We start from the raw sequence: 124,049 nt of genomic DNA on the forward strand, positions 1-124,049 counted from the left end.
TTTTACGCTATCCTGGTCTGAATAATCTGATTTTTCTAAACAAATGGCATGTTAATAAATGTTTAGTTAAATACTGCAGAAGTTATAAACAGTGTTTAAGAGTACACTTTCTTGGGATTAAGGTTTTGAAATTTTTTCTCCCAAGTTTTGTATTCTGTTCTGACCACCTCGTACAGAGATGGCTTGTAGAAACTGTTATGATTTATTATGCTCTAAAGAAAACAGCTTACCTTGGTGAAGGCATATTAGGATCAGCTGTTTTTTAATAGTTCAATTTGTGTCTGTATTGTTAGTTACATGTTTGGTTTTGTAGGAAAAGCCATGTTTGCCCTGGCCCATATGGCATGATTTTCAGCATTTCTGTGGCGGCTGTCCCCCAGTACTGAGGACTCAAGTGAGATCACCTCGGGCATGGAGTAGTTCAGCCTTGATCTGTTCACCTCTGACAAGGGGGCTGGAAGCATGATGAAAGGTGCTTCTCCCCATCCTGCAAGTTACATGATGCTTTTCACTACATAAAAACGACGATGTGGATTTGAAACCAAAGTAAGTAAATGCACTTCATTCCAGCTCTAGACTTTGTTCACAGCTGTTTACTCAATAGCAAAGATCTTCCAAACAAAGCCTTTCCATAGGGGCAGCTGTGCCCCCCGGCATACATCCCTCCAGGGAGCTGCAAAGCAGTGGCAACCAGGAGGTCCTCCTGAAAATGCCAGCAGCCACCCCACAGGGCTGAGGGAGGCACTCCCAAGCACCCTCTGCAAAGGCAGTGTGGGCACGCCACGATGCTGCCACTGCTGCTTCAGGCAAGAGCCACTGCTGAAGTTGGCTACGGCCCCCGAGGAAAATGATGATCAGTTGCATTTTATTTTTATACCCTGAGCTTTCATCTTTACACTGATAAAGGAACAGCTGCCTCTAATCTCACTTCTAAATCCCGAGCCTGGTATGGCAACCTCTCCGGCACCGTGGATGCTATCCTTAACTGGCCAATGAGACTCAAATGCCAGCTATTATCCTTACAGCAACTATGTGTGGCATTAGTTGTGGGTCTTTTTGATGCCTGTTTAGTTCTTGCAGTAGCAGTTGGGGCTCAGGAGTCAGAGAAAAACTCTGCAGTCACTTCTCTTGCTAAACACTCAGATTCACTCACCAGAAGCATGCGGAGGGTTGTTTGGGGCTGCTTTGACACTAAAGGTATCATTTTCAGAGACTGTCACGCAGTGATGCAAACTGCCAGGGGAATTTAAGCTCAGATGATTAATGCATAGTAAGGTAACCTGTGGACTAGCTGAGCTACTATTACTCCAGAAAGACTGCTTGTAATATCTCATATATATAAGAGCACTGAGACACTGTGGCCTCGGAAGTGCCATGGTTTGAGTTCACCATTTCCATAAGAAATGAGAAAAGGAGTCATGAGGCTTCTTGACAGGGAAGGCAAAATGCAGCTCTTCCCACCATGGATGAGACTCGGCAAAGGCTGCGGCGGTGAAGCTGCAGGAAGGCAGTCTGCTCTGCCTATACATAGATCTGGTCCAGCAAAGAAAACAGTCTCCATAAACATCATCCTGTTGGTATATTTCTGCCTTTTGGAAAGTAAAGAGGGGACCTTAATTGCAAATGACTACAAGAATGTGGAAATGGATCTATCATGTGTGGAAGCTCTTGCTCTGTCAATTGGGAAAGAGCTCCGTGCAGGTGAAAGAAAAATTATTTCCATCTTCCCTGACATTTGTGGTTAAGTATGAAAAGGCATTCTACCTTCTTTGCACTAATTGTTACTGGTAGTGAGGAATTCCTTCCAAAAACTTGCCCAACACGTACTTCTGTGTGGGTCTCAATGCTGAGTAAACCCAATTGCTTTGGAGGACGAATGAATGCCTGGGAAAGAGACAGGAGGAAAGCATAGAGCAAGTGTGATACAAGAGACTGGAAAGAGGTCATTTGCTCTTTTTGTTCCAAAGAGGAGTTTTGTACAGGGCTTTATAGTTGGTGCATGTATTCAGAAAAGATTTAATACATATTCTTTCTGATGGTGATGAATTGCATTGGTTAGAAGAGATCCTTTTCCATATATGCAATACAGAAATCTCAGATGGAATATTTTCTATTCAAGTGACTGGAGTAGTACCAAAGGTGCAAGCTGACAGCATGCCTTCAGAACTAGTGGTTTGTTAACTTAATATTCCTCTTCCAGGAAAGCTGGCATGCCAAATGACCAGGCATCCTTCGTGTTCCTGGCTGTGGTCTGTGGTTTGCTCAGGCACAGAGGGATTATTCTCATGTGTCCCCTTGCCCAGCCTTCACCCTTGCAGAGAATACAATATGTTAAGATGTGAGATATCCTGGTGATAGAAAACATTGAGAAGAGAGATTCATGCTTGAAAATACAAATTCTTCTCCTGACTTATATTCACCAGGCTTCTAGTCTGAGCCCATAGCCAGAACTGCTGAACACCAGCAATTCATTTGAAGATGGTTCTTTTATATAAGCAAATATATGCACAGATGTATGCAGGGAGACATCTACAAATGTTTGCAATTCATTGTAGTGACAGAGGACATAACTCAAACGGTATGAGGGATGTTGAAATTATTTTGCAGACAAAGGTGCAATAACTTCAGCTTCATACAATTCCTACATATTCCACGTGTCCTCAGTTGTTGTTTAGTAACTTGCAATATGAATAATTTTTAAAAGTTGTGAAAAAGCTGTTTATCTCCTTTATCAGACTAGGTAATAATAGCAGTTTCTATCCCATGTACAAGGAGAGCACCACTCCATTCCTGGTATTGTAGCCCTGAGATGTCTGGTTTTCCTCAGGGCCATGCTCCAGTAATTCATCCACTGTGTCCGATCCATCCTACCTCCCTTCTCTCTCAGAGTCGTTAGCCTTTCTACTCTATTGCAGTCACAGAGGAACCTTCCACTCACCTACACTAAGCCTAAAAAAAAGCCAACAGAGTCTTTGGGTCATATATTATCTGTGCTGAGTATACTGATTTGCATAAATATGTATTAGTTTTATTTCCTCTGATGGCAGATTACGCTGTCAAAAGTTTTTAATATTTAGCATGCATGTACTGGGAGTGGTCCTGCTCACCTGTGGTATCCCAAACATCCTGATTTCCAGGATGGGAAAGGATACACAGCAGAGCAACTAAGGAAGAAATGTCTCAGGCCCCTTCCACTAAACAAAGGCTGGATTAAAAGGGCAGACACCCAACCTGCTGAAATGGAAACAGGAAAAGAAGTGAAGCTTTCCCTCCAACACCCTGTGCTGAGCTCTGTAGGGTAAAAGGTCTCAGTGTCTCTTGGCAGAGTTATGGGGCTTCTGTCTTGATCTTCCTTTTATCAGTGCATGTAGATTATTTTTCTTTAAACTTCAACAGTGAGGGAGGGTGGGAAGGACAGATGGAGACGAAAAAAAGAGGCACAAAAAATTAATGAGTTTTATTATTCTTTGCCCATGGGCTTTATCTATATTCTAGAATCACCCTAAGATTGAATCCTTTTAAAGATATGAAGAATATCTACCTCAGACACAATTTAATTTTTTTTCCCTTTTTATTGTAAATCCCCCCACATAGCTTCCACTGAAAAGCAGATCACTTTGAAATGCATTGCCTAGGCTAATACTTTGTTTTCAACTTCAGTGGTCATGCTTGGGTACTTTTTGTTCCTACTCTTCACAAGTTTGCAGTTATCAAGCAATATTAAGAGGTAAATATGAAATCCTTTCACACCAACAATATAGACCTGATCTCTCAGGAGAGTCAAAACCTCAGTTTTATTTCTCTGCTACTTTTTTTTCTCAACTTTTTTTTTTTTTTTCCAACAATATCCTTATATAGAAAAGGCTAATCTGTACAACTTGTTCATCAGGCATTGCCTTTCATTAATACGCATGTCCTGTAGGAGCTGTGGTGTTTCTCTCTGGTTATTTGACTGACCATCTGTGAAAACTCATAACCAGTCCACTCAGCTTGAACAAGGAGAAAGTTGACAGGAGGCCCTTCAAGACCCTGTTCTTCTTCTGCCGGCTTGCAAGCTAGTTCAGAGCTAGTAATTCCCCCAAACAGTAGCTTTAATTTTGTCTCATTACTATGGTGGTTCAAGAAGGGAAAGAAACCAGAGGGCGTCTATCTGTGTCAGTGAAGAAACATCTCTGTGATTAGTGAGCAATTTGTTCATTAATTACTAGTTCAAAACAATGTTTTCATTACCCGATTTTGCTTCTGCAGCCACAACTAGCTTGAGAAAGATTGAGCTGTTTATGTGAAACTTAAAATGGATGTCCAAGACATTGCTTTTTTAAATAATTGTTTTGTATTGCTGACTGATTTTCTACTAATCAGGAACAGTTACTTAAATGATGCTGTGATATTCACACTTTGTCTTCTGTTCAGTTCCAGGAAATTTGTCTCATGAGGATTAGACATGCTGCCATCTGCAATACAGACATTTCTATCAGCAGATATGACCAGGAAAACCTACTGTTTGTGAGTAATTTCTTCTAAAAATAAGCACTGTCTCTTAAAAGTGAAATGGGAGAGTGACATGTAGCTTTAAAACTATTCTTCTAGTTAGTAGCAGAAAATAACCCACATCTGTGACTATTTTGTAAAGCAAATATTGTGGGCATGGAGCAAGGTACTAATTCCCTCCCAGCCCAAATGAAGCTTTTGAACCCCCACCCCACAACAGTGCTGGAGAAAGGAAGGATTCGAGGCTCTCCAGCTGATGGTCACAGCTCCATTCACCTCTGGGGGGGTGCGAACCTCCCTTTAGTTCACACTGTGGAGAGAAACTGAAATGGCAAGGGGCAGGGGAAGGGCACGGACACCCAAGCTGCTGAAATGGGAAGGGAAAGCTAGCATGGGTCAGATTAAGGGGCAGGATCAGACCTTCTCCTTATCCCATAGGACCAACCTGGGCAGGTGCTGAAGCCTGCATACGCCCTCTGAATGGCACAACAGACCTTCTTTTGCAAACTGCTAACCAAAGGAGTAAATCAGAGCTTGTCGTCAGTAAAGTAACATATGACAGCTCTTGTCTCTCTCAGCAGCAGGTCTTTTGTGCCACTGAAAAACAATTAAATTGACACCAACTTCTTAATACACTTGCTCTAATGACAGGACTTTTGTCACTCCTAGCTGCACCCCTACATTAGCTTCAGACAGGGTTGTTACCTTTGTAAATACTGCTCAGGCAGTAATGCATTAGGCACAGACAGTAACTGCCAGTTATCATCCTTTCCCACAAACCCACAAGAGGAGGAGATTTTTGTCCCCTCTGTTAGAGACAGGCCATAAAAACATCACTGATTCAGTCTCTGGCACGACTGAGAGAGCAGAGACCTCTGGCCAGGAGGCAGGGGGCAGAAACAGGGCAGAAACCTCTTAGAAAGGCAATTAAAAAGTCCACTAGTTATAGTTTGTGAAAACAACCAGTAAATAGGCCACCATTTGACCCCCTACTTCTAGGGTCATACTTGGTCATTAAGTCTCAGTGTGACAAAAGAGTGAAAGCTTTCATTTACAGAAGTGCTTAGGTACTGGTTTGTCTGAGGGAAACAACTTAGAGGTTTTTTTAAGGCTCCTGTTTGGTTTTAAGGCAGGGCCAGCCTTGTCTCTAAAAATTACGGCGTTCTAACAGGGGCACACAAAACATCTGGCAAATTGGATCAGAGAAATAATCACTACTGGCACTGAAAACAGAGAAAATCTCTTCCCGTGCCCTGTGCCTCCCTGACCCATTGGCAAGAGTTCAAGAACAGTCCATTACCCACCCTTGGTCTAGAGTCAGTGCAGCATTTCTGGAGCCTTGTACTTCACAAAGTTCATGGAAGAAAAATGATCATCTTGTAGTCTTAGCTCATGGGGTGAACACAACGTGAAGCACTCCTCTGCTTTCTGAGAGCAGGACACATACAGAATGAATCCATTTTCAGCTTCCAAATTGTCGTGCTCACCCAGATGCACCTCCTAGAGCCAATCCAGTAAACAAAAAGGGAGAAGTTTTTGCACCAGGACTCTGAGCAAAGCAGAGGTGAGTCTGCTGAGCGGAGGCAGCTGCAGAGCCAGCCGAGGGGCACTGTCCTGGTGCAGTCCCTGTGCCCTGCTCCAGGCACAGCATCCTCCAGGCAATTCCAGTGATGAATGGGCTTCGGGGGCACTTTTTTTGTTGGCTATGAGCATGAGTTGGCAGAATCCGAGATTTTAAATTAGTTTGATTTCAGATAGTTTTGGTCTGGGTTGCTTTTTGTGACTTGCCCAAGCTACAAAAGGCATGAAAGCAACAGGAACTTAGCTGGAGAGAGTAATCTGAAGAGCACATAGATGATACAGTACAGGAGAGAGTTGGGAGAAATTTATGGAAAATTAGCAGAAGAAAATGATGATTGGCTGCCAGAAAGAATTTCTTTACAAAGTGATGATCTAATCAAAGAAAGTAGTAAGAAATTCTGGCTGCTTGGACCCTGGAAATAATCCGGGTAAAGAGAGAAACAGTCTGCACTGGCTGGACATGTTCTTCTTCCCCTCAAAAGCCAGAGCTCTGGGGCAACTCTTTCATAAATATTTTACAGTACAGCTCGCTGTGCAGCCTGCAGGCTGAGGCCAGTTGTGTGGCCATTTCTGTCCCTAATGGCCTGATCCACTACAGCCCATATAAATCAGGGAGAAATATTCTCACAGGAAACTGGAGTCTTGAAAAAGGCCCTGAAATATAGCAGATAAATCAGCAGCAGTGTTGGCATTGCATAAAGGGCAGGGTGAATAATTATAGCAACAAGGAACTCCCAGCATCCAGAAAGCGTGGCAGAGGTTAGGCTCTGCCACCAAGACAGTTGTTCAGAAGAGATTGAAATGTTTTGCAGGAAAGCTCAGCAGTGCAATCGTGCAAGGAGCTAACGAAGGGCTCTGTTTCAGCCGCAGCCCCCCGGGTGCTAGGCGCTGCCTGAAGGATGCTGCCACAAAGCATGGCCTCGTCAGCACTTCTACGTGTGTCTCCAAGCAGGCGCATCCCATAGGCCACCGCCCTGTTGCAGGTGGTTCAGTCCATGCTGGTGGGCTGTGAAAACTGAAGCCTGCTCCCCCGCAGCCTGTTAGAAAGTGCCTCCAGCAACCTGCACTCTGGCCAGCTGCCACCTCAGCCATCTTCAGCTCAGCGAGTGACTCCTTTTCCTATGGAAACTCAAGCTGGGAACTGGAAGTTTCCACCATGCAACCTCACCCTCCATACTCCCATTGCAGCACATTGCCAGAACTCTCCTTGCAGACCCCCACCATGTTCCCCCCCCCGCCACTGCATTTCCAGCAAATCCTCCCTGCGTCCCTTCAGGGAAGCCTTAGGGCAACCCATTACCGCAGCTATCTTCATTGTGCACTGGCTCTTCGGAGTCTGGATAGACTGCAATGTTCTCAAATGTGTCTGTTCTTCAGTGGATTATTTTTGAATTTCTTCAACAATTAATTCTTGATCTGTACCCTGACTCACTGAGTGCTGTACCTCTCAAGTAATGCATGCTAATGATCATCTGCTCTGGATTTTATAGCTTGAAGTGGTGAAAGATGAAAGCCAAATATTCCCTATTATACTATGGCTACAGTCAGATATTAAAAAAAAAAAAAACCAACCAGCCCTCCAAGATGACATCTGTTGCAGCCAAAGTTCATATATTCCTTCATGAAAATTCAACTACATTAAAAAAAAAGAGATTTTGCAATAGATGGAGGATGAATCATCCTTAAATATACAGCTGAATGCCACTCAAAATTCTCTCTTTTCCCTAGTCCTTGCTGTTTTGTGAGTCCAGCCAGGGAGGAACTATGATCGGTGCTAACAAATCTCTGTTTTCTCACTTGCCCTTCAGCATTTCATCAGAGATAACAGTAAAATCTGGTGCTCTTTTGACATCACACAAATAGCATTCCCTGGCTCTCTTCTCCTCTTCCCAGCCTGCTTTTTCTGTCACTGCTCAGCAAATCTTCACATGAAGCTAATGTTTAACTGCAAAAATGAAGTGTATGGAGGATATGCATGAATACAGAAGGTAGCAGGAGTCTCACTAAATGGCCCTTTTTGGAGAAACTGGCCCCGTTTCAGCGGTTAGTGAACAGCTGCCTCCCAGCTGAGATTTATCAGCTAGAGAGAAGGTGATACAAAATCTAGCAAAAGCGATAGAGATCTGTGAAAACTGGAGGGCTTCTTTCTGGCTGTACTCTGAAGGTGCCTGAACCTGGGCATTTCCATGCCAGCGAAGGATGCTCAGGTGTGTACGAGTAGCAGACCTGCTCCCAGCAGTTCCCACCAGGAAGAAACGGGCCCCTGCAGTGAAGGGATGACGTTGCCAAGTGCCAACTAGTAGAAAAAAGCAAAGCTGAAGCCCTGAGACAAGTGCCCAGATTGATGTCTGGCACAGACTCCTGTATCACTGAGCTGCAGAAGTAGATCAGAAACTTAAGAGAAAGATTGTAGCATTTCTATCCAAGTAACAAGTGCTTCCTTGGATGATCCTCAATTTACAGCTGCTGAGTGTCTTCTCAGTTCTCTTGGTCACTTCGGTCCCTCGGTCACTTGAATTAACATCCAAAGCCAACCTGGGTCTCCTGCTCCACCTATGCAATTACTCAGGCTGAGGTGGAAGCTGGAAAGATGTGCTGGATCGTGGGAGAGGGTAGGGTGCTACTGCAGCCCTTGCTATCTTCCTTTATGAATGCCTGCAGCAGCAAAGTGAGGTGGGACCATCCCTCCACGGACTCACGTCTCCATTATGTGTTTCTGATGACTACAATTTGCTGTAATTCAGAATGAAGTGATTGAAGTCTTGTGGGGGAAGATTAGCCTGCTAAGACGCCAGCACACCTCCAAAGCAGCCACGGCTGGATTGTCAATGAGTTGTTGGCACGTGACACCAAGCTTCAGGAATGAGACAGGGAATGTGACACCCGTGTAGGTAACCTACAGAAACCATGCAAGAAAAAAATAGTGCTGGGACCCCACAGACAAGAGAGCCAATGGAGAAGAAGCATGCAGACATGGAAACCATTGCCCAGGACAGTCTGGGGCTGAGCTGTGTTTTGCACAATACAAACTTCTAACATTGTGCTTACGTTACCAGTTAAACTGGGAGGTTTTGTCTACCAGAAGCAAAGAGGCACTACCAAAAAGCCTGGTTTTTTGTTATTATTATATTATTCAGTTTTCATGTGCCCATGAGTTTTGCAGCAGGGATAGATCCTCAGGGAGGATGCTTTGGCAGGGTCCTGTGAGGCTCCAGCCCGGCATCACGGCAGTGAGGGAGGCCATGACAAATATGCCACACCAGGCAAGGAAAGCAGAATGCCAGCCAGGAACCATGAAGACTACTTTGAAGTCCAGTTTTGCTTTTGTTTTTTTTTTTTTTTCTTGTGTCCCTCTTTCATGTCTCAGGATGTTCTGACTTCTGAGCTTTTTATGGTTGCTCTGGTAATTGAATGATTATCCGTGGGAATAAAAATGTTATTTACAAAAATTCCATGCAAAAAAAGTGACAATTAACTGCCAGCAATTTTTGTAATGCGCACTGCAATCACAGCTACCAGAGAGCTGATTAAAACCAAGGGCCACCCCTGCAGATACACAGGGAAAATCACTCATGGTCTCTTGTAAATTGCAATTTTGCATGCTGGCAACCCACCAAAGCACCTCAGCTCAGACCTGGCTAATAAGAGCACAGGAACAGCTTTTTTATATGTTTCTCCACTAAGGCTTGGTGTTAATAGAACAGGATGTTCCAATAACCTTTTAAAAGGTTGGACTAATTCAGTTGTTTGGGTTTGCGAGAGCCGAGGTGCATTAGTCCAGTTATTTGGTAATAAGTGAAGGGAGGCAGCATAGAGGGAAGCAGGGTGGTGGTTTAAGGTGTTTTCATGTGGCAGCTGGTATAAAAAGACAGATGAGCTGACCAGTGGGGAATTAGGCTTGCTGACAAGGGACCAAGGAAGCAGACACCCACAAGGTTGTTGTTTCTCCCTGGCATCACCAGTCCCTGAGCCAGGCTGCACCTGCGCATCTCCGGTACTACCATCCTGGGATGAGAGGGATATGTGGGGATGAATAATTCAGCTGCAAATCAGCTCTCCGACTGCACAGCACTTTTTTCTGGGTTGCTATTTTTAATTTAGATACTCCTACGTGTGTGTGGTGGATTCAAGACGTATGAGAAATAGGAGAAGGCAGCTGATGCAGGCAGGTAGCAGAGCCTGGGGGTGGCGGAGGTTGAACTGGCGCTGGCCTAGAGCAGGTCCAGTGGCACCTTCCCGCCCAGGGCAGCACGGGGCTGAGCACCTCTGAGTCCTACTTACTTCACTGGGAGCTGAAAGTGCTCAGCACTGCTTGCTTGGATTTACACCCTTGTGTTGGCAACCACAAAGAAATAGCGGAGGTGCCCATACGGTTATAGACAGGGCTGGATATCAGGGGATGTGTGTTCCGTTTTGAGGTCTGCTACTTATCTCTTCTGCACAAAACTTGCAAATCCTCTCTCTTGTAGTTCTAGATTAGTTTCTGGGAAAATCATTACCGCTGCTCCTTTTGGTCTGCCTCACCTAGTTATACTCTTTGGAGAAGAAACCATTGCTGCTTGTTTATAGCTATAGAAGATAACTCACGGGGGAGCTTCTTCTGTTGAAAGGTGGCATCTTTCTATCACATTTTTTAACCATGAACATCAGAAGGAGGGAGTCATCAAAGTAATTTAAGAGGAGAAAGGTTTTAGCTGCAGCAGCTCAATGAGGAAGTGAGGAACTGTAGGAAACAATGGGACAGAAAAGCTGTCAATTTAGGCAAAAGCGAAACTGTGATTACATGCTCATCTTTGTGAGAATCCAGACTTCCAGAAGTGGCATTTTGATTTGTATACTAGTTCCTACAGATTATAAAACCAAAGATCAAAGCATAAAGGAAATCCTGTCATGTCTGAGAATCTTTTTCCCCTTGCTGTGTATACAGTGTTTTCCAATAAATTACTTCAGGTGAGACCTAATATTAATAACTGCTTTTACAAAGTCTAGACTGCTTTTGCAAATCCCTGGCTGGTAAAGGCATTCATGTGTTCCTGTGGACTCAAGGAAAGCTTTGAAATTCTTGTTAAGTTATAGAGTCTTAACTCTTCTGCTGTAAGCCACTGGATATGGAGAACCTCTTAAAAATGAGATAAGAGGGAAGTATTTGAAACCCAAAAGTGAAAAAATTAATATGAGATTATCCCATAGACTACTGCCAGGGCTGGGGAAAGTATCCATGTTTCTGAGGCATGGTGCACTGTGCTACCCCTTCTCAGCTTCTAAATAAAGGGCTTTATGAAAGAAAAGCCCTTTACTTCTTTATTTCTTGATCTTTGTGATTAAGAAAATTCTGGACTATTGCTCAATTGCTTCATTCCAGGTCGGGAAAATCTGCTGCTGTTCCCAAATTTTGGAGGAAAATAAGGGAAATAGAAGAGGAATCTGTAATAATGAAGAAGCCAACATCTTTTGCAACAGAAATTTCATGACTAATGGTTCACAAATCCTGATAGTCAGTTTTAACCATGTGATATCCAGGAGACTGAAACAAAAAACACTCTCAGTTACTCTCAGATCAGAAAGTAGGTCATTAGCCAACCAGCTAGATGCCTAATAAGCTCAGTTTATCATTCACCTCCCGGGGAAACAATGAGCACCAACAAGTACACACCACATGATGGCTTCTCACACCAACATTTTACAGAGTAGCTACAATTTTAAAACACAAAACAACATGCCAGACAAAGGTTTCTCTTTCTTTCCTAAAACATTAATTCAATCTCCAAAAACTACACTTGGAGGCATTAAGGCAGGAAAGGATTGGTTTATGTCACTGGAAAGCCAAGACTGTCTACTTTCCAAGGGGATATAAAGCATTCAGTTTACAGTTGGTATTTCACAAGATACTGAGCCACAGCACTGCCCCAGAATTAGCTTTTGCATATGCATTGCAGACCATTTTAGAGTTTCTAAACTTTTATCAAAAAATGAATTACCTTTATTCTCTCTAATGGCATGTATAAAGGCATGGTGCAGACTTCTTATACACATTTTTACCCATCTAACTCTCTATCACTCCTTCCAGATTTTTGGAAAGTGGTCAGTATGTAAATTTTTCTTTCTAGTTGGTCTTCTCCAGTTTTGTTGAAGCTCAGATGGATAGAGGGACAGCCTGAGAACCTTTCAGCCTTTCAACCTGAGAATAAGCTGTAGTACAGTCACTTAGTCTATCAGGAAAGCGCTGACATTTGATTTCCTACCAGCAATTTGGTAAGTCATAGACTTCTAACAGCCTGTGGTAACCATCTCCCAACACGTGCGTGCAGCCAGTGTGTGTGCTGGCTCCTAGCTCCAGGCTCCCCCAGCACACAGAGAAGTTCCTTGAAACTCCACTGCATTAGGAAGACATTTTGGAGACATCACTCAACAGTCTTTGTCAGCATCACTCCGGGTCATGGAATGCTCTCAATACACTAATGTACGTTTGTGACACCGGGTGTACAGGAGTACCACTACTCGTGCAGGCAGTGTCACTGCTCCCCAGTGTGCTCTGAGTCCCAGTGTGTCCTGCAGTCCAGAAACTGATGCTGAGGGATTGTCCCAGCGTGTCCCGTGGGGGATTACCACCTCAGCCACAAGCAGGCAAGCGTGGGAGAAGCCCTTGGTTTAGGATGAAGAGAAGTGAGGAGTACTTCAACGGATGCCTGAAAGCGAGTGAGAAGTACTCCTCAATTTTCCTATCCTTCTTTATACAAATGATGGGCCATTTTTTCTCCACATACAGCAAAGCACTTAATAAAGAACAGGCACTAAAAATCCTAGACAGGCCTTAAGAAATCTTAGCGTTTCGTTCACGTAAAAGCAGTGCTAATGTGGGCTGGGGATTCTAGGTGTCAAGCTACCTTCTAATCTTAACTCATCTAGTGGGCTTCTGAACGTTAAAGAGTAGAAAACAATATTTAAATTAGCATAAGGTTAACAGTATAAGTATTAGGTTTGCAAAACATATGTAAAAACTGCAAACATTACATGCTCTGCTTAGACTTGGGAATGCTAACAGGAAAAAACAGGTCCAAAAAAACCTTTAGAAGTAAGAATCAAAAGTAGGAATCTGACTGTATGGGCTGTATATACAGAGTGCATGAATGGGGTCCTGGTATTTAGTTCACTTCATGCAAATTCTTTTTCACAACTTCAAGCTGAATTAAAAAAAAAAAAAAAAAGTGGAATTTGACTACTGAAGCAACCCTGTTCTTCTCAGGTAGGACAAAATGACAAGAGACAATGACAGGTCACCTCACCATCCCTGTGGGTCTGCATAGCTAGAAGCAAACTTGCCTTGAATTCCAGAATATAACTTGGCATTGTTGAGTTTATTTATGGCAACAGACTCTAAAATGAGCTGTACTCTTCAAAGAGTCACTCTCAACTGTTAAAAGTTGCACTCATGTAAAAAGACTTACATTGTTGAAATATAACTACTTAACATTTGAAATACATTTTCTTTTTTTAGATATATCAGAAATTTCAAACATCCTCTATTAAGAAGCAAGATACTCCACTTTCTTAGACAGTTTTTGTGACATCTTTTCCTATAATTTCAGCTACAAGGAGAAAATGAGTGGCAGGTTTTATAACACCAAATCCTGAAAATGAAGTGTTAATTGATATTTAGGAATTGCAGTCCAGAGCAGTCAATCGTCCTGTTAGTTTTCTAATCATTGGGAAGCAAGAGGATTTCTATCTGCTACCAATGGATTTGAATAGCATATGTGTTATAGCTAACAACCAAGACCATTCTATGTAATTGACTTAATATCTCCATCGTCAACATGGCATTAAATATATCTGTTTGATAGTCACATTAATAAATTAATAAAAATAGCAAAAAAAAGGACAAAAGTTAAATCATAGTAGATGATCATTAGGAAAGACTGCCAGACTTCAGAGAGAATCCACAATGCTTTACCTATCCTGGTTTGCTTCCTTTCCAAAGAAAATTAAATTTAAAATTCCTTTAACAGGACTCAGAGCTGCAAATAGTGCTAATGAAGAATATAAGGTATCTGCAATTGCATGAGACAGCACGGGATCGTAATAGCATCATAACTTTCTCAGCTGTACTCTATGCAATAGCCTAAAGCAGCACAATAGTCTCTCTGCTGGACTGTGAGCAGGCTTCCTCTCTGCCCTGTGCATCCCATCCCTGACAAGAGTGGCTTGCTGGGTCCAGTATCTAGTTGCTTGGACTCCCCCAGCTAAACAGCCTTTACCATCCCCAAATCTGGTCTGAACCCTTTCTGGGTCTTGGGGCTCCCAGCCTGGCACTTGTTTCCTCTGCTCTGCTGCGCTATTGGGCTGAGAGTCTGACTTCTGACAGCAGGTTATTAGCAGCTTCACTCCTCCTAGGACCTCCCGATTTATCATCTCTTATGTTTGTTGGTGATGGAGTCCTTACCGTGTCAGTAGAGTGCAGCACACAGATTTGGGCAAAACATCACGCTCAATGTTTCGTGAAATTTCTCACACTCAATTTATCAAGCTGTTCTTATGCACCGTTGGCTTTTCTGCAGATTTTCCTCCCTGTCCCAGAATCACAAGAAGCAGCAGATTGGTGAGAGAACATAAAATATTAATTTTAAAATGCAGAGATGTCCTGCAGCTTTCACATCTTCACCACAGTCCATCATGCCCACAGGGCACAGCTGAGCGAGGTGTTGACAAAATCTATCCTCAGGGGAGGCCAGCTCCCTTCTTCGGCTCTTTCTGTAGCCAACAGAGGGAGCAGGGGTCTGACTCAGGTACCCTGCGTTGCCACAGGATGAACTTTCTCCCTTAGTGCAAAGCCTTCCTCAGCTAAAATAGGCCCCGGTAAACATTGTCCCCAGCCCCATGCCCGGCGTGGGCCCCACAGGGCCCTAGGTGGGGTTCCCACATGTGGCTCCTCCCCGGCCCAGGACAGAGACCCATATAGTCTGGCTACCTTAGGTATAAAATGGGCACAATAAAACAGCCTGTTTGTCGTTTGCAGCACTACTTGTTTTATCACCCCAACAGCAAGCAGCTGCCACAGCTCGATTGTAAAAAAACCACTGATATGGAACAGTGTTGGGTCACCATCCACGACCGTCATTCCTGGGCTTAGGTCATTCTTGAGTGAACAAGTGATTTTCTTACATCAACAAAGTATCAGTCAAGGTATATCCTGTGCTGAAACTGCATGTCATTGGCTTGAATCTGCTTTTAGGGACAGGAAGGCATGGAACATCCTCTCCTGCCCGTCTCTAGCAAGTCATTTCAATGGGAGTGAGGAATGCTGAGTGAGCTTATCCGGTACATCTGGTACGCCTGCAAGCCGTGTAGGCAGTTTTGCTGAAAAATGTGCAGAAGAACCTTCCCCCTGTCGAAACATGTATTTTAATTTTTATTAAAGCATAATGAGTCTTGAAGGGGGAACAGAAAGGGATTTACAGAAATGCCAACTTTACATTACATCTATGAGACCTTCAGGTTTCCCACTGTACTGTAGGACAGCTAGCACGGCTGTATCTGCCTTACTTTGCAAGCTAATTGCTAGCAAGCACAGCTCCCATTTTAAATGTTACTTCACAAAGTAATGGAGAATTTTTCCAGGGAAATAAGGACTTGGGTGACCAGTTACAGTATTTCACAAGTCCACTTGTATTACTGAACCTAGACCAGACCCTGGGTTTCCTCAGAGATCATGCCACATCCTCTCTTCTGTTACTGGGTTGAATTTTGCCCTAGAAATTGCTAGAGTTATTGGAGGGGGGCAGCACTGCTCTGGATGGTTGTTAGAGGCCCTCTCTGATCCAATAGTGAGAAACTGCTCTTGCTTTCCAGTCTAAATGTAATATGGTTACTTGGGGATTTTTATTCTTTTCCTTAAATAGCTCTTCTCTGTTCCTGTATTAGGCTAACCAATATGTTCTTAGAAAGAAATCAGTATCCTACCATAGCCTTTATTTTTTTGACCAAGCAGCACTTTATGTCATCTTGTCTGACATACTTTATGGTACCTCTGCACTTGTTGCAGATGAATTCATCTTTCTCAGAGAAATGTGACAGCAATTGTGTTGCAGATGTGCATTCATCCATGCCTTCTACAGTGAAACTTTCTGCTGGTAATACCTTGTCTGATGTATGCTATGAGCATGTACACCTTCTTCATGGCTTCATCCCAAGGTTGATTCACAGTCATCACAGTCATCATCTACAACACCCAGAGTTCTCTCCACCTGAGTCATCTCTGGTCTCCCTTAGAGAAGAAATTCCTCATTAACCCTGAAATGCATGCCCTGACATTCTGTTCTAATCAAACACTTCTTTCCATTTATCTCCCTGTCAGAGTCAGAAAGGTTTTAATATATGATAGTCTTCTTCCATGTTAGCGATGTCCCTTCATCTTCAGATTTCAAGAGCATGCTGACTTCATATGCTAACGTACTTAATGAAAATATTACCAGCACTGGTGCTAAAATTGGCCCTCGAGGAATTCACACTAACTTGCTTCTTGACTCTTTTTTTCTCTCTCTTCCTCTGCCCTTCCCCATCAGTCAGTTCTTCCCCACCTTTTGTGTCCTCTGTTAACCTCCATCTTCTTTTGCTTCATTAGTATTTTCCCATTTAGGAGTGTATCAAGTACTTTGCTACGGTTCAAATGAGATTTACCACATTTTCTATTTTGGAAAATCCATTATCTTATTTAAGGAAAGCTATCAGATTATTCTGGCACCATGTTCCCTTGGTAAACCCAGGCTCCTTTCATTTTGTTTTCTGTTTAACTAGAAAGAATAATTTAATCATTCTTTCTCCTTTGGTAATTACATTGTGTGTAGAAATACAGAAAAAAAAAAATTGAGGTAGAACACATCTACTTCTATCTGGGGCATATTTATATGTATGTAGATATAAAACATGCATATATGTATGTGTATGTGCATATGTTTGTTATGTGTTTATATAGATATACACAGATAACATATATACATACATTTAAATATGCATATACAACATCTTCCAAGCTGCACTGAGCTTTTTAGTAAATATTAGCATTTTAACTTTTTCCATACAATAAGGATCAATTAATGCTCATTAATTTTAAAACTTGCAGATATTTTCCTCCTACTCTACTCCAGTTCTTCTGGAGCCAGCTGACAGCCAGCTGACAGCCAACGAGACAAACCCAGTATGCAGGATGATTTTACCCAGCCTTCAAACTGTTTTCTGCTGTCAGATATCATTACAGAGTTTAAGTGCAATCTAGTTGTTGGATAATTGCAATGATGAAGTTTGGCCATCAGTGTAAAAAGCTGGTTTCATAGTCACAGTGATCAGAAAATGTACATTCACCACCTTTTTTAAACACGAGGTTCTTAACAAAAGAAACACCAACACATGACAAGGGTTTAATTAATGGGTGTTTATCTTACTCATTCTTGTCTGACATGGTAGCACACACTTTTGTAACACAAAAATTTATTGTGAAAGAAGGTGGAGAAAGAGGAGCACAGCACCTCTCTATAAGGTGGCTGTCCAGATGGATGATCTTCTCCCCCACGTATGTATAGAGGGCATTTACCATATCAGCTTGGCAGCCTCGCTGACGGCTTCCAGCAGCTGGAATCGCCTGCCTCTTGGCACACAACTGACTTGCCATCTCAAATGAGAGGCTTCAAGAAAGAGAGGAAAATGAAAACCCAAGTTTCCAAAATTTGCATTCCTAGCTGTAATAAGGAGAATAAATGCATTATTCCAAGATGCATTTGAGTTGAGGGTAGCTTAATGACAATATGGTATCGCCATAACCAGAGTCCACCAGCTTGTGAGGATTGGGCTCTTATCCCTGTGATTGTAAATTCAAAACTTTGAGCCATTTTACAAACAGCTTTTTTTCCAGATTAAAAGCAAGAAATGTAGAGCTTTGAGTGCTGCAAAGGGGTAATTTTGCTCACCACTGTATGTAACTAGTTCCAAATCACAGCAAAACTGTGCTAGTGAATTAGAAGATGGCCAAGATGAAAATACAGCACAGATTACTTTGCTTGAAAACTGGACTGAAAGGCAGAAAAGTGAAGGTGCATTGATTTTGATAACTTCTCCCCATCTACACACACACACCTACTCACAAACTTTAGTCTGAATCAGTAAGAAACTGCTAGCTGTCAGACACTGGTCTGATACCTTTGTGTGGAACATCGAGGATGTGCATTTTGGGTTAAATGCACCCCTCTCAAACACCCAACACAATACAGGTACTACACAAAATGCCCTCAGAATAAGGCTCACCGAGCACTCAAAATAGGCTCAGCCCCATGTCCCAGCTCCAGGCTCAGGGGCCAACATCAGCCTGCTAAAGCAGCGCTGATAAATATGATTGCACCAAGTCTGGATCTTGCACATTTTCAAAATCCTTCCGTATCATTCAGTGGTTTAATGAGCGGCACAGGGACAGGCACAGGTTCATGGATTTTCCAACCAGACAGGGTCATTCTGGTCACTGAGCACAGACCCCTGGATGGTGGGGGGGAGGTTGCTGACTTCTTACTTAGCTGATCTCTTCTTCCGTTGACGCATTGTGCAAGTTCTTAATTTTGCAAAACCAAGGAATGACAAACCTGTGTTGGCTTGGATGACAAGAACCTCCTCTGCCATCAAGGCCTGTCCCCGGCTGGAGCGGGCGTCAACCGTATCATACAATACCTGTTAGGAGCAGGTTAAGCTCCATCCCTAGCAATGTGACCAGTCTTGCCCAAATCCCTTCTATCCCAAAAATATAACTCCGCCTCTTCTACCTGTTTCAAGAGCTTATTCTTCCATTACCACAGTATTTGAGTGCTTGTAAAATAAAATCTTTTGCAAAAATGAAGCTTCTGTTGATCTTCATGGGGTCACACAGAATTCTTACCTTTGAGATCTAGGCTCAGATGGTGGACATGGCTTTGAGAGGTTATTTTTTTTAATTTAGTCAATTAATCTATTGCTTTTTTATATTCTCATGTGCTATTCACATCCCAGCAATCCAATCATCTGCATTTTTTAATCTGACCCTGTGTTTTAAAGCAAAAACACTAAATACATATATACGTAAACAAAGGCAAAATGAAACTTGGAAGCAAAAGCCCCTTTCAAGGAGTTTAAAGGAAAAAAACAAGCAAACTCTTTCATTATACGAAATGGGGCTGGGATTTGAAGTATGCAAGCAATAAAAATTATTTTGTATTCCAAATGCTGGGGTTTAATCCTTTTTTTGTAGGAGGCTGGAAAAATACTAGTCATGTTGTTGATGTAGGAGCAAAAGAGCAATGCCAGGAAACACAAGCATCAATTCTGGTAACTATCAGCAAAGGCAAAATTATACTTGTATGGACATCTGGGAAGCATGTCTATTTAAGTGACAGACAACTGGGACACTTTGCATGTTTCCCAAACAGGAACTAATGAATTAACTAACTACTTAATCATCTCCAGGCTTTGTGTTGATTAACAAAAATGCTAACAAACAAGTTAGTGTAAAGTCTAAAAAGGAAAATAGGGGAATATCAGCCTTCCGGAAAATAGTTTAGTACCAAGGTTATTATTAAGGCAAATACAAATGTCATTATATCATTAATTTCCCATAATGAAAAGAGACTGAGCAAACAGCCCAGATTAACAAGCAAAGCCGACACAGAGAGGGTGGGGATCATAGGAGAGAGGGGTAGGTCCCCTGTTTGGAGAAGTCTGAGAACCTCTTGTATTCGTCCTGCTACAATACACTCCATCATTGTTGGGCTTCATAGTTTGATAGTCTGTCTTAAGTCCCTGGCACATCGGGGCACTCTTGAAGGTAGAAATTAAAAGAACAAAGCAGAGGCATAGTAGCCTCTAAGCTCTCTGTGATTTTCAGCAGTATCTCAAACTCCGTCTCATTTAAAAAGAGCATAATTGGCCCTGGTCATTTTCTCTTACTTGTCTACTGTTTGCCATACATACAGGAGGTGAATTACCTTCCTTTCACAACCCGGCCAAACTTCCACCCATCCGATCATGCAGACAGGGCACAGCATACAGAAAAATCTGACCTCCCATTGCTGGAGGAGGAAGACATCTCAGAGAGGTTAGTCGACTTGGATGGGACCACAGAAAAAAGTCACTATCAGATTTTGGAGGAAAGCTTTGGTGTGCTTTTGGTTGTCCTCCTCACACCATGGCACAATCATTCGTTGCCATTTCTGGGACTGACTGCTGACATGGGATCTCAGTGTTGTTAAAATGGTGATGCCAAACAATTAGTGCTTTATAGACAGGCAACTCACTACTACTCTTACCATGAATAAGCCAATAAACAATCCAAATGCAAAATAACAGTGTATATCTGCATTGGTTTTGATCTTCATGGATTGGCATACTACCCAAAACACCTGTGTTCTTCTTTCCTTCTGAATATGCTTCCGGTTGGTCTGTTTTTCTAGTTTTGATTTCTGTTTACAGATAATCTTTCATCTTGTTTAGCTTCATCTGATAATGGCTGCCCTCCTCACTATTAGAATCCAGACAGCAAAATAAGCTCCAATAAAATCAATGGGAAAGTGACACAAGAGTTCAGTATATTCTCAGAGTAAGTTCCCAATAGTATCTTGACAGATGTCATTTACATGTCCTGAAATAACACACAATTTAAACTTGTGTCAAATGTGCTTGGCTTGTTTTTGTTAGCAGCTAATCAAAATTGTACCAGCAAGTCCTCCCAGAAGAAAATAAGGATTAATAGAAAAAGATATTCTTTGTTTTTTAATTTTTCTCCAGTTTATTTTTTGGACATAGTGGGTGCAAAGTGTCACCTATAGCCAAAACCTGGCACAATACTGTGCCTCTATGTGTTTATAAACCCCTCTGGCAGTACCTGTTTCAACGGTATCCCAAGCTATGTCTGACTTTAACCAAGCCCTGTTTGGGTTGCTGCACAATATGGTGAACAGAGAAGTGCTTGTGGCTCTGCATGAGCCCAAACCCACGTGCTCCTGAGGTATGGCACGTCTGCATTTGTGTATAGCATCCATCTAACCTCCTTGGAAGCATTAAAGATTGTGATTAATTTAGTTTTAATCTAATCAGATTATCCTCAGGTTCAAGCAAATGAAATACATAAGTAGATTGTCAGGATGAGAAAGCAATATTTTCATGAAATGAACGGATTAAAAACATAAGACAAAGGTCTGACTGCTCAATCAGCTATAATCTAGATGGCAGGCCTTGAGAAATATAGGTCAATATGTTTAATGTTAGATTCTTCAACAGTCCGGAGATTTAAATGTATTTTAAAAATCATAATTCTAAATTTGAGGCAGTGGTTGAACTTCTGAAATGTTTTCAAGACAACATAAAATAATCTTCTCATTATTTTGCTACCTCCACTTACTCTGAGCTCTGCTGTGTTGTCCCCAGTTGAGGTGAAGCGCACTACACATACAGAGCAAAGAAGTTTTCATTTGCAAGCAAGGACGGCCAGCTCTTCCACATCAGGTCTCTTCTCTTTAGAAGCAGGAACCTCTCAGGTTCCTGAGCTGAATCCAACCGGGATCATGAATGAGTTGTGAGCTGCACAGCCCACCATACAAATGAAAATTGAATTCAAGGAGGGTTCACCTTACTAGGCCAGGTGGGGGTTGGATACCCTGCCCGCAGTAACCCTTGCAGAGCACAGGGAGCGAGCAGGGGCACAAGCCCTCAGATGGCTCCAGGTGAATCAGGAGAGTGCTGGGGCCAGGACCAGTGTGAGGGAAACCATCTTTCGAGGTGAAAATATGTCCCAGCTGCTCACAAGCTCTTGTTTATCCTGGGGAAGGGTCTCAGCCAAGGCCTGCACTTGCCTGTCCCCCCACAACACAAAATAACCCAGCCTCCCCCAGCCCAAGAACTCGCATGGTAGCTCAGAGAGAGATTTGGGATGGGAAGGTCTGTTAGACCAAAGTCACCATCACTCACTGAAAGGGAGATCAAAAGGAAAACAAAATTATGCACACAGTCCTGGTGAAACTGTACTAGTTTATAAACAGTGTAAGCATAAGAGCCGCTTTCAGTTCATTTTTGTGGTGAAAAGGTTTTAATTTAAGCATACTTGACAGGTACACACAACCAAACATAAAGCTTATATTCAGTAAATACTTATTTTTAGTCATGTAAGAAGCCCCAATCTCTAGAGTACAAAAAGGTTCACTTTACTGTAGCCATTGCATTGCATGAACAGAATGTGTTGGTTTAAACACAACAGTGATGAAAAAGGTTTAAAAATGAAAAGAACCAAGTTGCCAGCAGCAAAAGGACACAATCCGCAGGAAAAAAAAATAATGTATTTATTGTTCCTTGGCGGCTACTAGAAGCTACTTGTGGTAATTAAAACCAACTCTGAACTGTACAGTGTTGACAGCAGGGTAAGATGTTTTCCAGCCAGAGGTAGAATCAATTGCACTGCTCTAGATTGTCTTTATGGACTTTTATTTTTGTATGGTTTTATGTTTTTTTCTTTTTTCTCATTAGTCAAAAAGACATCACAAAACAACAATTGGCTTTATGTCAGCATCAGCCTCTCAAAAAAAAAATTAATTACAAAATGGGAATTATTGAAGAAAAAATGATACTGAAATCTAGCCCTAAACTATATGGTCCCTTTACAGAGTATCCGTGTATGCTATTGAAGTAAATAATATTAATCAAATACTGAGCAATTTATAGAGAGATTCAATCCCAGTTAATTTAATCTCTGTATTTACCATTGATCTTCTAGGTTTGAATGTTAAATATCTGAAATAGAGACATAGTGACAAATTCAGCCTCACCTTGCCCAGCCCAAGATCCTTCAGACCCTTGGGAGTGCTCTTACGTGTTCCTCAGGCGACAACCTTGCTTTTATCCTCCATCCTCCTCACCAAACACCTACAGAAACGCCTGCAGGACTGAGGGGCTGAGGACTTCAGAGCTACCAGGCTGCCTTTCCCAAGGCAAAGACTGTGATCTTGTTAAGCCCTTGTAATGTATAAATGCAGTGCACGTTCTCTGAGGTGGGGTCCAGTTTGGTCTTCTAAAATATATACCTGTACCTAAAAGCTATTAATGAAAACGGCTGCTACCTACCTCTAGTAAGTTAGTAACTGCCTATCACTGTTGAAAATCAACTTTTAGCCCTACGTTTTTCAGGGCAAGTTTCCAATGCAGCCTCTCAGGGGATCCCGCCTAACCCGGGTGGCCTTCGGAAAGGCTGCCGTGCCAGACGGCCACGCTCCCCGCCCGTTCTGCCCACGGTGAGACTCGGCGCTTAGAAACCCGGGAGATTTCGGGCAAATTTTTCCGCCTCCGGCACCGTTCGACTGGGGCTGAAGGGCCGGGCTGGCGGCGGCCCCTCAGCGCTGCCCCCGCCCCCGCGGGGGGGTGGGGAGGGGGCGGTGCCGCGCGGCGCGTGCGCGGGAGGGGGGCCAAGCCCGCACATGCGCCGTGCTGCCCGCCTGCCGCGGAAACGAGACCAAGATGGCGGCGCCCAGGGCCAGGAGCGGGAGCTGAGGGTGCGTGAGTTAACGGTTGCGGGCTCGAGCGCCGGGCTCGCCTCCAGCCAGGCCAACGAGCGCCGGGCTCTGCTCCTCCTCACGCTCACCCTCGGGCGGCCGTTGCCCCCGGTACCTGCCGCCGCCCGCCACTCCCCCCCCCCCGCGCATCCCCTCGCCCGCTCCGTCAGTCTCGCTGTTGCTGCCGCCGCCGCCCCGCCACTGCCGGCTCCGCCAGCGGCCCCTGTGCCCCCCCCCGCCCTTCTCCCGCACTGCTCTCCCGCTCGTCCTTGCCCGCCGAGGGAGCTCCTTGCTCCTGTGCTTGCTTCTCCCCCAGCGGGCCACCACTACGGGGCTTTTGCTAGTAAAACTGCAGCGGGAACAATGTAGTGAGATTTTGGGGGTTTTAATACAAATTTGAATCGCAGGGAAGGGAAGGAAGTTGCCGGCCTGCCTCACTTGCAGGGTGAGTGAAATGTGCAGGCCCTTAACAAGCAATTGTCCGTACCTTAATGTAGTAAAGGGTTCTTTTCTTGTGTGTCTATTGCATCTTTTCAAAGCAGGGTCTCAACCTTTGTACCTCTATCAGTCCAGCTCCTTCCTCCCCTCTTGGAACACCTGCCTGAGTTGGACAGTTTTGGGTTTTAACCTGCTCCTTTGAAGACCCATCCAGCCCTGGGCTGGGATGCCCTTGTTCTAGTGCCATGCCTGGAAAGGCAGAAGCCCTTGGTGACACTTATTTTGTATTTGGTTACCCTCTGTGCTACGTGTCCTTCCTTGGCTCAATGTGTGACTTGCTGATCATTGTATCTTGTGCATGAGGGGGGTCTGTGAGCTGGAAAGAGACCACAGATCTCTTTCTCATTCTGAAAGTCCGTGTGTTTAAATGAGGTTTGCTCTAACGCAGTGTGACCCAGGCTGTGACCCCTTTCTCAGTGACATCCACTGCTCTGACCCCTGCTTTTGTGACCGGTAGAGCCTGAGGTCACCCAAATGTGCCCTGGTAGGCAACATTAGCAGGTGGGTTTCTCTTGTGCTGTGCACAGGGATGGGGTCTGGCTTGTGTCTTTTCTGTCTCCCTTCAACGAAGGATTCACATGTGTATAACTGTTGTGTTTTAAAATGCGTATTTTGTAAATCAACAATGCTGAAAGTGGCCTGCCGTAGGGAAGTACTCCTTTCTGTTGTAAAATAATTTGAAGTAATAGAAATAAGACATAAGTAATAAGGAAATAATAAGCATGAGCAAAACACTGAAATGTTCATGTTAATTTTGAGCTGAGTGCATAAGTGTAGGGTTATGGAGGGGGAGAAATTAGGTGTCTCCTGAATAACTTATGTTCACCTGCACCGGGAACACTGAGTTCAGCCCTGGAGTTGTTATTATTATGAGAAAGATTTGGGAGATGAGCAAGAAAAAATTTCAAGTACTGGCATGATGTATGTAAATGAAAAACTTTAAAAGAGCCTCCTCGTTAAGTAAGAGAGAAAAGGTGCAATTCTGTAGATACGTAGTGAGACAGGCAGTGAGGGCTTGTGTACACATGTGGTGAATGTCAAGGAAGTGTATCTCCCACCAGCTTACTGGGGACCTAATTTAGGTGGTATAGCAATTATTTCTACTGATAATGTTGCTATCGTATGGGAAATACATAAATAAAACTATTTCTTATACAGACTTTCTTTGCACAGGGATTTTACTGATGTTACTCTCTGGAAAAAGTCATGAATTGACTGAAATAGCTAGCTTGGTACAACAGTCAAGTGTATAGGCCAAAATCTGAAAAAAAAAACAAAAAACAAAAAACAAACCCACAACTATAGAGGGTAGGAAACATCAATATAAATAAAGAAACAAGGTTTTTAAAAAAGGCATTAGGAGTGAAGATGAGGAAGAAATCTCAGAGTGGTTTTTTTTTAATGCCATATTTTCTACCATAGGAAGTAAAATCAGTAAATATCTTATTGAAACCAACCCCAAATGTGGGCACTATTTGATCTTTCTCACATCGGAGTAGTTTTATTTTAGAAGACTCACTCTAAAGCATATGAGGAGTTCTTTTAACTGGATTTTTAGTTGAAAGAGACCTGGATTGCTTGATTTATTAAATTATATCTTGTCTGAACAGTGTAAGTTTCTCATGCAGTTCCTGCAGGAAACTATACTGATGAGGAAGCCTTAGCAAAATAGTCAATTTAGAATGTCTAGTTGAAATCTACTAATTATAGTCATACTCCCCCATCTCTTTTCAGTGATGACAAACTCAGTAGTTTTACAGGATAATTTCATCCAACTTCCTCTTCTCCCTCTTTCATTCTAAATTTTTACTAACACCCTGTTAGCCATCTTCTGTTCAGGCAGCTGAGATTCCTGAACCTTCAATTGACCGATCCTCCTTTTATGGGAGACTGAATGCAGGAATTGTATCTCACTAGAGAAGGAATCTAACAGAACAGTTTTATTCCATGCAAGGGCCACAGTTAAGTTCTTTTGGCTGAAAAATAAATGCTTTTATAATTCAAACACATGGGAATAACATGCAAGTACCATGGAAAACAGCCAAGTAATCTAAATCAAGCTAAAATATGTTTCATAGCTACCAAATTTCTGTATAATCATAATAACCAATGAATTTGTGTTCTGTACAGTAGACTGAAATACATGTTTTTGTCTTTTTCAGATATCGTAATGTTAAGAATGCAGTCGCTTTGTCAGAGAGTTGGCACTTGTTCCTTCTCTTTGAAGAGACAACTAAATGGCTTCCCGGGATTAATTAAATGGCAGAGAAGACTGATTCCTGCTTGTGTCAGAACTATTTACAGTGAGACGGGGAAATGGGAAAAAAGCTATGGGTTAGAGACAAGAAAAAGAGTTGAAAAATGGTGGCTCCCAAGAATAAAGGATCAGTTCTGCAGAATTTCAGAAACTGATGTAAGCAATATGAGAAACTTGGAAATTACATGTTTAATATTTTTGTTTTCTCAGAATGAAATTAATTGAAACTTAGTTGGCTTATAATGATGAGATATATTTTACATTTCGGGGGAAAATACTTTTGCATGATAGTAGGTTATTAGAAACAGTTGATGAAATAAATGGAATAATAATAATAATAAAATCTTGAGGAAAAACAAGGTGATAAGCAAAGTATGAACTTGTAAATTTAGGAGGTGTTTATGTAATTAATTATTTCTTAATATATTATACCACATTTAGAAATTAATTATTTAAAGTATTAAAAGAAACATCTTCTACATTCATAACTTTTGTAAAAAATTTTCTTAGGATCTTGCTCCCAATGATTATGGGAAATCTATTACACTACACACTGTGACTCATTAAAATCTATGTTAAGGGAAGATGATTTTTTAAGAATATTTTCTGGTTTACAGTGTCTTAGGAACAATGGGTGACATGCAGAAAAAAAAAGTTTTACCATGCAATAAAAGATCTTGAAAACAGTGGTAATCTCAGTCTCTGACTCTTTTTGCCTTCACAATTATGCTCAGTCACATAGTTATAAGAACATTTTTGTGCCTCTTCATGTTTGTTCTTATTTCCTAAAATGTGCCCCCGTCCAACAAAAAATTAATTCTAGCCAAAAGTCAAAAAGAGAAGAGGCTTGCTTTTTCTGAGGAATAAACCAGATGAAAATGATGTGCATGCATACATATAGCAGAGAAAGCATTAATTTAGGCTTGTGTCTTTAATATCTGGCAATACATGTATACATAGGTGTCATATATATGATACATACATTAACTTCTAAGCTGTACTTTTAATTATATTTTTTGTTTTATCCTTACAGTTGAAGTAGATTTAATAACATATTGAGAGGCAAATAGTGTATAGTGCTGCAATGATGTATTGAGATTATTTCTAATCTTATTGTTAGACAATCTTACTATTATTGGATAAAGAAGTAATATTTGATAAATATTTATAATAGAGTTTTGTTCAGAATAGTAGAAGCTGCCCATATTTTTTTTCCCATTATTAGCATAAGAAAAAATAACGTAGGAACTTATCAAGCATGTATGGATGATAAATTCAGTGGTAATCAAGATATATTAGGAATAATTTATGTGAGAGAGATAATGTTTGGTTTCTCTGTAACTTTTGTCAATTTACCAAAACCTGCCTAAATTAGATTATTACTTTATGTTCACTGTGCAAGATAGTGCAGGTAAGATGTCTTTGGATCTGAGCATACGTAGTGGAACTGAACAGTTTCACTTCAGTGGATGTTGATGGAATTGCAAATGACTGAGTTAGTCACTCAGTGAGTTACTGCAGTTCAGCAGACAAAAAGCAACTGGCCAGGAGTGAGCTCTATGTTTGTTGTAAATACAAAGTAAAACACTTATTTAAACTGTTAGGAGGATAATTTAATCTGTTATGTTTTTATTTTTTGGTGCGACAGATTAGGAGCGCACAGATAATCAGTTACAGATGCTATGGTAGGGAATGGTGATTTATTAAGATGCAGTTATGTTAATTTATCTCTTGTTGAATAAAAGTTGATTAAAAACAATTTTCAAGTGCCATATTAATATAAATTGATGAGATGGCAGCAAAGTCAGAGAAAACATATCCATTTACAGCCCCAAAGAATTTGAGCCAATTAACTTTCTCAGAGCTCACTTAGATCAGTTCCAGCAGAACCTTGTTTTTCTTCATGGTACCGTGTACTTTATAATGTGTTTATTCAAATGAAATGCTAACTCATGCAGTTAAAACTTTCTAAAAATTTCTTTCTAGAAATCAAGACCAAAATTTTATGTGCTTTCTATGTTCCCATATCCTTCTGGAAAGCTTCACATGGGCCATGTTCGTGTCTACACCATCAGTGATGCAGTAGCTCGGTTCCAGAAAATGAGAGGGAGGCAGGTAAGAAAAGATTGGTAGTAGGACTGGGTGGGGTTTTTTTATGTTTTAATATCGTAATTGGTCAGGAAATTAGTATTTTCCAAAGTCAATTAAGGTGCAGCTTTAGTTGGAATATATGCTACAGATGCATAGATAATGACCTGTGGATCTTTGAATATTGACATTTGAGACTTTTTTAGAACAGGTGATGTTCAGAACTCATTGTTAAACTGTTAGAAGCCCTCTCCAATGATACAGCTGATGCTGTATCAGCTGTGTGAATCTATTGAAACGCAGCACAGTGTTGATGAGATGTGGGCCACACCGTTTCTGTGATGGGAGACTGAAGACCCTACTGCTGTCTGTGTGGGACCATGGGGGAGGAGAAGGTGTAGCTGGCAAGAGAAAACTGGGACAGCACAGAAGTCAACCCCTTTCACCTCTTCTGCTCCTGAGAACTGGTTGATGCCTTTTGTCAGACTCAGAGGGACATCCTGCTCTTCTGTGCCAGCTGGGAGGGAAACCCTTTCTCATGACTGCTGCAAGTCAGAGGAGCAGAGTCACGTCACACCTCGCATCGTGTGGGTGTAACTGTAGAGGTTTCTGTTCTGTAGCGGCTGACCGCTTGGCTTGCCTGTTTCAGCCTTGCTCATACATCTGAAATGCTGTCTTCTGAAGGTACAAGTCTACGAGATAGGCTGAGACTAACATACTTGCTACATCTGCAAGGAGAAATTCCACTTTCCCCTCTGTGTCCCTCTGTTTTCCGGTTACCCTGTGCCTGCTATAATTTCTCCCTTGCTCCCTTCTCTCTGGTAAGCGGCAGGTGTCCCGAGAGCCTCATCCCTGCAGTCTACAGGTGGGATCCTAATTGGTGTTTGGCAGTAAAGGCTGGTGGGTAAAATTTGAAGGATGTAAGGAAGATGTGGGAGAATTGTGGCCTGAGTGACAACCATATTAAGGAGGAAGATGACATTTGGTAGATGGAAAATGTTAAAAATGGTAGGAAGGAGGAGTATGGAAAGAGAATACGCAATTTTGGGGTAGGGAACAAAAAGGAAAGAAATAGCTATAGACAGGAGTCTAGGATGAGACTCAGAAAGGAATTCTGTAATGTAGAAGAGAGATGGAGCAGCTCAAGAATATAGGAATCAGAACCTTCAAAGAGTACAAAGAAGATGAAGAAATAAATGTTAGTTGCTCGTTGTGTCACTAAGTGCAATTTCCTTGCTACAAGTACCATAGAAGTGTAGTTTTTCCTGGATTTATCACCATCCATAAGACTCTTAAAGGTATTGTCACTGAATTATTCAGCGTGCTGCCTTTCCAAATACTATGTATTTTATGCCAATGATGAACATACTGCACGCTTGAGTATGTGCTGCTGCTTTACAGAAATGCATTCTCATGCTTTTAAAATTACAGGAAAAAGCAATAACTGCCTTAGACTTTAAATGAGAAAAAAAACCCCCAATGTCTGTTGTAACACTAATCTTTCCTAACTCCTCTGAATGTCCAGAACTTAGATCTCACTTAAAAAAATGAGCTAACTAGGCTCTTGAAGGGACTTGATTCTTGCTTGATGTTAAGACCACTGGAAATGTCATTTCAGGACATGGCTCATCTCTCATCAATAACAGTGGAGATATCCATTAAATTTCTGTTCAGAAAGATGAAAACTTGCTTCCTCTTCTACTTGCTAAAATAAAGTGAAAATAATTGGCTACATCCAATAGGATGCTGTAGGTTGTTAGCCTTTGAATACAGGGGAAGTAAGCACCTTTAGTAGAAACCTTTGGAGAAAATAAAATATAATTGCAATGAAATACAAGAGCCACTGTGAAAGCAAGTTTTTATTTCCATGATTGCCTATTTTTTTTTTCCAGAAAAGTTTTGAAAGTCTTAAAGTTTTTAAATCTTGCGTTTCAGCTTATTTTTATATTTCATGTAAAAATGACTTTGAAGGATACTAGAGTGCCTGTAGAACATGCTGAATTTCTATAAATATGCGTATCTTCTGTTGTGTTAACCACTTTGAACATCTATTTATGACTAAAGGTGGGCAGTCAAAGAATTTAATCTTCATGTATGGTTAAGAGACATTAAAGATCTCTCAGATGATTTTCTGAGTATGTCAGACTAAGAGCTATTGTGTTAGTGCTGTACATTAACTTCCTGGAACTTACACTTACTTTAAAAAAACTTTTGTTTATTAGCCATGCTAATTTCTCCATCGCTTAGAATTAAAGTCTTTATAATTGATTTTTCTCTCAATAATTCATCGGCCTCTAGATGTTTTCTCTGACCATTGTCACAGTTGTATAATGTATTAAAGATTTCTTTCTTGTGATGGCTTTGGGCTATGATGTAGTTATGTCTTATCATACATAAAATTTTATATTCTCAAGAAAAATGTTTTTCCTTGTATTCACAGAATTACTGGAATTCTTCAGGACATGAGACAATGCTTTAGAAACAAAAAAATGTTAGTATGCATAATTTTGAGGTTATTCTATTGATTGTATCTTTTTCTTTCTTTCTTTCTTTCTTTCTTTCTAGAAATTCAGCTTTAATATTGCATGTGTGAAAGTTGAGGGACTGCTAATTTTTCCCAAGTCAAAATTCTGAGTAGAAGTGAATGTATTTCAGGTATTCAAGGCAAGTTTAGGGAAAGATTTTTGAGTATTAATGTCGTTTAAACTTTGCTTCCATAATTTCCAAACTAAAAAAAAAGGAAGAGTCATATAAAATAATCTTAGAAACTGTACCTCTACATATAGGTGTAGAACTGACCCTGGTTAGCGAGTCATAAAACTGTGCTAGAAGCAGTACATATAGGTTGAAAGTGTTTGTAAGGCAATGAGGAATGATGGACTGTTACCATGAAATATACAGGCAAAAATATTCAGACTTACAGTTCACACAGTAAACTTCAGACTGCAGTGTACATTTGTTGTCTAATAAACAGTGAGGCAAAAGAACAGGGAAAATGCATATGGTGTGTACATAGTTGACTAGCTTGAATAAGAGAGGAATGTATGTTGAATACGGTGGGGATGTACTTCTTAGAGAATGCCTTTATGAGAAAATAGTAAATTAATTTCATATTGATTTAATCTGAACAGGCAATAAATTACTTATTTGTTACAATACTTAAGTAAGGATAAGCTTAAGTAAGGATTAAAGCTCCTTTAGTAAACTGGAACCATTCTTTGGAATGCATGCATGTAATTTCTTCATATTGGAGGTGGTTTGAAATCTTAACTGGGAAAGTGTTAAATCATTTGGATGCTGTTTTTTTGTTTTTCTGAAATGGAACATGAGTATTTCATTTTTCTGGCTGGATAGGATCTGATTTTGTTTCAATTAAAATATTATAGAGAGGTAATACGCACTGAAATCTACTGATATTTGCCAGAAACCTGTACTTCACCAGCATTTTAAGTGGGAAAATAATTTGTTGCTCTTTTTTTCCCCTATTGTTTTTGGAAGAAATACTGCTTCAGCATAAAGCCATAGATGATATTGGTGACTATTGACACTGAAAATGTGCAATCAAACAGATTACCTAATGAGCAGCAGCCTTTTCTGCAGTACCTGACTGGCTGGTCATTTATTAAATGGTGTACAAGGGTGGGGTTTAATGCAAGTGTAACATCACAACAGGCAGCCACTTTTCCAATGTACTGATGAGTGATAAGCTTTGCAGAGTTGTCAGCAGGGGGTGCATGAATGTGTGTATTGCAGTACAAAGGTAGTCTCCAGGGTTGTACGGCCATGGGGCCAGCACAGGGATTGTGCTGCTGGATGAGGAACTCCCATTTGTTTTACCTGAAAATCTGACTGGTGAAGCGTTGTCTTGTTTCAACACTCCTCAAGGACCCGTAGGCAATGCATGGGAAACAAACTCTGTCATGCACTTGGATTGGGTTGCTGGGTAAATGGTTTGCAGAGTACATCTGTTGTAAGATAACTTGTTTATATTGTAATTACTGAAGATAAAGTTTGAAGTTTTTGTGTAGGAACTGTAAACCATATAGATTACTTAGCATGAATTCTCTGAGCTAGTCTCTTTCCAAAATGTGTTAAGGATAACATGTTTCTTGAAGTACAATTAAAACAATTTTTGTATGTGGAGAGTTCTAGTCACAGATCTTACTACAAACATATTTCTTTAAAAATATTTTTTAAAAGTAATTTATATATTTTAAATTACAAATTTGTATCTATTAATAAACCAATCCAGAACTATAATGCGCAATTTTTGGTTGTGTTTTCTCTGTGAATTTACATTCATGTTGTGAATTCAAATGTAGGAGTTTTGTAAGAAGAGATTTCCTGTTCATTATTTGAGAGTGCCATGTACAAATTATAGAGATATTAGTGGTGATTTTCGCCGTGGCAGATTTCAAGTGTGCTGCTGCTCAGGGAAAAAGTATTTACCATTGCTTTATCATGCTGTCATTATCATGTCTTTGATAAATTCCAAAGTGGATAATTTGTGCCTCTCGGAGGACTGAGAATAATTCCCTTAGCAGTCAGTAAACAGAGAGTGATTCAGTTCAATAGTTCCTGTGATATCTTTTTAATAAAATTTTGAATTGAAATTGATACCACAGCGAGACTGTCACATGTGTGAGTTGTGCAGAAATGAGCATGATCATTTGACGATTCAGGGTGATATTCCTGTACACCAGGATCAGATTTCTTTATATATACTTAAACTGCTCCTCACAGGTGGGATTCAGATCTTGTCAGTGATAATTCCACAATATTCCCAAATGTCTTAAAGAACATTTTTGGTTTTATCCAGAAAGTGTTTTTTTAAAAATTGGATGTATTTTCATTAATTGTTCTCCCTTTCAGCAGTGAATCTTAATACTCTTGAAATTGCAAAAGTGGATGGTATTGAATAAAGGCAAGTTTAACTAAAACTTGAATTTCTCAGTAGGATGAATTATTTTAATACATTTCCATTTTCTGATCATCATTAGTTGCTATTCTCCACCATTTTTTTTGTGTGTGAGGCTGTTGTGTCCTTTTGCCAGGTTATTTTCTATGATATAAACCAAATGGAAAGTATTACAAGTATCCTATGTGAATTGCATCTTATTTAAATTTAGTCTTCCAGTCGCAAGTACTGAAGGTGTTAAGGAGCTCACTCTGTTTCATTTTGAAAGAAGAAGAGAAAATGGCGTATTATTTTAAATGCAATTATGTTAGACAAGAATGTGTGAGATTAAGATGAGATTTGTTTTCTAAGTGTTTGTGGTAGTGTATGGACATAGAATGATTTCTCATATTTTGTATCTTGTGACAACAAGAAATAAATTAGAGCATTTTATAAGCAGAGTTATGTTTTGATAGAAATCTGTGTGGGTTGATTATTTTTTAATTTGAAAGTACCTTATCAGAATTCTAATATGCAGCATTGTGTTGTGGAGAAGCACTGAAATAGTCCTTGCTAGAATGTACACAGTAGTTAAAAATTCAGTATTTTAATCTGTTTCCAGATGTGCCTTGTCTGCTTTTTTTTTTTATTGTGTGGTGGTGGTAATTTTTAGCTGTTCTGTAACAGTGTTTATTACCTACTACACTTAAAAGACAATTTAGGCTGCATTCTGGTGGGGATCTTGTGTTTAAAGTGTGTTGTATCTGTAATCTGTCAGTTTGCAAATCAGATTTTCAACATGTTCAGCCTAATTGTAGGTGGACAGTGGAAGGAGCAGCCATCCTCTCCTTTCTCCTCTCCAACTGCGTGTCCTCACTCTCTCACTTGTGTGTGATTGCACAATTGTGAGGTAAGTGCAGAGAGGATGACAGAAAGTTGCTGTTGGAGCCAGGGGTGTTTTCTGGCAGCTGGAACTTTGGACCATGGATGACCTATTTTCTCAGCCTTTTTTGGTTAGTTCACATCAAGTGTGTCGTGGGGCTATAACTAGAGATAGAAATGTAGACTTTGCTGTACTGATTCAAATCACTGACCTGTCAGTGAGCCTCTTAATTTCTGGTTGACTTCTCTTGTCACACATTCTCTGAAATAAATATATTTATTTACAGGCATTTTTGACACTGATTCTGCTGTCTGTCCTAAAATCTAGAATGCATCAATCTGGATATAAGAAAGATATGTCAGCTCCCTGGTCATAGTTTTGAGACATACTGAGCACATCAGGAGAGCAAACAAGTTCTTTGTTTCCTTACAAACATTAAGGAAAATTCACTGAATCGTCTGTCCTAGTTATGTTGATGGAGGCATAGAACTGAGTGTTATGAGATCATTGTCAGCTTTGTGTTATATAGTACTTACTGATCTCGCCTACTAATGTCAGTGTGATGGGCTGATAGTTACAGCAATGAATAGATGAAGATCCTCTGGGAGGAAGAGCTGAGATCTCACAAATGAATTAGTGGAGTTACAGTGTCTTCCTCTGCTTTGTCCCACAGTCGCATTAAGAGCTCTAGCCATCATTAACGACAGATTTTTGTCCATGCTGTGAAATGATTCTTTAGAGCAATGCTTCCAGCTAATTTGAAGTCAGGGTCTGTAGGATCTAAAATGATTCAAGATGCAATTGTTTTTCTTTTTAATAATCTGCTCCTGAAAAGACTGCTCAGTGTGGTTGTTACCAAGCACTTTGTTCCCCCCACAGTAATTAATCACTTCCTTGCAACTTTATGTTCCTGTGCAAAACATAGTATGTTGAGTGGTAGAAAATGCCAGTCTTTCATAGCTGATCCTGCCTGATCATGTGAACTTCTGAGGACCTTAAGCAGTTTTAACTAGGGAGAGTTTACCTGGCCACTTCATTGTGAAGACCAGAAACACACAGCTGCCTTTGGTGTTAGTACTGGCTTCTGCTGTCTTAAAATGACTGTAAATATAGCCTGCCTTCTTTTACCAGGTATAGGCATCCTTAGACTTACGTAGGCCTCCTGTCTTGCAAGATACGCTCATTATTTGTTTTCTTTCTCCTTGTGGCCTAGAGAAAGTGCTGTCTGTACAGAGAAGCGATGCTTGGAAGAATGGTCATTCTAGTGAGCAGAATTGATTCCTCAGTTGCATAAGGTTTAGAGACTGCTGTCAGAAGCAATCAAGTCAGCATTCAAGAAAGTGGATCGCATCTATTGCTCTGCTTGTCTGTAATGCTGGAGGGAGCAGCCATGTTTTCTACTAATTAGAGCCTATGACCCACCCATCTAGGAGCTACAAGGAATACCCTTTGGCCTTTAAAATTGCTTTCTACCTATTTTTTCTTTGTTTTGAACAGTTGAACTGTTCCTTTATTCTTTGTGCCAACTTCTGACATGTTAGTTGTATATTTTCTTCCCCTCTTCCATGTCTCTTGAGATTTTTGATCCTTTTCAGAACTACACAGTTAATCTCAGCCTTGTGTTTTATGTTGGCTGAGTTAAGATATAATGCCAAGTGCTTCATGGAAACTGTGGCATTTTAACTGTAGATATGTAACATACCTTCCAGCCAGAATCAGCTGACCTGTTGTTTAGACAAATGCATTTCACAAACCTTTCAAATCCATTCACAGTAGAAAAGTAGAAGAGACAATAAACTTGAGATCATTTTCTAAACCACTGTGCATGTTACATTCATCTCTATAGCAACCACATAAATAGATCTATCCTGGAGATTAATTTGAGGATATTTTTAATGTCTCTTTAAATTCAGGTTTCTGATTGAAACTTGCATTAGCATACTTCTTCAGCCCTTTAACTTGAAGAATGCTATTGGTTGTTGAATTGAACCGTCTTTTGAGTGTGATAAGTGAATACACTGTATGATATTTTTAATATACATGCTAGAATTGGGAAGGTCTGTGTGAGCAGATAATTCCTGCTAGTGCTGATGCTACAGTGATAAAATGTCTGCACATTAACTGTCTGGAGCATCAGTCAGCCCTTTTGGGGAGTCTATAGCTGCTAGTGAAGCTGTTCTTTCCACATCCTTTCGCATATGAGCTTGAGAAATTAGATTGTGCCCCACTTTTGGCTGTTTAACTATATCCAGGAGATCTTCAGAAGCCAAATTTTACAAAAATTAACCAAGAGTAGTTTTTCTAATCTCACTTAATATGCATCAGCTTGAAGTAAAAGAAGGCATTTGTCTAAACAAAGAGGGTTTAAAGAAGAGAAAATACATATTATACATGAAAAAAAAAAAGCTGGTTTATTTCATCATTTCTGTCCAGAGACCATCAGCAGAGTAATGGTTAAAAAGAGCTGAGCTGCAGAAACTAATGTTTTAGTGTGTCCTTAAAAAATTCTGTTGAGATTTGTAGTTTATGTAAAATCTGCCTTTCTTTTTTCTCTTTTGTACTAATAGTTTTGATTACTGGTGGGAGGAGGGAAAGGAGAAGGGCTGGGGAGAGTTGTGCTCCAACAGGGCATTGACAAGTGGCTTAGGCTCCAAATGAGATTTGCCAGTAGTGCTTATAATGTGGGGAAGCACAGAGTTAGGACTCAAATTTTCTGACACTGTGATATGAGGAACAATAATATGTCTCATAAGAGGGAAGATTCACAACACAGAATAGCATTCTGATTTCTATTGATGTATAAATCTAAAAATGTGCTGTGCATGGGCCCTTACTGTACTGGCTTGAATCACAGTTGGTCACAGGTTGATACCTTTGGTTTTGTTGCCGCACCAGCAAAGTAATGATATACAGCAGGTTTAGTTTTAGCTCAGTATTGAAAACAACAATGCTGAGGAGTCACATCTGTTAAATCCTGTTGCTTTTACACTGAGTTGGTGCCTAGGGCACCTTTGTAAGCATGTCTATAAAGTATTTTTTATGAAAGAATCCATTGAAGTCAGAGGATTGGAAGGTTGTGGCAAAGAAGAATAAAAATAATTCAAACCAGTGACAAAATAGCTCTTATGCTTCCAAAACTAACAGATTTTTCATATGGAGGTAGTTTATGAGATTAATATTGCAGGGCTTGTTTTCTTATTGCTCGTTTTCTTACATGCCACTAAAGAACAACTTCTTTATATAAATACATACATTAAGGGGTAAAAATTTTTATTTCTTACAACCTGTAAAATGTTACTTGGTCATGTTTTGCTATTATTAAATTTGTGTAACTTTAATCATAATTGTTGAATTCATAGCACGTTTGTTGGTGTAAGAAATGAGATTGTTTTTTTCAGTTATCCAATATATAAGTGTTTAATGACAGCATCTTAAGTTCTGGCCTTTATTTACCTGGTTATTAAACAGGTTTTTGAATACTAACTGTATTGCTAGATAATTTTTCTGAATAATTTGCATATTAATGGGAAAGATATATTTATTTTGACAGGAATTATCTGTTATATTTTGTAGTAAACATTTTTTTCCACCCTTATTTGTGGCCATGAAATACAATTTGTCAGTCTCTAGTCTATATTTACAAAAGATATTTTAGTAAAATTTGATTAAAACAGTTTTCCCTATCCTATTAATTTTATCTGTTGGATTTAAGGTTATCATAGAGTATTTATTATTTTTCCTTCAACAAAAAGAAAAAAAAGGTATGCTACACATCAGGTACAGTTACAAAACCATTGGTTCAATTAGCTTTGCTTGCTTTCTTCTTCTCTAGAATGAATATTTGGTTCTGTTTATCAGTAGCATCAACTACTAATTTTGACCACCACACAAATTTACAAAGGATTGATTTTTATCATTTTCAAGCTGGTATTGAAATAGTCATGAGGATTTATTGCATAATACTTTAAGCTTCCTCTAACATTGCATTGTAGGTAGCAAGTATGCTTCATATTCATCGTTTAACAGACCTAGCCATGTTTGACATGTTTTGAAGAGGATCAGCTGACACAAAGCAAATGCTGAAATGCAAAACATCGTTCGTTATTTGGAAGCCTGTGTGTGTTGCTGATGACATTCCAGAAGGTTACGTAAGACTGTGTTTTTCCTTTTTGCTGACAGGTGATAAATCCAATGGGATGGGACGCATTTGGTTTACCAGCAGAAAATGCTGCAGTTGAACATGGGCTTCACCCTGCAAGCTGGACACAAAGGTAGTTTTGAGTGAATTAAGTAATATGACATATCCACTGTGAATACCTGTACTGTGGCCCCCATAAACCCCCAAAACAGAGCAAAACCACTGTATAGGTAGAAGAAAGATGGTACAGAAAGAACCAGGGTTATTTACCAATATTTTATGGGACTCTGCGATAGACAATTCTATTTTGAAAAATAAATGTATTAGAATGATTTTCAAGGTTTTAATCTCAGTGATTTTAAAATTGTAAAAAGGTAGAATATTGAAAGAGTGATGTTTTCCAAACACCCAAATCAGTGAGTAAGAAATAAATCAGAATTTAATTATGGTGAGTTAAATCTTAATCTCGAATACACAGTTGAAAATTATGAGCTACGTGGTTAGATTTCCTAGCAGTTTTCAGTACTGTGCAAAAGAGGAGAAGATAGTTTTTTTGTTTGAGACTGGGTCTTGGAAGGTGATAAGCAGACATCATTGCTGCTGATTTCTGTGAAAATTTTGGTCTGTAGACCACAGAATTGGGTGTTGTGTACCCCTGATGTTCTCTAAAATGAATAGTAAGTTATATATGTAAACATTAACTTCTATAAGTGACTCAGAAACCAATCTTCTTAAGTGAAGCTGTTGTTACTGGACACAGTAATCTAGCTGTGGTGTTTTTTTGAATCTTGATGCATTTCCTTCTTTGATAACGCTGTTTCTTTTATGCTTCTGGTTTCATGTTAAGATAGTTGATACTTTAGCAAGTAAAATATGATGGCAACCTATTTCATTTAGGGAGAACATGAGTGCACTACACACAAATTCTGAGTTAGTTATGCTCATTTTTAAAAATTTCCTTCATGTATGATTTAGATAAGAATATGTGTGAGAACCAGTTACTGTCAAAACACGAAAGCCTGGTTTTGTTAATTGGAGATAGTCTGAAAAATCACTGTGCACAGTGTGTTGTGGTCTATCAATTATATTGTAGCATGATCAGTAAATTGATGATTTCAGTCTTCCTTCAATAAACCTACTGAAGCTCAGCTGTAAAACAAATCTGCATATCTTATATCCAAGTGCCTCATTTTTACCTCAGATATCTTGATGGAACCTTCAGCAGATAGAGTGTTACTGTGATCCTTACATACATGACAAATGAGGCACAGAGAAGTGAAGGTTGTAGTTTTGAGACAACGAGGCTCACATTAAGTACTTGCTGACTACAAAAGGGTTAGTGTTTTCCCCTTCGGTCTACTACGTGGTCCCTCCTCACCAATTTTACTAGCTTTGGCACTTGTAGGACATATTGTTGAACTGATTTGGCTTGCCAACCCAGGAAGAAAGCCATTCTGCCAGCTGATTGAGCTGAATTGTCTCAAAAGAAAAGCAGTGGGCATGTGGGACAGAGAGACTGTGCAGTAGCAAAGAACCGTATCAGCTCAGTCTGTCTTGTCTTAGCAGTTTGTCTAGGTCATATCAAAAAGCATGTGGCAGGGCACAGCCTGAGCTGATTCTCTTCTGCTACTTTCTGTGCTGCTCTGTTTTTCTCTTGTAAATAGGTGTGTATTGTTCCATACACTTAAAGCAGTTCAGCTAGTAGTTACAAGTACAAGGAGTTATATACTTGAAGAAAATTTTGCTTCAAAAATTTCCTTAGTAGTGAAAAGAGTGATTGTCATTTTTTAAGAGTTAGGTAACAATATTATAACAACAAACGGGGAAAAGTTAGCTCATCATCATTGTGACTGATTACAGTAATATCCAAATAGGAAAATTATTTACATAACCAATTTTTTTTTTTATTATGCTAGGGAAGGGAGTTGGTTCATCATATGTGCAGTTTAAATTCTGACCACTGAAGTAATTGCTGTCTCCCATTTTCTTCACTGTCACTGTCCTGAATGTTTCTCGTGCCTGCAGCAGGGCGGGATGACTGAATTGAATATGGAACTGTGATGGTGTGATAGCAACCTAATGTGTTTTAGTCATCCCTGGCGCACATCCAGCCACCCCTGTAAAAAGGGGCACACTGTAAGCATTTCAGTTTATTTGTTTCAGGAGTGAGCAACCGTATTTCAGAGTATCCTGATTTTCTGAAAAGGTGATTTAGAATGAACTCAAATTGGCTATTCTTATATTTTCAAAGTTAGGATAAATACTTAAAACAAAATGAAGACAGAGCTACTTATACAAAACAGAAGAATTTTTATTCATAAGAGTTAGTATAGTGGCAGGAGCTTTGTGAAAATAAATTTGAAGTTCTTTTCATCAGTACATTTCTGAGTGGGACTTTAATATAAGCAGTACTACTGAAAGTATGGTTTCTTCCAGTGGAAGCTGTGAGTCCGTAAGAGGATTTCCTGGTATACCCGTACCAGGAAAGGTGCTATACCAGAAAAGGCAGGGCTTTTCTAGTGTAACCAGGGCTCTGTGATTGTTAATAATTGATACTTGCATACTCAGTTATTCAGCAGTGCAGATTTGTTCTGGATCAGAATTAAATGCTTGGTTTCATGACTGTCAAATTAGCCACTGTGGGAGGATAGATGATGTTTCATCTGACATAACACATCTTAGTAGAAAGTTAAAAGTTCCTGAGAAATTTTAAGCGATTTTAAAGTATGTGAATAAATTCACACCAGGTCACTACTTAATCTTGTGTAATTATGGGTATTTTAGTAAACTATTTAGTACATTTTGTAACTAAAGCTTCACCGTATATTCTGAGGTGTCTTATTTTACATTTTTAATATCTGGGACTAAGTCTAGCCATACAGTTCTGCAGCTGAGTTAAGTTTATCAATGGCTGTTCTACCACCAGAAGTTTTAGGGATTACTTGTAATCTCCCAGGATATATATTCCCACCACCTTCTTTGTGTTGGCTGAGCTGTTTTTGCAGCCACGGTATTGATTTTCAGCAGCCTGTTGATTAGAGGGAAACAGCTGGTGAGGTGTTTTTGGAGAACTTTTTGTAGGTGTCATGGTTGGAACCTAGTTGGCAGCCAAACACCACGCAGCCAGTCACTCCCCCTTCTCTTCCAAGAGTGAGACGAGACAGATGAGCCAGGCTTGGGTTTCGAGTTAGGACTGAGATGGGACGAAAATCACCCATTATGGTCATGAGCAAAAGGCAGACTCGTTAGGGGAAGAAAAAAAGAACGTACATTTATTACAGACACTAACAACACTTAACAGAGTAGGACAGTGAGAAGCATTGCCACATTTTGAGAACACCTTCCCCCCACCCCTCCCTTCTTCCCGAGCTCAGCTCTGCTCCCGATATCTCTACCTCCTCCCCTCAGGGGCGCAGGGGCAGGGAATGGGGGGTGCAGTCAGTGCTGTGGCTTCTTCCATCTTCGGTAGGGGGAGCTTCTGGAACTTTTCCCCCTGCTCCATCGTGGTCCCCCTCTCACAGGAGACAGTCTTCCACAAACTTTCTCCGACTTAAGTCCCTCCCACCGGCCAGAGCATTCTCCACACTGCTCCATCGTGGGGCAACAACTTTCTCCAACCAGAGTCCCTCCCACGGGCTGCAGCCCTTCCCGAGTTGCTCCGACGTGGGACACCCCCACGTGCTACAATCCTCCCAGCACTGAATTACAGCAGCGGGGCTGCCTTTTCCCGCAAGACCCTGGCCGCCTTTGGGCACAGTCACATCGATCATCCAGGCAAAAAAACACAGGCCATAAATCAACGTCTGCTCCACCGTAGATCTTCATGGGTGGCGGGGGGGCCACCCTGCCGTCTCCCCATAGGATACAGGGAGGTCTCTGATCTGGCACACCTCCCTCCTCCTTTCTTCCTCTGTTCTGCCAGTCACCTTGGTGTTCATGCAGCTGCTGCAGCTCCTCCTCACCAGTCCCACTCCTCGTCACCACGTCCCTTCTTAAATATGTTATTGCAGAGGCACAGCTGGTTGGCTCAGTTTTGGTGCAGAGGTGGAGCTGACTTGGAGCTGGGGGAGCTTCGATAAGCTTCTCACAGGGGGCCGCCCCTATTGCCTCCTCCACTGCTACCAAAAAACCCACCACTCACTCACACCCAGGACAGTAGAGTATGTCTTTGGTTGAATGGGTGAGCCAATTCAACTCATCCTATAGCCATATGATCACCAGAGCAAAGCAAAATACAGCCAGGATAGCATTGCGAGAATAAAGCAGGATTAAGCTGATGATGAAGGTGTGTTTTACTACATGGTGAAGATTTCAGAGGGCCTTTTGGCTCAACTGCAGTAAAGATAATTAAAAATAATGAGAAGTGATACTTCAGGAACATTCCCCTTTAACTGCAGTGTCATATTTGCTTTTCAGTTACACTCAAAGCAAAAGAAAAATTGTTATCTTGTATACACAGCCATTGAAATCGAACCAGAATACAGTAGGGACTTTTAAAATTAATATTTAAGATTAGTATTCTGGCAGTTCCTTGAAGTTTGACTGCTAGTTAGATAATAGTGTATAAAGGTTAATTAGTGCTTTTGATTTCTCAGGACTTCATAAGCACCTGATTTTAAATATGATCACATGATAGAAATCTTTTAAGTTAATATATTTTTTTTTATTTTGCAGTAATATTCAACACATGAGGGAGCAGTTTGATGCACTAGGTCTGTCTTTTACATGGGAAAGGGTAAGATTTTCTTTTTTAAGACATGCTGCTTTATTGTATGATGGAACATTGAAAAACGTGGAATTTTACATTTTATATATGACTATATAGAAATCTCTGAAAATGGCGAGTTTAAGTTGTTAAACTGCAAAATTGAGCTTCTTTCAAGCTTTTCATCATATTTCTCTCACTTTTGATGTACTGATATCATCTGATAAACAACATGCCTTTATGTTAAGGTGCGTATGTTTTGAAGAGTGATTTTTCAGTGTGTATGTTTTTATAATATACTCAAGGGCTTAAAGCTAATAACTTGAAATGGTGGTTTAGTTATGTTATTCTAAATTTGAAGCATAAGCCTGCCTTTTTGTATGTGTTGATATCATGACCGTTTTGGAAAATATAAATTTAACTGAACATACTAATGCTTGAGAATTAGGTGTTCACCTTAAAAACCTTACCAAACACAATCAAGCAGAAGCTAATAAAAGCTTAAAGATAAAAAATAAATTAATTTTTGAAGTAATTGTAATGTTATTGCATTTACCAATGAATCAAAGTCGGTCCCTACCTTTATATTCTTAGCAATTACTGTTGCTTATCACCTTAATATGATTCTGAATAGAGTGATGGAGATGCTAATCTTGGATCTTGTCAAGGCTTGAGCCTGGTTGGCAGCCAAACACCGCACAGTGATTCTCTCCTCCTTCTCTTCCGGCAGTGAGAAGGGACAAATGAGCCAGGCTTGGGGTTCGAGTTAGGACCGAGAGGGGTAGATCACCCATTATGGTCATGAGCAAAAGGCAGACTTGTTATAGGGGAAGAAAAAAAGAGAACGTACATTTATTACAGACACTAACAACACTTAACAGGGTAGGACAGTGAGAAGCATTGCCACATCTTGAGAACACCTTCCCCCCACCCCTCCCTTCTTCCCAGGCTCAGCTTTGCTCCCGCTAGCTCCTCCTCCTCCCCTCAGGGGCACAGGGGTAGGGAATTGGGGGTGCAGGCAGTGCTGCAGCTTCTTCCATCTTCGGTGGGGGGAGCTTCTGGAACTTGTTCCCCCTGCTCCATTGTGGTCCCCCTCTCACAGGAGACAATCCTCCACAAACTTTCTCCGATGTGAGTCCCTCCCACGGACCGCAGCGTTCCCCACACTGCTCTGTCGTGGGGCAACAACTTTCTCCAACCAGAGTCCCTCCCACGGGCTGCAGCCCTTCCCGAGCTGCTCCGACGTGGGACACCCCCACGTGCTGCAATCCTCCCAGTGCTGGACTACAACAGCGGGGCTGCCTTTTCCCACAAGACCCCAGCCTTCTTTGGGCACAGTCACATCGATCATCCAGGCAAAAAAACACAGGCCATAAATCAACGTCTGCTCCACCGTAGATCTTCATGGGTGGCGGGGGGGCCACCCTGCCGTCTCCCCATAGGATACAGGGAGGTCTCTGATCTGGCACACCTCCCTCCTCCTTTCTTCCTCTGTTCTGCCAGTCACCTTGGTGTTCATGCAGCTGCTGCAGCTCCTCCTCACCAGTCCCACTCCTCGTCACCACGTCCCTTCTTAAATATGTTATTGCAGAGGCACAGCTGGTTGGCTCAGTTTTGGTGCAGAGGTGGAGCTGACTTGGAGCTGGGGGAGCTTCGATAAGCTTCTCACAGGGGGCCGCCCCTATTGCCTCCTCCACTGCTACCAAAAAAACCACCACTCACTCACACCCAGGACAGATCATTATAGCAGTATTGTAGATCTTAAAATGAAAATTATTAGTTTTCTGGCAGACTGAGACCTGCCATCTGTTTTCTCTAATCTTGAAGGTGAAATTGTTTATTTGTATGTCTTACATCTAAAAAACCATATTTTGTCATGTAATGTATATGGCAGGATTTTTCAATATAAGACTTTTTAATAAGATTTTAGTTTTCCTGGTAGCCAAAAAGTTGCTCTGAAAAGAAAAGATTTGTTGCAGAAGGATCACTGCACACGTTCTTGACAACTATTTTCTTATATTTAAAACTGTTGGTGTCTCAGAGATTTTCTATATGTATAATACAGCAGTACTTCAAAATGGTGAAATCGTATGTGTAGGCTGTATTATGAAACACAGAAGAGTTGAATGTTGCAGATTGACTTGCAAGAAAATTGAGAAGATTCACCTCTGTATATGGGCTTTTGTTTAATCCTTCCATTCTGAAGAAGAGATAGAGAACTGGCAGTAGTGAAAGCCATGGCAGGAAGTTTAAGTACACAGGGAAAAGTAATTTGTCATCTCTGCCTGTTCTTTGATGTTTACCTTCAATTTTCTAGTAAACCATGTTTTGGTTAATGAACTTTGAGAAGTCTCTGAATTCTTGTGGAAAGGGATTTGTTACTTTTCAACTAAGTCCATTTGAACAGCTGTGTAATTGAAATAATTTAGAATGCTCTAGGGGCACACAGTTAGTGTTTTTGAAAGGTAAGATTTTTAAAACAGCTAAAAAGTGTTCCTTGAAACACAATGAATTTGGGAGTTTTCACTCCTTAGCTTGAGTTAAGTTTTATTTTACTTAGAAAGCTTGACTTACTGACTGGAGTAACAGTGACCCGAATGGTAACCATTAGAAATAGATATGTTTATTCATTGCAAAGAATGTGTGATGCCTGAAATGTATCTGTATTGCATGATTTCCAAATGCACAGATATTTGGGCTAGCCGTGAAAAATCTGCCTTTGGAAGTGGAACAGCTAAGCTGTAGCAGAGTGCATTTTCCAGGTTGATAAAGCCTGCTTCTCTGCAAAGCTAATTAGGCTGGGCAGAGCATCTTACTGCCTCAGCAGTACAGTTTTTGGGCTAACTCAAGCGTCTTTGCACAGCAATGCACTGTGCTGGGCAGGTACTTACCTTAGAAGTGAGCTCTTCAAGGTAAGGAAGATTTTTTTTATTATTCTATACTTGTATGGCACTAAATCAGTGGCTTACAAAATACTGTGACAGTGCAAACCAACCCACTAGCATTAGTGACTCCTGTGAAAAATGCAAGAAAACCACTTTTTATATGGGCTAGTCTAATTGACCAAGACTATTGTACAAAACAGGAATTTGTTTTTAATTTAATTTCATTGATGTTGCTTAAAAGTGCTCCTGCATTATGGTAGACCATAGTACTTAGCAAACATGTGCTGGAGGGAACCCACTCCCTTATCTTAGATCCCTATTTTAGTTTGCATTGAATTGCCTTTTTCTAGTGCTAACCTTTCATCTTAACTGTCTCTGTCCTCTGTGGCCAGCTTAGAATATATGCCTAGAGAATGTGAAGGAAACCTAAGTAAATTTTACCATTTTACAAATGTTAAGGGGAAAATAAAGTAGGAAAATAATAAAAAGTACATGTTGAATACCTAGTGCATGTATCTGTGCTGAAGAAGCTGGCTGCTTTTAAAGTTATGTCTGGTGTTCAAGAAAGTCCTGTCCAGGAATATGAAGACTAGTTGTAGCGTTATTGCTTGGTAAAATTACTATGAACAAATCCCAGTGCACCTCGGATACTAGCAATTTACTTTTGTCTGGGTCTTTTCCATTGTTCTCTCTGTCCTTCAAATCAAAATGTAAAAGTATTTTTACATTGTATCAGTCAGTGAAATTACTTAACCAGTAAGGCACCACAAATTTGGTATTATTAAAAACTAATAAGATTATTTCAGAAAGCCAGGTTACAAAGACATTTGAAAATTATTCTCCTAAACAGAAAATGTAAGCAAACTAAAAATGTAATTAAATACATAAAATAGCTTTTTAAGTACTTTGCTTTAGAGTAGGTATGAATACTAATAATGATCTGATATTTTTTCCCTGAAACGTAGTATTTTAAGTGCCTCAAGTAATTAATGTTATTTTTCTAAATCACTTAGAAAATAGTGTGATTTTTGGAAGAGATTTTTAAAAACTAATAAATAAGAGAGAGAACATTTCTATTCTAAACATCTATGTTAGATCCAGGGTTAAAAAGCTGCAGTTTGAAGAGGGAAGAAATGTCTCTGAGAGACATTAAAATCACCTGGAAAATAAACCAACTCCATTGTGGTTATGTTATGTTTTTAAAATAAGAATAATTTGGGCATTCCCAGTGTTCAGATTTCTCCAAAATACCATCCCAGAGAGCATAGCAAACTGCCTGCTACTTCTTTTAAACATGATTTTCAAGGGAGTTAGGCAATATCATTTTCAAAGATTCATCTTACCAGCAGTAAGAGATGGAGAATGTATAACATCTTTCTTTTGCTCAGGAGTGCCATCACACTGAATGCATGTACCCAGTAAGCCATCAGTTCATCACTGTATTATCAATCTGTAACTTTCTCCTAGAAGGTGGCTTGTTCTGGCAACATTTTTTAGACTTTTCAATTCATGCATTCCAAGCAACATAATTTTTTGCATAAGAGTAATGTTCCCCTTCTGCTCTGTACATTAAAAAAGGTGAAATCTTTGGTGGATTTTCTTTGTGCAGATATTTTTCTGTTTAGTTTTGAAGTTGCCATTTTTATGTACTGCCTGAGCACACATAAAACTGTAACAGTAGATAGGATATTACCTATTAAATTTTCTTTTTATCCACTTATCCCTGATAATCAGTCACGCCACTTGTAATTAAATAAAAAAAAAGGAAACCATTGATACAAGGCTACTTTTTTTGCAGGAAAGATATTTATGCTCTAAAATGCAGGCAAAGCATGACATTTGTATTTGTAGCTAATAAAGCATGAAACTAAGGACCTTTGAAATACAAACACTCAAACAAATTTAGAAATGTAGCTTGGTCTACCTCTAAACCTCTGAAAATCAACTTCCAGATGAGATGTTACGTGCCCTTTAATATCAAAATAGGCAAATAATAGATTAAAGACTGTTTAATCTTCCCAAATAGATTTTGAAAACATCCATTCAGACTTTTCCTCCTTATCAATGTTTTAGTAAATATCAAGTACAACATGTCTGTCTTGAGCATAGCATAAGACTGTGCTAAAAATAAAATGATTAGTAATAAACTAGGGAATTACTTCTCTCTAGTTATGTTATTCACAAGGCCTGGTGGATCTTACAACAAATAAACACTTTTATGCAGCCTGTAAATATTATTTTTATTTAAGAATAAAATAGCCATGAAAGTAACTTGAAGATGTAACCTTTTTAAAAAACAAACAAAAAACAGTTCTAAGGTCAGAGCTACATAATAGAAAGTTGCAAGAATAGAGCAGTTTTAGAACAAATAATGAATTATAAAACAAGGCATTTTAAAATTAGTTTTTCTTTTATTAATGAACAAAATCTTCCATCCAGTTTGGTTTTGGTTTTTGTTTTTTTTTTTGATTATCCAGGAATCTTTACTGTTGGTTTTCCTATATTTTTGATAGCTGGATTTTTTTTTAATCAGATTTTTAAATAATGAACAGCCCTTTAACCTTAACATGAATCAGTTGCTTCCCGAGTTGCAGTGCTGTCAAATCTAAATTGTAATACTGCTATTTAGTCTGTAACTGAGAATTTATTTGCAAAAATAAACAAGATACTAATCCTTCCATCATGCTATTTGTTAGGAACAGGTTGTTGTGCTGCAATAAAGGGATTAAGCAAGGTAGTTTTTGGTGAGGGTCGGGATCTTTCTCTTCTATACCTTGGCAATATTTTCTATTTCTGAAAGCAGACCACTTTTAAAGGTGGTTTTAATTGTTTTAATGAATAGGAATAAGGAGCAGTAACAGTAGCTGATGATAAAGATGCATTCTGGTGACAGTATCAGATACTCCTTTTAACTAGCAAGCTGACAAAAGGAAAAGGAAAAATGAGTGGGGGTAGAGGGAGTTGCTGTCCCTCCCATTTCATATTTACCTTCTGAAGTGCTGGGGTGATGGGTTATCACTAAATCTGTCACAGAGCGCTGAAGAGCACATAAAGTGGACAGCTGAGCAGCATATTTCATTTGTAAAAGGGTTCTGATTTTTAGTATGTATTTTATATTTGGAGCAATTATGGTAATATCCTGTTCATATATATTCACTGAACTCCTTTATGATATGGGGTGTAATACATGTGCATTATGCTAGTGCTCAGCTCACAAATGAGAAGCAGAAAGTTACATTTTTTGACAGGGTGGAAAGGCTTCATTGTGCTATTTTGCAAACCCTTTTATAAACTCTTTTTGATATTTCTGATTTAAGTTTCTGTTAATACACTGCAAATCTTTGTCATGCTCATAAAGTATAAATAGAAAAGTTAACATTCACCTTAATTCAAGCATGATAGCAGCCTAATGGAAAATTTTTACCAGACATTATTTATTTAATCAAGATGAGTAACTGGAATACATGGAAAATTATTTTTCACTATTAGTCTTAATGTGCTAAACGACAGGGAAAAAAACAAAACAAAACAAAACAAAAACACAAACCAAAACCTCGTTTTGAGATTGAGGAGTTTGCTAGCTTGTCCTCAGCAGCTCATTTCACTTGGTAGTGATGTTATTTCTCTTTCTTCGTTAATTTCAAATGTTACTTCAAACCTTCATGATTATAAAATTAAATGATGAGCTTGAGGGATCTTTTTGCAGCTCAGTGACCACACAGCAATTTTTTTTTGGTGATAGTTTGCTGCATTTTTTTTCTAAGAAGTATTAGTTTACAACTTGTAAGAGAGCACTACGTGGGGTTTTGTTCCCAGCAGTTGGCTTGTATCTCGTAGCTCAGGCTTGTGTAGCTTGCAGCTCAATCTGAACATGCCTATTTAGATTGATAAATGCCATGACTTTTTGTTCCAGTTAACACACATCTGCCATTCAGTACCAAAAGGACAAATGTCAGTCCATTTTATTATTTTTGTTTGACAACCCACTTCTGTTGTCTTACCTGTTTGTCTGTTGTTGACATATTTTTATATGTTACCAAAAGGGATTGTTTCTCTTCTTTTGTGTCTGATATTCCAGTGATGAAACTGTTGCCTGTAGTGGCATTACACTGGCAAAAGAACTGATGTCACTGTGTGCAGAAGCAGGGAGGGAAGAACAAGAATGATTAAATGGTTAGTGTTTATCCATTGGATAGTTGGAGAGATGGAACTCAGACTTCTTTCAAGTGCTTTTTTTTTTTTTCAGTGTAGAGCACAGAGATTTAATCAAGCAACTGTTTTTCATGACTAAGTCTTCACATGCTGTGCTGAAAACTTGCCATTAAATGTCTCTTTCTGATCTTGAAAGCCTCTTACATACACTTTTGAGGCACATCTATTCAAAGGTCATATTAATTGTTCAAAGCAATGTTTCAGCACTGGAATGTAAAATTGTAGAAAAAGAATAAAATTTTTATGCTAGAGTGTTTCAGATGTCATTTGAATAGTGGATAATACTGTTTAAGTTGTGTGTAGTGGAAAGCTTAGATGATAGGAAAGCCTGGATGAAAGGCATTTCACATTTGGAGCTGTTTCAGGTAGTTGATAAATATTTGCAAATGGAATAAATTTTATCAGTGGCTTACTGTCAACCCTGTAACTCTAAAATCAAGAGATGTTCTTGCTGCTTTGAAGTTCAGCGTAGGAGTCACCTTCCGCTTCAGTAAGTACAAATGTGGTAAAAGAGAAAGTTTGTAGAAATGTGTTTTCTTTAAACAAGTGCAAGTTAAACAGGAAAACTGTTGAGGAGTGAAATGTGGTGTGTTTATTGTTACATATTTATAATGTAATGAGGGCTTAAATACTAAATTACACAGTGTTGGAGAATGGCTCAGAGACAAGGGTCCTGAGCCCACCGAGCAATTGTACGATCAGAGCCTGTTCTAGGGGCTGATGCTGGGCCCCACCAGGGTTTGCCTGCAGCTGCTCACAGCTGCTGATACATGAAGAATGTCAGGGACGCTTCGGCCTTGTGTACTGTGGTGTGTCGAAAACAGGTTAAGGGGAATTGGGAATAGTGGTCTGAGAAACCCAGTGTTATGGTAATGGTGGTCTGAGAAACATTGTGTTATGGTACTGTTGTGTATCGAAAACAAGTCAAGAGGAATTAGAAATAGTAACATGAGAAACTGAGTGTTATGAGAAGCTTGTGCTGTTAGCTAGCTGCAAGTAGGTGGACCGTGCGAATACGACCTTTAGAGCTTAAGCCAATCAGCTAGTGACTAGTAGGCATAATAATTAGCGTTGTCTGTATAAATATATGTACCCGGACCAATAAAGTAGATTGATGCTCTATCACCCACATTGAACCCGTCTCTGCGTGTCATTCTTCCGCGGCTCCACAACAAAGTTGTTTTCACTTTGGCCAAACTTTAAAATATGTAGGTGCAAGCATATGTGTTTCCCTTGCACCTGTGAAACCCCTATGTTTGTGTAGAGAAAATCGGGAGCCTATAATAGTGTAATCCTTTAGTCATCTTTCCATATTAAGATGTTTATTTGCAGTGCAGTTTGGTTTTTTAACATTTAAAATATGGAACTTTGTACACAGCTGCTAATTAGGTTGGAGTTTTTTATTATTTGAGTTCACTAGAAACTTAGAATGTTTGTAAGTTTAAAAAAAAGCTATCCATTATATTGTTACTTGCTATTCTCTTAACTCCCGTTCTTCCCTCTTACATTGTCTTTTATTTTTATCTGTCTTAATTTTCCTCTTAACAATCCCTCTTATTTGTGACATCTTTTATGACTCTCATTTTTCCCATACTTCAGCCTAGAGCATTCTCCTAATTTGAGCTGGCTTGCCTTTTGAAATGGTTGCGTATTTGAGCTTTGATTGTGAGACGTCCTTTGCAAGTCTTTCATCTTGAAGTTCAGAGTCTTGCCCCATCTTCCATCCCGTCTGCCCCACATGCTCTGTCTGTCCACAGCCTCGGTTCCGCGGTGCTGTTCCGCCACCCTCCTGCATCTACCGCTTCAGCTCCGGGCTCCCCGCTCTGCTTGCTTCTCTGCAGCCAGCTCCCTGCTGCCTCTCAACACTGAACAGGCTCCATTCCTGCTTTTCATTGCTGAGCAGCAGAAGAAAAGGCAACCTGGCTAAGATGACTTCTTTGACAGAGTTCTACATTTTTCTAGTTTTGCTCTTTCCCTGGTCAGGCAGCTGCGGTCATTTCCACTTAACCTCTGTTCTTATATCTATCAGCGTTGATCTTACAGGGTTCTTATGTTCTGTGTTAACAAGGAAACTTCTTTGTGCATCAAACCTACACAAAACCCATGTTCCCTGGTTTTATGTACAGGTGAATATCACTTGTTATAAACATTACACAAATGGGTTTTGTACATAAATAAATATTTATATTTTCTCTGTGGTTTATATTATACAATCCTGAGTTAAATGATTAGGTTAAAACACTGTAAGAAAATACTAAGAATAGTTTCAGGAATTTGTATTTTATTTCATTTCTACAGGAAGTAACCACTTGCTCACCAGAATACTACAAATGGACGCAATATCTCTTTCTTAAGCTTTTTGAAGCTGGGATAGTATATCAAAAAGAGGTAGGTACAAATTTTGACATTTAGACTTTGCAGGTACACTAATTCAAGTCACTCGTGTCAGTGGCACATTTCTGGATCATCCATTTACATTCATTAATTGGATGGTGCTCTGTTGGTTTTAAATCACTGCAAAATAGAATGAGCTTTATATATAACTGAATTTTATATGTAGCTAACATGAGTGGGTATTGCAGCAAGTTAGGAAAGTTTATTGTCAGTCATTTACACTGAAGTACAGGATCAGAATATAGCTACTATTGGTTTATTTAATGGCTTTAATATAGAGTTTTTTAGCTCTTAACTTCCCTCTTGTGAAAACAAATAAGATAATGTGATCATTAGGAGTCTCTTCAGCCTTGAGACTACTTAACTGTAGATACTGTTTGAGAACTGATAGGATTGGATAGGATAATTGCAGATCATGTGCCTAACTATCTAATTCCTGGACACTATTTGTGATCTCTAAAATATTTCAGAAATATTAGATGCCATAAGACTGTCACAGCTGTTTATCTGTTAGCAGTACATTAATAAATTATTGACCTTAAAATATTTTGTAAATAACATAAATCAAGCTATCTGGAAATGAAAGGGTTCAGTTAACTTACTAAGCAGGAGGTGAAACAAAGAAGTTAAATGAGCTTTCCAAAGAACTTTCAGTATAGCTAAGGCAGTGTAGTTCCAAAATACCTGAACAGCTGCACCTAAACAAAGCTGCAATTTAGTGAATGTTTATAAATTAAGATGGAAACTAAAACTTCTTAAATATGCTTTGACATTTCATTTGCATCCTGTAGAAACCAGGAAACCTCATAGGATATAATTAGGGATGTACTCTAGTTATTCTCTGAAACCAGAGAAAGAGGTTGATGGTGAAAGGTAGCATTTGGAATGGCAGGGTGTTGCTGAGCTACTTCCATTTTCATAGTCAAGATGTATTCAGACATCTTAAATGATAACAAGCAAAAGGATTCAATATTTGATATGTCCTAACATGCTGGATTTGTGTTTTTTTTCTTTTTTTTTTTTCCTGTAATTGTTTTTTGTGTTTGTAATAAAATGTAACCCGTAGCTTTGCCACAACAAACTTACTTTTATCTGTAAATTTGCTTGTTTGATGAGTGATCTGAGAAGCACATGTCCTGCTGCTTTGTTAGAAGCAGTGATGATATACAACAAAAATTTTGCATGCAGGCTCCAAGTACTGTGGGATCCTGGAGCTGTTTGGGAACCAGTGATTGGATCTACTTCCCTCTTAAGAGTCAAGGATCAGTTTGAGGACTTAAATCAGCATCTTCCAACCTGTAGGGGATATAATCTCTGGTGGATATGAACCAGTTGCTTTTTGGCAGGAAACAGATAGGCAGAGATAGCCCATAACCCTGGGTCTCTTCAAACAGGCACACTGACAACATGTGATAAATATATGCTTTATCTGCAGTATAAATTAGGCAGTACTTTTGCACAGCTTGAAGTCTTCTGTATCGCGATTTCGTTTTGGGTACAAGGAGATAATTCATAGCCTTACTGTGGCAATAAGGATAATACATGTAGAGCGTTAGCCTAGTTAATGCTCTGTTCCAGAAGTATGTGTGCCTGGCCAGAAATTACCCTGGTAGGGAGACACAGACTCAGTTTGTCTGGGAGCTACTATTATTGAGAATTAACAATGTCTGTCTGGGTGCTGCAGCATCCATAGAGGACATCTTTATTCACTGCAGCAAAATCCTCTCTCTTCTTGCAGTACTGATCTAGACAGTATACTGGAGAGGTTATTGACCTGGCCAGATGTGGGTGTCTCATTGATGTTGAGATTAACAGCTGCCTAGACTCTGGTTTTTTATTAGATATCTGTAGGCTGTAGTGGAACCATAGACACCAAACCTGGAGATAAATACTTATGCTGTAGATACCCGAAGTTAGACAAGATGAATCCTATCTTAAAAGCATATGGTCTACATTGGCATAGTGAGGAGATCTAAATAATTGGTGTGCTCTATACACTTTTGCACTGTGCTCTCTTTGCGCTGATGACATTTAGCAGCATCCTGGGGCCATAGTTTCAGAGGCTGTCATTGTCAAGAAGTTGCCTGTGTGAGGTACAAGTAGGAACTATGGATTTAATTTAATATCCAGGCTCTGGATATTAGTTGAGCGGCTGTGAGAGATGGAAGAAGCAAAACGCAGCTTTAAAAATTCACAGACAAGACCTTTCAGCTACGGATTTCTTAAATGCATATTTTCTTTATGTTTTGCATGATTTATTTAGATAAATCTTCCTGTCATAAATCATGAGAATATGTTATGCTAAATAATTACACTTATATAAATAATTCCAGTTACCTTCTAAAATTTTCATCATAAATTTGATTCAATATCTTCAAAATAGAAACAGTATTCTTTTCTAAATTTTCAGTCATAGCCAGTTTAATACAAGCTTATGCTAATAATGTTTTATGCAACTGGCATTTTATTACTTCTTAATATTACCTGATTTATCTCTCTTTATGTGTTATTTTAACTTTGTAGTGGTGTGGAGTGTTTTTCAGAACTTTATAAATTAAAAAATCATTACTTTAGAGCCAACTTCATAATGTGTTGTATCATTACTGAAGAAGTTGTGTATTCTGAAAGTCTAGAAAATAGATCTGTAATAATGGAATATATTGATTGCTTTTAATTTCCCCAATGAATTTTCAGAAGCCTTTTATAAAAACTGGTGTGGTGTTATTGGTAGGTAACAGCTAAAAGGTAGACAAAATGTAAAAAGTTTAAATTCCAGTGACATCCTGAATTCAAACAAGTTTCATTTGAAGATGATGGGTTTTCTTTTATCAAAGAATGACTTTCATTCATTTCATTATAATAAATTTTGTATAAATCAATGTAGGTAATCAGACTGTGCACACCCCCCCCACACACACACACACACACACACACCAGGCACTGATAACAAAGCCAGCAACAGTATTCCTAAGGAAGAGGATCCATGCAACTGTCTTTTTGCTGTCCTCACTATAAGATTCGTAAAATGGTTGTGATATTTACTATTTCTCAAAATATGTAACATATTTTAAACTGAGCAATATCAGTTGTTTGGAAACTGGGGCATTTCAGGAGGTGATCAGTGATAGATAAAATGTAAAGTGAGTAATAATGACAGTGATTAGTTTTTAGATTGAAATACTAAGTCCTCCCCATACACAAAGAATGCATTTGAAATTTTCAAATAATGGTTAATCTTTTAGAATGCTATGGAGCTGGAGCTACTGTTTTTCAATCAGGCTGATTTAGCTTTGGTTTAGCTCAAATACTAAGTAACATTCAATATAATGGATTACTCTATCTCTTTGATATTTTTTTTTTCTTTCTGTTCAGTTTTTTTAAGTTAATGCCTAGTATTGAATACTACTTCTGAAATGACTGTTAGGATTCTTTTATAGTCTTAAATCCTTTATAATAAATGATCAGCTAAATTGTTCAACACTGTGGGGGGATGAGTTTGATTTTTGCTTCCTCCGCTGTATATTATGTGTGGTATTTCAGTTAGCCCTCAAAAAACAAGGTTTGTAGAGTTGAGCACCAACGTTTATTTTGCTTTAAATTTTTTTTAATGTTTTTGTATTGATAAGGAAAAATTATTCCAAAAGTAATGCATACAGTTGATAGAAGTTATGTGCAGAAAATATCAACTCTTTGATTGGAAATATATTTGACCACTTCTTTGTGATTCTGACTTCTCAGGTTGGAGCATCTCAGTTATTCATCCCCCTCAGGCTGACTGAGCACTTAGTGGTGGATAGTTTTTAAGCGTCAGACTGTGTAGTTTGCAGTATATCCAGTTGGAACACTTAGCTATTTAATATTTAAGTGTCAGTCTATCCTGCTATCATGATCAATCAGGGCAAATGCTGCCAACTGCATTCTTGGGCTTGTTGGGTTCTGAGAAGATGAATATTCAAAACATCTTCAGTTGAGTCCATGTCACTAATTCAAATGGATGCTATAAATACGTAGAAAACTCAGGGGCCAGTGAATGTTTCGGGATAATTCTTTTGGTGTCTGAAAAGCAAGGTTTTGGTATTGAAATAGCTGCTGAAAATATTTTTTCTTTCTGCAACTTTTTTTAGGCCTTGGTTAATTGGGATCCAGTGGACCAGACAGTTCTAGCTAACGAACAGGTGGATAACACTGGTTGCTCATGGCGTTCAGGAGCAAAAGTGGAACAGAAATACCTCAAACAGTGGTTTATCAAAACTACTGCTTATGCAAAGGTATGAGAACGGTTTTTTGAAATTATGGTAGCACTTAAAAAAGGCGACTTTTCTTCCAGAAATATTCATCAAGCTGAATGTAGTCTTTTATATATTCATGTTTGTGTAATATATAAGTATATACAATATATGTGAGCTATACCTGTGTATGTGTATATATAACAGTTATTATCCCTGAAGTCTTTTTGTTCACATCTTTAAGAATTCTAAGTAATTGGTGTGGGATTAAGTTTTGAAGAAATCAAAAAGCATAGATTAGAGGTGAATTAATGAATTCTGCATTCACACATTATCATCCCATATTCACCATCAAGTGCTTTTCTGCATATTTTGAGTGTACAGCCGTGCAGTCTTTTGAACTAGAAACTTGTTCACCTAGTCAAGCTGTCGGTCTTACAAGCATGGTCTAAGCAGTGGAGTACTGTGTGTCACCTAGCATTCATTTCCACATGTGTCTGAACCACAGTTCTTTATGTTTAACTGCTCTTTATTGAAGATCCATCTGGACCTTCTATTTTCCTTCATACTCTACTTGATTATCTGTAATTTTAAAGATATTTTCATCTTATTTAAATCTCCCTTTCTGTTATGAGCTCGAATTTTGATTGTGATGGGACAGCATAACTTCCACACCTAGGAATTCTTCAACAAAATTTTTGGGTTTATGCTCTCTGAGATGAAAGTATTTACTTCCTGTCATGTCTGGGTGAAGTTTTTATTCCATCCAAGTTTTCTGTGTATTGAGACTTCAGGTACAGATTGAGAAATTTATTGTCAAGAAAATATTAAAAATTCATCTTTGACCCTTTTCTTCAGACTCACATTCAAGAGACCAAATTTCCACCATCATCCTGGGAGAGGAAATCCAGGTCTCACTCTAGGTTCATTCATATAATAGAAATAGAAAAACTTTAGATATCTTGCTTGATGCTTTGATTCCTCATACACAGAGAAGGTACTTGAGATGCATGCTTTCTGGTTGTGTTGCCTGTTCTGGCAGTAAGGAGGGAACATTTGCTACAGCTGAAGGAAAAATGGAGCATATCTGCACAATCACAAAATTATCACAGTGTTCTGAGCTTTTTCTTGGTGCTCTTGTCACCAGATTTCATGATCACCTTTTTGATATTTCAGGGTCTGCCCCCAACTCACTGTTTCACTCAGTTTGAAGCTGGAGCTTCACTTTCACTTTCTACCTTTACTGATATATCTTTTGTCTATTGTTCTTATAAAGGTTATAGGAAAGAATGAGTGGTATGTCTGGTCTGTATCCATGCTTGCACCAAATCAGTGTTTACTTATCTCCCTCTAAAAGAGGTAAATCAGCCTTAAATTTTTACTCAGAAAGACCAAAAAACAAGACTGAGGAGCCTTTCAGTAACCTTGAAAACACCCTTGGCTTACAGGTTTATTACCTCTTCCTCAATATCCACCCTCTTCTGGGGAGGAAGATTTTTTTTTTTTTTTTTGTCTTTATTTTCTGACCTAAGAAATGTTGTTACAGGAAAGGCATCAGCTCTTGCAATGATCATGTCTCTCACATGTCATTTTCCAGTAAGTAGGCTCGGCTGATGACAAGAAGAAACTTGTGCCTCCACAACACCCTTCCAACATGAAGGGCAAAAATGCAAACAACTCCTTGTTCTTGAACAACTTAACGGCATCATGAATGAAAGCTGCTTCTACTTTTCATTTGGGGATGAACATTTACCTCAACTTCTACAAAACCTTTATGCATTACTACAGAGGACAGTTGAGTATTCCAGAGATCTATGTAAAGGTTTCTCAAAATTTTGTTCTGTGCATAACTGATATTCTGTAGGGTCTCTGCTAGCTGGTACAACGAGGTTGATGAACGATGCCATATTGCTCCCAGCTCAAGTACTTTGGCAAGCATTGCCTTCATGTGCTCCCACTTCTTGTACAGTGACAGATGCTACCAAGTATCAGCAGGTGGTTTGGATTTTCTTTTTACTCACCCTCTACTGACTCCCATTTTTGTTGCTGTGGTTCTGGCACATTTTAAACAGTCTCACTCTGCTTCTTTTGGCAAGGGCTTTGAACATTTGGTTGTAGAGGGGGGGAAAAAATTAGTTGGTTGTTTTGGTTTTTTTTTTTCCAAACTTAAAAATAAGAATAGGAGATTATCAGGCTCTGCTATTCTCAGTCAAATATCTGATATTAGATGGATTTCATGCTTTGAAAGATTAAGAGAAATAAATTCCCTTTTGGTATTTACTTTTTTCTTTCAAGTTAGAAGACGCCAGATAACACAGCATGTAGTGTCTTACTTTCTGAAGAGGACTGTTTTGGCCATACAGCTCTGAATGGCCCATGAACCACAAGCCCCAACTGAAGATTGTCCATTGGAAGGGGACTGTCTCTGAGCTAATAGTGGCCAAGTACTTCAATCTCTTAGAGACTCTGTGCCCACACTGACATAACCAGGAAGCTTCACCATAGCATTTTGACATAAGGCTAATTACAGATCTTAAATGATACAACCTTGCCTCCTCTTTCTGAATACTTTGACTAATTATCCTCAAAACTAAACTTTGCACACATTTATTCATTCCTTACAGTAGTTATTCCGCTACTTTTCAAGGAATGGTAAGAGACATGAGTCCTTCTTTCTAAATCTGTTTCTTTTGTACACTTTTTCTTTGGATTCAGACTGTTGACGGTTGCTCTGAATCCATATCATCCTAAATAGCATAGTGTTGAACACCATGGTTACAGCAGTCACTCTTCCTAGCCTCTTCCTCAAGCCTTCTTCCCCACATCTTTTCAAAAGCCTTTGCCAGGAGACTGGGCTTTATTGAGAGGGAGATGTTCATTTACCTTTATCATTTACAGAGCCTTTCATCTTGAAGTGGAGGGTCCAAATTTTACAGAGCTAGTCTTAATAGGTGTGGAGGATACAGACATGTCTTTGACTTTAAGAAGCTAAAGATCTTTAATCCCTAATACGAGTTTAGGATCATAACTTTAGTGGTGATAATACCTTCACTTCAGCATGGGGGATTATTTCATATCTCATGATCTTGAAGACACTCATTTCTATAACGAGATTTTCCTGGCTTATATCATGGAGCAGAACCATTACCCAGTACAACTTCCTTGTCTTGAACATCTTTGCTGTTCAGAGACTTCAGGTATTTGTGCTTCTAATGATAAATGAGTGCAACAAAGAAGTTCTTTATGGATCTCACTTCTCTTTTTCTTCAGTTGTTTGGGGCTTGCCATGTATAAGTGTATAGCACCTTCTCTGTAGTTATTTGCAGGCACCTGAAGGCTCCGAATGCTACAGCAGTAGAGTACGTTTTTACCCAAGCTGGGCTAAGATGGTGAAGGTTTCTTATGGTGCTCTGTATGACAGACTCCTCTAAACGGGAAATCTGAGAGGTCATTATAAAGATTACCTTCCATGGGACTGGGGATTTCAAATCCATGGTCAACCTTTTTTGCACTAGAAAAACAATAGAAATAGAAGTTCTTCTTCCAGAACTTGTCTGGCCCAGGGGCCTTTATTCCTCATTTCTGAGTCAATTGCCTGTTAAACATCTTTTGTCCAGTTCTGCTTCTTTTGAAGGTGTCCAGAAGGTTAAGGCAAGATGGTGCCAGATTAGCATGGTCAAAATCATTGTGATCTGAAGATCTGTGTTTTCTGTCAGACTGACTTTTAGATCTTTGAGCCATACTGCCAGAATTCGTATCAGAACTCACCTGGTTCTCTATGTCCTGTATCTCACAGCTTGGACAAGTTCATGGGCACAGAGCAGATTTAGTCCTCCCTCGTGCAAGATGTTCTTACTAGGTTTGTGAAAAGGTAGAGAGCTAATTGGTTCAGGCTTTCAGTGAATTGTATGGCTAGATTTCTGTTATCCACTGAAGCTTCACTACTTCTTATTTTTAAATTTAAAAATGGGAGGCACTAAGAGATTATGTGATAGCAATTTAATCCTTGCATCTTTTGGGAAAGATTTGTATTTTTTCCCGCTTTGACTACTTTTAGATTTAGAGGGTTAGTATTCTTTAAGTGTGTTCTACTTCTCCCACTCATCCTTCTCCAGTGAGGCCTTTGTCTGGTTTTGGTATCTCATGGAGAAAGCCATTTGATTCTGGTCACCTTTTTCTTGCACCTTCAACAGTGACTATTATTTCTTCTGAAGAATTTACAGAAATTCAAGGCCAAATATCAGAAAGCTCCACCTTCCTTGCCCTTCTTCTGCAACAAGGCTCTCTGCAAATCTGTTCCGTATTCCTTCCAGAAGTTATCCCTGAGTTTTCTTTAAGTTGACATAGTGGGAAAGCATGTTGAAAAAAGCTTTATTTCTGGTAAGTAACTCCTTTCCTGAGTGGCTTGGAGGAAAATGTAAATCTTTATTTCATAACCATGTTTCATAGACAGGGTTCCATTTAAAATACATTTAATGAATCTGCTATCCCTTAATTCTTCATGCAGATTACCAGCTAGTAGTAATGGCTGAATACGTACATATACAGCTTATTGCCTACTTGGAGCATCAACAAATTATTTTGTTGTAACTATTCAACCTATTTATACTGCATATTGATGATCTTTCTAGTCATCTGTGTTCCTCTCACCCATTTATCGTTTTGTTTTCTCCTGTATCTCACAACCTTAAAAGTAAATACTAGTAAGGGTAATCTTCATCTGCAATGCTTAAATTACTAGTCAAATAGCAGCAAGGAGCTGAATGGTCAGTAATGGGCTGTGAAGTTATCTCCTGTGTTATAGGAGTCAGTGTTTCATTTGTACACACCCTATTCTTTGGTGTTCTGTTGTGTCCCGAGCAATCATCTTCTGTGGATTTGCTTTGATTTCTTCATTGTTACTGCACCAGCTCGTAGTCCTTTCTTGAAATAAAAAATGCAAACAAATGAATCAGTGTTGGCTCACATGGCAATTTACCATTGGCAGTGAATTTTTTTCAAAGGGCAGAAGTATTGGCTATGCTTTAAACGCTTAGCAGAAAGCATTTTGGTTATGTAAAGTAATAAAGTAGTCATGACCCATTTTTTAAACTGTGAAGTATGTTTGAAATGGTCTAGCAGCTTTTACAGATTTTTAAAGAACATTTTAATTGTCGTTTTCTCTTTTGACAGATTTTTTTTCATGAAAGTATAATGCCTTAACTGATGGCATTATTATTCAAATTGTTGTCTGTGCATTTAAGATGTTTAAGCTAAAACATTTAGTTGCTATGGTTACCCAGCTGAATCTGTAGGCATATTCATTGGAAAAATCTATCTGTGAATGTTAGTATTTTCTGTGTGTACCTGTAACAATACAGTTTCTTTATACACCGTCAACTGAGTCCTCAAATCAGAATCTGTAAGGTTAATCTTTGTGTTGTCCCTGTTCTTCCTAAATTAATTTTATCCATTTTTTTTTCATATTTTACTTGTTGAAAATCACCCAAGTAACCAGAAAATAAGCTTTTTTTGAACCAAATAAAATAGAAGCAACTTTGAAACGTAAAGTTTTGCATTAAATCATCTCCCTTTTTTGCACAACAATAAAGTATTATATGTGTGTTTAATTTAAATACTGGGGATAGTGACAGGACCTACGCAATTCTGCCACTCTAATTTATAGTTGCCATACAGATAAGTAGTCCTCCTTCTTAGCTGTTTTTGGGGGGGTTTTTTGTACAGGTATTTAGAGAAAAATCCTTCTCCTATTCCATGGAGTGCAGTAACTTAGATGTTTAGCATGGTGCTGGCTCTATGAAGAGAGAATGACAAACGATCTATCAATTCTTCTTCAGCTTTTCTCTGGGTTTGTGCTGCATCTGACAGTCTCTTTGGTCTGAATAGACTTGGAATTATTTCACGTAATCATGTTTTGCTCTATTTTTGTATTTTCTATTTTATTTCTGGATATTAATGGTCATGAAATGCAATGAAACTCAAGTACTGCATTTTAGGATGTTAAGAGTCTTGACAGTACTTTGGATTTCATAGCATGAGGTAATGCCTCATCATTGAGGGGAACAGAAATGCTGGCTCTTTAGTTTTTCATGCTTTATGTGTGATTTTTTCACTTCCCACACTTGGGGTCTAGCTCATAGTTGTCTTCTTCCAACAGAATGGGCTTGATAAAGCTTGCTTTGAGACTCTTCCTCTTGAGTCAGGCTAAGAGCTCTTTCCTGGACAGGGACCAAGAGCATTGTCTCCACAGCTTGCTTAGCACTTCATTAATAAAAAAATAACACTGTTTTTGTCAGCTTGGCAAGACAGGAAATTGTTTGTGGATACGCAGACCAGGCTGATCTTCTCACCTTAGTTTAAAACGCAGCATCTCATTTGATGCTACAGCAATATAGATTTAAGTTCCTGTTGGTATAAGATTAATCAAAACAGTGAATGCTCAGTACTACTAAAAATGGTAACAAATGTTTTAAAGAGCTTTTATATTTGTGGAATCAATTACTCATTTATCCCAAAGACATGCTTTGTTATGCTGGAAAAAGGCGTATTTTCTCTTTGGTAATTGCTACAATGAAAACAGCTCTGGAGAGCAACCCTGGAGAACTCTGGCTTTACTTGTTGCTTTTGAAACAAAAAATTTCTTTGTTTCAGTTCTGTGTAATCAAACCAGAGGTGTTTGTTGACCATAAATTATAGGGTAAGAAAGAGTAAAACTGCTGATAGTTCAGACATTTAGGAGAAGGAATTTGACATATATACAGTATCTGTGTTATTGCTTCTTTTTAATGTATGTTTTCAGTATACTTCACACATGGGAAATATGAGTCAAGAGTGACCTACAGTAGTACAGGCAGAAACTACTAAAGGTAAAAGAAAAAATAACAAACAAAACAAGAAGCGATTAAATACCAACAGAAGCTGTACTGCATAATCACAGTTGGAATTGTGCCACAGAGTGCAAAATAAAACAGTGGGCAGCCTAACTTTAGTTTCCTGTACTTTAGTTAATATATTAAGTAGTATTAAATAATTTTGTGTAATCTTTAGTTTATATTTGGTTACTCTTTTGGGACCTTAATTAAATAAAGTGAAGAATTTAATTTTAATCCAAACAGATCTTGAATATTTCTTTGACTAATCCTCAGAAGCAAAGCTTCTAAATTTTATTTTAATTTAGAAGACAACAGTATTATTTTGCTAATGAATTGAATGCTTTTGAAATGAAACCTTTTGATGACCTTTTCGTTTTAGTCTTGTTATGTTGCAAATTTGTCAAACTTCATTAAAGTGTCTTCATTGAAAAAAGACTAAACATTTGGCTTTATATCTTTTATTTAGATTTTTCACTTTATCTCATTTACTATCATGGAGGAGTTGAAATACTCTCACTAAATATGAAATTAATGGCAGGCATTGACCATACTAAAAATTTTAGTTCTTGAAGTCAGAGACTGAATTTTTTAGGTGCTCAGCAGAATGCTCTGTCTTTGCACTACAAGCAGGGGGACTTACGGAGTTGAGACACTCTTGGGAAATTATAAAGTGCTTCTGTTCTTTGATTTTTTGGACCTTTTTTGACTGAAGATTGCTAAACCAAAGTTCTGTTTCTCTATGAATCTTCAACTGACTAAACAGCTGGATATGTGAGATCCATTCAAATTTTCAAATGCTTTACTTCTAGTTTCAGACTTGTTCATCATTGTCTGTGATGAATTTTCAGCAAACTCATCTTGGTTTTGTGACTGATTATCAGAGCTGATTGACTTTCATCTTCTAGCTATGCCAGAATTTTCTAGGTGTTCTGAAAGAGTGAAGCAGTCCTGTGAAACATTAGCTTATCTTCAACTTCTCTAGCACTTACGTCAAACTTTCCTAAGGGTCCAAGAGGCTTGAAGTCATATTCATCCCTGAATGTAGCTTTGATTTCTTTAACTTTTTCCTGAGTCTGTCTATCTTCAGATCTGGAAGACTGCCAAAATGTATTTATGCTTTACCTTGACTTGTGTTTAGTTAAGATGGGAGTCATTTCTCCTGTAATTAGACGTATGAATTTGAAGCTTTCTTGTCAATTCCTGGGCCATGAAAAATGAAAGTAGAAAGACTCTGCTACCTAATGTTTCCAAGTTTCTCACCATTAAGTCATCATCAAAAATTTGAAAATTGAGTTTATTTGATAAGCATTCTCTGTTTAGTGGATTGTGATGCTGCTGTTGTTCTTTGTCCCTTGCAGAATCCAACATGGTTTTTCTTTTGTTTATTTGCTTGTGTGCTGGGAATCTTCTTGTTGTTTGTCTTTTCTGTGTTATCTAGTTAACAAACTTGTGTCACAGATGACTAGGAGTTAGCTACATCCCTTTAAGGGTCATAATGTTTGTTTAAGAAATCATATCAGTAATTGCAAAATAATAATTGGAGCAGAATTCATGGAACTACTTTAATGATTCAGAAGATATTTTACTGTTTGGTAAGTGATTTTAAAAAGGAACATGGAAGCAAAGTTCATTGAGTTAATATTTAACTTTTCAAACAGTAGCTCATAATATTCAAGAGTTTCTATGCTAGCATTGGTCAGCTTCAGTTCAAGAGTTTCATATACCCAAACAGGCTAACTTTTAAAAATTAGTACTAGTTTTAACATATATTTATAGATTTGTGTTTTTTCAGGCTTGTAGTGCAATTGGATTTGAAAATTAGAAGTTTTTAAAAAGGGTTTCCCTTAACCAATTTTTAAAAACCTCCTAATTTGCACGGATGAATTTTGAATGTACAAGTACATTCATGTGTGTAAGAATTAATGTGTTTTTCTACTTTCATGTTAGTCAGTATTCTAGGTTAATTTACCATCCAGAAGCGCTTACTAAAGTGCTAGCAGTATATATACTGTATATTTTTTGCCTCTGTAATACTACGTAAAGTATTTGTTTTATATGTTGTTAATTTTCTACTTCACCTGCTATTCATAGCCTTGACAAGAAACTGAAGTAATGTGTTGAGTACAAAGAACAGAGAATCATAATCCCATGTTGAAATATTTTTAAGGTTTTTTTTGTTTGTTTGTTTGTTTTTTTTAAATCATACTATACTATTGCTCATATGTATACTAAGATGTGATGGATTTGTGTTTGCAAACTCTGCTAGGCTGTGACATCACGCAGTATAAGTTTTGTTATCTTTGTTCAGGTGAAGCTAAGTTGACTCTTACTGTATTTAGCTGCAAGAAGCAATTGTGTTATCAAGAGAAGAATTGGGCTATGTCAAACTGTAGCCTATAGCTCCTAATAAGGCCAACTAACTGCAGTTGAAATCATTATCACACACACATTAAGGATCTTGATGTATTAATCCTGCAGTGAAAAAACATCTAGAAAGTTTTGCTGGCAAGCAATTACAGGCTGTACATGCACATTTAGCTGCTTCTGCCAGCAAAGTGTAATGTAGGGTAGGATGGATATCCAAGCAGGAGAATTTATAAAAATATGATGATGTGTCCAGACAGTTTTGTGTGCATTGACACAATTTCATTCTTTCTAAAATGCACAAAATTCTTACAAAGAATATATCCAAATATTGTATTTATATCTCCAGTTATTCATTATTCATCAGTAGGTGTATGTGTGGCATGGATTATTCATGTCATATAAAGCTCAGAAGCCTCTGGAACACTAAAATTAATGAGAATAACAAGAATTTGGAATTCTCTGTGATATAGTATACTTGCAATTGTGAGCTAAAACTGATTAAAATTACAGTATGATTAAAAACCTTCCAAAAAGTTACCATTCTTTTATTTATAAATCATCAGAAAATTAACTTGATTCTTAAGGATGTATATAATCCCAAATGGTAGTGTAATACCATGATTTATGAAGGACATGCCCTTTGTTTTATTTTGAATGATAGATATACAATAGAGTATAACTAGAAAGTAATTACAATAATGTCTTTTATGCATCTCACTTTGAAAATATTTAAGAATGTAGTTAAAACACTACAGTTGTAAAAAGAATGAGTTGTATATTCACCAATTATCTAACTACCCACTATTTAATTTGAGAACCACATAGTAGCTACTGTCCAGCCTTGCATGTTGTTAGCAATTAATGAGATAATAAAGATCTTGCACACTTGGTGTTGGGAGTTACAACTGAAGGAAAAATCATTCAACATGTTGCTTTATTCTTAGATTTTAACTCTAATTGTTCAGCATACCCACCATCTGTCTGAGTGATTCATGCCTCTGGCTGTACTTTGCTGAAGTAAAGATTTAGGACAGTCGGAATACTCTTTAACAAAAATGTGAAGTGTTATGAAGTGAAAAATGAGATGAGCTTATGAGTTATCCATCCCTTTGTACACCTTCTCCTTTACATTTTTATGTATTTCATTGTATTGTATTTCATTGAACATACTGTTCAAATTGTTTAGGCAAATATTAGTTGACTTGAAATAGTCTACTGTCCATGCCACACATCAGAAATTATCAGAAACTTAAATTTATGGATATATCTATTGCTGAGTATAAATAGAAGTTACAGATTGGCTGTTGGATGTTATGGCTAATGAAGGAGCCAACATTTAATTTCTTTTCTGTTGCATAATATAGAATCATAGAATCATTTAGGTTGGAAAAGAGCCTTAAGATCATCAAGTCCAACTGTAAAGCTAACACTGGCAAGTCCACCCCTAAACCATGTCCCTAAGTGCCACATCTACACATCTTTTAAATACCTCCAGAATGGTGACTTCACCACTTCCCTGGGCAGCCTGTTCCAATGCTTGACAACCCTTTCTGTAAAGAATTGTTTCCTAATATCCAATCTAAACCTTCCCTTGTGCAACTTGAGGCTGTTTCCTCTCCTCCTATCACTTTTTACTTGGGAAAAGAGACCAACGCCTACCTCGCTACAACCTCCTTTCAGATAGTTGTAGAGAGCGATAAGGTCTGCCCTGAGCCTCCTTTTTTCCAGGCTAAACACCCCCAGTTCCCTCAGCTGCTCCTCACTGGTCTTGTTCTCTAGACCCTTCACCAGTTTCATTGCTGGTTGCTTATAATAAATTTATTATTATAATATTATTATATGTATTTTGAATTTAATATGAACCCTTATGATTTCGGTTGGGGTTTTTTACAGGACGATATCATCTAAAGATTCCACTCAATTTCACAGTCTGTTGTGCTTGGTAAAATATCAGTATGAAATACAAAAAATACAGGGGCAGCTGGAAACTCTACTTTGCCATTTTAAGTCAGAGCTTGAAAATTTTAGGACATGTAAATATCTTTTGTCTGACTGCCATCTCCAGGCTATTGTCTAGAACAACTAATCCAATGTAGGCTTCATACCTGTTAGCACATCTCTTACAGATCTGTAGTTTTGTTCAGCTCATTAGGTCACTTATCGTTCCCACAATTTACACTCATTTGGTATATTTTCTCTTTGTTTTCTTCTAAGAGTTTTGGTTTGTGTTTAAGGTTTAGTCCATTCAAAAGAAAGGCCTCTTGTAATAACAACAGGGTCTCTGTTGAAGATGACATGCCTGTCTGGCTTGTACTATGTTAATTCTGTTCTCAAAGAGGTGAATTTGAGGTAGCAGCAGTATAAAAACATGTCTTTCGATGTTTTTACCAGCACCTTAACATTTTGCTGTTAGTTATAATTAAACTCAGTCTTAATTTGTATGCTTATAATAGCTGAATGTCCTAATTCTTTCTTTTATTGCATCAGGCTATGTTTGATGCTTTGTCTGATCTCCCTGAGTGGTATGGTATAAAAGAAATGCAAGCAAATTGGATAGGTGACTGCGTTGGATGCTTTCTTGACTTTTTGATAAAAGTAAGTCAGAATTTTCAATGCTTCTATCTTGGTTGGGCTAACCACAACCTCTGAAATGCGTGTTGGGAATGGATTTTCAGATCTGAAAAAGCTTGAAACCTACTGAAAGATATTATTGTATGTTCATGCCCAGACCAGTACAGATTCCTGAAGAACACCACTTGTGGGTTGAAGAGATACTCCCTGCTGTCCTCCTTTGGGAGGGGTTTGTGTGTTCAGGTGCAACATTGGCTGCAAATTGGCTGTGTGTATTTATGCCAAAATACATGCCAGCTAATAAGCATTCCTGAAAGCCAGGACATTGAGGGGAGCAGTGCCAGGAGCAGTACCAAGTGGCACTGCACAAGTCAGCTGAGATCTAGGTGGACTTTTGCTCCTACTTGCACAGCACGTTCTCTGTCAGACCCAGGCTGACCTCAGGCAAGCCACTTTTCTTGCATTTGTCCATTACTTCATTTACTACAAACAGTAATTAAAATAAAGAAAACTACACAATTAGGTAGTGATGGATCTACAGAGAAGTCTAGGTAGAAAGAAATGAGAGGAATGAAAAAGAAACCTTAAGAAAGTTATAATTATCTACAGAAGGACTTCAGATTTTGCCATTTTTCTCAGGAGATGCCAAAGGTTTCTTAAATATGGTCGTGACAGAAGACATTTTCAGAGACCCTGATGGAATTTCAGCCCTTGTGCTTCAAAGCTTTATTGTGCTTATTTTCTCTGGTATAACATTTTAAAAGTGACTTCTTATTTTAAATTACTGAAATTTTGGGAACTTCAAATTGAGACAGCTTAAACTTTCTTAATACCTGTGAATTGCACACTGATAAAGGTGCATTTTTGTATTTAAGTTGTTTTTATCGTTTGTTTCTGAAAATATATATCAATACCTGTTGTAGAAAAATCTCCTTCTAAGACCCACATACACTCCACAGTTAAGTGACCTAAAATATAAAGCCTGTTGATAGTGCCAAGTGGTATTTCATATGCATCTTCTAAGTTTATTACTCATATGTCATGTGCAGTTGTTTTAATGTTGTGCCACAGTTTATTATTTTATTCCTGTACGTAAGTTGCAGCATTGACTTCATCACAGAAGTTTGGTGGAAAGCCTGGTAGCTGAAAAAATCTTAAATTCTCTTTAGATTTCAGAGGTAACTTCTCATTTCTGTTTCTTGGAAACAGAGCATGCTTATTAAAAGTGAATAGAAGGATTCCAGGTTACTTAACCAAGGATTGAATCTAGCTCGGTAGCACAATGTAGTATTACATATGATTTTAGAAAAATGTTTAAATAGGTATGTTTGGATAAACTGAGTCAAGACTGCAAAGCAATTTTCTCAAGGTCTTACAAGACAATTTTGTCAAAATTTGATTCTGGAAACTTCCTGTAGTGTGAATATGTCTGGTTTTGATATTCAGAACTGTGTGTTTCTACAGGATGATGTAGATTTGTTAGTTGCATAAAAAGGAAGGGGAATCTAAACCCACTGCACTTCCAATGGGGATTTTTCTGCTCTTTTTCAGGTTAATGGTAAAGTAACAGGAGAGAAGCTAGCGGCTTACACCTATACGCCTGAAGCCATTTATGGAGCTTCCCATTTATATATTTTACCGACTCACAGACTGCTGCATGGGGATAGCAGTCTCAAGGAAGTCTTTCAGAGGGAGTTCATCCCAGGGAAAGGTGATATTTTTCTCGTACTACATTTTGTTGTAGAAGAGTAACAATTTTAGGGAATGATATTCAGAATGTGTGTCAAGTGGAGCAAGAGCTGGTCCTGTTGAGAGGGAACAGATCTTTTCGTTCTTGGTATATGTCAAACAGTAGCACATCAGCCTGTCCTTGCTTCAGATGTTGTAAGAGCAGCTACGTTAGAATTCTTCCTTTCATAATGGCTGTAACACTTCATAGTATACAAAAGCAATGGAACAGATTCTTGTTTCCTCATTTACTAGAAGTGAATAGTCCAACTCTGCTATGTCAGACCATAGGAAAGTCTTATGGCTAAAGGATAATTTGTCATTAGCCCTAAGACAGCAGAACCAGCTCTTGCACCAGCCATGATCTCTTCCTGTCATAGGGAATATAAAGAGGGCAATAGATCACCAATACACAGCAAAGTGAATCACTGATAGGTAACAAAATAATACTCTGCTGTGCAGATCCTTAGTTAATACAAGACTCTAACGGAGTAAATTCAGAGTATCTCTATGGCAGACCATGATTTGTACAAAGGATGCAAATAAGTGGTAATTCTGTAATTGGTGTTAACTGGTTTCCAGAAGGGTCCTACCACCAATTCTGCCTGTATTTAGCATCCCTGGCCTACTGGTTTTGTGTTGTTTGGAAAACCTGAAAATTACAAGATTAAATACAATGTATAATGAATATTTTTTGTTTCTACTTCAGGCTGGTGTTCGGTGTTTATTTTTTTCCTCACTCTTAAAGATGAGACTTTATTGTTTATAAACATCTGATGTCAACAGCAATCAAGCAGGAATCTTGTGGGAAACTGTGATGGTTACACAGAAACTGCTTTATATTTGAGTGCTTCATTTCTGTAACCTTAAAAAAGTTTGCTTGCTAGCAGAAAAAAATGGCTCCTGGATGAGTTGAGCGTGTAGAGCATGTAAAGCCAGTGTTTCAGAGCTGAGCAAAGCCTGGAGAATTTTTGTTAAGGAACAAAGGAACAAATTTGCAGTTCTTACAGTTCAGCCAAGTCAAAGCAGTAACTGCAGAAACGCACATCCATGCATGTGCCTGTATCTTTGTTGGATCTTGTGCTTTAAGCCAAACCACACGAGTGCAAAATTTGTTTTTAATAAGGACAACAGTATATTTTTTTCTATTATTTTTATATGGAAGTACTTGGAAAGGATTTTTTGTGTCTGTTAACAATAAACTTTACCTTTTGGTTGAGCTAAACTTAGAAACTCTCATTCAGAATAATGACAGCCATAAGTCCTTGAAAAAGAGGCACAATTCCAGAATCTTAACTCTGCTATTGTTGTAATAATGATATGAGAAAATGAGCGCAAGAAAGAGTGTCTTCATAAACTGGAGTTATTATTTTGAGTTCCAGCATAAAATCAAAATTATTGCTGGGTGGAGGAGAGGTTATTTTTAAAAGCAGACTGTACTACCCACTCAGCTTCCTGTTAATGAGGCTTTTTGGGTAGTTGCTTTTAAAAAGTGAAATGATTCCTTTTATATTTTTTTTAAACACAAAGAGGAAAGCTATGTGCAGTGTTTTGAATGTGGGAGTTTTTCTCTAGAATATGGATATCTCAGACACCTGAAATTTGAAAAAGCAGTAATTATAAATAAATAAATACATCCCTTGTATTAAGAAGAGTGATGAGATATAGTAGCTGTATTCTCTAAAATGCTGTTACTTTATTTCAAGCAGATTTCATGCATTGCAATACAAGCCTAAGACTTCCCTCAGCTTAGCTATGAAGATAGGTGAAAGGAAGCTCTTAGCAGTCTGTATTGTAATTATTTTAATTATAATCAACTTAAAGGCCTTGGAAAAGTTAGAAATGGGTCCAAATTGAGGTCTGGGGTTTGAATCCCCAGAAATTGGAGTATTCAAATTTTATTTTCTTCTTGCTGAGCCACCCAAGCTATACATTGTAAATCAATTTCAGTTTATCAAAGTTCTCACCTTTGATTCTCTCCTCTTCTGTCTCCCCTTCCCTATGGACATTGGGCTCTTCCTCTCTAATATGAATATGAATATTCTGTCTGAAAATCAGTGAGTTATTTAGGTGGGTTTTTTTACACTGGTCTGTATTTCTCATGCCTTGCAGTTCTTCAGTGAGAAAGCAAATTGTAAGTGTAGGATGTATGCTCCCCTTCAGTTTCATCTAAATAACTAGATTTTTTTTTGCATAAATTTGTAATAATGTATGCTAGTATATAATTCAGGGTTTACTAGAGCCAATTCATACAGCTTTGCAGCAGGCTTGCATTTTGGTCAAGGACTCAATTTCCTTATTATAATCCAAATCTTACTCTGTTTTTACACAGGTGTTAGTTATGTTTTCTATTCATGAAGATTTTATCAGTCTGACTTACTGAAGATTTTGATATGTTTGAGCTTTTCAGAAATGTGATTAGGCTTTTCGTTTTCTTTCTTTTTCATTATTTTTTAAACAAAATTGTAATTTAAATTTAATACATGTTTAAGATAAACTGAGTTCTAACAGTAAGTAATGTTCTTGGCCTATCTTCTGCCATATTTTACTTATCATGATCATTACATTTGTTTTCAGACTCACTTACTTCAGTGACAGCTGTGAATTTGCTTACCAATCAGGAGATTCCTGTAGTCATCTCAGCAAAAAACAATTTAGAGAATTTTCTTGATACTAAAATAGGTATGTGACATTTAATGTGTAAGTACAATAGTATAGTTTTCAGTTGCTCCGTTGGAGCACGAGATACTGTTGTGGTAAACCACTGAACACAGTGGCTCTCTTCTGGACTTTGGAACTCTGTTCTTCATTCCTGTTCTTCATTAGTGAAGAAGGAAGGGAAAAGTAGCTATGTGACTCTGTCTGGGGGAAGAGATTTACAGGATGATTAATTTTAATGGAAGCATTATAAAATTAGTACATTTAATGAGCTAAATTTGAGGATCTGCATATCTTAAGAGGATTGATTACTTACAGTGCATGTGTATTTGTGTCTTGCCATCCTTAATCAAAACAGAACTGTACCATTGTTTGATGTAAGTATTTTGCAAGCAACACAAACTTTTAACTTCTTGTATGTCTTATGTTTACATAAATGATGTGTGTTCTTATAGAGAAATGTTTCAGACAGTAAACGTACAAAATTTTCAAGTTTGACTTTATCTGTTAATATTTATGTTGAGGTCAGTGAATAGGTAATAATTTTGTTCAGCTAGTCTTGGACAGTTTTCTTGGAACCTTTACCTCAAAGGGAAGCATTCCCATAATTTAAGGCACCTAATTTCGGATTGAGGATCCATAAATGGAAGCGGAAGGGTGTTGCTAGAGGATACTCTGAGTCGCCAGGAGTGGGCTTCTGTTCTCAAAGCTGTCCTAGGAAGCAGACTGTCTTACTCCTTTCCTGTACAGGGAGCCTAGTCCCTCAACTTGGGCAGCTAAGTACATATAGTTAGATGATGTGACTGTCCTTCTAAGTAAAATTAGAAATTGTACTAACTTTTTAAAATGGTGTCCATTTTAATCTGCAACCACCAAGCTTTTTGTTTACTCTTATGTTTTGCTAGGGTCTCATCTCTGCTGCACTGAGCATGCAATGTTCTGTGCCACACCTAATAGGAAACAGTTATCTCTTCTTCCCCCTTTCCACTACCTTCCTTATTCCTTAACTCGCTTTTTTACCCTCCCTGTTGTTGATACTTTGTTCCTGCCCTGGAGCTGCTATTTTCTTTTCTACACCACTGCCTCCATTGTCTGTTCCTGCACAACAACTGGACTGGATAAAACCAGCTGACTGTGCAAAAATGTCTTGGATGACCCTCACAAGGTGGATGGAAATTATCCACTTGGGCTGTATACCTTACAATATGCCTGCATCTTACACTTCAGAAATGAATCTGGTTTTGAGAACCAGAACCTTTCCTTGTGTCAGAGAAGCCAAATAATTGAGATATCTTATCTTATTTTTTATTAAAAGCTTCCAGCTTGCTCACTGACATGTACCTTGGCCTTATGTCTGTTGGAAACAGGCCAGCTCTCCCCAGGAAGTTCTGGATGCCAGCTGTTGAGCTTTGCAAATGTGCATTAATAGCATCATCTTTTCAAAAGAAGGAAGGCCAAAAAGTGAGACCTGCTTTTTTCCACTTGCAGAGCATATTGTGAAGCCACCTGTTGCAGGCTGCAGGGCTCTTTGACAAATTAAGATACATACATTATTCTATAATAGGGCCTTGAAATGGGAAGAGTGTACATCTGCTGGAAAGATAAAATAGCGATTCTGTATTTTGCTAGTTAAGGAGTTATTTGTCACAGGGGAGTTTTGCTTGATTTTCTTTAGTTATCTGCTTCCAAACTTCCATATATTGACAGAGTTAACATATAGCAGGCATTTTGTTGCCTAAACAAAGATAAATGTTACGCTGGTTTTGAATCAAGAAGTTTGTATGTTAATAATTCTAATGTGCTCAGCAATATTTTCAGAGGTTTTGTCTGTAGTTTTCACTAACTTAATGTTGTCATTGGCTTGTCAGAATAAGTTTCTTTGCCTTTTAAAAACGACAGCAGTTGTGGAAGATAGTTCAAAACATTAAATACATTATCACTGAAATGAAAAAATATGCAGAAGGATGTATCTGTGGAAATAATAAATCTGTTAGTATCTCAATGTTATTTCAGAACACGTGATGATGAAATTAAGAGATATCTTAACTTGCCTTGTAAGGTAGTCCTCCAAAGTAGAACTGAGACGTACGAACTAAGTTTTTTTTTTTAAACTCCTTTGGGCAAACAGAAGTCATTATAAAGAGAATGTCATAGAAATAAAATATTTTATCCTCAAACTGATGATTGATATCCATGGTAGTCAATCTCAGAGCTGATTTATTTTTTCTCCCCTTCTAGGAATTCCTAGTACTAGTGCAGAAGATGCTGCAGTAGCTACGAGTTTGGGGATTTCTTTCACTGAAGTCATTGAGACGTTGCCAAATGGTTTGGAGAAAATCATTAATTCGTCAGAGGTGGGTATACAAGTATGGAGTTCTTTTTACAATAGCAACGCAAACTAAATCTGTTTTCTCAAGAGTGCCAAATACTTAATATGATTAAAGGGATTTTTTATTTTTTTAAGAATCAAGCCAGGCTTATGCTACCAAATTTCTAGGACTAATTTAATGATGAAATATGTTGGCTCTTCTGTAGCAATGAAAGTTTTTTCCTTTTCTACATGAGAGGAGGGTACAGTATTGGCCTGAGTTCTATAATGGAAACTGAATAATTAAACCCATGTTAAAAGTTGATTCTTATTTCATCATCTTAATAGATTTTTGAGCTAAATATTAACATATTAGTCCTTTTTCCATGTATTCACTGAAATGTGGTGTAAGCCTTTATGGTAACATGCCTGCCTGAAGTGACATAGAAATCTTATCTTTAAATAAGATATATATGGTGTTATAGATCTTGAAAAAATGCATTTGATAATAGACACAAAGCTTATTTTCTGTTATATTACAGGTAGGATCTTAAGTGGTTAAGATGTATGTGAAAGCAAGAATAGAAAAACCTAAAATGAATGCAGGAGAACGCAAACTGTTTTACTGTTTTAATTTCCACAGTCTTTAGCTTGTGTTGGTGGTATTTTTGAAGTTTCAGCATACAGCAGTCAATTAAAAGATCAGAAGTAAATGCACATATCTACCAATAAAGACTGAAGGAGTCTACAAGATTCTTTCTCAACCTTGATCTATTCAGACCATCAAGACCATTACCCTTTGAGCAAGAGAGTTTGAATGAGTAGTTTGTATGTGAATAGTCTCTTGGATAGGAGGATGTTAAACAGCGGGAAGGGTGAAATTAATATGAGACTCATAAACTTTGACTCTCAGAAACTGCATTTGTGACTTTTTTTTTTGTCTGTTCTTGCATTTGCACTGACAGCAAATGTAAATCTTTTTTTCTTCTTCTGCTTCTCTTGTTTTTTAATCAGATCACAGGCATGACTCGGCAGGAGGCTCTAAAAGCTATTACTCAGCAGGCCAAAAATAAAAAAATAGGTGGAGACCTAACAAGTGACAAGTTAAGAGACTGGTTAATATCTCGGCAGCGGTACTGGGGAACACCTATTCCTATCATTCACTGCCAGACGTGCGGCACTGTCCCCGTACCTTATGAAGACTTACCTGTGGTGCTGCCCAGTGTAGCCACCTTCACAGGGAAGGGAGCTTCACCTTTACAAACAGCTCCAGAATGGGTGAACTGTTCCTGTCCGAGGTAAGCCAGTGCTGCATTTACTGCAGACTGGGAGATAGCACTCTGTACTTGCCTGTTTGTTACTGACCACTCTGAGACAGGCTACTACTCCACAGTGATGTTTAGTCTGACTCAGCGTAGGGTTTTTTTTCTTATATACTCTGTAAAACTTTTTTTTGCAACACAGGCACCCACTGTTATTTCTCCATAAACAAGCTGAAGCAAAGTTCACTATTCTTAAGTCGAAGGGATAAAAAAGGGAAAACAATGGTTTTTCTCCCTGCCCCCCATTTCTTAAGTGTTCCTTACTTCATTTACTACAATAATTTTCATTATCTTTCACCAGCAGAGTTCATATAAAGCTTATAATGATTATTGAATTATGTTCTTTTGTTAATGAAACTAACATCGTGTTCATTTTCTTAACAATAGTCCAACAATAAAGTGTTTCCTCAGCTATATAATTCTTTATAATGAAGAACCACATTTACTGTACACTACAGATGACAGCCTGTAATTCAGATTGCAGGAGATAGTAAGTATATGCATCCTGTCAGTGCTGTAATCTTTATTGGTTGTAGTCCATCTGTGTAAGAAGTAAAACGGTCTAAATTAAGTAGTGAGAGATATGTCATGAAAATCAGTTCTTTAATCTTGAGGGCTTCTTAGGTACTCTGTGCTCTAGAGTTTGCATACAGGTTCTGCAGAACAAACTGGTAGAACGTGAGGTATCCCAGGAATGTTTTTCATCAGCAGTGTGATGCAGTGCTGCTGCTAACAGACTGACCAAATGGGAAGTACATTATCAGGCTGCCAGGCAGGGGAATCAGCCATATAAATGGTGTTAGGGCGCTCATTGATAATGCAGCAGTTTCATAACATCTAACTTTATTTTAACATTTGAAGGGTAGAATATCAGTGTGGTTTTAATTTCTAATTAGGTAGCTTATGCATAGCAGTTCCGTATTTTGACCTTTGTTGATAACATGTATTTTATGTAAAATGCACATTTACTTCCATTTTTCTCATATGAAATTTCTTCCCAGATATGCCTATTTAAATTACATGTAGTGGTGTATTTTAAAGCGTGACTCTTTCAGGAAAGCCTTACTAAACAAGATCCTCAAATTTAGTAAAATCCCCAGAAATGCCTTGGTCTACAATTCCTAATTTCAGATTAAAATTTTTTCTGATGTGACTGAAAGTCACTGTTTGCACTTTTGGCTTCCCCTTGACCTTAATTAAAAAATAATTTTGTTGTTTACCTGGCAACAATGTACTTTTGATGTATAACGAATCCTTATGGTTTCCAGATAGTTATTATAACTGCTCTACTTAGAAGTTAATCAAGGGCATTTGTTTAGTCAGAAATAAAGGCGTACAGGATTAATTTCTTAGGCTAAGATGTGGTAGTTTGCTGAAATTATTTTTTTAAAAAATTCTCACCTTTATTTGTCTTCTTATTCTCACCTATTTGACACCTATCTTCAGTATTGCTCATCCACATCCACTACAGTTTCAAATCCTTTGAGCTGTCACTTTTGTGTGTTCATAGTCTTCCTTGCTTTGTCTTGCTCTAAGAAATTGTCATCCCTTCCTTTAGTCCTTCTCTCCAGTAATAGCTTTTTTTTATTAGTTGCATTTAATATCTGGAATTAATAAGGAAAGCAAGATGGAAAGATATAGAAGTCTGTGAGTATCTGAGTGACAATAATGTTAGTAATCATAAATGGTGGAGATGTCCAAGTTATTCATTGTTATGCAAGTCCAGGTAATTGTGTTAGTTGTCTGAAAATCATCTAATGAGATTACAGTATTGTGCCTGTAATCACAATATTGATATAAATTGCATGCATTTTAAAAGATGCCCATGCTCTCTCTTAGTGAGCCATGTCCATTTAGAGTACAGGCAACATCAGAGGCATAATTATGGTTCAATGACTGTAAAGTATTCTTGCTTTTGACTGAAAAGCCATTCTGTTTCATTGTAATATAGTATTATTTTACATTGGCCAAGTCTCTGCTTATATGTACAATTTAATAAAATGGTTATTCTATATTAAAAAGCAGTTAGAAGTAAAATTTCTTTACTACATTATTCCCATTTAATGAAAAACTTGCTGATAGAGAAGGACCTGGGGCAGAGGTAGAGTGAAGGAAAATGCTAAGTGGTGATACTGTCAAAAACTTGCCTCAGCAAGCCAAGCTGAAATATCAGTAAGACAGGCAGATATATGTCACAGCTCAATCAAACCTGATCAGAAACTAAATATGCAGTTAGAAAATATTAAGTAGCCAGTCCCCGTTTATTATGTATATTTCTTATACATATACATACATTTAAATTTACATGCAGTTATAAATTGCATATATTTGTTACATATAGCCAGTGGTATTTATATACAAGTATGTCACAGGTTGCAAAGTTTTATTGACATTGGAATAATCCCATTGTTTTAACAGAATTTTAAAGAGGGATCATTTACAACATATGGAAGTTTATTAAATGTGATTATTGGCTTCTACAAACAATTTATATTCAGGGAGAAATTAACAGAAAGTAACATGAGTTTCTCAGGGCTGCTGATATAACTTCAAGCAAAAATTGATTTGCTGTAATCACAAATTAAAATTGTGCTACAAAGTCTAGAAGAGATTTGCTACATCGCAGTGAAAGCTGAAATTAAACTGAGTTCATTTTTTCTAGAGATAATAAATGGAATCTGTAAAGACCTTTTTGTACAGACAATCAGTGAGAGGTAACAACCTGCTCCTTCTGCTAAATGTTTACAAAATGATTTGTCTGCTCATACCTAATGAGTGTGATATATATTCAGTACCCATTAACTTTATGGCAAAGTACACTTGTCTGCTTTAAGACTTGCATCATTTCTTTTAAAATGGCAATTCTAAAAGATTTCAGGAACATACAATAGAGGGCTGTCTGGTGCAGCGCCATCTTTCTCTATTGCTGGATGTTATAGCTGTTCAGGCTTCTTTTGGTTTGCATTTTGTTTGGTTTGGAAGGGAGAGGGAAGGAGAGTCGGCCCGCTTACTGGTGATGAACTTTTTCTGAACATGTTACTCTTTAGACTGTTCAGACCCATTCAGTTTTCAGTCTAAATGTCTTCATGGCCACTCTGTACACAGCTGGTTTTTACCAAGCTTGTCACTTATCTAAAAATAGCTTTTCTCCTTCTGTCTTGCTCAGGTGTAAGGCAGCAGCACGGCGAGAAGTTGATACCATGGATACATTCGTTGATTCCGCTTGGTACTACCTGAGGTACACTGACCCTCACAACGTGGACAGGTGAGGGCTGCAGGCACAGGGCCCTTGGGGGGTAACCCCGCTGCACAGAATAAAGGGAAGGAAGAGGCCAGACACTCTGGTGGTTCTAGCATCTAACTGCCTTTGCAGAAGGTGGCGTAAAGCCCTGTGCTGCCCTCTGGCCTGAGCACAGCACAGGGTAGGCTTGGAACTGCTCTGAAAATGTGCCATTTGGTTGCGCCCGTGCCAGGAGATCTACAAGAGCAGGGTGTGTAGATACAGCTGTGCAAGTGCAGGAGCTACAGGACAAGGGGCAGAAGTTTGCATGAAAGGGCATTATGGGGCAGGGCACAGACAAAATGTTCAGCTGAGGAGCTAAAGATAGTCCTTAGTGGAGGGTGCCATCAAAAATGACAACCTACCACGACTCTCTCTGAGATTGCAGTAAGTTGCATGGAGTGTACCCTTCCTGGCAATACACCAGGGAGGTCAGTGTGTGGACAGACAGTGATAGTCCACCGGAAAGAAGAGGAATAGTCTGGAGTAACATCCAGCTGTCAAGAATGGCACCTCCACTTCTCTCCTTTTGAATTCCAGTAACTCTTGCTACTTCCTCATGCGCAGACCTGAAGTGAAGTGGCATCGCAGCAAGCTCCTGCTGTGTCACCACTTCGACTGTATGCATAATTAATGGAAGATTTTTCTTGTGCTGTGTATTAGTGGCTGCAGCATGGAGAGTGTGGGAAAATAGATGTATTTATTTAGCTGTTTTTCTGCTTCATAGTCTGCTTGTAGTAGCACTGCTGATAGCACTGGTCTTCCAAAGAGGAATTAGTGGAACAGCTCTACTATGTAGTCTGAAGAAGATAGAAAGAGTTACGTTTTTAAGGTATTGATGCCACATGTAGGGCTGTTAAGGGATTTATTTGTTTGTTTATTGTCCAGAGTAGTGTCTGGGTACATACTACATACTGAATGATTTACTATAGCTGGGCCAATTATTTTTTTTTATATTGGCAGCACTAGTTTAGTTAAACTAAAGAAAAATCTTCTGTGAACACTTCTAATTCATCTTAATTTTTAATTATTTTCTAGTGATAGTGTGAATTTATTATTAATAAGTTAAGTGGATCACTTCCTCTCCAGTGACAGTTTAAAATAATTTTTTGTGCATGGACAAGAGGCACTTTTCCAGAAGTTGAAGAAGGAATAGACAGATGTAACATCCAGCTGGTGAAATAACAGTTTAGTGTAGCTAAATCTGGTTTACATTGAAATAGGAACATTTGCATGGACTTCTACACTAGATCACTACTCCATTTGATTTATCTAGTTGGTTTTTTTAGATAAGATGGATATACATAAGTCCTTTATTTTCATAAGCCATGTTTCACAGGTCTAGAATTTGAGAGAATTACTCTGTTGATTTTTGGAACCCTGTGAACAAGTTAGTTTTGATTTGTTCCACTAAAGACATGAGTCCCAGATTCACAATTTTGTGAGGAAAAAAGGGTTGCTATTACAAAAATTACAGATGGAATAATCAGACAGACTGACAAAACAAGTAGATTTGTTAGAATGGGGCCAAAAAGCATACATTAAAGAATAACATCTATACAAATGGTATTTTGCAGGCAGGTGTCCATTACAGGAGACATAACAGTATTTAATGAAGCAGTAAGTAATGCTAGGAAACCATGCAGGTGACCTCCAATGACATAGTAAATATACTGTAAATGACAAATTTACTGTAAATCCATCAAGCATCCTTCAATTGGAGTGTGATGACCCATCTGACTCTTCAGAATGTTTTGCAGCCTTAAACTGCTTCATTGCCCCCTAATGGCAACAATGCAAACCTCCAATCAAAACAAATCAGATGGTGTTGAGTGGGCATGTCTTTTGTCTTTCATTGTAATATACTTGTATGTAAAACTTGGTAAATACTAAAAAATTGAAAGACTAACCACAGGGTATTTATAAGAAAATCCTTTAAAGAGCAAGCAAATATTTTCATCACTTTCTCAGGTAATGTATGTGAAATCTTAGTTGCTTGCCTAAAATATAGGAAAATAATATTTTTGTGGATATGTATCTCAGTGGAACTTAAATTTTTGTCCCTAATGAGCATATCACTTCTTAAAAATTAATAAGATCTCATAGCAAAATAAAAGTTTTACTAGGCATGCATTGCTCTCAGTAAACAGCAGTGTCCACTCAAGTATGATGATCTGCTTTAGTAGAGCTGATATTTCGTTTCTATATTGTACTTTTTATATAATTGTGTTTTTTCAGGCCCTTTAATAGTGACTTAGCAGACTACTGGATGCCTGTGGATTTGTACATCGGAGGAAAGGAGCATGCAGTTATGCACTTATTCTATGCGAGGTTTTTCAGCCATTTTTGCCATGATCTAAAGATGACAAAACACAAGTAAGCCTTATATATTCCTATAAACATCTTTCATATTTGATTTGACTAGCAAGTGTGTTAGTGGACATTGTAGCTGTATGGATGATAGAACACTACATTAAATAAGCCTGAATTTTCCTGCTTGTCAGTCTTAACTACTTGGTTTCTCACAGACAGTTGCATTTTCTGTATGCATACGTACATAGCGGTTTTATTACATTAATATTAACTGGCTCAGAGCAAGTGATAAAATGCTGCTGTAGATTTCAGCCTGCGAAAGCTTGCATAAACTAGTAACTTTAGGAATTCTGAGTAGTGCTATTATTTCAAATTAGGTAATTTCCTGCCCATAATTTCAGTGGAACCATGCATATGTAGAAAACCAAGCACTCCTATAATTCACTGCAGTATTGGAGCTGAACAGTGCAAAACACTTCTTGATAACCAAAACCAGTATATTTATCTGCTGTCAGTTCATCTCTAATTACTTTTATGTAACTACTTTTAATTACTCCTGTTACTGATGCTGCTATAGCTTGATTCATTATTCTCTGTTTTGGTTAGAGGTAAAGTTTGAGGCAGGAAGGTGAGTTATCTGATGTTCTATTCTTTGTCCTCTCAGTTGGGTTCTCAGCTTGATGTTCCCATTTCCACTGAAATTCTGCCCTTCTATACCCTAAAATACCATCACGGGAATGCCTCAACTGGGAGGATGCTAGTGTCAGAGCAGTGATACACTGCCCTGTGCTCTGTCCTGTTCTCCCATCAGCAGAGACGTTTGAATAGATTGAGTCAAAATGAGTAATCCCATGAGAAGAAGACCTCAGTAATTTCTGAGCTGGCAACTCATATGCATTCATTCTTTACTAGTATCCACTCTAACAACTTAATGTAAAAGAGGAACCTATGTATACATCACACTGAACTCTATTGAATGCAGCAGTTTTGCTACAAAACTAGAACTTAAGTAGCTGTGCACCAGAAAAGGATGAACTAGTTAGTGAAGCCAGCAGAATATTTCCCTGAGTTGTTTCATAATCATTTGATTAACGTCAGTGATGTGTTTTCATTGCTCATTTTTGCCTGCAGAATAGTTCACAGTGAAAGCTATATTTGAAATTTTGGATGTGGATGATTTGTGTACCTGTGTTTCATTATGTTGTGTCCAGCTTCCATAGCTGCAGCAGGAAGGCTGTTTCTTCTCTCAGGGAGTGGACCTCTCAAAGCAGACCCTTTCAGAGGCACTGTTGCTTTAAGCAGAGAATTTTGGAGCTTTCCCTTGGAAGCAATTTCAAGCTTATCAGTTCTGCAGAGGACTTTACAATCCTAATCTGTCAACCATCTAGAGGAGCTGTAACACACAGCAGAAAAATGTTCTTTTGCTAGTCAAATTCTTCCACTTCCCAAAATGACATTAACTATGGTGGCTGAAGTATTGTCACTATAAAGTGAGACCACAAGGAAGGGGAGGTTTGCTTGCAAAGTAAGTGGTCTACTCTGGCGTGCAAGAAAATGGGGAGGCATGGAAAGAGGCCACCTTGTCTGAAAAGGAACCTCCGGAGTGAGCTCAAGCACTAAAAGAAGTACGTGGAAAGTGGAAGTGAGGATGGTCTACCTCTGGAGGAATGTGGAAGCATTGACTGGGTAGGCAGGGTAGAATTAGGAAAGGCCATAGCTTATCTAGAATTGAAACCGACGAAGAATGTGAAGGCAGTAAGAAGGACTTCTGCAGATACATTGAAAAGAACATCAAGGAAAAGTTGGCCTGACACAAAAACAGACAAAGAGCCTAGTAGCAAAGGGCAATCTTTGCCTTGGCCTTTGCTGTCAAGGTCTGTGCTTAGTAGGAGAGTTTGAAGGAGAGAGGCACCACCCACTGTAGAGTAGGATGGAGATAGGGATCACTCAAGTAAACCAGACACATACAAGTCCATGGGTCATGTACTTGTAAATTTCTAAGTAAACCAGACATACAAGTCGCAGGCATATGAAAGACAAGGTGATTGGGAGTAGCTACCATGGATTTACCAAGAGGAAATCATGCCCAACTTAATCTGCCTTCCTGCTATGGTGAGATGGTTCCCTTTGTAGATGAGGAGAGAGCTGTGCATATCTTTTACTGCGACTCGAGCAAGGCTCTTAACAAGTTCCCCCATGGCATCCCTGTAGTCTGTGGAGATACAGGCTGAATGGGTGGAGTATAGCATGGATGTAAAACTGCCTGAACCATCAGGCTCAAAGGATCAGTGTTCAAAGTCTGACTGGCAGCTGTTTGCAAGTGGTATTCCTCAGGAGTTACTGCTGAGATCAGTGGGATTTAACATCTTCATCAATAGCCTGGGCGATGCAACAAAGTGCTCGCCCTCAGCAAGTTCATTGATCACGGCACACTGAGAGAAGCCATTGATACTCCGGATGGCAGAGCTGCTATGCAGAGAACTTTCATGAGCTGGAGAAGCGAATCTGAAGTGCTGACAGGAATCTCAAGTACGTGGAGCAGATTACCCACAGAAACAGCTGGGTCTGTGCCGACTATGCAGGGAGAATTATGACAGAGAAGGGCTTTAGGAGTCCTGATGGACACCAAGTTAGACGTGAGTCAGCAGTTGGTGTAAAAGTACAATGCGCTGCATTAGCAAAGCCATGTCCAGCTTTGATTTTCTCTACTCATCATTCCAGAAGTCACATCTGGAATATTGTGTCCCATTTTGAGGCCCCCCCCTAGTGTGAGGGACACTGTCAAACTAAGGAAGATCTTGTAGAGAGGCGCTAAGATAGTCAGGGGCTGGAGCAAATGGCATAGAAGGAGAGGCTGAGGGAGTTGGGCATGTTCACCATGGAAAATAGAAGACAAAGAAGGGAATGTAATTGCAGTCTACTGCTACCTAACCAAGATTTATAGAGAAGACAGAATCAGACTCTTCTCAGAGATGTACAAATGAAAGGAGTAAATAGTCACAGATTGCAGCAAGGCCCAGCTGGATAGATGGAAAACAGTTCTGATAGTGAAGGTGATCGGGCTGGAACAGCTTGACGAGAGAGGTTGTGAGATCTCTATCACTGGATATTTTCAAAACTCAGCTGGACAGGGCCCTAAGCAACCTGAAGTTAGGTCTGCTATGAGAAAGGAGTTGGCTTCCAAAGTCCCTTCCAAGCTACGTTAAAGATGCTGTAATCCTGTAGCTTTATTAATTTGGAATGTGTTTTGTTCACACTCCACTGTGACAGAGCAGTAGCACCAAAGCTGTGTAGTGTAGATTGGTCTAAGTATAGTAAATTGCAGAAGAAAACTCTTAACTTCAATGAAAAAAAAAAATGCTTAAGAAGCACTGACTACGTCTAGTGACAATAGCGAAGAAAATCAAAATTGCTTTCTGTAGAAGTAGTTTCCAAAACTGTGGAGAATTCCTTTGATACCATATACAATCTCAAGAACTGTTGCACATGTGAAGATAGGTTACAGCATTGCCCCTAGGATCTGTTGTCTGTACTGCTTATACATGTGCTCAGACTGCAAGATGACTGTAACAAATTAATCACCATGCACAAAATTGTTTTCTTGCTTTAGCTCTGTGCAAGTTAGAGCATTAGGTGCTCTTAAGCCGTGAAGTCAAATCAGGTTTTTGTTTTGATGTGGAAATCACAACTTCTTTATAAATATTGCCATGTGTTTTAAATGTTTTAGCATTGTCAGAAGCCACTTTTACTCAGTCTTCTGTTAGGACTGCTCAAAGGCTGGTCTGAAAGATCTGAAAAGGGTAGTTAAAAACAATGAGCTTACTCTTAGGAAGCTTAAAGTCATGGTGTTGAAGCCCACAGTTCCGAGGGAAAACGTTAGAATGTTAAAACACACTGCCCTCTTGTGCATTTTCAGTCTTTCTCATGTAGCTCAGGACTTATTCAATGATTAAATTAGTAAAATTGTGCTATATCCCAAAGCTGCCACCATTTAAATTGTTATCTAGTATCCTGACAAATTTTTATGATTCCCCTATTAATCGGCAGTAATTTTTCATTTTTATAGCTTTTCTTCATGGAATTTTTCATTGTTTGGCTCCTATCCTCTGACTTTCAAATCCATTGAAATATTTCCTGATAGTCTTTAATTCTGTATTAATGACTATTAATATAATAATGAGATTGAAAGCAAAAGTTTAAAATTCCGTAGTTTAGATTTTCAAAGCAATCTCTTCAAATATGATGTACCTTATTATTACAGAAATATTATAGGCATCATATATAAAATAGGCATTTGTGGATATCACACATGCTTCCACAGTAAATGTAATGTTTGTAGTCATCTAAAATTGTAAAGGTGTCAATATAGTTTAAATATCCCCTGAAGATGGGCATTATTTTTTTCAATGCATTGAACTGGAGACGGTGGGAAATCCTGCTCATTTCCTCAGTAATGGCAAGGCACAATAAATGGCACCCTCTGGATATCGGTACATGTGATACCAGATTAAGCCCAAATTGATGTAATTTTGTGTTAGCTATCTGGTCTGTAAAGTGCATCAATTCCAGAATTAATTCACAAGCCAGTCAGCTGTCCCAGCTGTGACTGGTGGTGGGAGAGGGGCCAGGTAGGCAGCTGGGGCCAGCAACCTTCTCATCTGTTCCAGCTTAATCCATGATGGCGAGTGTATGCTGACACACTCAGTTACACCTGCTCAACTGTATTACTCCAAGTAAAAGTTACACAGAATTTGGCTCTTCCACAGACTTTAATAATTGGTTCTGTCTGAATAATTGCAAATGGGATCTAGCACATTCTCTCTGAAGGATTATAAAGCAAGAAAAAAGTTTATTGTTGCCACTAAGTCAGCAGATTTGACTGATAGATAGCAAATCTATTGAGTAAGAAGGCACTATTTTCACATAGCTGAGTTACAGAATAAGATGACATGTGTGTGACAGAAATAGCTTATTCTGTGAAGGAAGGGTGTTAGAGCTTCTCTACTTTCATTAGGGACTTTATCACTAGTGTTGATTTTAAGTAAAGGCACTCAGCTATTGACTGTGTAAAATCTTGCACGTTCAATATCATTTTTCTGCCTAAAATGATCAGCTCCCACATCTTCCAATCACTTCTATTCAGGCCTTCCATGTTTAACAGCAGTTTTCACAAGCACCTGAACTCAGCTGGCAGTGACTAACTAAGGTCTTGCCTTCTCTCTAGGGCACAGCATCGGGCTCTCTAAGCCTTTCTAAAGGTGCAGGATGCAAATACATTTAGTGAGCTCCCTCGCTAGGCCTATCCCTTCTTCTGAGTCCACTATTTATCACTGTTGCAGGCTCCATACAGTCCTTCCAGCCAGGTCATTTGTAATTGGACTGAAAGTCCTGCTACTCACCTTGCACGGAGCAGAGCAGGAGCACGAGGTCATGGCACTGAGCAGTAGTTTCAGATCTGTCCGTCACACTTGCCCCTCCATCCATTGCCTGCTCCTATACAGAGAAATTGGTCTATCATAGAGATAAACTTGTATATAAACATTACTGAAAGGAAAAGATGGATTACACACTTCATGGCTAGCACAGCTGATCCTTCCCAGAGGTGTCAGGCAGACTTCACAGGTGGGGGGGCCCATCTGACATAGAACATGATCAAAAGTTGCACACAGCTGAGGCCCCAGCACCCATACTCCAGCATGGGCACAAACAAACGTCGGCAGGTGAAGGCATATCCCGTTCCAGCATCCTTACAATCTGAAATGTGACCAAACAGTCAAAGAATCTCAAGCCACCTCTTCGTTTACTCTGCTGGAAATGCCAGTCTCTCTCAACATAGCTTAATTTCAGTTGTTCACAGTGGTATGGCTCGGGAGGTATTTATGACGCCAGGCCATGACTGGGTGCTGCACTAATTAGGTCAGAATTGCATCACGCCTGATGTGCTGCGGCGTCTCATCAGTTCCCTTCCACAGCCAGGAAACACATCACTTTCTTCGAAGGAGAAGGGTTCAGGGGTGCGGTTTTAATGTAAATTAAAGTGTAACTCTGCATGTGACCATGAGATGGAGCCGCCACAACACTGGCAAAATCAGCGTGCTCAGTTTCCGAGCCCTGTGGTTGTTAGATAGGCTCTGGCTTTCTCATTTTACGCATGTCTCCCTTCTCCTGCAGTCTCCCACTAGGAACACGTGGGAGTTTGTTTTCCCCATACTTGGTAATGTGTTTTGTATTGCGTTTTTGTAGCCTCTGTCAGCATAAACAAAAATAGGAAATGCTCATTCCTTCATTCAGCTTTTGATAACTTGGCATATGATCTGAACTAACTCTTTGTCATTAAAAATAAGTGTTCCTTGAAAAATCACTTCCAGTGGACAGCCCTATCTAATGTGAATATTCTGGCTACCTTATTGGCTTTATTTTAGAGAGAAGCAAGTGTAGCTATTTTAATAACTGTTTGAGATCTTAAACTGAAGTACTGAATGGTAGGGGGAAAAATATTTTTTCCTTAGGGTAATGTCTTTAGTTTGTAGAAGAATCTTATCCTGAACAGTTATCTCCTGAGGCATTTTTTTGCCATTTGTTGATGATAGGACTAAAAGTTTTTTGTTCCTGATTTTCTTCTTCTAATTCATTTGGATAATTTGAGATAATTATTCAAGATTTTAGGTAATTATTGCTTCCTATTTTTAAAATACTTTTTCTTGTTTGTGCTGTCTAAAGTTGACTTCACTTCTCATCTCCGTACGTTCCTTCAATTTATTTCTGAATAGCAGGATTTTTCAGGCAATGTGTGAAATGTTGTCTAGAAAATATTTATAGAGGTGCTTGAGTTGCTACTCAACATTGTTAATAAAACCAGGTGGCATGGCAGAGACTCATACTTCTTGGTGACTGAATGATAGAACGCTATGTGCCCGTACTTGCACAATATTTACAAGTGTACAAAATATGCAAGGAAGGAAACTCATGTTCAAACATGAGTATGTTGAAGATAAAGTATGAAGCCTGTCACTTTCTCTTTCCCAGTTTAAGACTTTTCTTTCAAATATTTCCTTAATTCAGAGTCATCAAAAGGGTTTAAAGACTAGTACTGGGAAGATATTTGTTTTAATACAGTTAAAACGTGTAATTATTATATAATTTAATAATACTTTAGCTGCATTATTAATTACTGTGTTTTAAATCATGAGATAAATTGGCATATAATTTATATTTCCTAATAATGTAAAATACTCAGTTAACTTCTTAAAAGTGAGCAGTGTTTTGGATTATGATTTTTTTTGTGTGTGTGTGAAGTAAAATGTGGAAGTCTGGTTTTACTATTTCTTCTTTAGATGGATTTATTCTAGCTTTCTTTTAAAATACGTAAGTAGGTGTAATGGATCCTTTTTATGTAAGTTGGTTTGGTAGATACGTGGGGCTTCGTTAGGTGGAAGTGTGGAGGATTCAGACTGCTTAATGTTGAGCCCACATGTGAACATTAAGAGGTAGTAACCAGCACTGATTAGCACGTCCTCCAAGATTATGGTCACCAGTGTCTTTGCGTTGGAGGATCCGATGAGAAGGCTCCCCACACCATCCTTGCCTTCTGGGTCTGGCTCCATACCTCCTCCCTGCCCCCTTGGGGCTGCTGTTAGAACTGCCTTACTTTCCAGGCCTACTGAGTGGGGACCAAAACCTCTAGAGATTAATTTTATTGTCTCCTTTTCAGTGAAAACAAGCGACAGATGTCTGACTAGATGAATTAGAAATGCAAGATCATTAAAGGAGCTGGTTGCAATAATGTATGTCAACTGGAGCAGTGTTTACTTAGAGTTTATTTCTTACTCAGTACACTACTGCCCTTAGCTTTGGTGCTTTTAAAGTTCTTTTTAGCTCTCTCATACTCACATTTGATGAGAGTTTACACTTCCTGATGTTCATTTTGCTGGAAAAGTAAAGTCTGAATGTTTGAGATTCTAAAAAATTGATCCACTGACATATGAACTCTCCAGGATTGCTATTTTCCTAGTGTACTTTTTTCTTACATCTAGATCTTCATGGCTAGTTCTGCAAAGGGACAAGGCATGCAAGTGCTTATGTCAGAGAAACTATCTTCTTTGTTTATAGAAAGAAATGTGCCATGAGATTTTGATTTGTTCAAAATACTGTGCCTCTCAGAGAGAAGCTAGAACTAAATATTTGTAAGACAATGAGACCAGGTACTTGAACGCTTTTACATACACATGGGGATTTAGCTTGAAGTTAGTAAAATTGCACTGTTGGCCAAGAAACTTTTGTGTACTATCCATATGCTAATTTGAGAAGTGACGGTAGAATAACTCAGTACTAAATCAAGATGCAAGAATGTGTGCAGAATACAAATAAATACTTGCCAGCCAGCCACCATGAACAAATGCACAAAGTATTTTTTCTGATATGACAACCATTTGTGTATAGTCAACTTGAAATTCTTGTTTCATTAAATAATTGTGCCTGATTGGCTCAACACCTGAGGCTTATCATTAAGTATGCTTTTGACAGCTCTTTTCCACAGACAAGTTTCTTTTTATTTCCATCCTTAGGGAGCCTTTCCATAAGCTCTTGGTTCAAGGTCTTATCAAGAATCAGACATTCAGACTATCAACAACAGGCCAGTGCTTGAAGAGAGAGGAGGTTGATCTCACTGGTAAGAGAGACTGCATGGGAAAATCAGTGTAGGAGCATCCAGAAAGTCAGACTGCTTTGGTATACAAGTCTCAGTGCTGGGAAAATCTGGAATAGAAAATAAATCCTTGTAATATTTAAACTGGAGAGCAACTTCTGTGAGTTTTGGATTCATATGCACTGCTCAGTGCACAGAGACCCTACTAATCCAGCAACTTTTAATTGCATCCAAACATACAAACAGTGCTTTGGTATTATTTTAGCTCCAGTATAGTTCAGAGGATCAGAAGTCAGTTTTGTTAAGACAGTGCTCAGCAGCTTGCTGATAGAGCTAGTAGTCCCAACAAACTGGCAGCATGCAAAAACGTTGTGGCAAAGCTAACAGATGTTGGTGTATTCAGTAGATATTAGGAATGTAAAATGTGTACAGGAAAAAGTGCTGTTTTCTCAAGTCCTTTCCAGTGCTTTCAGTGGATAAGCTGGAGCAGCAAGTCCTTGGGGACCTGTAGCAACAAGAGTGGTTTGGTCATATTTGCCTCCCTTAAGCACTCCTCTCATGCAGCCTTGTTTTCACTGTTCTTTTCCTTCATACAAACACCATAAATCAGTTAAAAAACAAACAAAAACCAACCAAAAAACTCCTTATGTTTACCACTGTCTCACTGTCTGCTCTCCTAGTTTCTTTCAGAAAACCTAGGGCTTTTCTGTAGCAGGTGGTTTTGCTCAGTTGCACCTTTATCAGTGTAAATGCCCCTTTCCATCTCTAAATTCATGCAACAGAAGTCACGTTCTTGTCAGGAGAACTTACTGCAATTGAAACCTGTAAATCTGGTGTTTGTAAAAGCTAAGAGCAGGTCAAAATTGTACAAAATCAATACACCTATCTAGGAGGTTTCAGATGTCATGGTTATAATAATGTTTAAATCTCAGGGCCTATCAAGGTAACACGTAGGATGAGTGCCAGATACAGATTCCAAATGGTAGGAGGAGACTTTCTGTCATGATGTAATATGAAAGCACTGGGATATTACTTGTGTTAAAACATTAAAGTAGGAAAAGCTTGGAAGGGAAGAGGGTGTTTATAATGGGTGTTTTTCCTCTTTAAAGCCGTTTGGAAACCAAAAAAACCCACTAGAAATAGTTGTTTCTTCCTATGCTTAGGGAACACAGTTAATTGCTGTTACAAATGAGCAAAATTTGTTTTAATATTTTGCATATGTCTTAATACTTAGGAACTGAACCAGTTCACCTAAACACTGGTGAGAAGCTTCAAGTTGCTTGGGAAAAAATGAGCAAATCTAAGCACAATGGAATAGACCCTGAAGAATTAGTCCAACAGTATGGCATCGACACCCTACGTCTTTACATTTTGTTTGCTGCTCCTCCAGAACAAGATATTTTGTGGGATACTAAAAGTAAGTTGGATTGTTTCTGTTGTTTTTGTTTAGTTTGGGTTTTTTCTAGTGTGTTATATTTTAAACACAAAATTAATATAGTTGTTCATGCCCAACTTTTGGAACATTGAATCAAAAAAGTATAATGAGCAGGTTTTACTGCTTATTTGTTTTAAAAGTGTCTTGGGTTTGAGTGGTGGGGTTTTTGGTGGCAGGGGAGGGGGCTATAGGGGTGGCCCCTCGTGAGAAGCTTCTCGAAGCTCCCCCAGCTCCAAGTCAGCTCCACCTCTGCACCAAAACTGAGCCAATCAGCTGCGCCTCTGCAATAACGTGTTTAAGAAGGGACGTGGTGACAAGGAGTGGGACTTGTGAGGAGGAGCTGCAGCAGCTGCATGAACACCAAGGTGATTGGCAGAACAGAGGAAGAAAGGAGGGGGGAGGTGTGCCGGAGCAGAGACCCCCCTGTATCCTGTGGTGAGACAGCAGGGCGGCCCCCCCTGCCACCCATGGAGAGCTACGGTGGAGCAGACATTGATTTATGGCCTGTGTTTTTCGCCAGGATGATCAAGGTGACTGTGCCCAAAGAAGGCCGGGGTCTTGTGGGAAGAAGCAGCCCCTGCTGTTGTAGTCCAGCGCTGGGAGGATTGCAGCACACAGGGGTGTCCCACACGGGAGCAGCTCAGGAAGGGCTGCAGCCCGTGGGAGGGACTCCGGTTGGAGAAAGTTGTTGCCCCACGACAGAGCAGTGTGGGGAACGCTGCGGCCTGTGGGAGGGACTCACATCGGAGAAAGTTTGTGGAGGACTGTCTCCTGTGAGAGGGGGACCACGATGGAGCAGGGGGAACAAGTTCCAGAAGCTCCCCTCACTGAAGATGGAAGAAGTGGTGGCACTGCCTGCACCCCCCAATTCCCTGCCCTTGTGCCCCTGGGGGGAGGAGGTAGAGATATCGGGAGCAGAGCTGAGCCCGGGAAGAGGGGGAGGAGTAGGGAGAAGGTGTTCTCAAGGTGTGGCAATGCTTCTCACTGTCCTACCCTGTTAAGTGTTGTTAGTGTCTGTAATAAATGCATGTTCTTTTTTTTTCTTCCCCTAACAAGTCTGCCTTTTGCTCGTGCCCCTAAAGGGTGATTTTTTTCCCATCCCAGTCCTATCTTGAACCCCAAGCCTGGCTCATCTGTCCCTTCTTATTGCCAGAATAGAAGGGGGAGAGAGTGGCTGCATGATGTTAGGCTGCTGACCAGGCTCAAACCACAACAAAGAGAAGAGATCACAAGGCTGTCACTGAGAGGCAGGCCTGCAAAATTATTACAAACAGCTTGCCTCTTACAAGCTAAAAGCATGTGTGAAAAGTACTTCTTAAGTGGTATTTTCTTCTGCAGACTTGGACTTCTCTTATTTTTTTTATTAGCTATGACTGATTGACTGTAAATGATTATTTTATTTTCTTCATTACAAGCTGCTTTTTTAATCATACCAGATTACAGATAAAACTTTGCCATATTATGTCCATTTATTTACTCATGTATGCAATGGCTTTTGTAAGCTGGACTATGAAATACTTCTTAGGAGAATTGCATTAGAAGATAATCAGAGCTCCTAGTAATTAATATTTCTACACACATGACATTTTTATAAGTTTATTTCTTGAATAAGTTAAGATTTACCCTCCTATGCACTTATTTACTTTCATCATGTCATTTGTCATACTGACAGATCTTAATTTCTTCTATCTACCGTGTTTCATGCATTTTAATGTAGTCTTATGCATACAGTTAAATCTAGCCCTCTTGTCGCTTAAGGCTTTAATAATACACTCTATGCCGGATTTAAAAGGTGTACTTCTTCACTGTTTCTTGTGATAGTTTCTTGCTACTTAGTTCAGCCTGCACTAAGTATTATTTCGGTTGGTGTCTGTCACCGTTTACATCCACATGTGTTAATTTAAATATTATGATATATTATGACACTATTGAAGGAGAGGACTTTATGATTTTTCTCAGTTGGTTTTCTGTCACCATCTAATCACAACAGTAGAGAGTTAGGCATATGAAAGGTCTGTTAAAATTGGAATCAAGCTTTAACTCCTGCGTCACTAACAGTACACAGGTACATAATTCCCTCTGAAGCAGCAAATTTAGTGGCACACAATGTTTTTGCTGGTTTTATCCATCTTGAAAATGGAATAAATTAAATTAGTATGAGAATCATGGGTATGAAATCTTAGTTGCAAAGTATACTAGAGCTTGGTGGTTAAACATTTTTTTAAGAAAGGTAAGTACATGCCGGTGTAATGCTAGCAAAAATGCATTTAGTCATTAAAACCAAGCTGTTTACCACTTGAGAAATACAAAGAAAGATTTCAGAGTCATGTCATGTTAGAAGAGTATTGGAAAATGTGGACAAAAGGTGATATTAGCAGCCTGAAGATATTTCCAGGGGAAAAACATGGAAAGTAGGTGAAAAGCATCTCTTAAATCTTTAGGCTTTGGTGTGAATTTCTTAATGATAACAAAATAGAGGATGTTTAAATTGAAGAAATGAAGCAAGTTGTGGTGAGTTTTACCTTGGCTGGATGCCAGGTGCCCACCAAGCAGCTCTATCACTCCTCCCTCCTTAACTGAACAGGAGGAGAAAAATATGATGAAAGGCTCATGGACTAAGATAAGGACAGGGAGATCACTCAGCAAATACCATCACAGGCAAAACAGACTTGACTTGGGGAAATTAATTTCATTTATTTCCAATCAAAATCAGAGTAGGGTAATGAAAAATTAACCTAAATCTTAAAAATACCTTCCCCCCCACCGCTCCCTTCTTCCTGGGCTCAATGTCATGCCCAATTTCTCTGCCTCCTCCTCCCGAGTGGCACAGGGGCACAAGAAATGAGGGTTGCGGTCAGTTCATCACATGTCTCTGCCAATCCTTCCTTCTCACACTCTTCCCCTGCTCTAGCATGGGATCCCTCCCATGGGAGACAGTCCTCCACAATGTCTCCAACGTGGGTCCTTCCCACAGACTGCACTGCTTCATGAACTTCTCCAGTGTGGATTATTTCCACGTGTCCTTTCATTGGGGTGTAGTCTTTCAGGAACAGACTGTTATAATGTGGGTTCCCCATGGGGTCACAAGTCCTGCCGGCGAACCTGCTCCAGCGTGGGTTCCTCTCTCCACAGGTCCTGCCAGGAGCCTGCTCTGGCATGTGTCTCCGTGGGGTCCCAGCCTCCTTTGGATGCATCCCCCTGTGTTCCAGCGTGGGGTCCTCCCCAGGCTGCAGGTGGAGATCTGCTCCACCGTAGACCTCCATGGGTGCAGGAGCACAGCCTGCATCACCATGGTCTTCATCACGGGCTGCAGAGGAATCTCTGCTCCAGTGCCTGCAGCACCTCCTGCCCCTCCTTCACTGACCTTGGGGTCTGCAGAGTTGGTTCTCTCACACAGTCTTTCTCCTCTCCGCAGCTGCAGGTTCCCACACACGTTTTTTTCCCCTTCTTAACATACGTTATCCCAGAGGCACTGTCACTGTCACTGATGAGCTCGGCCTTGGTCAGCGGCAGGTCCATCTTGGAGCCAGCTGGCATTGGCTCTGTCAGACACAGGGGAATCTTCTGGCAGCTTCTCACAGAAGCCACCCCTGTGCCTCCCCACTACCAAAACCTTGCCACTCAAACCCAATACAGAATATTGTTTTATTCAGAGAGTATTAAATGCAGGTTCTCAGTTGCCATGATCCTTCTCTTCACTGGAGGTGTTTTGATAGCCTTTTGAGGATTGCCCTCCAGATTAGACTCCTTGTCTTTTCAGCGGTAGACATGAAGGTAGGGCCTTGTGAAATTCTCTCCCCTGGTGTGGGCTAACAGTCTTCCAGACTATGCCAGACCAGATGTCAAACTTACCCAGCAACTTATTATACCATTACTACAGTCCAGATAATGACAAGCCTACCATGCCTAGATGATCTACATGCTTCTGGTATGAACAGGAGTTGGGAAGTTTGGGGAGAGCATCATACTCCCAGTCCCACCTATGAGAGTTCATGAGGATCATGCAGGTGTAGTCAATCAAGTTGTATTTTACTGTTCCCAGATGTGTAGGAAGTATTTAATCTAGTGTAATCAGTCTGATAGTCCACCTGTGTTACAGTGACTCACATGTCTTTTACCTCTCGCAGTTTAGAGGTAGCCCTGGCAGTGTTTTCAAGCACAGTTGCCAGAGCAGAATTGGAAGCTCTTGCCAGCTGGGACGTCTTAGAATGTGCTGATACTGTGCAGTGCAGTGCGATGTAGTGCTGTGCAGTCCAGTAGAAACACAACACATCTGGAAGAGAGCTAAAGCCATATCGGTGCCATACCTTGGGCCATATCTGCACCATACCACATGGAGGACCTGGCTGTGAGCAGCAGTAGCTTGGGGCCTCTCTGTAGCAGGGTCCCTAGGTCACAGTAACACGTTCTTAGAGCAGCCGTGGAGCAGGTCTGATGCCTGCAGGGTCAGGATGAACAGCTTTATAATCTCCCCATCCCAAACTAAACTGCGTCAAAAGATGGTACCAAAGATCAGAGCCTGTACTCATTAGCACAGTAGCATCTCCAGAGCAACAAAAGTACATGTTATTTCTAAAGTCAAGTTTTAGAAGATCTCTCTCTTTAAAAAATAGTTGTGTTCATACATGTATGTATGTATGCTTATATTCTTCTATGAGTTTGAAAAATGAGAGCCTGTACAACTGTTTTGTTGAGTCATTAAAAAAAATGAGATGAGCGTTCTAACATTGACATACCATTGGGTTATTTTACAGATTTAGCAAATATTCTTGCTGTATATATATATATTTTCAAGTCATTGCAGAAAAATACTTTTGTTTTATCATATTGATTTCTTTCCATTAAGGCAGCCCAGCATTATTTGTAAAGGCATTTTTAATTGCATTGACATTTTTCATTTAAAATACAGTGGGTTCTTTTTTAAATGTTTAACTCTAGCAGTCAGTTTCTTTTCTGCTATTGTTTAAAGTTTTGGATTCGTTAATTGTAACTGAAATTTTTTCTACAATATTTCATTAATTTCAGCTGATACTATGCCAGGTGTTCAGAGATGGCAGACGCGCCTCTGGATGCTTGTAACCAAACTCATTGAAGCAAGGACCTCAGGAACCATGCCCAATCCTGAGCTTCTGAGTAAGAAGGAGAAGGCTGAAGCCAGAAGGATATGGGAGCGGAAGAATCTGGTGATTTCTGAGGTTAAAAGAAACACATAGTTGTAAATTATTCAAGTTGCTGCTTATGCTAAAACTGTATGCTTGACTTACAGAGCCAAAAGCTTTTTCCCCAGATGAGTAGGTCATAATTTATAAGTGAATTCTTCTCTATATAAGTATTTTTATTTACCTACAGATTCTAAGGAACAGAACTTTTTTTCAAAGTGCTAAAATTTGGATTGGCAGAATTTATCTCCTGTGTGCCTCATTTAAAGGATGAAATGTTATGTCATTAAAAAGTTATCAATCTGGGTTGCAAGTAACTCTATTTCCTATAGAAAAGCTATAGATGAGTTATTCATCCCTAACAGAGTCTTTTGATCTGTTTACTTCACACCTCATTATCATGCCTGCTGTTTCATATAGAAGAAGTGGTTGGTGAAAATATATTGGTGTATCCTAAAAAAAAAAAAAAATTACTGGCATGATTGTTCAACTCTTTTATGTGTTTCATGCTGTGATTAGTGTCAGTTCAATTATCCAAGACTCAGAAGGAGACATAAATACCTGCAAAATTAACTTAAAATATTTTTATGTGGATAAAAATTTTTCCTGATTTAAACTCTGTGATGAGGGACCTTCCAGGTCTTTTAACAGACTTTAGAATTCTAATCTTGCAATCTCTGGACAAGCTTTCAACAGCGTAACTGGATTTACAAATATGAAGAACCTCTTGTAGGGGCAAAGCAAAGATATTTTGTTAAAGGAGATAGAGGATGATTACTAATACACAGTTCTCATTGGCATTAGTTGAAGCTTTTAAAATCCTGAAACAGAAAGAAAGCTAGTCAACTGAATGTTTATATGATTATTATTTTCCCATACATGCATGTGATTGCATATATGATGTGTTTGCGTGCCAAAGTGATTTTCATTTAAGAGGTAAGATGGGCATATTTCACAAATGGAAATTGATTATCAATAATTATTTTTCATTTAAAACCCCGGTATTCCATGTTTGAGAATTTTAAGTAATTAATGATAAACCTTTTCTTCTAATACAAGGTAACAGAGAACTTCACAAAAGATCATTTGTTCAATGCAGCTATTTCCCGATTGATGGGCCTCACTAATGTACTCCATGTAAGTATATGGTATTAATGACAGTATTTTTCTCAGATCCTGTTCCTGTAAGTCTTTATACAAAGCGGGAGCTGCCTAAACTATAGGTCCAGCTTTCCATAAGTCATGTACTGTCATAAACATTGCCACTAAATTGAGAGCCTCATTTAATTGTTCAGTTCAAAAGCAGCATGTTCTAGTATCACTGTAACCCTGAAATACATGTTTTTGCAGGATGAGCTTGATTGCATTAGAGCTGCTAGGTTCTCATGTTTACATCTTCAGCCTGTAATTTGAAAAGGACACATTTAGTTTAGCTCTGTTCTTTGTTCTCTTTTTTTTTTTAACCAAGTTGCATAGGTAGCTAAGTACAGTAGTACATTACAGAAATACCAAACATTCTGATGTAAAGAAAAGGGTTATTCTTTGCAAAGAAAATCACACGTAATTTTAACATTCCTCAGAGACAGCTTTCACCACTGAACTGTCTGCTAGTAATAGAGTTTGCAAATTTACTTTCTTAAAACAAATGTAAAAATAACTTAAGTCTTTAGCATTTTTTGTTTAGATTATGTTGTTTATCAGCTAGTGGTGATAGATCAAATATAATAAACTATTATCATTATTTTCATTACTGCTCTTAGATCTGGTTGAGCAATCATTCAGGCATATAAAGGTAACCTGATCTAGATCAGAAATCAAATCAAAATTTGGATTTTTCAACTTCTTTACTGAAATACCATTTATATGTTATAGAATCCAAGGAGATTATTGGGAAAGCCAAGGAACTTAATAAAAAGTAAAAGTTAAGTGGGGCATGCACAAGTGCAGAAGCTGAGATAACTTAACTCTGGAGCATTGTGTAGTGTTGGGAAGGTGGCACATGCTTCTTTACCTCCAGATCAGTGATTCATACAAATTTTGGGCTGGTGGATGGTGATGAGTGAATGTTAAAAAAAAATATAAATAAAAATCATTGTCCTGCAGACAGCCAGATGTTTGAACACTGACATACTTCTTGGCCAAAGAAGTGCACTATCTTTCAAGAACAAGTTTCCGTATAGTATGCTGACGCTTCCTCTTTCACTCTCATTTGAAAGGAGGAAGTGGGGAGGTGGGTGAAGATTAAATATAGAAAGCAAGTAGTAGTTACTAAAAGTTACTCAAATCTAGTTTGCACTGATCTCGTTAATATCAATGATAAGATGCCATCTGACAATATTTGTTGTCTGTGTCGAACAAATCACTGTTTTTAGACAGTTTTCTAGTAGATGGGAGTGGGTGTTCATCACACCCACAAAATAATTCCCATAAGATGACATCTATTGACATTTTTCTGTGCTGTTTCTTTAGAAGGGCAAATTACAAAATAAATGCAGAATCTGAATTTACCATTGGATGTAATCACAAATAGACAAAGAAAGAAAAAGTTCATCCGGTTATGTTTAGTGCTGTATCTTTTCTATTAAGATACAATAAATAGAGGAATAAAGGTTCCAATTTTGTCAGTCTATCATCTTTTGCAGGAAATTTAAAATTTTCTGTACCAGCGAAGCTGAACACTTTACTAAAGCGATCTGAACATTGAATTGTAAAAGCCTGTGCTGCAATTTTCAGTCCCAAAGCTTCCTTCAGCTCTAAAAGCTCTGTCACTTAATTCAGCTTTGCTTAAGCCACTCTAGGATCCTGTACAACTGAACCTTATCCCAACAAAAACCATGCTGCATTCAGCACAGTTTGACTCTCTTATACAAGTACTTCACCTCTTCTCAGATAGGTCTGGTTTTATGTAAGATTGCACTTGTAGAAGTGGCAGCACTCAAAATATTTTTGAGGGCCACTGTTGTCCGCGTGGGTCTGTGCTCAGACTCCAGTACTACAGCATCAGCCTCTTCAGGATTAGCTTCCAAGTGTTAGAGAAGAGCACTCTCTGACCGAGAGTTGCAATTCTCCAGAACTGTTTATAAGTTTCTAATTTATTTTGAAATTATGCTGTCCTAAGTATAAACATTGATTTTAGGTTTTATTACTGCATTTTCTACTTAATTAGACTACTTTCCCCCCAACCTCAGAATATTAACAATTTATTTTCTTTTCCTTCTGTCTTTTCACTTAGCAAGCTTCTCAGCCTCTTATTCTCCACAGCACAGAATTTGAAGATGCTTTGGCTTCACTCTGCATTATGGTTGCACCTATGGCTCCGCACATTGCATCAGAGATGTGGAAAGGTATTTATAGAAATAAACTTTTTATTGATGTTCCAGGAAAAAAAGCAAAAGGTTTGCAAAAATGACTTTAACATAGTACACGCGTCACTTATCCTGAATTCTGTATCTATCTGGTCACCTTCTGTTATAATTCCTAAACAAACTTGAAACTTGTGGTGTTCCCAGATCTCTCGTTTTGCTTTTAGTTTCTTTCCCCTTGCATACCAAGGTGGATTTCTTGAGACTAGGCAGAGAAAGGAAGAAGAAAGAAAAATTCAAGACAGGACTTGCATGAGGAATTTATATGTCAGCTGGTAGCTGTTCCTGTGTATGGACGGCAGTATTAAGAGCTGAACATAAGGATAGAAACAGCCCTTTTTAAACTACTGTTTCATAGTCTTCAGACTACAAATATTTTCTTTCAGGAATTCAGGCAAAGAGAACCATGTCAGAGGGCTTTATGCTAAAAAGACTAAAGAAGTATTCAAAAAAAATCCTACTCTTGTAAAATTCTCCAGAGGCTGAGGGACCTTATGCTGCAAATTAACCTCTTGTGGAGATTGGGAATGGTAGACGGGAAATGTTTTTTAAGATCTGTCACAGTTGTAAACCTTGAGGTCTGAATCCCAAGTGGGCTAAGTTGCAGGGTGCTGCTACAGTTAAAGCCTGTGAAATGAGGGTGTGCATGCTAGAGTTCAGCAGTTGCTTTTAAGATTTACTGGGAGAAGTCCCAAGACATATGTGGGAAGATAATAATATATTCTGCATTAAGACTGGCCACAAATTGATATGGTTTTGGACCTAATGTTAGCTTTCAGATGCTGTTTTAACAGTTTTCCTAAAACTTTGTGCATTCAAGTGTTTACAGAGTAGAGCAACTAAATTGCTTACATTTCAGAGTTGTGCATGGCCCTGTAAAAACGTTAACTGCCAAAGAGAGGCTGCCTTTGTTCAAAGCAGTAGCACTGGGGCAGAGACTCTGGAAACGGCAAGATATATGAGGGAGAGTGGGTTTTTTTTCTGTTTTCATTTCATGTTTATAAGATGTCTTAATACAAGCTTAATTGTTTAGAATTAAGAGTGACATCAGACATGATCCATCTGGAGAAAGCCACTTCTGGTCAATATTTTCTTGCAATATGAAGTACCACCTAATTAAAACTATACTTCAATGGAAATGATTGCTACGACTTTGTTTTCCACATTGATTGAGACGGAGGCAGAAAAGGTCCAGGCTAATTACTTAAAAACTGCCTTGTGAACTTGAAATTCAGATACATGTTAGGGAATACAGAATTATCAAATACCTTTGGTAAAATGACAAAGAACACTAGGATGTCTTAATTAACATAACTTGTCAAATGTAAAGCTTAATCCTGTAACGCTTTGAATGTTAGAGAAGGCCTGTCAAAGCCAGGCCTAATGGGGCTTTGAGCAACCTGGCCTAGTGGAAGTTGTCCCTGCCTATGGCAGGGTGGTTGGAACTAGATAGTCTTTAAGGTCCCTTCCAAGCCAAATCATTCTGTGATTCTAAGTCTTTTCTTAATACGAAAATCACTGAAGTATGATAAACATTTTCTGAATATCTTTCTGATGTAAAAATGAGAAGGAAACATATAAAAATTGGTGGGGTATTGTCCTCAGCTTCTGTCTGCATTTAAAGATAAAATTTTGCTTGTGTGGTCCAAAGACTGTGCATAGTAATTCAGTGCAGCTAACATACAAAAACACTGTGTGGTGATCAGTGCCTGAATAATTTTATGACTAGACATGAAAATCACAATCTCTTTTAGCATGGTCATCATTACATTACATCAAAGTTATTAAACAATTTTATCAGGAGAACATATGTACATTTAACTACCACGTTGTGGTAAGAAGACTTTCATTATTTTGAAATAGCCAACATCTAGCAATTCTGTCCTGGGATTGTGATTTCTGGTGAAAAATGTCCAACTATAGTCTAGAGAAAGATTCCCCAAGGTCATGTTCTGAACTGCACTCCGGTTCCACCAAGTCTTGTTGCTTCTGATGTAACCAATTTCTTAACTTTATTATATATAGGTGATGATGCTTTCTTATTTTAAGTAATTTCATTATAAAAATAAAGCTTTCTAAATGCTCTCTTTAGTTTTCTTTTTGTTTTAGTTCTCCATGCACACTCCGAATAAGTCTCTCTTTTTGTACCTTGGCTTTGCATCTAAATGTAGGGATAGTGCTGCTTCCTCCCTTGTAAACTAGTCAGGAAAAAGGACTTTGTATATTATTAGCTCTATAAATAGCACCTATAGCAGTGGAGCCTCAAACTTTGATGAAAGCCTCTGTCTGCTATTATAATGCCAATAATAAACAACACATAAGCAATGTATTTATAATTAAACACTGACGTTTCATGATAAAATAACTTGTACACCGCCTTTACATTTTGTTTGGTTTAGTGATTAAAACAAGGAGCATTTTTTCTTTCTACGGGGGAAAATTAAACTGGAAAATTTGGAAGCCCTGTAGTTAATATCAAACAGATAATTTTGCACCTGAGTAGGAACACTGGTAGGAAGAGTGACTTGTATCAACTCTGAACCACATTACGCTTCCTTGTGTATTTAAGCTTTTTTTGAAGAAAAATAATTTTGCTTTCTTATTAGTGTTTCTCATTAGAAAGTGTTTGCTACATAATGAGATATGCTTCATATTAATTTTACTATGGCCTTGGAAGAGAGATAAGGAAAGAGCAGTCTCATTAATTTTGACTGTTTTCATTGTGCTTCACAGGATGAATAATACTTTACTGTTGCATTGTAATCTCTCCTTTTATGCTTTTCTGATTACTGATTATGGTCAAGAAACATTTAAGAAATTACATTGGAACTTAAAACTAAATGTGAAATAATAACAACCTACAATAAGACCCTGACTTAATGTATTATATTATATAAAGTTAATTCTGTGAAAGATTTGAAGATAATTAAACCATAGAACTATAGAACTTTCTGGCTAGACACCCAGAATGAGGCTTTGGGTATTAAAATAACTTTTGAACAACTAGAAGCTTTTCTGCAGGTGCAAATAGTATTTTTTTCAGTTTAAATGACAGCTGTTCTGAAAATTGAAAAAAATCAACCAACCCTTTTCCTTTTACAGTTTTGGAATAAAAAGCTAGGCAAAAGAGACTATAAATATTAGAATCGTTAAGTTTCTAATGTCCAAAAATAACTAATACTGTTAATTTTATTCAGTAGTTACATAAGATATTCTCCTCTGCTCAAAAAAAATGTTTAACTGCAAAACATGATAAATTTTAAGTATCTAACAAATTTTCTTAAATACTTACATTCTGAATGCATTTATGCTTAAATAACAAAAAATGCTTTTTTGCATTTAAATTGATTTCCATTTGAATCTAAGAGCTATTTGACACAGCTTGCAATGAAATGTAAAAAAAAAATAATTGCAAGTCAGTGTTTTCTAATACAATAGCTTGTAAACATTAAAACTTGGCTAAGTGTATAATATGTATGTAGTTATCTCTTGGTTAGCAAAACAGTTATTTGCAGCTGGATTTAACTGCAAATCAGTCCATCTTGATTACCAACTAATGAAAATATTAGGGAAATTACAAAGATTATTTTAGAGTTTTAATTAAACATGCTTTGCTTGAATTTTAAGTAATGACTAGCATCACTGATAGTAATTTTGATTGTAATAATACTATCCCGATTTGCAAGAGTTGCATCAGAGTTCATTTGAAATTTTAGCTTTTTAGTCCACTATGTTTTCTGTGTTAGTCTGTTGATAAACTTTGCAAACTCAGAACTGCAGTTTGATATCCCAAGGATGCTTCTGATGTAATGTGCAACTTTTAAGTATAACTAAAAATAAAACTAAATAGATTCAAGGTACAGCGATTTTTGTTTTTCTGCAGCTAAAGAATTATTCTCCCATGGAGTTTAGTTTATATGTGACCATCTTGTTTTCATGTATCAGGTAGAAATGAGTTTGGTCTCTCTGTGAGCTGGTTGAAGAGCATACTTCAGTATTGGCAGTGAATATTTCCAGTCTGAGTGAAGGAAAAGCTGCTTGAATGCTCTTTGACAAGTGCCTCACCTTTCAGCAGCTGAACAATAGTAATGCACTGCTTTGATATTTTGTCTGTGAAAGAGTTCTTTCTCCTGCTTAGAGGAGGAACAGTTTTCAGTATTTTGGTGTGTTAATGTAATGGTCCTAATTGTGTAGTGAACACACTGGTTTATCACTTAATAACATAATAAGAGACTGTAGCCCCTCAGTGTGGGAAGAGTTCATCCGGCTGATATCTTGGCAGTTTATGAACACTAACAGGATGAGGAAACCTGTTTCCTTCCTGAAACCTTGTATCTGAGGAATATACAGACACCATTTGAGACATTTGTTGGTTTTTTTTAGTTTGTTTATAGTAGTACAGTATTTTGCTGTCCAGACAAGGATATGAAACTGCTTATTGTGAGTTGTTAAATTTTTATTAGAGATGGCACATGAAAGATATATACTGATGATAAACACATCTTAAGATATTTTGAAATTAAACATAATTGTTGGAATTTGTAGTGGTATAATTGTCTTAGCAACATTTTTAGCAACAATGCAGTGGCTCTTTTGCAAGAATTTTTTTGTCTGAATTCAGTCCTTGCTCAAGAAGGCTTCTGTAAAGAATAGAGCTGAGTAGAAGCTAATTGATGTTACAGATTTTAATTGAAAATCTGAATGCAGAAATCTCCCTTCACAAGTCCAAGAAGAAACACAATTTGGAATTAAAAAGATATTTTTTTCCTCCAAGAGTAATAACCCAAAGTTGAAGGATTGTAAGTCCATACAAACGGAGGAAGGCAGATATTCTTCTGAAGGTTAAAAGGAATCACATGGAGTTTGCTGAATTGGAAACACGTTCTAGAGTTGGCTTTTAGTAACCCAGGCTTTTCACAACGCACCTTGGTGCTCCACATCTGTCACTAGAGAACATATAAAATCAATCCCCTAATACGGTATTGAGTAAATGTAAATTTTCCTGACTTTACCCAGTTCTGTCCTACTATACCAGTAGTATAATACAGTTTTTGTCAGAGCTGTCTGGAAAAAGATCTTACTGTGTTGCTGTAATTTCTCTGAGATTGCAGACCATTTCACACATGACTGACAGACATATTCCTCCTGGGCTGCAGAAAGGTATTTCAGATATGCAACTTGCCTGAATCTGTCAAATAGGAAGATTCATTAAATAGTAAAAAAACATATCAAGAACAAGGTAATGTGGTAACAATCCTGTCCTTGGAAGAGGCTGTAGAGGCAAGTAAGATACTGAACCCGAATGCATCTCCACTTAACCTTACCCACTCCTGCTCTAAGCTTTTTAAAAATTTTATTTGCTTGTTGGCTAGTGTGGTGGATTTTTACTTAACACAGATTTCAGTTGTTCTGATTTTGCTAAACCCAAAAGTTATCAGCATTTGGATAATGTACCCTCATAGTCACCTTATGCTGCCTGCTCTGATCATCTTCTATCTCCTGTTAGAAAATTCCTAGTCGTAAACTCTGATACTGGCGCTGCTTCAGATGCCTTCATTAACTTCCTTTTATCACCCGTCATGACTTCAGTCCTCCTTGCCTTTTCTGCTTTGTTAACCTCTCTGTGCTGGCACTTGTCCTATGCCAGCTCTTACTCAGTTTACTCCATAATCACATCTTTTTCTCTTGCCTATTTAATTTTGTGTCCAACTAGCTGCACTCTTGCTGGAATTTTACAGATAATTTTTTCTAGTGGTCTTTTTCTGTAAGACTAGAATTACCTTGCTGTCCTAATTTACCTTGCTGATACAGGATTGCTTCCACATCTTCCTTCTTAAATCTCTTTAAAATGAGAATCTGCTCTTCCCTGCCAAATAGCAGGGGAGGTATTATGCTTATGGAATACTCATGTAATGCTAATAAAACATAGCCATGGGCTGAAACGTTGTTAGACTTGTCCTGTCCCCTCATTCTCTTAACTCACTCATTTACAGTAATACACGTTTATCTTGGTGTTTTAACTTGGGATCCAATGCTGTGAGTTACTGGTTAGGGAAATCTTGCTCTAGTATTAGCTTGCTAGTCAGTAAAAGTCAATTGAAGCAGATCCAATGACAGGACCAGGGCTTCAGATTGAGCACAGGTATTGTCTTTGATCTGTCCTGTGTGGCTGTACAGATGTGTATATATAAGTAAACAGCTTACAGTAAGTAACAGTGTACTCAGTTACTGTCTGATGTAGGCTTTCTGTCCTACATCTGCAGGAGAATCTATAGCCATAAAAGCAAAATACACCAAAAAATATAAAGCAGAATGCACACTGCTTCATAAAGTGCACTTCACTAGGTGCTTTCCAGTACAATAAGACAGTAAAATAGGTTTTTAATGTTTTCACAATAGAAGTCTGTGAAATGGTCAGTTCTCAACTTCTCAAAGAGTGCATTTGTGTCGTGTCTCAGAATAAAATGGGAAGGCTGGAGGAGGATTCTGTCTGGGTCCTGACAAGTGGACCATCGCCATTCTGGGTCATGATGATGAATTTTCTGGTCTTGTGTGTTGCATTTTGAAAATACAAAGCAAATCATGGCATTTTCTGTGTTCTGCAGCTCACAGAATGTGAATTAAGACAGGAAGCCAAGCAGGCAACATAACTGAAACCTTCATTTTTATTTCCTGTCAAACTCTGTTTTCTGAAACTAGTTCTGTTAACTTTCACGCTTTTTTTTTTTTTTTAATATGGATGACCTTGTAGCTCATTTTGTAGCAAGAAAATGAACCAAAAGATCGACATTGTGCTTAGTCACACTTTATCTGCTTTAGAATATGTTTTAAAATTATTGTTAGTAGGATTATTAGGAATGACAGCCTCCACACGGATTAAAAGTGACCCTGGTTTTGCTTTCATAGATAGAAGCTCTTGACCTATATCAGAGAGTGGTTTTCAAATAGTTTGAAGAATCCACTTCAACAGGAAACTAAGGAGTGGTCAGTATGCACACTTCTGCCACAAGGCATGTGATCGGTTGGAAAGAAATGAGCTCATCTGGATGTTCAAAAGCCAAAAAGGGAAGAATCTAGCAGCTATTGCCTTTAAAGTCAGCGTGATAATGAATCACCAGTGTGAAGGGTTTTTTTCTGCTTGAGCTCCTATCTTTTGCTGTTTTAGTTTCTGAGCTACTGATGCAAGAGAAAAAAAAATACACAAAACGAGATCCACTGAAGTGTTTTAATCAATTATTTACCTAATAAGATTGTGACTTAGTTGTTACTCTCAGGAAATGTGCATATTCTTGCTTGCCATTAGAAATAGCTCCCACCAGTTCACCCCACTGCCCCTTTCTGAATCATTTGCAAATAGCAAGGCTGTGTGTCATTTTACCAAAGTGCTTTGTCCAAAAAAGTGCTGACAAAAATCTGGTGGATTTTTCTGGAGGATGCATTCTCTTTATGTCTCTGCTGTTATTCACTGTATTAGTCTAAACAATCCAGCTAGGTAAATTCATGTATGTATTATGCATGAGTTGGTTTTGCTCTCGTGTCTGCCATTGTGCTGTGTTTTGAGCATCTCCAGGTACCTCAGTCTCAACAATGAATCTTGTATTGATGGGTTTTATGCTTTTGCTGGAGTTTCCCTAAATCAGATGAGATTTCCTATACATTTTGCAGTTATGAATGAAGCATGTGCTCATATAAAGTTTTAGACTGCATTCACGAGAACATAGAGAATGTTTTTAATTTTAAAATCCCTTGGCTTTGTGAGAATCACAAGAGCAATCCTCATCAATATTGATCATATTTGACAGCCTCTTGTTAAGTGCAATCCTTTTATTTTGTCCTACAGCTAGAGTAAACAGCAACATATATCCCACTCAGAAGCCTTTATTTGGTTAAAGAATGCAGCTTCAGAATGAATTACAACGTGTTCTCCTATTACTTAAACAAATCAGGAATGAATTGTCCTGGGGAAGAGTAAAGCCTATTTAATAAAGAGAGATCACTTATAGCCATTTTAGGATTTTTTTTAAATAAAAACAAAGGATAAAGTGTTTCAGAATGTGAAAGGATAGCAAGATGTGCAAAGTATTCTTATGTAGCACCTTTAATTTGTAAGAAAATAGATACTTCACAAAGTAAGAGAAAATCTTTCAAGTAGCTTGACTTGCAAATTTCAAACCTACCCAGCATAATACAGATGGTAAAAGAATAAGCCATAATTGTTTATCTTTTTGATTGAGTTGTTAGTAAAACTTTAATCAAACTGGTGGTGTTATTGAAAAAAAAAACCCGCAGTATTATGATTGACTTCTAGAAGTAGAGGTCAGTTTGTGTTGCAGTATTACAATTTAAAATAATAAATAGTGGTCTTCTGGGCTTTTGGCAAAGTTATGGAGTGCTAATCAAAATTTCAAATATGCCCACATTGTTCATGTTAGCATCCCTACGCATGGTATAAAACAAGTGCTTCAAAGATGTCTGTCTTTCTGTTTATAATGTGCTGTATGCTAATCTAAACAATGTTATTTCCCCCTAAGGGACTTGCTTTTAAAGTCAATTCTATTCTGATTTTATTTATCAAACAAATTCCAAAGATCCAATGGTCTGGTTACAGTACAGCTGAATGTTTGATGGGTTTCATTTTCCAGGTTTGGCACATATGCAGAATAAACTTTGTCCTCATCATCACTGGAACGTTGATGTGCTGCATCAGTCCTGGCCTGAAGTAGACCCAAAATACCTTCAGCCATCAGATGTTGTGGAGATGTCTGTTCTGGTAAGAACGTTTTCATTTATTTTCAGTAGTGGCCAGCTGACGCCTTATGAGTTCAGAGGATGACAAAACTTCTGCTCTTGTGGAAGTCAAATCCCTTCTTAGGTGGTTCAGTGAAAGATCAGATAGAATAGAAGCTGCAATTATCATATTACCATTGTGCTGAGTAATTAAAATGGTTTCCTAAGTGGAAAAATGTAGCAAATCTGGAAGACAGGTGATCTAAATATAAATCTTTTTGAGTGACTGCATTTTAGCAACCTGTGGAGATTTGACCAGTGAATAGCTGTGGGCAAGGACAGTACAGTCAAAACTACAATCAAAATACAAGTACCTCCAGGTTTTTTGCCTAACAGTGCACTATGAACTTGGTCCTGTACAAAAATGTATAATTAGGTGACATTTCTTCTGGTACCTGTAGTGCTATGGTTGCCTAATACAACTTATCGTAAACTGGGTTAAGTTGTGATTTTTGCCAAACGATGTTTCCTGTCTGCCTCGAGCTGAATTTTTGGCACATTTCAGCAGAGTGTATTTACAGGAATGAGGTTGAGAAAAGACAGGTATCTTTGCTAATGTTAGAACTGCATTCTGGGTTCTCTTTGAGCTCTAATACCTTTGTGGTCTAGGGCAAGAGCTAGCAGTTTAGTAGAAGAGTGGACATACAACTACATTTAGTTAACCTGTAATTTTCCAACTGTAAGTGCACATCCACAGTGTAGTTTACTGTCTTTTTTCCTATGTCTCTAGTTACCTAGTCTGCATGCAGCATGCTCCCACGCAGCATGAAGGTTTGCTGTTACATAGTGCACAGTGGCTGGAGGTGCCACTGCAGGCCATGGAGGGACTGCCTGGAGCCAAGGGCAGGGCATCCAGGAGTAATGCCTCAGCTCTTCCACCAACTGACTCCTGCTCAACTTGCATTCAAGTTCTTCATGTTCAAGCATTATGATAGTCTGTAATTACCTAGCTGCATACTATTAGATCGGCAGGACTCTTGCTTTTTTCACCATTCACCAAATAATAACCTTTAATATACCATGCAGACATTCTAAACTTAAATGTTTTAAATTAAATTAAATGTTTCCATTTAAACAGTTTTTGTGTTTCTGGACTTTGAAAGAGATGGAGCCTCTAGAAGAAATGTCATTTGGTCTTGTAGAACAGCATGTTCTCTGTGTGTGTGTAAGAGAAACAGAAGCAGTGCATTTTATCTATATTTTATTCTGTTAGCTCCTTTGGGTAGAAGGAGTAAGGCACTTGCATCATTTTTGTTCAGCTGGTTTTTTTTGAGGAGGGAAGAGATTGGTTGCATTTAGGGGAAGTCATGTTGCTGTAGATTTCCTTAATCAAAGTATCTTTGCAAATAATTTCATATCTTGCCAGATCTCTCATTCAGTCCACTTCAACAGAATGAGAAATGCTGCTAAAACACTAATTTTTCTAACATTCAACGTACATCCTTAGCAGAGGCCACAGGAAATTTTCAATTGGCATCTTTCCCCAGACCAAGGAGAAGGACTCAAGTGTCAGCTGGGGTTAATAGCAGACTTAGCCTAATATTCCCTGTGGGTTTATTGCTTGCTTGCTTTCTTTAAGTGATAAGCATTTATTTATATCAGTAAAAAGGTCATATATCCATAAAAATCTTCACTGAGGTATAATCATTTTGCTCAAGCTTAAAATAAACCTTCACCTTCAAGCACAGCTAGCAAACATCTTAAATTCCAGTGTTCAGCTTATAAGGAAGTAATGAATGAGAAAATGTGTAATTATAGAAACTTCTTTGCAACTGTGGTTAAAGCAAATGTGTTATTAAATATATCTTTAAAATAAAAACTTCAGCAATATAGGGAAAACTCTGAACTCAATGTTTTTAAGACTATATAACTGTACATGAAAACGCCTAAACATTTCACTGATATTTTTCTGCTGACGTTAAAACTGCCTTCTCAAAAAAACAAACCAGAAAAATAAAAATTAATTTTGCTTTAAGCAACCATTATGAAAATTATTTTTGTTTCTTTTCCTGGTTGACTTTGCTGAAACCACAGCCGTGTGTAGAAGTCTTGTAATAAGAGAAAAAGCAACCCTTGTGTTCTCAGTCATATATTCATGGAAGAATATGATGTATGTAAATACCTTCCTTAGTTCTGAGAAAGCAAGTGACTGGAAGACCAGAGATGAGTTCCTTTTCAAACTAGGAATAATTTTTAAAAATAGTGCCTAGGGGGTGTACCTGGCTTTCTACTGTAAGAGTAAGGCAAAAGGGAAATACAGAGAAGCAGGGAGAGATCATAAATGCGAGTATTTTAAAGTCTTGTGGGCACTGTAGGTTTTTGTATGGCTGTAAAAATAAATTGCCCTCATTAAACCAAGAAACACTCGACATACAGAGGAACTGGTTAGTTGCAAAGAGGCAGTGTCTCTTCACAAGGCTGCACAGTCAAACTGAGTCTTTGGGCCACAACCCTATTCTTCTCAAGACATCAAACTGCCTCAGGCTGCCAGGGATTTGACTGCTGAGACATTATGGGTTTATTTCTCTTGACACAAAATACTTCATTATTTCCTGTCTGTGCTGGCGTTATGTCTTTCCATATTTAACCCAAAGCAGCAAAAGCAACCAACTCACTGCGTCTCTGGCTGATACAGTACAGACTGCCTACAAGACAGACATTTAAATTCACTGGATGTTCATGGGTATCTCTTCCTCTAAACGTTATTGCGAAGTTGAATATTTTTAATCATACCATATATTGTTAATGCTGTGAAAAATCTGACCTGAATGTAGTGTGCATTTCATCCTATAGAACACACTTCTGACTAGCATTCCTCACATTTTCTAGGTGGTGCAGAACTGTTAGCAGCTATGGTCTTGTAATTGATGTTTTTATAAAATAAAAATTGGTGTCATTTTTCTTGCTTTGGCATATGAGGAAGGCTTAAAAGTGCACAGATTTTCCTTTTTACTTCTCTGAAGGATTATGCATCAATGATAAAAAAAATATTTGAGTTGAACTAGAAATTCTTCTCTGCAGCCTCCAAGTGCTTATTTTTCAGTCTTTTGTGATTTCATTTCATCCTTTATAACCTCTCTAGTTCCCTCTAGCTCCCTCTAGATCCAAAATAGTCTAAAATGTCAAATGTTTAAAACAAAAAAAAAGGAAGAAAATTCAACAGCTTCCTTCCTCAGGGGAAGAAAGTACCCAAGCCTCACATATTTCTCCTCTTGCAGTTTGACATGGTTTTTCAGAGAACCAAGGCTTCCAGCACCCAAGTTTCTTGTGCTGGCACTTTCACCTGGAGCTGCCAAGTGTTATGATGGTCTAGTGAGATACAGAGGGAGAGATGGAGGCATAGAAGGAGATATTTGTTCTGCTGAGAATCTAACACCTCGACTAAAAGAATACATGAATAGGATGCTTGTTACGCACAACATGTGATTAAAACTGCAGGTGCTTATTTTAAGAATGATGTTAATACATTTGACTTTGCATTATGATGCCTACAATATAATGAAAGCCATGCTTTCAATATATATAAACAACCAATATATTGTTTCATTATAATTCAGTACATAAAATAACCAATCTGCCCTTTGATAGGATTTTTGGACTCAGCTCACAGTGTGGTGTGGGAAGATGAGGAGAGGTGCTGTGGGAAGGTACACAGTGTCAGGTCACCCAGACTTCTCAACCTTTCTAGGAAAACACAACAGCTAGCAGTGATTTATTTACTAAGTTGATTTAGACTGCTTGGCTTTTCTGTTGAGAACGGCACCAAATAGGCTAGTTGTGGCAAGTTTCCCCCTGCCAACATCCATCCACTGGGACATATTAATTTGCATCACGGAAGACAGTGAATGACATTTTAACTAAGCAGGCATAGTTTTGAACTGCGGGCTGTGTGTCCTAGCAGCGAGCTGACAGGCTTGCTTTATATCCTCACTAAAACTGTATCCATTTGGATTTTACCATTTTCTTTTTTTCCTGTGGAATGCATTTCTTCTCTGAAGTGCCCTGTCAGAAAGAACAACTTGTATTTATTTTTCTCAAAAGCTTTAAAAATTAACTCATCTGTATTTTTCAAGGGATTTACTTTAACTGAGGTGCTTAAGACAAATTTTAACACAGCCAGCTTTTCACAATACCATGTTATGGATGCATGTAAGAATAGTTAAAAGCCTATCTACGTTATAACTGCAAATGAAAATCAAGTCTAGTCAAAAAACTGGAAATGACTCATCCCAGCTGCATTTCAGACTTCATCTTGTTTCTTAAAAATCTGTCCCTACTTCCTCTCAGAAAATTGCACAGATTATTTTATTTTCAATAAAATACAAACTAGGTAAGTGAAGTAGGTCTCCCTCATTTGTGGTATGTTGCACATGTGTATCCTGGATGAAATCCAAGTGAAAACCAAGCTGTGTGCATTTTTATGTCCAAGTTGTGTGAAGCAACATATGTTCATTTTAGATGGCTGAAAAATCATTACAGTGATGTCTAAAGGTCAAAGATCTGCAGTACCTGCAGCAGATTTTTATGCAAGTGATTTGATTGAACTGGATTATAAAATACAAATTATTTAGTTTGCTACAATGTGGGATTGATATTCTTTTCATTAATCTAATGAAAGTACTCCATATAAATCTGAAAGCTTTTGTAATAATGAATTTTATGCCAATTCCAGAAAGGCACTCGGTAAGGCTCTGTAGTCTCTGTCTGTTATCTAGTGTTACTGGATGACTGAAAGAATTTATAAGACCATTTTATAAATTAAGGTGATTCCCACTAAAGGTCTTACTCAGTTTTAGTTATGTGATTCTTCCCTGCTGATGTAAAGCCAGTATAGAAGCTGCTCTGAAAGCCAGCCACACACAAGAAAGCATTACTTTATGAGTGGTTGTCAACTTTGTGGTCAGTGTTGGCTTAATGAGTCATGCGTTTAGTAAAATGCAACACAAAGAAATTAAAGCCTATTTTTCTAAATGTGATCAATGACGAATCTTTCAGATATCTTTTCAGCCACAGATATTTTTACTTTAATAAATCTTGCATTTGAATCTCTGCAAGGAATCGCTTAGCTGTAAAGAATCCAAATTGCAGCCCTGAAGTATGTACAAACCAAGATTCTCACCTGACAAACCATTATATTCGCTCTCATTATTCAGCTTGTGTAACTACCATGTTTTTTAACTTAAAAGATTGCTGCACTGCATAGTCACATGCTGCTTGCTATCTTCAAAATTAAGACTTCCTTTGGCCAGTTCTTCAGTTTTCCTTGAGGATCATGAGTCAGAGTTTCAATCTCTTATTTTATGGTAGATGGACAGGAGGTATGCAGAATGTTATCCTCTACTTAGAAAGTTTGATGTTGGAGAAAAGAGAGTTTGATCCACTCCCCTTCTTCCCCATGTAACAGGACAGATTGGATTCAGGAAATGAAATTGCATAAATCAGTGTAGTAACTTCTGTTTTTTCTTGTTTTCATGTGTCTCTTTTTCAGATCAATAACAAAGCTTGCGGCAAAGTTTTTGTGCCTCAGCAAGCATCCCGCAATTTTGAAGAAGTCCACGAGCTAATTCTTCAAAGTGAACTTGGAGTCAAGCATCTCCAGGGACGGACCATTAAAAAGGCCTTTCTGTCTCCCAGAACTGCCCTTATCAACTTCTTAGTGCAAGAATAGCAAAGGCTTTGCTGGGGGTGTAAAAGGGAACTGGAATCTTTCGAGATGAAACCAATTCAGAAATACCAGTTATGGTTATTTAAATCTCATGTAACGGTGGGGAAGAAATGTTATTAAAATCAGATTGCTGCTAAATCTTCATTTCAACGTGAAGAAAAGCACAGAATTAAAGTTTCTTATCAAGTCACGGTAAGGTGCTATTTTTCTGTATTTTCTGGGAGAATGAGAAGGAAGCACAGAAGATTGTAACAGAATGTAAATGGTGTAAAGCGCATGGGGTTTAGTGTCAGTCTCATTAATATATCTTATCAGAAAGTTGACTTGGCTAAATGCAGAGGCATAAATACGATTCAAGGACTAAACAACTGACCTGAGCATGTGCTACACCAAAACGTTAGGTGTGCTACAGTCAGTCTTTGCTCCCTATACCTCATGTTTGGGTACCCTACCATTAACTAACATTTTAAGTTGTAAGGAAACATTATTGCAGAGTGTTAATTTAAAAAAAGATTTCTTTAGCACTGGCAGGTGGCCTTGGGCACAGCAGGTAGCCAGAATGAGGTGGTTTGATACATTTCACATATGTTTCAGAGCCAAGCCAAGAAAAAGGTCAGAGTACTTAGCCAAGCCCTGCCTTAGCCAGGATCCTCCTTCCTTGCTGGCATATTTCTGATGGCTCATACATGAGAAGTTCAACTTCAGCAAAGTGCCAGCGGTTGCTTCTGCACGGAATAGACTAGAAGTTACTTCCTTTGCATGAGCTATTTCAGAGACTTTTGAAGGATTCAATAAAGAGATGAGTCGGCTGCTGGAAATACAGCAGTGGAGAAGGCAGACAGCATGCTTTTTGCCTCTACTCTTAGTTCTTATAGTGCCTAGATCATAAAACTTGAATCGAAATTCTTTTGTTTTTTTTCTGAGGCGTTCATTAAGTGGAAATAGCCATCATGTTTCTAAAAATCAATCAGACTTTCATAAAACACAAAGCCATTCTCACACTTCATTTCAACCATTTTATTTGTACACTGCATTGCTGTTATATCCACATGGAAATGTTTATTGTATTTAGCAAATGCTTGAGAAAGGGTTTCCAAAGAAACAATTACAGGGTTCATTGTGTAAGAATGTCTTTTCTTTAACAGCCTTTAAACTAAGCAGTCCAATAAACCAGCCATTTATGAGCCATTCTGACAGTCGGCAACCAGCTAGGCAAATACGGAGGTCTGTATTGACCCTCTAGCCCCACAGTCACCCAGACTCTCTGTTAGATCAAAAGGAAAGCAACAAAAGTCTCCCACGTAACAGTAAATAAGTTCAGTAGATCCTAAGCAACTGGTGTAAGTACCAGCTAAGCAAAACCAATATTCACTTTGGGTTTATGCATTTTTGGTACCAAACATATAGCTACATAACAGAAATGTCAGGCTCAGTGAGCAGGTTTGGCTCTACACGCCCCTACTTCTGCAACAAAACTCTTCTGATTTCTGCTTCCTCCTGCACCACACTTGTGCAGATTTTCTCTCCAGCAGTCCTTTGACACAAGAATGACTAAGAAATTGAATATTTATAATGAAGACACGGTCTTTGCAGTTTTAAGACTCCCAAAAATCTCAGCCACAAAGGAATGCATTCAGACATTCAAACACAGGCCTTTAGTTGGAGTTAAAATAATTTGAATTCCAGTGCCTGCCTGACATATATGTTGTTATAAATTCATAAAACTCCTGTTCAGAAGCCCCTAAAAGGACTGTGAAAGAGATCCTTTAAAGTAAGACCTGTAGCACAGCTCAGTCCTGTTTTTTTTTTTCTATATAAAAGTTTAACACACCCTGTGGAACCATTTTGACAGAGATTTTCTTTGGGGGAAAGGTGACATGTTTGGTGCAAATAAAAACGTCTAAAATTTACACGGATGAAGAAGATGTTGTAAGCCCAGCAGCCCTACGGTGCCTTTAAACAAAAGCTGCAGTCACTCCAGGGCTGAGCAGCAGCCCACAATGTTTATTGCTGTTAGCACTGGCGGGTATTTGCTCTTGCCGGAGGAAGTGAATTGTACATGTCACTTGGTGATTCAGGCAAAAATCAAAATAAGGAATGGACTTCTACAGGCTAAAAAAGGAAAGGTAGTGAACAGCAGTTGATAACAAGTGCATGGTCAGAAGTCATGCCAGTGTGTTTACAGTAAGTTGAAATTCAGTGTGGTCTAGGGAATACAAAATGGTGGTGAAAGAGTGAGTGAGAGAGGTGATACAGAAAGTCTGCCAGAGCCTAATCCCCTGGTAAGCGTATGTTTGAAAGATGGCAGTGGTGCCAGCTGTGGAGTTGTGCAGTCGTCCTGATAGCTGCTGACACTTCTTAGGAGGTTGACCTGCTCTGAAGCACGACTCATTTGTCTTATGATAATTGTGACTCACAGGTTTGGTCTGTGCCTAGATGGGACTGGTACTGATACACAGGCTGTAGCCTGTTACCAAGCCTTTTTAAAATAACTTATCACAGATGCTTCTTGTTTATTTAACAGTGGTACAGATGCATCTTTATGCTGAAGGTGGAACAAAGCGTTATCACAGATTGTGTGCCCTTGAAGAGTTCAGTGGCTAAATACTATGAAAGTTTTAAATCTGGGAGGGGATACTTGAGAAGTGTGAAGGAAAGGTGCTGATGGGCGATCAATCGAATTGCACTGCGTTTGTCACACATATTAAAATAGATACGATGCCACTGTCCCTTGTGAAGTGATGAGCCAAAGAAGATGTGGGAGATTTGCTAAACCCAGTGGATAGACCTGGGACAAACTACTCCAAGAAAGGGATTCACGACACGTCAGGGGCATTTTCTGTATCCTGTCACTCAAGGTGGTGGAAGACTGGTCAGGGCACTGATCCAGACTATATCAAATTTCCATCTTAAGTAATATAAAATTAAAAAAAAAATATACTGGCACAATTTCTACCCCAAAATTGTTCATGCAGCTGAATTTCCATAAAGTCCAGCCTTCAAACATTGATTCTGGAAGTATAAAAATTGGCAAAGTCCTGAAAGGTCACTAAGTACTTTTCCAATGCCATTGATTTCATGAGAAAGGATCTCATATGCTGAGGTGATGGGAGCACTGAACTGTGCTGGAAGACACCACCATGTAGAAAAGCGTGCGATTAGGCATGGGTGTTTCATAGTCCTGCCCAGTGACTGTGGTGTCATGAATGTGCCAGTGCTGCTTTGCAGTAAGGCAGTAGGGCTTTTTACATCGTGTTAAGGAACAAGGTTACAGCTTAGGTCACTAGCTAAGGCAGTTCTCTGGCCAGGTTGTGCCACCTATGCTTCCAAAAAAAAAAACCTACACAAGGGCACTGCTGAACAAGCATGTATTTTTCCATGCCCTTCAGCAGAATCCAGGCATGGAGATTTGGTGCAAAATAAAATCTGTGCGCTCTCTTGGTGGTTTACCGGATTAAAGTAATGCCTCAGAACTGACATGTGTTTAATGATGGCTTTTTCTGATCTGACTTTGTAAAAGCCTGATTGTTTCTTCTGGAGGGAGAAATTCCACAGATAATACAGGTCATACAATCTCTCTTTCTTTGTCTCTCCTTCCATATAAAGCCTCACAGAAAGCTATTCCTCTTCCCTAAACTTTTTACAATCACTAGAACTAGAAAGAATGTTAATTAGAGTTTTGCTGGTTGTTCCTTCCTAGGGAGGTCTGAAGTACATAATTTTTTTCGAAAAGCTTAGCTATAAATGAAGACGGGGAGAAATCACTGGGTTTTTTTCTAGTTTTGCAATACTTACTACAGTTTACAGAGAGGGGATTGGCTTTATTTATGTGTATTTATCAACTTGGAAGAGCACATATGCTGGTTTTGATGGATGCTTTCTCTGCTTGTTTATTTCTTCAGTCCCCAGCTATTACAATCTGAGCTGATTTTGTATCAAAGGGCTGTGCTGTAAGAGAAGTGTTGACTTTGAAGCCAGGTCTATCCCCAGAACCCAAGTGGTGAATATAAGCATTAGCCCACTGACTTCTACCCATCCAGGTAATGTCTGCTTTTGACTTTAAAAAATGTTGCTAGAACTACAGCTTTTTTTTTTTTTTTTTTTTAATGGAAATGGGGTTTAGGTCTCAAAGAAGAAGCATGAAGCTGATCACAATAGACCAGAGGCTGTTTTTAGCACGTCCCAGCCATAGCAGGAGGAGAGCTGAACTGGAGCATTATCTCTGCACAAGAGGGGACAGGATCAGAGCTCTCATCTGCAGCCCAGATGATAAAAGAGATCTTGCCTGACATGCGGAGGAAAGGTGGGATTTTTTTTCCCTTTCCTGAATAAAGTGGCTTTCCGGTACCACAAAACATTCTGCTATTCACTAACCCCGTCCATCCCAGGAGGCCCCAAGTCACACATAACCTTTGTGTTTCATGGCACTTCTCTCTCTCAAGCCCAGGGTTGGCTAAGTTCAGGTCTGGTTTTAGCCCTCAAGCATTGCAAACCAGCATCATCTTCCATACAAAGTTAGCTCTAGTTTTATCTGTAGTCAGAGAGTTTGAACAGGTTTTCCTGGGTCTATAGGTTTTTGGTGTCTCTGTATGGGAGTACTTTTGCCTGGTTGTACCAATGGTGCAGAGAAGTCCTGATGGCTTTTGTTCTATCTGCCAGCCTTTACACTGGCCATGAGAGACTGGAAACTCAGTCAAGGTCAAGCGGATGCTTGCATTTGTTGTCAGGTGAACATGGCCCAAACCTGCGAGACATTTTGATCACAGGAATCTCATTAAAAATACACACCCCCCCTCAGTATTGAACACCCAGGGCATTACCTTGTATGCTCATCTGCTTGCACCACACCAATTCATGCTCTGCTCTAGGCTGCCAAATTTCTCACTGTTGTGGTTTGGGCCTGGTTGTCAAAGGAACATGTAAATGGATAAAGCTTAAGTATAATGAGTTTAATATTCACATTCTTTCTGCCTGCACTTGTGACACTCAGCCTGGGACATTTGGGGCATAAGAAGTTCTTCTATTTGAAAAGCCTGGTCTTCTTCGATATCTCTAAGCAGAACGTATACATTTACATGAACAGAAATGTGTGCCTTTGTGCTTGGTCTCTTAGATACAAGCACTCTCTCTGGGCTGGCTGTAAGGGGAAGGCCCATGCTCACAGCTAAGGCTCTGAACTTCCTTATCTATCAGTATTTTTTTACACGTGCCAAAACCAAGCATAGAAGATTCAAGGTTCCCCTGGTACACCTACTTCCTGTTGCCAAAAGAGATGCACAAGCTGCCAAGGAAGAGGAGTTGCTCTCCAATAACTGTGCTTGGTGCCAAAAATATGTGACACAAAATACATAGTCATAACAGCTGTAGGTGATCCAGTGCACTGATCGGGAATAATAAACACAGGACGCATAACCAGGGCAAAAAAGAAAACTATTTAATAAAGGAGTATGACACATTACTGGCAATGGCAGCCTGGGTTTGTTTCTGATGAAGATTAAGAGAACGGGCATAACAGGAAATTGTTTTCTGCTACAAAGGGAAATCAATTGTCTTTAAATACGCAGCAGTGTAATTATCAAATCTTGCTAATTGCTGCAGAACAGAAATACAAGTGTGTGTTGCTGCGCTGGCTAAGCCAAGAAAGTATTGTGAAAAAATTGTAGAAGCTTTTAGAAACGAATATTTTTCTTAAGTACGTCTCCATCCCTGGAGATACATGTGGCTGGATGAAATAGCAAGGGTGCAATAAAAATATATACTTCCCAATTTTCCCATGTGAAACAGCATTTAAAAACATCTGTTAGTCAGAGAGCTTCTCCTAGGACATGCACGGAAGAATGGGGTGGATGCACTGACTGCATCTGGCAAGTCCTCTCGAAGTCCACCAAGCCACGTGAGGCCAGTGATTGATGGCAGGATGTCGTCTGACCTGCGGAGTGCTTCCAGCCCAGGATTACTAAAGGCCACGTATGTTCGTTAAATGGGTCATGGTGCTGTTTGTGTTAATGCACTGATAAAGAGGCAGGGAAATGGAGCTGGAAAATTCTCCAGGCAAGTTCTTGTCCTGATAAAAGGCTCTTTTTAGTAGAAAACAGAGAAAACAAACTATTCCATATTCTTTTGAGCAGGAGTAGGAAAACGACCAAAGCCGCCTACGTTATGTTGGTGCAACTCTGCAGCCACCGAAAGCAAGTGTTTGGCCCGATGGAGTGACAGCAAGGGGAGATGGGGGTCTCCACCACTGCTGATGGCGCCTGGAGAAACTGAAGAGAGGAAGGCAAAGGGTGTTTGTCCTCTGCCCCAGAGCAGCCGCCGAGCACTTGGGACCTGGCTCTGCTCTGCCTCAAGGAGACCAAACCACTGCAGCTCAGGGATTCACAGCCTTTTCTCTCTCTGCCGGGCTCCTGTTTGGGATCTCAGTGATTCCCCATGGCTCCTCTCACCTCCCCCAGGTGTGCTCTGCTAGGTAACCCTTCCCTGCCTCAGTTTACCCACCTGTGAGCAGGGCCCGCAGCATCCCCACTGAACAGGTGCAGTTATTTAAGGAACATGACCCTGAGATCCTTTCTGTGAAGCGCCCATACCCCTCCAGAAAGGCAGTTTGGAAAGCTGTCCCAGTGCTGCTCTGGCCCTTCCGTGCCCTTAGTGTTAATTAAATGACTCTTAGTGTAATTCCCTGCAGAGATTGTGCCCTGTGGTGAGCAGTCATACTGCAACAGAAGGAAAACATACATACAAGTCTGGACCCGTCTCTGCCCTGCCCTGAGGACAGGGGATGCACAAACACGGGCAGCAGGCCGGGCAGGCCTCCTGGAGGAATGCAGAGGTGCCTGGGGCAGCAGTGGGGAGGAACTACGTCTCCCAACCCAGCCCTGCCGCCTTCCTGCAAACTTTTTGGAAAGCAGAGGTTTGCCCTCTCCGCCTCCACGGCGTCCCTTTCAGCAGCCTGGGCCGCCGCTTGAGCCGGGCTCTCCCACCTGCAGCCACCCCAGGGCTCACTTCCCGCAGCCGCCGCGCTCCATCTGCCACCCTTTTATTTCCCCTACAGCCTCGTGCATCATCCTGGTACAAAGATAAATCGCACGCTTAATTGGAAACCTCTTTAGAAAACCGGAGGGAGCGGGCTGTTCATCATTTCCCCATGCGATTCACAGTCGAGAGCTGAGGGATGCTGCGGCACTGCCTTGCAAGAGATGAGAGATGCCTTTGCTCCTGCAAGAACCAAGCCAGGCTCCAGCCTGGAAATACTTCTGCCTTATAAATTGTTCGCTCTGTTTATATTCTACCACTGAAGCTTTTATTACTTTCCTGCTAAAAGACAGCAGAGCATATATCTCGGGGCACTGCAGTGGCGTGTGTAGTCCAGTCTCCTTCGGGCAATGACCTGCCTGGGACAGCTACAGCCCCAGGTGAGGCACAGGCACCGGGGGTTAGACCTGGAGATGTCCACAAAGAAACTGGTATGCTGCCAGCTGCCGGTGCCTTGCGCCAGTTTGGTTGCAAATAGATAGCATGAGTATACGATAGTTGCTTTTGGAGAGAGATCTAGCTGTAAATTGTCACCCAGACTCCTCCTAATCATCTTTTTCCATAAACTATATGGCCTGGCGCTGTTGCTGTGCTTCAAAATCTGAGGGCGTTTTCTCCCAGACAGAAAAATGATCGGGGACGGGGGTGGGGGAGTGGATTTCTCCACGTTTTCCCCATCTCTCTGCAACGTGAGCTCAGAGCCAAATGTGGCAGCAAGAAATAAAGACAGATGATCCCCTCCCTGTTCTCATTCGCGACTTCCCTGTTTACCCGGGCAGGCAGCGGTTTGCCCCAGCCTGCCAGTGGCTGTGGCACCTCACCGGCCCCGGAGGGCTGTGCCACCCTGGCACAAGGCTGCGGTGATGTGCCTGGCATTCCCACCGATTTGGGGCCAAAACTGGGGAGCATCGCTCAGGTCTGCTTCTCCCCAGATTGCTGCCTCCTTCCGCCCCATGGGCAGCTGCGATTGCCACGTGGAGTGGGGCTGGGTTACAAGCTGTCAGCATTATTTTGCATGAGTGAATGCAGCGTGTACGCCATGACCACAGGAACAAAAACAGATTAAAAGAGCAATGTTTTTTTTTGATTCCAGGCATAGGGTTTAGAATAAGTTAATTCCAACTGCCACATAGATTTTAGTCCTGTGCTACGACAGCAGTCGAAGACCCCTTAATTTCTTAATAGGCATGGGCTGTAAAACTCACAGGAACTATAAAAATGTGAGACCGTATCTAATCGCGGCAGAAGGGTCTGCAAGTCAGTGTAGTATTACATCTCCAGTCTAGTAGAAAGTTCAAGTTAATCATCTGCCCGCTTGGGAATACCCTTAGCCCAAGTCTCACAGGAAGAATAAATCCAAGCACGAAACTTCAAAGGTATTTTGCTGCCTAACGTTCACTGAAAGCATTGCGAATTAAACACTAAAATGCCTTTGAATCGCTTGGCTGCGATTCCCCTTCGAAGGCACTTGCCATCAAAGTGTCTGCTCATGCGTGCGGAGCCTGGAAGGAAGCCAAGCCCAGCGTGACAGTTCTCTATCCGAAGGGCTTCAGCAGCCTTTTCCATGTTGTCTGCGCGAGCATTGTTCTGCAGACAGCTGATTTGATCCTTTGGCATAGGAAGGAAATGTACTTTACATAGCTGGTGAAGGTCAGCAGCATCCAGAGCGGCCATTTGGCAAGAAGGTTGCTTCCCCCACACACACCGCCCCAAGGTGGTGAGCTCCTGCAGGTCCAACTGTAAAATTACTTACA

The 124,049-nt window shown here is 39.0% G+C and overlaps 1 protein-coding gene across 3 annotated transcripts; it reads left to right on the top strand.

Annotated features, from left to right (window-relative positions):
• The first annotated feature begins 23,528 nt into the window (after positions 1-23,528).
• On the top strand, positions 23,529-119,621 carry LARS2 (leucyl-tRNA synthetase 2, mitochondrial). 3 transcript variants are annotated; one of them, XM_032987856.2, is made up of 22 exons: positions 23,543-23,612; positions 24,020-24,057; positions 26,273-26,523; positions 28,354-28,482; positions 38,415-38,506; positions 43,048-43,108; positions 52,474-52,563; positions 56,694-56,837; positions 68,522-68,629; positions 70,157-70,316; positions 72,911-73,015; positions 75,230-75,345; positions 76,314-76,597; positions 79,788-79,886; positions 82,140-82,277; positions 90,779-90,882; positions 92,093-92,275; positions 97,319-97,488; positions 98,512-98,589; positions 100,685-100,796; positions 109,457-109,584; positions 115,090-119,621. In XM_032987856.2, the coding sequence occupies exons 3-22, from the start codon at positions 26,281-26,283 to the stop codon at positions 115,267-115,269; spliced, it is 2,724 nt and encodes a 907-aa protein (XP_032843747.2). In that variant the 5' UTR covers positions 23,543-23,612; positions 24,020-24,057; positions 26,273-26,280; the 3' UTR covers positions 115,270-119,621. The 3 variants fall into 3 exon arrangements, with proteins under 3 accessions (XP_032843736.2, XP_032843747.2, XP_032843753.2); XM_032987862.2 differs by lacking the exon at positions 24,020-24,057 and adding an exon at positions 24,499-24,611 and having other exon boundaries at positions 23,557-23,612; XM_032987845.2 differs by lacking the exon at positions 24,020-24,057 and having other exon boundaries at positions 23,529-23,612.
• The last annotated feature ends 4,428 nt before the right edge of the window (positions 119,622-124,049 follow it).

Source organism: Tyto alba, unplaced genomic scaffold (assembly GCF_018691265.1).
Source record: "Tyto alba isolate M040663 unplaced genomic scaffold, T.alba_DEE_v4.0 Super-Scaffold_46, whole genome shotgun sequence".
In the NCBI taxonomy this organism is placed as follows: Eukaryota; Metazoa; Chordata; class Aves; order Strigiformes; family Tytonidae; genus Tyto; species Tyto alba.

Excerpts from the sequence above, each read along its gene's own strand:
- LARS2 (XM_032987845.2), top strand. The coding sequence starts at position 26,281 with ATGTTAAGAATGCAGTCGCTTTGTCAGAGAGTTGGCACTTGTTCCTTC. Across the intron at positions 76,598-79,787 it reads GTGAACTGTTCCTGTCCGAG|GTGTAAGGCAGCAGCACGGC; the intron begins GTAAGCCAGTGC and ends TGTCTTGCTCAG. Across the intron at positions 79,887-82,139 it reads GACCCTCACAACGTGGACAG|GCCCTTTAATAGTGACTTAG; the intron begins GTGAGGGCTGCA and ends GTGTTTTTTCAG.